General features: G+C 40.2%; 2 protein-coding genes across 8 annotated transcripts; both read left to right on the top strand.

Annotated features, from left to right (window-relative positions):
• The first annotated feature begins 13811 nt into the window (after positions 1 to 13811).
• Positions 13812 to 50575, top strand: TBC1D2B (TBC1 domain family member 2B). The gene is made up of 13 exons (XM_075160358.1): positions 13812 to 14188; positions 21139 to 21292; positions 26348 to 26513; positions 31534 to 31691; positions 32657 to 32883; positions 34951 to 35343; positions 36794 to 36904; positions 38036 to 38229; positions 38765 to 39259; positions 41142 to 41259; positions 41949 to 42134; positions 43503 to 43624; positions 46604 to 50575. The coding sequence occupies exons 1-13, from the start codon at positions 13841 to 13843 to the stop codon at positions 46797 to 46799; spliced, it is 2868 nt and encodes a 955-aa protein (XP_075016459.1). The 5' UTR covers positions 13812 to 13840; the 3' UTR covers positions 46800 to 50575.
• Positions 46780 to 112235, top strand: DAPK2 (death associated protein kinase 2). 7 transcript variants are annotated; one of them, XM_075160365.1, is made up of 12 exons: positions 55878 to 55960; positions 63557 to 63654; positions 83239 to 83460; positions 90951 to 91089; positions 94239 to 94368; positions 95536 to 95584; positions 96263 to 96289; positions 100024 to 100176; positions 101572 to 101617; positions 108092 to 108181; positions 108357 to 108437; positions 108978 to 112235. In XM_075160365.1, the coding sequence occupies exons 2-12, from the start codon at positions 63578 to 63580 to the stop codon at positions 109050 to 109052; spliced, it is 1089 nt and encodes a 362-aa protein (XP_075016466.1). In that variant the 5' UTR covers positions 55878 to 55960; positions 63557 to 63577; the 3' UTR covers positions 109053 to 112235. The 7 variants fall into 7 exon arrangements, with proteins under 7 accessions (XP_075016460.1, XP_075016461.1, XP_075016466.1 ...); XM_075160359.1 differs by lacking the exons at positions 55878 to 55960; positions 108092 to 108181; positions 108357 to 108437; positions 108978 to 112235 and adding exons at positions 46780 to 46839; positions 102504 to 104655; XM_075160360.1 differs by lacking the exons at positions 55878 to 55960; positions 108092 to 108181; positions 108357 to 108437; positions 108978 to 112235 and adding exons at positions 55117 to 55197; positions 102504 to 104655.
• The last annotated feature ends 553 nt before the right edge of the window (positions 112236 to 112788 follow it).

The raw sequence follows: 112788 nt of genomic DNA, 5'->3' as shown, positions 1-112788 counted from the left end.
CATCATTATTATTATTATTATTATTATTATTATTATTATTATTATTATTATTTCCCTTCCTTTTCTGTTCTATTAAACTGTCTTTATCTCAATCCATGAATTTTACTTTTTTCTTCGGTTCTCTACCCCATCCCACGGAGAGTGGGGGGGAATGAGCGAGCGGCTGTGTGGTGTTTGGCTGCCTGCCGGGTTAAACCACAACATGATCCAAAATGATCTCATCATATACACTTTTGTCAGCTGCTGACGGAAAAGTTCTCTGTGAAACACCTTTCCTGATTAACTGCTATGAGAACAGATGTTTAATGCATTTCTACTGAAAATATTGAGTCCATTTGTCTTTTAAACATGATATAAATAAAATTGGAAATCTGTAGTGTTCATTCTGTGAAAGCTAGCGCTTTCATAGAGTATTTCTTAATAATACTTCAGAAGTAGTGTAGGAGGATGTAATACTTCAGAAGGGATGTAAAAAGTTACTGTTTAGGTTCAAATTCATGGTGTCTTGTCTTTTTTTAGGGATGCTTATTTCAGAATTCTGTTACACAGATATATTGTTGAAATGACTGTAGGTTTCTCATGCGGTTTACATGCATATTTTAAACTTGTTTTGCCTTAGTCTGCAATCTTCTTTACAATAATTGCAATATTGCAAATATGATATTTTGTCACAAAATTCTGCTTATTTGTCTGCTTTGGCACCAGGATCCCATGCTGGGCTATAAGTACTTTTTCCTCCTAAAATTTATCACAAACATGCTAATGAAGCATTCTACAGTGCAAAAATTTTTAGCCGAAGCGAAAGCCACAGAACAAATATTTCAGTACGTTCAATCCCACTCAGCAACTAACTGAATTCCAAAGTCCTTAACCTACCTTAGCACGGGCAGTTGTAAGACTTTCTCCAAAAGGCTGAGTTTCAGAAGTTTGGTAATGGCCTATCAAATCTGCAAGACTTTCATGAGTGCAGGTATCCCCAGACATAACATAGAGGCCATTACTCAAGTGGTTGGTGACAAAATGCCAACATCGATCTTTGCCTCTGCAATAAAAGTCATTGTTTAGCTTGGGCTGGGAACACACTGACTTGGTTTGACATTCTCACTTCAAACTTGGCAACCCAGAACTTAATATAACTTGGATTCAAACTGCATTTTATATGAATAATCAAAGAACAACTTTTGAACACTTTCTCTCTTAGTTCTTTTAGTCTTAGGAAGTCGGAAACCCTTAAGCACACTATTTCCTATATGATTCAGAACATGTACAATGAATTTTAGGTAATATTTAAGAAAGAGGAACAAATTCAGCCAATCTCATTTGGACAAAACTCCAAGCTAATAACTTCAGCATGATTCTACAGGCAATCTGCCTGTACCACAAGATTTCAACTGAGATAGCACTTGCTGGTAAGAAATTATGTTGTGTCTTCTCATTCTGCCTTTTCTAACTTTCCATTATTGGCCACTGACCACTATTTTCTGCTCTGTAGTCTCTGTGAACCACTGTCTACCACAGACTTCTTACCACTTCTGCTATTGCCAGACATGAAAACCAAAAGTCTGCATCTTCTTCTCTATGCTGGGATTACAACTTTTATGTAAAGAGATTACAGCTTCTATTTTATTCATCCTACAGTACTTTTTGCATTCTCCCTACAGGAAAGTTACACATAAATGTTTTTTAACAGGCCTGCAATCAGTCTGTGTTTCAACCATTGCAAAAGTTAGATTGTGCCCCAGGAACACAGCCTTAATGAATCCATGTATCTAAGAGACAAAAAGAAAGCCTTGTCTGTCTAGACTTTTTCACCCTTCCATATTTGCATTTAAAAACACCATAGCATTTAAATACTCTTACAAAAAAGAGATCCTGAAATGAAACATGTTTGTTAGTTGTGTACACCTTACTCTCTTTCTCTCAGCCTATACTGTAATCCAGTTGATTCACTTCCATTACATTATCACCACCTTGAATGCTTCCTCTGAATTTGACCTCATGAACCTGAGTGAAAATGCATTGTGTGTACAAAAGCCCCACCCCTCAAGAACCTGCCACTGAGCCAACTGTTATCAACGTATTCTGGCAGGTGAGTGACAGTGTAAGGTTTATCATTGACCCGTAGGCTGAAACGCTGTGTGAATTCATGGTGAGCCTAAGAAGTAGGTGGCATATCCGTCATCTGAATTCACAGGTATGACACTGCAGCATGAAAAAAGGAGTGGAATTTTTCCTCCATAACATGCTGGAGGAAGCATAAAGAACCTTTTGCACTTAACCACTTAAAGCCATTTTGATCCTGCTCTTCATAAAATATTGAATACCTTCAAAAGGTCAGTAGAGAAGGAGATTTAGGTATGTGTGTGTCTCTGCTGTAGTCAGAGTTCTTGTGGTCTTACAAAAACTGAGCATTCTAGTCCTGCAGCCTTCCATTCTCATGTGAAAGTAATGGGAGGGTTGTTTGGTGCATGCTGCTTTAAAACAAATCTCTTAGTTATAGATGAATAGAAATATTTCCATTTAGCTAGAGTAATTTTGTACTTCTCATAAGAGCACAAATGCTTTTGTTCTTTCATTTGCAAATGGTTTAAAATACATAGGAATGACAAATATGTGGTGGCATCCATTTCACAAAAAATGTAAATGATTCAGGTTCCTCTTTTGGAGCTAATTTTATGAGATCTTTTATCACTGATTTATTGAAGTTCAAAAAAAGAATTAAAAAAGCCTGCCCAAAATATTCAGAAGTGGCCACTGAATTCTTAAATGCCCATTCTACCTCTTGGTTATTCAAAGACTTTAAGCATCCACAACTAGCCTAGTAATTTGAGGTTTATGGTATTCTATAAAAACAAGACCCATGCTGACAGCTTAGGTGAGAGATTTCCCCTGCCTGTTTGGTCCAAAATCTGTCCCTTTCGCAAAGCCATGCAGTGTTTATACTATCTTTTTGCCAACATCCGACTCTGAAATAACATTTTCCTTAAGGGTGCCAGGGACAGACAGTTTGTTTCTGCCCACTTGAATCCTGGGCTGCTTGCTGGAACAGGGAGGAGGTTGCAGAGTGCCCGCAGCAGCGGCTTACGCTCTGTGCAGTCCCCTGGACCTGGATCTGGCCTATGCTTGATCCAGTGCTGCTGGAAATGAAAGGGTTTTATCAAAGGTGCACACGTGAGCCCTCCGACAAGTCTGGAGGAACTTGCTGTGCAAATGCTCTCCTCATGTTTAACTTTCTGTTGTTACACATCTTGTTTTCTCATTATAAACCACCAAACCAGGTGTGACAAACACTGTTCTGAGAGAGGAGCATTTGACACCTATTTTGTACAGGTACTGAGCACTGCAACAGTAGGTCATGAACCAGGACTATAATTGCTAGTGAGCCTTGCAAAAGATTAATGCAGTTCATTCTTGCTGCTAATGAAACAGAGGAGGATATGAATCAAGCAAAACTACCTATCACTAGAAGAAAGTTAACTCTAAGTCGGCTTGAGCTGTGGCTGACAGTTTCGCATAACAGAAGATAGAAAAGTGATTAATTTAATCCATTAATACTGTGCACTACATCATCTGCTAGATCTCTGCATTGTATCACAAATCAAATTTCTAGCTCATGTCCTGCAAGAGAATATCTAGAGGAAAAACCTAATCCTAGGCAGTTATATGCTTAGAAGGGCCCAGCCTTGGCAGTTTGTGTATATATTTAAAGCTTCTGTAATGTCTCAGGTTCTCAGATGTCAAACTCTGGAATTATGTATCAACTCCAGACCAAGGCTAACATTGAGATGGTGACATACAGCTTTTCACGTTCTTTATGCAGTCAAAATCAAACTTTTTTTTTTACTCATGTGTTCTGCATTCTGAAACCACAAACCCAGGAGTCTAAACTGAATCATATGAATCTTGTTTGTTTTGTTTCTTATGAAGCATTTTAATATATATATTTCCTTTTAATATATATAAAATATACATATTTTTAAAAATATATATAAAATATACAAAATATATATTTTTTGTTTCACCTTCCACTAAGATACTGTGGTAATGTCTGTAAGTTACAAGAAGACATAGTCCAGGCTCAGATGATAACTTGCTGATCTGTGCTCTGCTTTTTGCTGTCACTGAAATTAATAATGAAAAAACCCCACAACTCTTTTCATAGCCCCAGGTTTGTAAAGGTAAAGCCTAGTAGATGTATGTTCTTATACTTATATCTTCTGTGGTTGAAATCCAGTATGAACTAAATCATGTTGGCTTCACATATAAACCCATATCTACAATCTAGCACTTCTAGAAAACAAAAAAACCCAACTGGGTTGTTTTTTTAAATTCTTGGCATATATAGAACTATATATCTGAAGTAGTTAGGATGAAGTTAGTGCCACTACAGAATTTTTAATAGTCATTAAAGTTTGCTGTTGAGTACCCCTTTCCCTTACTATTTTGTATGTCTGAAGGGTATTGGACCTTGAATTTTTATTTTGCTAGAAAACTGTTTAGGATTTTAGAGAACTACTGGCAGTTGAATTGTGACACCCCTCAAGACTGAAACGGGAATGACTGCAAGGGCAAGGAATTTTCATTCAGATCACTGGGATGCCCTGTCTGTCGTTATGTATTAACTTTATGTAGACACTGATCTACACGTGCAAAGCACCTAGCTGCTCCTTATCCTTCATTGTCTTTTTGTAATTCAAGCTTCCTAACAAATACATCAGAGAAGAATTCTCTTCTGAAACATTTAACATCCTTGCAATCTCAACTAAAGTTATTTTATTCAAGGAATCTTCTAGCAATATTGCAGAAAAAACCCACAAAGTGTATTTTATCTAATGTAAAACTGAAGAGAATGAAGAAGTAAACAAAGCAGAGATCACTGTAGATCTATGTCATAAAGAAATACAGAAGATAAATTTTTTTTTTCTTTGCAGATCACTTATACTATTTTCACAGTTTAAACCTTTTCCTCTAAGAGAACCTTGACCAGAGTAAAGATCACAGGATATCATCTATTGTTTTTACCTCTTAAGTGTTGTTAAACAGACAAAAAATGGAATTGAATAGGACAAGCATCAGCTTGGGCTTGCCAAGTTGCTTTTTTTCTGTACTGGGTATCAAAATTAATGGAAATGCCTGCACGCTGTAATTAAATGAAGCTTTATTTTCCTTTGCTTATATAAAAATTGTTGCTCAGGTGGATTCTAGAGTGAGGATAATGAGTTCAGGCTGAGAAGTAGTAATTGTTTTCTGTAATTCACAGCTCTAAGGTGACTGCCAGCTCATTGTCGTACATTACTATCTATGACGTTATTAAACGTCTGTCTGAGTACACTTTTCTTTTTCAATAAGTGCTTTTTCCTGTGCTAATTTCACCCATGTAACTTAAACACTTTTCCTACAAAGGAGATACCAATATGTTTGGCAAACAAGACATGAGTTTCCTATAAGTATTGGAACTTGAGATTCTTGTTCACATTAATTGGATCCAATTCCCATTGTCACAGAATCGTCTGCATGTGGGGCAATGCAACCCTGCGTGAGCTTGAACACTCAGACAGCAGAGTGTAGTTTTGGGTGCTGAGGGTATCTTCAGTCCCAGAAGTAGTATAGTCATATCAGCAGAAGACTGTATTTAGGTACACAATTACCCTGCCAAAACACTGTATCAACATGGCCAGTGCTGGCTCTGGTTCTATCTCATGTTGTATTACGCAGTGTATCCCTTAATTTTATTCTTAACTGATGTTTCTTGTCTCATGATCTGAATACACTTGGTGCTAGAGCTCCCCACAATTACTGCCCCATATCCTGCCCCTTTACTCTTTCCTCAGGTGAATTTATCACTTATTTCTTCAGGAATTCTCTCTCCTTTGGGACTGAAGAGTCTGAATCAGCACTTAATGTACTGGCAGTAAATAAGCCATCCTAGTTGTCCTCATTACTCCTTACTCATTCTCAGTTCTTTCATCAACCTTCTCCCAACCCCCTTCTGTTAAGCCCTTTCATCTTTGTGCTATGTTTGCAGAATACATTACATTAGATATTCCTTTTCAATTAGAGATTCTGAAGACAGAAATTTCAAGAAAGAGAGTCTAAGTTCTTCGTTTTAATAAATCTGATGTTGTCATATACTACCCCAAATTCTGTCACTTCTCAGGAGAAATTAATTCTAAATGAAAACTCAGGAAAGAACATTTGGGAGAGCTGCTTCTATGTGTAGATCTCACATTCAGGAAATAACTGTTATGTCAGTACACAGCAGTCTTGTGACTGGGCAGCTATCTGGTAAATGCTTCGGATTAACTCAGTGAATTCTTCAGAAGATTCCAAATAAAAATGGTTGCTATAGCTATTAATTGCTTTGAGTAAGGTATATATTCCTTAACCTTTGTGAAGAGTTCTTCAGTACCTCAAAGGGCAGTAAGAATGCGTTATTATTAGTGTAAGCTGGCAGTCCTCAGACTAACCACATATGCAATTTACAGTATTTTCTGTGAAGCACAAGCACTTACTGTTTTACATCTGCTAGTGTTGGTATTAATAAAAGGTGATGCTGCAAGAGTTAGGATTTGAGGTGGGGAGAATGGAAAATATTTGCCTTCAATAAACTGAAGTGTTTTTGAAGCAATTCTGAACACATGCCATGAAAACATAGCTTAGTCTTTGAGGAGTAACATTTCCCCCTTTTCAATCATCTTTACTCTGTATCTTTTTCTAGGACACAGATCTCTTTTTCTAGATTTATGCAAAATTTCCGTTGATACTAATGTAACAGGGTCAGAACAAATGTTTATTACTGCCAGGTAAGCCCGTAGTTTAATGTAATTGCAAATTTGGCATATATTGCTAGCAAAATCGGGTACAGGAGAGCAGCAGCTGTCTGGATATGATGGGATAATTTTCCCCTCAGATTTTCTTAGATAATAGTATTATTTGATGTTTGTCTTAGTTAGAAAGGACTTGGGGTTAGTTTGGCTCCAGATTTGAACATTGTGACTTACTCTTGAATCTCTATTTCCTCAGTTTTCCATGTGCTTCCTGTCTTCATCCAAAGCCAAAGCCAGAAGTTCCAAAACAGAAAACCACAGGAAAAGCTGCTCTGGTAATGTTTTTCTTGAGCAGAAACAAATAGCAAGAGAGATTTCCTGCAAAATCATTTTCTTGTGACGAGTGTAGCCTGGATTCTAGACCAAATAGTCTGGCTAAATCTGCCTATTTTTAGATAAGATTATATCCATTATAGATTCTTATTACAAACATATGTAAGTGTCTTTTAGTTTACCGTCTTTAGGGTTTTTTTATCTCATTCAGCTTTGACAAATACATTTACCCTTTACTAGAATATTTGATATATTTCTTGAAAAGGAGTGAATGGGCCTGTGATAAAGTTAGGAATTAAAAGGGTTTGAAGAAAGCTTATTTGTAAAGAGCTGGTGTGACTGTTTGTTGTAACTTTTAGCTAATGCTTATAAGTATGTTAAGCACTTCATAGTCTACATCAAAAGAAAAGTTCCTGTCCAAAGCATTTAGACTGGAATTCATCCCACTGAAGTTTAAACACTGAAATTATTTGCTCTCCATCAGTATCTGCTGTTTTGCCATTGATGCTAGATGGAAGCTGGAGCAAATACAGTTTTCACTTGCAACATACATTCCATGTGTGGATTATACTGAACTTGCAACTGCAGCTTTAAGCCTCAGTTAAATATCTAAAGACTGGGGAGATGAATCTGAGTTTTCTGTGAGATGGACATTCAAAGTGAAGACAAAATGTTAAGAAATAAGAAAAGCATGTCTGGATAAGAATTACAACAGTGGGTATTGTTGGCACTCGGGTTTGTGTGTAAGTTGTAGCTCTACGCTAATACTGAATTATCCACTGAGGCACACAGGTGAAGGGCTTGAAACTAGCTGTGATTCCTGGGGAAGCCCACTGGAACGAGACAGTGAAGGTTTCTCAATATACCCGTGGCTGCCATTCTCTCACATCAGATTAAGCCTTGGCTGTGAACTGTTCTGTCTTTAGAGAGGTTTCTATTAGGATTTAAATGGAGGGAGGGAAGTGATCCACAGCTTCTATACATGGGATGAAGGAAGTTCAGGAGCTGCTGAAGAAATGCAGTTTTGTGGTTGCAGTTAATACAATGAAAAGGTGTCAGCCAGGTTATGATGTACTAAGAAATGAGTTAGAAAGTCAGGAAAACGGCCACAGTGTGATTGACAGGTGAGAAAACTGGCTGGGCCTCTGAAATGTTGTGCAGAAAGCAAGAACAACTTTTGGGCACAGCTTGGATTAGAGAATAGTTAAAAGCTTTGAGGTCACAGATCCTGACAGTGTTACCATGAGTTAGAATAGTTCTGTGCCATCTCTGCTAGTGCAGGCAGGTCATGCAAATGTTCATATCAGCCACTGCACCTGGGAAAATGGGCTTGTAAACTCTTAACAGGAAAAAATGAAAAACTCTAATGTTAATGAGATGTGATGTCATAAAACGCTGATGGACTGTAGAACTGTTATGTAAATAATACCATGTATTTGTACATTTTCAGAAGAGCCTTATTCAGCAAGGTGAGATTGACAGACAAATATATAACCCAGTAAACCCATAGTATGTTTCTACACCTCAAAGTTGGCCTTCTGAACTAAATAAGAGCAAGTAATGGTAAAAGCACTACATTAAAACTATCGCCACTAAATGCTGTAGATAAATGCCAGCACAAGCATCCATGTATTTGTACAGCAGTGATATACTTTTTCCTGTCACCTCTTTTCCTCTTTTTAGTTTTGTGTAAGGTAGCTCGTCTTGTGTACCACAAACTTTGCTAATCTGATGACCCAAGTATGTAGTCTGAGGACTTCCCTTATGCACTTTGCAATTCTGTTATGAAGTAGTACCCTGAGCAGAATATTACAATTTACATAATGCAAGGCAAGGGATCCCTGCAGCTCAAGAATAGTTTGTCTTCCTGTTTACTAGTCCAGCTCTCTGATTTGGCCATCTAATTCCAAAGAAATCCCCTTCCTCCATTCTGATAGTGCCCTGGTAGACTTCTGACCATAGGAACAGTTATGAATTAACTCCAAAATTAATTGTACTAACCTCTTTTGCTTTCTCTCTTGGCTCTTACTTTGCAGGATGACTCTTCAACATCTCCTTCTTTCCTGTTCTAGGAAAACCGGACTGATTATCAAAAGTGATTTTGAGCATCCCCCGAGTGAATGTTCTGGGTTCATCTTTAAACTCTTTAGCCCAGCATCACTTAAGCTGCTATACAGGGAATAAAGGTAACCTTAAGCAGCCGTTCACAAAGTTATTTCTCACTCTGTGAGATGGTGGATATAAAACTTTTGTGATCCGTTCTATCCCACTGGATCTTTCCCAATTCTTGTTATATGTAATGCTTCCATGTAATATAAAACAATTACACAAAAAAAGGATTACCTGAAGATTTTTGTTAAAGTCTATTCTATTATCTCCTCTGATCTTTCTTTTTACTGGACACTTCTGTAAGTCCCCATTATATGTACATATTCTTAGGTTCTCCACTGGGAATCAAGCATACACATGGAAATAAGTTCCACTGTAAGCAGCTGAAATAATTGTGTTTTATTAATTGTGTCATTATCTGTGTTTATATCTCTTACCCATTAATCTTTTAGTCTCTATAACAGTACTCTACATTCTTCTGCTTATCCTCTTCAGCATTCCTATCAAGCTCTATAGCAGTTCTCTAGGCAGTCTGGATCTACATAAATGCTGACAAGCCAACGATTATGTGCATACAGATTGCCCAGTTCGTTGCTACAGTTAAGTAGTTCCTTCTTTTCTATTCATAAGGGGTCTAATTTCACTCTCTCTCCTCTACATGGCTACCAACTTGCCTGGATATCTTTACAAGTCAGATCACAGATGTGTAACTAGAAATCAATGCTGCCATTCACTGAATTGTATAATTGTTGCTTTTTCATAGTGGAGAGTTCTTGATAAGATGCAGTGCAACAAAAAGTAAAACCCATGCATTTAATGTTGTCATATATTCAACTGGTTTTATATGCGACAGTTAACTGAGGTTAAATTAGGTCTTTCCTACTGAATCAGAAACTACAAATAAGCTTCCCTGCTTATTCACGGTTTGTATCTTTTTTTCCATTTTGAGAGGGGAACACAAATGTCGAATGTGAAACAGGGAAGGAGCACCATCTAGTGTTTAAAGAATAATACTGGAACAAGTATGTGAAACATTGCCCATCCCTTAAAACATATAGACCATGTAATTCTCTGGCTGACTTGTTTGCATATAAGGAAAGAATTTATTCTGGAAATGTAATACTATAATGTTCTTCATGGACATAGTGGTGACTGAGAGGCAGGGGAATGTAGAATGGCATGTCAGACCACATCAGAAACAGTAAATTGGAGAATTTTTTTGCCTGTTTGTCTCTTGGTAAAAAAAAGCTTAGGAAAGTTTTTGGTTCCTGACCTCCAAAGAATTTAAATAATAGTAGGCCAAAACCATTCACTCTTCGAAATAAGGTAGTGCAATACTGTATGCAAGTACTATATAATAATCAGGCTATAGCAGAATGACAATATTTATCTTGGCAGTGACAGTCACGGATAACATTCTGCAAGAACCTGCAAAATATTTGTTGAAAATGGAATAAAAGTAACTGTTTAGCCTGTATCTCAGCATGCAGGTTTGGACTGACACTGTCTGGGAGAGGGTTTGAGAGGGACAGTTGTCTGTAGTTCCATTGTTCTGGAAAACAAAAACCAGTAGATGTTTAGTGTCAGCTCTGAAAAATCTGGGTTTCCTCCCTAACTGAATCCCTATATCTCAGAAGATACCAGACAAGAGACAAAGTCATTTTTGCTTTCTGTTTTGTGAAAGGAAGCAGTGTACACTGTCGGCCATTCTAATTTTGGACCTATGATCTCACTTTAACCAAAAGCACAGTACAGATGTGCTGCTTGTAATTTATTGGTGTTTCCTGCACTTCTGTAAACATGACAGCATGAGCCTGGCATATACACCAACTGTACTCTCTCTGCCTCCATATCTAATGATAGAGGGTCTTTTTCTTGCATGTTTACTTTTTTTTTAGAATAAAATGTGGATTTATTCAAGAACTGTGAATGCTTATATTCATTATAAGATAAAACCATTACAATTGTAATGAGTTAGATCAGTTTTTCATTTTTCAGAGAAAATAGCTTCATTTTTTATGTGTAGTAGATGGCCTTGTTCAGCCAAAAGTGCTATTACTAAAATATTCGTTAATTTTTTAGAGAAAAAACACACCAGAAAAAAAGGGAATTTCAAATATTTTCATGTTTGACAAGCTCTGTGGTTCTTTTGGGACTATAACCACTGTTTCGCTATGTGTAAAATTTCCTTGACTGTTGCACTATAGTTAGGAGTTACATGCACAGCAAAAGCTTCATTGGCCCTCGCCTCTGGGGAGGAGGGAAATCTCATCTTGTGTGATGCTATTTATATTTGTTTTCTAGACATTTGTTAGCAACAGAATGTCACCTATATCATCTGTGCATTCTGGACATGAAAACATGAAAGGAAGAAGCAGGTAAAGGGAAGAGCATTTTTAAAATTTATATTTACCAGTCCACATCTGGATCTGTTTGTGAAAAAAAAGGGCATACATGAAATAAGGAACTTGTTTCCCAAGAAGGGGAACTTTTTGTTTACATGAATCAGCTGTGAAATTAGGGGATTCTCCTGCTTTGAGTGTTGTAAGGAAGCTGCAGAAAATTAAAAAAGAGAAGTACTGACAGCAGAAGTTTTGAGGCTTTAGGAATTGATTCCGATTTGCTGCAAGATGCGATTATTGATAGCCAGTAGGAGTCATGGGTGCTCAGCACGCAAAGAACAAGTCCATGCTTCACTAAATTGATGAGACAATGTAAGAGATCAGGGATAAGTGCTGGGGCACTTAAACTTGTCTAAATGACTGAGATAAGGAAGTGGCAGCTTCTAAAGAGAATCAGTGTTTTCCATGTGTAACTTATGTTCTGGCAAATGACACTTGCCAAAGACGACCGAAAATACTTTGTATTTGGGGAAGAAGATAATGCGCAGTATATATGGAAGAAATGTTACTGACTTGCTGCTTAAGCAGGATCAACCCTTCTTACTTTCCACATTTACTAACAAAGCCTCAACTTTTGACAGAGCAGAATCAGTCATTCTAGTCTAAAAAAAAAAAAAAAGGGAAAAAAAAAGTCTAGCCTTAGTTTGCTACATTTAATCTTTCAGTGGATCACACTTCGTGTCATGTGAGTTGACTGAGGAGATAACTTCCACCCCTCAGCTTCTACAACAAATTACTCAAGTTTCTCTGCCAACAGGACACTGGCTGTTTCCTCACTCGACACATTTCTTATCAGTAGGTGACATCTTACGAGTAGGGGAGGACTCAATTCTTCAATCCCTTATGTCAACACCAAAGTGGAACCCATGGACAACCACATTGAATATTCAGATGCTTTATATCCTTTACATCCTTTAGCACAGAATGAAAATATTGTCTGGCAGATGAGACAGTTCCTTTTTATTGAGAAATCAATAAAGGCATTTAAAAATGAGGACAGAGTAAGAAGCTCTGGGGAATTTAGGATTTCTGGATAACTTGAACTTCCAAACTGTCAGAATTCAGTCAGATGAACCTAGTTCATAAATAGCATAATCCTAATAAAAATGCCATTGCAAACATCAGCTCCAACTGTTGCAACAACTATTTTGACAGCAAACCTTTTGTGCTGTATTTAAGGTTGAGAATGAAAAGCTGAATGTCATTAAACGTGGAATTGTCTTCTCCCATTTTTGGATGATTATGCCACATCAGACTGTTTTCTCTATTTGTACCCAGAGCATTAGGCATGTTTGATGGAAATAAGCATATACGGTGTTCCAAACACAAGGAGAAATTATGTGAATTTACGTGTACCTCCCTGTGGCAGCTTGATCTCTTCACAGTGAAGTTTTCTGTTACAGAAGTTCTCTATAAACACTAGAAGTTCCTTAGAGTCCAAAATGTGCTAGACGTTTCAGTGAAGCATAAAAATATAAATAGTTTGGCCTGTAGCCATTCACAAGTCTAAACCCTGTAAGCTACAGCTTTTTACCCATTGCTGCTTGCATGTTCCATAATTTTTCCCATAAATAATACGATTTGGGAGTGATTTTTAAATGCCCATCAACAGGCAGAGCAGCAAGGGTTTGGTTAGTAAGATCAAACACCGCAGAGAGGTTGTGAAGGCGTCGCGCGGCCCATGCGCTCCTTCGGTTTCTGCTGCGACGTCAGGCGAGGCGCTGGGGCAGAGATAAGGTCCGGAATGGGAGACGACAAATGAGTAATACAGTTCCCCTCGGGAGAAGGGTTTTAATCTGATCACGGGCTAGACCACGATTTGGAAAATACTTTTTAATGTGGTCTCAAACGTACTGGAGCCCGGCAGCCATGAAGCCAGGGGCGGTACATTAGGAGAGCAGACCGGGGCCCCAAGTGTCTGGGGGTGGGTGGCTTTCCACGTCAGCAGCGGCCCATGCCGGCCCCCTTCCGCGGGCAAGGGCCGCCCGCGGCCCCCGCTCCGGCTCTGTGCCCGCTGTCCCGGCGGGCAGCGGGGCCGCGCTCGGCAGCCGAGGCGGGGCGGCCCCGGGCCTTCGGCTGTGCCCGCAGCCAGGGGCGGGGCCGCGGGGAGCGGCGGCGGGCCGGGCCGCGCCGCAGCGGCCGCACTACAAGTCCCGTGAGGCGGCGCGGCGCGGGCCGAGCCGGCTCCCTGCGTGGCGGGCGAGGCTGCGTCCGCGGCGGGGCGAGGCGATGCCGGCGGCGGGCTCGGAGGGGGAGGAGGGCCCGGCGGGGGCCGGCGGCGGCGGGCCGGCGGGGGAGCAGGCCGGCCCCGGCACCCCCAAGCTCTGCGGGTACCTGCAGAAGCTGTCGGGCAAGGGCCCCCTGCGCGGCTTCCGCAGCCGCTGGTTCGTCTTCGACCCCCGCCGCTGCTACCTCTACTACTTCAAGGGGCCGCAGGAGGCGCTGCCCCTCGGGCACCTCGACATCGCCTCTGCCTGCTTCAGCTACCACCAGCCCGAAGCCGGCGCCGCCGCCGCGGGGGACGAGGCCGCCGCCTTCGAGGTGCACAGCCCCAGCGGTGCCGTCGCCGTGCTCAAGGTAGGCCGGGGGCGGGCGGGACCCGTCCCCCGTCCCCTCAGCGCCGGCGCGGCCCCGCCGGGTGGGCTGGGGCGGGCGGCGGGGGCAGCTGGCTGCCCGGCGCTGCGGTGCCCGGCCGTTCTCCCTCGGGCGCGGGCGCCCTCCCGGTGCCCGCTCAGCGCGGCGGGGACCTGCGCTGGCTGCGCCGCCAAGTGCCCTCCGCTGCACTCTGCATTTTTTGAAAGAAGAAAAGTAATATTTCACAAAAAAAATATTTCGCAGAGTAGATCGGCGATACCAGGCTATCCCTAGCGTTCGTTTCATTTTTTTCCCCCTCTATGATTCTGTTTTTAAAGTGCTTTTCGGAAGGGGAAGAAAACGCTTCTGGTGAGCACGATCCTGTTGGGGCAGGGCGGGCTAGCTGGCTTGGTTGAGTGGGGTCTGTGGGAACGTCTGGGTAGAAAAAAGATTTCCAAGGAAATCTGGTGGGTTGTGGGTTTGGAAGTTGAGAGGGAGTGGTTGTTTTTCACTTTTGGGGTGTTTATTTTGAAAAGATGATGTATGGCAGAAGTCTTCAACTAGGCTGCTCTGGGAGGAAGGAAGAGTAGGAGGAGGAATTGTTTCCTGACAGTGGCAGGGGCTGCCGCTTATCACATTGTCTTCGCAAGGACTTTGTCATGCCTAGGAAAAAAACCCAAGGAAACCACTTCCACTCAATAAAGAAGAAACAAATTCTCCTGAGTATCCATTATTTTTGATTGCTATTAAGGCATATATTTCCTGCAAGGAATGTTCTTGTGCATTGAGTGTGAGTTTTCACGTGAATTGCATTCATTTTTAGCAAGATTCTTAACGTTAGAATATAATCCATATGTTAAAGTAAAACAGCAGAACTTCCTATTGAATATTGGAAAAGATCTTTCTTATACACTTATTTAACAGATTTGAGCAATAATGATAAATGCTGAGATTGTAGAACGTGATAGTATAAAGCTCTTCAATGTTCTGTTTTGATAAATATAAATGTCAAAAGAAGGAATCATTAATGTACTTTACTAAAGAATAAGCAAGTTATTTAACTGGAAAACTAATATGATAATAATTTTAACTATATTTGGTTAAGGAAAAGTAGTGTAATCAGCAGTTTTGCAATCACATGTAAAAACTACCTTTTTCTCTGTATAGCCGTAATCAAAGTTTTTATTGCTTTCCATGAATCTGCCTTTATAGCCTGAGTGTTTATGTTACAGAAGTTAAAACTACAGACTTGGGGTAAGCTTTGGTTTTTGATAGTTTGAGGGTTTTTTGTTTGTTTGTTTTTAATTAGTATCTAGTGATTTTTATATGTAAATCTCCAGGAAAATACATAATGCACATTTTGTTTTGAGGATTGTTTTTGAATAGGAGGGTCTTTGTTGAGAAAATGTAATTGATGATTAGGATTATAGTGGGAAACATTATATACTACCTGTGTAATAAGTAACTAGTCTGTCAAACAGTACTCTAGCAGCAGCCTCGGGTCAGTCATGAAGATACAAATCATACTCAACATGGATGCACAAGCGTAAGGAACAGGGAGTTTCCTTTTTCATGTTTTTCTTGGTATCTTTTAGTCTGTGATGTTACTGCTCTGCCCATACTTTTTGTATTCACTTTTTTCCAGTACTCTCTAGGAAAGAACCTGCATGGATTGGAGCTCTCCTCATGTTTCCCGTATGGGGATTGAGAAAAGGTGTCAGTTAAGGAAGTCAAGGTCATTTCTGTAATTAGCAGAAAAAAATAATTTTGTATCTTCGACCTCTCGTATTGTTATGATGCTTGCCCTAAAGCGGCCAAGTGATTGTCCATAAAAATGCTATTACATTATAGGTGTTTATATAACAAATAAGGAATTAATGAAAATCTTGAGGGATATCACAGAACCAACTGGCCTTTTGTGGCTGTGTGATTCACCAAGGGATAAGGCTTTTGCAGCTGGAATTAATTTTCTTCTACCCAACACGATGGTTCTTTAAGGCCTTTAAAAATATCTTTCAGCTAAATTAGGTAGAAATAGAATTAAGAATTAATTCAAGATGTTAAATTAAAAAAAAAAACAACCCCCAATAAACCCCACACTGACTGATCCAGCCCCTGTTGAAAACAAATGTGATTGAATCTATCAAGAAAACATTACACACAGAGCACGAGGAATAAAGTCAAGTCAAATGTAGTCTTGACCCTGTAACTCACATGTCGTGTTTTCCTCAATTTGCTGCTTGTTCAAAATTTCCAGATCTCGTGATCTGGTATTTCCCATTCCGTATTATAAGCTGAGAAGAGCAATAAGAAATAAGCAACTGGAATTCCAGATTGAAATGATGGCGCTGTTGAGGAATGCATTATTTCTTCATAGTGCCTCAGTTTTTTGTTAATGTAATGATTTCATCATCTGGATTACTCAGTCTTTGTCATTTAATGGGAGCTGAGGATTGTATGATATATTTGGTGTTTGTTTCTCAGTTTGATAACAATTTCAGGAAAAATATACTGTAGCCTTTACAGCAAATAAGGCAAATTGTTCATAATTTAGGAATGTAGATAGCCAACCTGACACTTGCATGACTCTAGCTTTTCTATATATTTCCAACAGTTAAAACACATTAGAAGCAGCTAAGTGTGTGTAAAAAGCTTTTCCATTTAAAATATATAACAGGTACTGTCACTTTAGGTAAAGAAGCAGAGAAAATTGTGTATTGTATGAATTATGGATAGATTATGTTTGAGAATATTTTCATGGAAAGGACCTGATCCTGCAAATACTTACTGTAACACAGAATGCTGGTAATACAATCAAGTGAATATTTGCCTGTGTGTGCAGAGTGAGTTCTGTCATTAAGGGAGAAAAGAATTAGCATTATGAAGATATATAAATGAACAAAGGGGTCATTTCTCATTTATTTTTAAAGCAGTGTCTTGTAGTGACATGGTTCACTTGCTTTTGAAACAGGGAAACGCTGGCCAGTGATGGTAGACTGTGTGCCTAGTCACTTACGTGTGGGTAACTTCTTGGTGAACTGGGAGGGGAGGGGAACAGGAATTGCACGGACTCCTTAAAGCAAAAAACTTTTCTGGGTTATTGGCCAAGTAGTAAGCATTCCAGACACTGCAGATTTTGGAGCCCAGATCCTTGAAAGTATTGGACACCAAACTGGCTGAAATCAGAATTATTTAGGAGCTTTTACTCTGATGTATCAATAATCTTTAAGGATGTGGCAGTGATTAATAATGGGGTGCTCGAGCTTACATAGTGTTGCCTTAGGATCTAGCACCATTAGGGCCTAACTCAGCTTAGAAGGTAGCTCAGCAGTGAAGCTGATTTGTTTTCTGAGCGGGTTTTTTTTTTTTTTAAACTTTGCTGGTTAGTGGTTGCAATGCTTTAATTAAAAATTGGGCTGCCCTCCAGAAAAAGCCATCTGGCTCCAAATTTGCTGTTTGAGCATAGCAGGATTAGTAAATCTTAAGAAATGCAAACTCTCTGGTGATGCTCCCTTTTACAAAAAAGCTTGAGGCAGAGTTTGTCTGTGTTCAGAAGAGGACTGTGGCAAGAATTTTCATGAGTTTCCTCAAAATGGCAGGTCTGCTTGTTGCATTTCTTTGGACTTTCCCTGAAGGTGTTTAATATCGGCATACATATTCCACCAGTGGGTCCAGGCAGAGGATGCCACTGGGTAGTTGTTTTCCCCAAATAATTCTTCTGTTTGTGTCATGTGTGCATCAGAAGAAGGCAGTTCTTGCAGCATCCTTAGTGGGAGAATATAGAGGAATGGTTTTAAGTAAATGATAATAATTTTCCATCATTTATATTGAAAAATATGTGGGACTGTATGTCTCTTCACTTACAGTGTCTTTTGTTGCTTCTGTTGCTTGTAAGTTTGCAATAGGAATTCCTTATCTCGCATCAGTTCAGATGACACTTATGGTGGTTTTTCTTCTCACAGAAATGCCTCCATTAAAATGTGACTAGCTGAGGTTCGTTCTTACTGCAGAGCCATGCAATAGTTTAGTACAATAAGGTTTTTTTGCAAGATCTGATCGATGCTGCACCTGGTTAAATATTCTGTCTCTCATGGTGGGAGTAGCCAAATGCTCAGAGAAGTCATGAGAAATGGGGCAAGCATGGAAGTGTTCCTTTGTTTGACAGGTAAAGCGAATTAAAAAAATGTTTGCAAATTTGTCTTTTGTTTAGGAGTAGGGGAAGAGGAAGACTTAAAATATTCTATGTGTGGTTTAAAAAAAAGTCCATTTCAAACAACAAGCTTCGAAGATTATTTGTGTTTAAACAAAATTCGTCTTAACAGAGATTATTAGGATACTCTTTTACTTGTAACGTAAATAATTAAGATGTCTATATAAACTCAGCAAAAACTGTTCAAAGGCAGTGGAAAACTCCATAAGAGAAGGAAGACCGTGTATGTGAAGGAAGGAAGGCAGGGTGCAGCAGCAGGGTACCGAGTAATTCTTGGGAAAATCACTTAAAATAGGGGAGTGAGAAACTTGTACTGCTTTGCTATCCTGTTGTACATGGAAGGACCATAACTGCTACTGACCCGATGTGTAACATTGAGATCCCTTGTAAACTGAGGATGCGTGTGTGCTGCTCAGCAGAGAACAAGTGCAATTGGGAATTTAAAAGCAACAACAAGGAGCAACTCCAATAAAATCAATTCATGGTTTTCTAAAGACTATTGGGGAGAGGATAACGGGACTAATTGTGAAAAAGGCTCATTAAGTTGAACTAGTCATGGGCAGAAGGTAATTGTAGGTATAACTTAGATTGACTCCAGGTGAATTGCCTCATTAGCTATGTTGTGGTAGCGAAGAGAACCACTTAAACACTACATCCTGTGTTAGTGGAAGCTCTTTGAATTCTTGGTGGTTTTCTGCTGGAGCACAGTAAAACATTGCTTTACAAGGCCTCTATGCAAGTCTATCTAAGGGGAATGTAGGCTCTCAAATTTACCAGAAATGAAGCCTTGCCACTGGATAAAACTCCAAAGGAAATACTTTTGTGCTAGAAGTAGAAGGGGAGACGTTCACTCTTTGCAAAAAATGACTGGAGTCTGTAGACTTAAAGCCTGCTGCTGTGGTCATTCCAAAACTGCCAGTGATGGCTGTGGGGATTGACGTTTCCCAGTGTCCAGTTCTTTGACGTGTTCTGAGAAACCTCATAGACACTTCCAAACAATTCTTTTCCCATATCTTTTTTATGAGGGAAATGTTTTCCTCCAGCTTCCTGTGAGCAAGCAAGAATAAATATATGAAACTAATTTCTATTTCAGATTAGAAATATCTTGCTTACATATCTTTCTTACCAACTGAGAGAAGTGAACCTGCAGTGTCCTCTTGTATCACTATTTGGTTTATTTCACTACTTGATTTGATTTATGAATGTTTATTTGATTTATGTATCTTACGTCTTCTCATGTGTATGATGTACAGAGAGGAACTGGAGCAGCAGCTCCAGGAATAACTGTGTTTATTTTCTGATTAACTTCCTTGCACAGTGCTTCGGAGCCATTTGCTGTAGGATGTTGTGGATGTTAAAGCTCATACGGGTACAAAAAGCCAAATCGTGAAATAAAAAGCTATCTCTATGATTGCTAAACACTAAGATGGCAGATCGCTGAGCCAGAGAGAGCACCCTGGGGAAGCATCAGTTCTTGTTTGCCGATTGCTTATGCTGTGTCTTGGAATTAGCTGCTCTTGGGGTCAAAATATGATGGTAAATGGATCTTCGGTTTGACTAGACCAAAAATGTTCTCATATCAAAAATGAAGACAAATCTGTGCCATTTATGTGCTTTATGCAGCACTTACTGTACTTCCTTTGTAAGGAAATCTGTGTTGTTTGTTGCTCTTCGTTCTTTTGCAGCTATGCACAGGTACCCTCTTCAGTTGTGATAAACAGAACAGGAAGCTATTTGAAATTAAGTTGTCTTTAAAGAGTAAACACAGTCATTTGCCCAAGTAATGAGGGTTTTCCATTGATAATGCCACCAAGCACTTTGGGAGAAGGTAGGAGAAAGGCTGGCTAAAAGGTAAGCACTCTGTGCTTACAAGCCAAAGGACTCACCTGAGTGTCTCTTCACAAGTGTTAACTTTTTGTTCCTGAACATACCACGTTACTAGTGTCGGTGCTTGTTCTAGACTGGTGGCTGAGGGTGTGTGTTGGAGTAAAAGTGACTTTTCCAAGTGAGCACCTGCAATCTCGGTTACCAGCACTTAACCTCTTGTTGATATTTGTAGATTGTCATTTGATGCACTTTGAAATGACTCTTATAGCTGTGGTTCTTACTGACGCTTAAAGACATGTTTGAATTCTGGCTCGCTTATTACCTATTCATGTTAATGACTGTAGGCTTATAGATTAAATATTCATGTTGGAATTGTTGGTTTTAAATATGACCTTTTGTTAGAAGTTAGTTAGCTCCTGGGATCATCAAGTAATACAGTATGTAAATTTAGTCATTAAAGTAGGAGGCCTTACAATGCATTATTAATTTGTTGGTTTCTGCTGGTAGTAAAACAAGTTAAAAAAAAAATGGGAATCTTCCTGAGTGTGTATGGGACCTTTTTTTTCATAATGCAGATTTGTAATTATATATTTAAACAATACTTTGTGTGTAAAATATAAGATGGTGCTGCTGCATTTTCTAATGTTTGAGTCTAAAACTGGAGGGAAAAAAAAGAATGTGACTACTTCTAATGGAAAATGGATTTGGCATTATAGTCAGAGATGTGTATTGAGTGCACAAGGTGCACCTTGTACATTAGTGGTTATTTCTTTCAAATCATATTGGTTTGGGGTGATGATATCTTGCTGGTCTGCTAATTATCTGGGTTGGTTTTTTTATTGCACTTGGAATTACTGTATTCATATACCAAAAACATGCAGTGATCTCACCAGCGCTATGGTTCTTCGTGTTGTAGGCTGCAACTCGTCAGGATATGACGTACTGGCTTCAGGAACTTCAACAGAAGAGGTGGGAATATTGTAACAACCTTGATGCAGCAAAAAGGGACAGCCGAACTTCCCCTACACCAAGTGACTTTTCCAAAGGTCTTGTTGCCAAAGACAACCCTGGTAAGTTGAAAACTTGAGTAAAAACAGAAGGCATGTTTCTATTCAGTGTCCCTTAATCAGTACAAGGCATAGCACTGGGGTAGAGAGCAGTCTTAGGAAGTTTTTTGTCACATCTTGTTATCAAGTAACTCTATGTAAACTTTGCATATGTTGATGATGCTAAAATTATTTAACCTAAATGTAATTTTATGTGTGATTTCATATCTCTTACGAAAGCTGTTGATTTCTTTAAAACCGAGTTTTTAAAAAGGAAGTAAAATGGAGTAGTCCTATGACTAGGTTTCATTAAGTGGCAAAGTACAGTTTAGGTTAGAATAGTTGTCTTTTAGTGGTTGCGATATCTTAAAAGCTTAGCGTGTTAAGTATCCTGAGATGTAAACGCCAGTTTTTAATGGGAACAGGTATATTTTGAACTCTGAATGACCATACTTCGTTTCCGAAAAAGTATGGTGTGGTGGATCTATCCGACTGTGATAAAAACTTCCTGCCTTTTAAAACTGGAAGAGAGTTTGCACTGATACTACATTCAGTCTCCATAATACTTTTAGCCAAGCAAAATGTAATTTTAGACGAGTGTCAGAGTTATAAAAATGTATCAGTGTATTATACAAAGTTATTCTGCTTTTTTGACTACATTGCTCAGGCACTTCTGAATTGTTTTATTCCTGAACCATTACAGAAAAGGATTGCTTGCCGATTTCTGTTATCCGTAAATAAGAGTGAGTAAAATCCTGTTCTGTGCCAAGTTAGACATTAGTAAAGCTCATTTGGGTTTAAAAAGAGTCTTGAGGTCAGACATATTTCATGAACAGATCTTATATTTTGTTGATTTAAATTTGCTCATACTGTGAACCCAGAAATGTTAAGCTGTCTTCTTCCCCGCCCTTCCATCCCCTCCCCCAGTTCAGATCCCATGCTGCGGTATTGTCCTCTAACCCAGTTTACTGCTTTCATTTGAGAGCAGTCTGCTTGTGGCTGCTTGCTCAACCACAGCTGGCTTGAGAGCATGTGTTTTCGTAGGGGCTCAGCTTGATGTTTCAGCTACACCAGTCTAACAGCTAGTCACTACTTAAAGAGATGCCCAGCTCTCCCCCTTGAGCTAGCACTGGTGCTAGTCTCACCTTTCCTTATTCTAGTGCAGGGAGTGTGTCTAGCAGGAAACGTCATCTTCTCCAGGTTAGTTTTTGGCCAATGTAGCTTCCTGAAGTGGTTTACTCTAGAGACAGATGAGTGCCAGGGTTAGCTCAAGAGAATTGTTGGGAATGCAAAGTGGGATGGTTTGAGACCACCTTTCTGGCAGCAGACAGTCTGGTTAGCAGCTTGTCAAACCATATGCTGCAAGAATATATGTGTTGGTGTGCGAAGATCTAACAGCTTGCAAGTGTTGGAAAGGTAACAGGTTTTTGCTCTTTCTACCTTCAGCCTCTCATTCTCTGCTATGTAGTCTCCCTTCTAGCATTTTGTGGTGTTTGTCTTGCCCTGTGCTGAGTTGGCTGAGTTCAAAAGTTAGCCAAAAAGGAAGTTTGCTTTTTTTTTCCTGCTAGATTAATGAGTGGAATATATTTACTGTGCCATCAGGTGACTTCCAGAGCTGATGGAAGGGGGGAAACAGGCATAGTGGCCAAGTGTGGGAAGGCAGAGTGAAGGAGTAGGCAGGACTGCCCTCTTTTGGCAGCAAATTATTGGATCAGATCAACTATAATATGTACCTTGGCCCCAAATCTCTGTTCTTTCTTGTTTGTGCTACTTCCCTCAGAGCTTAAGTACAGTGTGATATTAACCCGCTGTCCCTGTAATCTGTGTAGATACTGTACCCTCACTCCTGTTTTGCATCAGATCTAGCAATCGTAATCCAGTCACTTTAGATCACTGATCTGATATTTTCCTTTCTTGTAAATTGTTTGGGGTTTTCTGGATCAGCAAGCTGAGCCAATTTGTGTTTTGTTTTTTTTTTTTAATTATTATTAAATCCAGTGCAAGGAATGTCAAGATGAAATGCATGGGCTGAGTAACCCATCCCTTTCAGGGACAGCCTGCAGTTAAACTGCGTTATGTATAATATAAAACTGCATCTAGAGTATCTCATTTTTGAGGACAAATCACAATGATGACTTTATCATCAACTGAAGTGTTTAAGTAGGGATTTCTTCTGGGGAAAATGCGAAGAGCCTGAATGATTGATGATTGTTTCTTCTTTTTAAACAAGTACTCCAAAAATTTCCTATAGAGTTGGGGGATTCTTTAAGGCTTTGATTCCATGCTGATGACAAAGATATGTCTCTTGTGGTTTTTTGGTTTTTTGTTTTTTGTTGTTTTTTTTTTTTTTTAATTGAATATGCATTTGATGATGTTCTTTATACTGGAGCATAGAAATTAGTTTGTTTTGCTAGTTCTTGAGTACAGATATGTATCAATATCAATAATGTTTTAAATGGGGCAGTAGTTTGTCTTCAGTCCAGAAACAAAATTGCTCACTGTAGTCTTGTCTGTTTTGTCCTGTCGTACTTCCCCTCAGTTTAGAAATCTGGACTAACTGGAACATAGGTAAAGCTAAGGTACTGCTTTATGGATCAGGCTTGACAAGTTTTTAAGAATTTTCAAGGTAGTGAAAAATACTTTAAAATATTTTTCAAAGCGGGCTGTGGGAAAGATAATGTTACAAAAACGATTCTGTAGGATTTGTCATGGAGCTGCCCTACTACCATGGAAGTCAAATAAATTATTTATTCTTTATAGGATATGTGTGGTTTTTTATCTTGGAATTGATTCTATGTTGATGTAGTTTTTATAATTTCAGTTCTTAGTTATGCTATTCCTCAACTCTTGATTTGCACTAATAAAAAATGGTATGTCATGTATTTTTAAGATTACTATGTTTTGAAATAAATTGGGAAAAAAGATTATTTTTTTCATGGTGATTGTGTTAGCAACCACGTTACGTTGTTGTGCTGTATCTGCTGTGTAGTCCATACCTCTAACTGATCAGCTGGCTGGGGTGAGCAGGGGATCATGTACAATGAGCAATCTCAGACAGTCAGAGAAGATTCAGCCAAACTGATTAGCACGCCTGTTACAGGAAAGGCATTTATTAGAAATTCAGCTCTTGAGCAATTTGTTTACCTGGGCCATGCTATAAAAAGATTTTGTAGTCTTGTCAAATCATACAGGTAGAGGATGAAACCAGCTGTAAGTATGAAAGCAGAACGTTAGTATTCCAGCCTGGCTTTGGGTGCCTGTAGGTTTTTGGTGTGGGGTTTGGGGTTTTTTTTTTTTGGGGGGAGGAGTGGTGGTGGGTGGTTGTTTTGGTGGTTTTTTTTTTTAGTTGAAACCTATTGTATTATCTTTCCCTTTTATTAGACAGTGAATATGATCAAAAGTTAGTTTTATCTAACTTAACTTAGCTGAATTTTGTTCAGCTCAAACAGCCAAGGTCCAAAAGAATTTGGAATTTAGTTTGGCTGGTAAGGCACTGAAGAAGTTTCTATCAGCACTGTTCATAAAATAAGTCAAGGCAGTGTAATTTGTACCTGTCTTTGAAAGATGACACAATATACTTCTGTTTCAGACACCATTTTTCAAGGGTTTGAGAGATTTGTAGTGTCAATGATCTTTTATACTTGGTATTCTTTATCACAAAACATTGTCTTTCTACTTCTAATCTTCGATATGGGCTAAATAAAAGTAACCGTCTGCTGAGTAATTGGAGGGTACAGCTTGCTTATAGATGGTCTTTCTGCTAGTGCCAAGTAATCATCAGAACAAAGACTGAAAGGCTCACCAGTGATAAAACAGGATATTGTGATTTCCCAGGGTTTTTCCCTTCCTGCAGAGTATAATTTAAATCAGAAGCCTGTTCAGTGGGTTACTTTCTAATACAACTGTTGAATCAAGTCTGAGAGTGTTCTCAAAATTTTTTAATCCACTTCAGTACATTGTGAATGATATGGAGAAGAGTCTGAAAATTACATTTGAGCTTGTTTTTAACTAGCTTGTTCAGAGGGTTTGTAGGCCATAAACTATGCTTCTTATAATGCTTTTGCTATCCATACTCTGCATTTTCTATTCCCTCTGCCTGCTGGAGGAGGGGTGAGGCAGAAAGCAAGCTATCCAGGAAACGCTGAGGTAACTTATATACTACAGATTCTACAGTACGTGTTGGACAGCGTGGTAGGTTGGAGACCTGGCTAGCTCTGTTGGATCAGCTTGGATCCTCTGGACTTTATTAGCTCTGGCTTAGGGCTAGCGCCAGTTCTTGGCTGATTCCTGTGGAGCCATTCAGAGCCTGCATGAGTCTGCTGGCATGTGTGCAGTGCTGGGCCTGAGCTGCGTTTCTGCCTGGCCCTGTGCCCGATCTGTAGATTTGCTGAAGTGCACAAGAGAGTTTGGCTGGATGAATTTAGGTATAGCTGCGTTCAGCTTAGCCAGAGCTAATAAATCCTCGCTGATCCAATAGGTCTCTGACATGTCTGCAGTGCCCATGCCGATGTTCTCGGCTCTGGGAATGCCCAGGCGGGATTTGCACAGAGCTGGCTCAAGTCCGTAAAGCTCATTGACTTGCAGCAGCAGTGTCACTTTTAGGATGAAGCACACCCTGAAAGCTGTGTCACAGTATTTTTGTGACACTGTTCCTGACTTACGAGTTCTGATAGACCTGAGCTTGTTTTACAAGGGGGTTTTGTGGAGTAATGTAATTAATCCACCTTAATTTTTATGGCTTTATAGCTACTTAAGCTAGATGAATCAATATTGACTAATTGAGATTGTAAATCACTCATGGAATAATGCTTCATGAGCATCACACAAGTCCTGTTATCAGAAGTATGTGGCTGCAGTGAGAGCTCACTGAGGAAAACACTTTGCTATTTTTAAAGTTCATTCGAACAGAGCACTTTATAAAGTTATGTTGCAATTTAAAATAAAACCCTAACTACATTACTAGCAGGCTTAGTAGTATATGACTTTATATAGCCAGTATTCTTTTACTTACTGAAAGTTTTGCCTGTTTTTCTTTTTCTCTCTTTCTCTTTCTCTTTTTTTTTTTTTTTTTTAAAATAGATCTGAGTAACCTAAGTCAAAATGCTTCAGCAGAGAGAGCTAGAAATATTCTAGCTGTGGAGACTTCTCCTACAGACCTGGTGGGGGAACAAGCTGCTTCCCAACCTGCACCAGTCCAGCCAAGTGCCATCAATTTCTCACTTAAACAATGGAGTACTGAAATCAAGTAAGTTGGGGATGTGGGAGAAAGTTACCATGAGATTGATAGTTGCTGGCAGAGACTATTTCCTACTGAAAGATGTGTGTATGTGGTAGGCAGACCTTTTTAAAAGAACTGGGGGTGATGGGGTGGACTGTATCTCTTCAAGTAAACTGTTTCTTTATTATACTTACTTGTTTGAAGGGCATAGCTGAACATCATTGTGTAGCATTACTGATACCTGAAAGGGAGAATCAAGTCCTGTAAAGCATTTCTAGTGATGGCTTTTCTTTCTGAACCCAAGCAGGGAGCCGGGAGTTGTATTCTCAGCTAATACTGCTTTTTATCCTTTATTGTGTAATGGAGCTGCTAATTGCTAGCATTGTAGTAGTCATAGTATTTAGTGCTTATGAAGTGATGAAAATCAAAAAGTATAAATCATTTTTCTTCATTTTCTTCTTAAAAAAAAATAAAAGCACATGGCACAGATTTGAAATTGATGTAGTTAGAGTTCCTGAGCAAAAATGTGGCAGACCCCTTCTGAACAACAGCAAAACCACATCTTAGCCCCTCACTCTTCATGAGTTTACTCTTTAGCATTAATTTCTTCAAGGAAAGCAGTCCTACTGGTTTTCAGCTCTCCTGTTACAGTTTCTTTCTAAATGTTTTTACTCTTTGCTCTGCCCACATAGATGGATCTTCCGCTTCTACTCAAAGGATATTACAGTGCTATTACAGAGCAGCTCACAAAGCAGAGCTGTAGCTTTGGTTAACTAGACCACATCCCTCTTGAGCTGCAAGTAAAATGTCGTTCAGTTTCATCAGCAGTGCTGAGTTAAACAGATTCCTTTTAAAGCTTTCCGGTTAAGCACAGAGATCTGAGAGGTTACGAAGTGGTGTTGGTTTTGGTTTTTTTTTTTTTGGTTGTGTGGAGGTATGTTTTTTTTTGTTTTGTTTTGTGGTTTTTTTTTTTTTAAGCTTACTGTGTAGACCATCATTTAAGTTCTAGAAAAGATGGCTCATGGCTGGATTAAGAAATATGTAAATCCTGTTACTATATGTCCTGTTTAAACTGGTAGTCTTGTATGGTTTCTTGGGTTTGCGTAGCCACTTTGCTTTGGTAGAAGCTAAATTTGGTCATAATAGAAGGAAAATAACATGAATCAATTTCTATTAGGTGAATTCCTGTATACTTGAAACAAGTGTTTCTGGCTTTTAAAAACTTTTTTCTTGATTTTTCGGGGTTTTTTTTGTCTGAATTGCAGATGATACGCTTTGGGGAAGTCTAGCTAGAAGGGCAGTGTCAGGGTAAGCGCTCAGTGTGTTAATGTTTCTTTGTAACTGAACAGAAAGGCAACAGTGGAGTTGTGGGTTGGGAAGCCCTTTCGGTTGGAGGGAAATGTTCCTGGTGGCAGTGGCCCAGCAGAAATCGTAGCACAGTATTCAGGAGTTGGCCTTTCTCTGTTTAGCTGTGATCTGAGTGGCTTGGAGTCCTTGCAGATCTCTGGGAATAAACATATAAGAAAATTTCACACCGTGAAGCTCTTACAGGCTGAACGCCACCCTCCCCCATTCCACTCTTTCTGGAGATATTCAGCTGCGGTGGTTCATCTGTCTGAAAATGTTCCTGGGAAAAGAACATTTATTGTATCTACTAACAGATTATTTTTTTGAATTCTGTGAGGTTTTTTTCTATGGAGTGCTCTAGTGCCCCCATGTGCTCTAAATTTTAAAGCAGGCATTCATCCCTGCAAGCTGATACCAGTGGGAAATGGTGTCTTTGTCAGGATAGCTTCTTATGCTCAAACATCCTCTTCTGAGCTTTTGAAAAGTCATTTTGCAGAGGATTTACTGAGCCAGCAGCTAAAATCTGGACAGTTCTGTGCTACCTCTGGCCACGTATTCTATCATTGGGATGAGAGTCTGACAACCTTGTCAGAAGCTATTTAGCTGCATGGTAATATGCTAGAACCTCTGACAAATTTATTTACGTTAGCATAGGCCTTGCAGTGACATGTCTTAAAAGCTATGGACTAGCATTACCTCTGCCTGTTTTGAGTTAGCAGGTCACGAGCACTTAAATTCCTGTATCCAGTAAGATAAATTTGCTCCGAGACTTGCGTCTGTAGCAGTTTTCACAAGAAGGCTGAATTTTCTTCAGCATAGGTTTGGTAAGGAACAAGTGGATTTTACTTCTAATGGCTATACTCAGCTGCTCCAGAGAGGGGAAGGGCATGGATAATCTTAATTTGGATTTATTTTGCGTATCAAAGATGATCATTATTACATGCTTCCACTCCCCATGTCTTTTGTTCATTCAATCCTGCAATGAATGATGCCCAATTAATAAGCAAAACTATTCAGTAATGGTGCAAGAATCCTTCAGATGACAGCCTTTCTCATTACACAGCTTTGGTTTATGCTCAGACCATTTTGAATGGAACTCCTGTGAAAAAGCATTAATTGGTCATGTAAGTCTTGTATGTGCAATCTCATTTGTCACTTCTTGATTGACAAGTGATCTTCTTTTACTGGGCTGAACAGCGTTCTTTGAGTGTGTATCACAAGAAGGTCTAGTTAGTTGTATTGGATCTCTGTGTGGAATCAGGACAAGATTGTTAATATTTTCATAACAGTGAAAGCTAATTATTAATCTTGGAAAATTAAAATGACATAGAAGTGTGACTATAAAAGCTGGTGGCAAAAAAAGCCCCACTAAAATGTTAGACACGCTATTATAGTAAATGTATGCAAACAGCAATACTGTTGTGGTTGATCGTTTTCCTTCCTTCTCTGCAATTCTATGCAATTTGGGGCAGGGGTGGGATCTGATCACCTTTAGAATGTGTGTGCACTATCCAATATCTTATTGGATTGTGACTAGTTTTAACCCCAATATTAGAGGATGGATCAAGGTGTTTCTAAAACTTCAGAGAGTTTTCTCTATGTTGCTGGGAGCATGTATTTGTTAAGAACCTGATAGATACCTTAATCAAAGACTTACTCTTCCTCAGAACAGATCTATGATGTGTTTGATAGGGAAGCTATTGCTATAACAACTGCATTTGCATCCTAGGTAGCAGTGATGAAATAATAATTGGAAAAAAGTGAAGAATATGTCTTGGAGTTAAGCTACGTGTATAAGTTGAAACATGCTTTTCCACTTTTTAAAATCTATTTTGAAGTACTAATTGGCATATATAGACATTTAGGCCTGAATTTTTTTCATCTTTATGCTGTCAGCTACTTGTGTCTCTTATTTGTGTGGAATACAGAGTTGGAAACATACTGAATTATAGTAACCTCAAGTTATATAATTATAAAATAAGACTTAAACCCAAAACATTTAAAAATACAGAATCATTAGATCGTATGATCAGGTCTTGCGTTGTGTGTCCAATTGTACTTGTCATACTCTGCTTAGGAAAATAAATACTGTTTTTTAAATTCAACTGCCTACTTTTAATCTAATAGAAAGCAATGAAGCAGTGCTACTTCAGTGCACTTAACAATCCTATGCAAAATCTTTACAAAATTCAATGTCATCTATGATTGTTCATGGGCCTAACAGCAGTTTTTGAAGACGCTTTTCTAGAAGTCATTTGACGTCTTGTTGCTTGTGATTTTTCAAGCTTTAAAAGGTGGCGTTCAGACAGGCTTTAAATACTGAAGTGACCAAGAGCAGAACAGGCAGTTGTGGAGTTGTGTGGTAAGAGATCAGCCACTATTCAGAGAATAGCTGTAGAGATGCCAGCTGGCACTTATTAATTTTGGGTGCCCTAGGAAATCTGTGAATCATCACCCAATTTGATCTATTTAATTTGAGTGGAAGGTTTGAACAATGAAATGAGGCTTCTTGCCCCCAACAGAAATTGTGATTCTTTCTGCAAGAATGTGTAGTATAATTCAATCTTTGTCAAGTTTGAAAATTAATTGTTGTAATAGTTTTATTAATAACTCTTAGGATTATTTTAAAATTGTAATTGATTATTAATTGGTTCACCAGACTACAGGGATTTTGCACTGCATAATGGTTAGCCTAGAGTTCACTTGATCAGATGTTAAATCTCTTGTGAAGCTGAAAGACTGGGTAGAATCATCAAATGATCTTGAAGGTGTAACATGGGTTACTTTTCTACTTAAGGTTTGAAGAGTAATAAGAGAGAATGTGGCTTGACTGACCGAAAGCATATTTGTGGGCCTTCATCTTACACAGACTGTGTAGAAAATGCTGAGATACTAAATATATTTATATCTAAAATATTAAACTAATTCATATGGATTGATGTAGTATCTCCTTCTCTAGTTGAACAAAGACTTTACAATACTGAGCTACATTAACACTCATGGACATAAGTGTGGACTTAAACGTTTCTGATTGCATGATGGTTGTGGGGGAAGCTGGGTAGGGTAATCTCATCCTGCTCGTGAAACATATTGTTCTTCTGTAGAATTATCTGGCTGGAATTTAGAGGTTGCCTCTGAAATGTTCTTGCAGATAATTGGCAACGTTCCACCTTAGGAAAGGAGAACTGCTAAGGAGTCTGTCATCAGCAATTCAGCTACAGCAGGTCTCTTGGATGATCCCAAGTTTGACATTAATCCAGAATATGAAACTATAACGTACATGTGTTTTGACTGCATGCTGTTCTGTTTAATGCTTGGCAGTTATCCTAAAATTCTAAGCTACAATAACTGATCAATAAAGAGATGCTGCTTCTAAATCTTAATTTTGTTTTGTTTTATTTTTTCCCCCTGCCAAAACAAGGATAAAACAGAGGACACAAAAGACCCTAGTGGTCTCCTAGATACTAATATCCTGTTAAATAATTCTTCTGTTCTTGAAACAGCACTGTTCATAGCAGGTGCTATTTAGTAGGATATGCTTTATTGTCTTTGAGCTTTTATTTGGTATGGGTTTTGTCTGTGTTTTAGCTTATTTTTAGTTTGCACTGTTTCAACTGCAGTGGTTGTCTTGAAAACCCCTTTATAAAAAGAATGCAAAATGGAGAAATCTTTGTCACTTTTCCTGCTGTTTTTTTCACAGAAATTCAATGTCCTCTTTAAGAAAAGGAAATAACGAAAACCGCAAGAGCATATTTTATACCACTGAAGAGTGGGAATTGCTGGATCCAACCCCAAAAGACTTGGAGGACTCGATGGCGCTGGAAGAAAAGAGGAAACACCTGGCAGAAGGAAGTAAAGGTAGAAGTGGGAGGAAGGAAGGGGAACGTATGCCTTACCTTCTTTAATACAGTGTACTGTGTAATGTGTATCTCCAGGAAATAAGTGGAAGCTTATCTTTTCTTCACAAACCACATCCAGAGCTCTCTAAATTCTTTTAAAAAAAAATTACTTCCTTATGATGTGTTTGGAGCCCCTGCCATTCAGGTACAATAGAATAAGTATGAACTTTGTTATCCACTGTTTCAGGTCCCCTGAGCATGTTACCATCTCTAGTTTTGTCACTTGAGTTGCAAGGTTACAGGATGAAGGGAAATGTTGAGGCTTTTGGTTACTCAGTTGAGTGTCACCCATTGAAGCAGAATTGCCTTTAGGCTCTGAAGTATGTATATATATGTTACATTGGCTTGCTTCTGAAATGGGGGAAAAAAGTAGGGATGCATATGCAGTGATAGCTCATCTATGCATTTTAACTGGTCCTCACATTTGACCAGTGTCTGGAATAACCTTGAGAAGAAATTTTTGCAGCTCCTTAAGAGCATTTTAGCTGACATCCAAGTGATTTAATCTGTTAGAAAACATCCTTCTCTCTAAGAATACTCCCTGTTTATATAAATGGAGGTGAAACCTTTTTGCTCTGATGACTTCTGAGCTGTTAATTATTTGAAGCAAAGTTTACTTTGCCATAGTTAGGGGTACCTTTTATTTTCTGTAATGAATTGTAAAGTTCTCTTCATGTCTTATTTCACAAGTATTAATTTATGAGCTAAATCTTTTATCTGGGAGGGGAGAAGACTTTGAGCTATATATTTTTCCCACCAAAGGAAGCGACTTGGAAAATGAGGCCTGTTTAACACTATTGTATTGGGCTGTTTCAATGCTGTTTAGAGTCTAATTTTAATGACCATATTTTTAAAAGGAAATCTGAATGCTTTGAAACACCTTTTTACTAAATGAACTGAACTAGAAGAAATTGTTTTATGCAGGACTGACTAGTTCAGCTTTTCCATTCGATTTTGGCCGCATTCCACACAAAACAAGACGTCCGTTAAAAGACATGATTGGATCAAGTAAAAACCGGAACAGCAGTGACTCTTCTCCAACTGAGTGGTATTCTGGTAACGGCAACAAACTAGTCTCTGAACTGCAACTGAAGTATCAAAGCCAGCAAGAAGAGTTGGAAAAGCTAAAGAAAGATCTTTTGAGCCAAAAGGTAATTAAGCCTTCAGGCAAAGTGCACAAAAGCAAACGGACCTGGCAGGTGATTGTGAGTTTACCCTTTATGGCCATCTAACTCCATTAAGAGCTGGTTGTTTGTTATAAAATAATGGTGCTAAATGAACGTTTGTTTACAAAAAGTCTTGAAACAAGAAGGACCAAATTTTACATCTGTTGAAGATTAGATCCCTGAACAAAGCTTTCATTTTCACAGTTTTCATTAACTTGGTATGTATATCTTTCTTATTATCTGAAGCTAGCTTTCTCAGTGTCTGCCAAGATCCTGGCAGATAATTACAGCTTTTTTCACCATTAGTACATGTAATTCCTGAGAAACTTCTCCTTTCAAGTCTTTTTTAATTTAGTTTGGTTTTTGTTTCTTTTAATTCTGGAGGAGAAGGTGGGGCAATGGCGACTGACTTCTCTCCCTCCCTCCCTCTCTCAACTGCATCATCACAAATGGTTTTGTAAATGATAGGCCTAGCCATAAATCTATGTATGTAGTACTGCCCTCATACAGTGTCCTTGCTTGTATGACCTTATAACTCAGATTTATTAAATACCTTGGTTCTATCTAAAAGAATTACTCAAAATCAGTGGCTCATTCTAGGTATATATTTATGATTTTCCAAGTCTTTGTAAACTTCCAGATACATTATTGAACATTCAAGTTCTCAGGAATTCCATAAAACCAATTCCTGTTTCTGTCGTTGTATTCTTAATTAATGTAAGAGAACTATTTAAAAAAAAAAAACAAACCACCAACCCAGTTTCATTGGTAAGTATTGCAAATGCTTTGAGGGTTGAACTTACCTTCCCACAGTTCAGTGTTAAACCATTAACCAAACATGGGAAACAGCAAATCTAAAAATCCAGATGAGCGAGACTTGCAAGTGAGCAGTCTGCTGTTCTTGCTTTCTTAGTGTTTATTGTTGATCTGGAATATCTTCTTGTCTTCTTTTGTGTGGTTTTTGGTTTTGGATTTGTTGGTTGGTTGGTTGTTTTTTGGGGTTTTTTTGTTTGTTTGTTTTGGTTGGTTGGTTTTTTACAGCTTAGCTGTCGGAGGGCTTCTGGTAGTAGCTAAGGCAAACTCTTCCTTTTACAGTATTTTTCTTTTAAATTTCACTTTGACTCATTTGCACGTAACAGCCTTCACTTCTTGAATGTCATAGTAAGATCTCATTCCAGCAAGGAATCAAGTAGGGTTTTACTTTCAGTGTAACTGCCTTAAAAATCAGCTTCTTATGCATGTGTACCCATGATTCCCCAAGCAAAACACATATATATCTTTCATGCAAGTGAATAAATACTGTAATTGTCCAGGATCTATGCAATCCCATCAGCAAAGATACTTGTCCTTTTTTAGTATGAGGGAATAGAAGATGAAAATGGTAGAATTGTTAGATGGATGTGTTTTCAAAAGAGTTTTAGTTCAGAGCATTCGATGCTGTCTTTTTTGCAAAGACCACAGAAACTCCTTTTCTCCCTGTGGCAAGTCAGTTAATTACCTGGCTGATTCTGTGGCAAGATTTTCTAAACAGCCCGCCGAAGCCTTCCTTTTCAGCAAAGCAGCATGTTTTTTTTTTTCTCTTTTTATTTTCTCTGCATCTGTTAGGGAAGAGAGCAATTAGTTATCTTTCCCTTTTCCATTTTGTAATGTTCACCTCTTAATTTTTTTTGATTAAGGCCTCTTCCTATTTATCTTCTTACAACAGGGCTTCTTACAAGTAAGCTTTTTTAGCTTCCAAGTAACTGCTGGGCCGCAGCTGTCAGCTACTCTTCCCAAACCTTTGTAGCCTTTCTAGGCAGGATCCTTAGCTCAGTGAAAGATATTTAAGCCATCCGTATAGGCCAGTCATTGTAAGGTGTTAGCCTGCTAGAAACCGTGCCATGTAAGTGTTTCCTTTTTTCCTTAAAACACCACCATGAAGTCTGTTATAACCTGATGATTCAGATGCAAAACCCATTCCAAAGCTTTCTTTTGCTTGACGTTAGATTTCTAAGTTATAAAACTTAGAAACTTAAAACTTCATTACAATTTTTCTTTTTTTAAAATTCTCAGGAACTTGTGCGACTTCTGCAGCAAACAGTCCGATCTTCCCAATATGATAAATATTTTGCAAGCCGTCTTTGTGAGGGGGTTCCCAAAGACAAATTAGAGCTGTTGCACCAAAAAGATGACCAGATTTTGGGTCTCAACAACCAGCTTGAAAAGTTAAATCTGGAAAAAGATAGTCTTCAGCAGGAAGTGAAGAATCTGAAATGTAAAGTTGGAGAACTCAATGAGCGACTGGGTATGTTGATGGAAACTATTCAAGCTAAAGATGAAGTGATCATGAAACTCTCTCGTCAACTCAGCGAATGTGAGGACAATACATCCTCTCAAAGTGGAGCAGTAAATTCTTCCATGGCCTCCTGTACTAATAAGGAACTACAGGAACTGGACAGACTAAAAGTAAGAGCAATGTCTCTGTCTTGGTGGATAGGGGAATCTCTGCTCCCTGTAAAAACTACTTTCTAGTCTGCTATACTGTTTGAGGAGATCACTACAGCAGTTCTCCAAGATACTCATCAACTGAGGCTTTCTCTGCTTGGAGTCTACACTTTGAACTGTTATGTGGCAATCTAAACAGGACTTTTATACTTTGAGCTGGTCTGTACATCTATAGTACAGTGTCCCATACTTTCAGTAAATTAATCATTGGTGTGGAGGAGGAATGATGTGAGAAGTAATCAAAGGAACAGGAAAAAGTAAGGGTAAGAGGAGAGTATAAGCATGGAGGAAAACAACCAGAAAGCTTGCCTTTTTTTTTTTTAAATTTTTTAAAATATCAAAAGTGAGGAAACAAAGAGCATGTGGAATGGCAAAGGGGAGCTCTGAGGAGAAAAAAGGAGGAGGAGTATAAAAACCTGTTTTACTAATGTTGCTTCAGATGTTATCAATGCATTTTTTTTTTCTCTAACCTACCTCAGTGAATGTGTCAGAAGTTCTTAATGGAGTTACTGAAGTTACCCACTTTGCTCTAAACATGCTTTCTTGCCTTTGGATAAATGTTGTATTCCAAATTGATTAACATTCCAAGGGATTTGGAATACAAGTCAGTCATTAAAATATACATAAATGTTCATAATTTTCTTTCCTATATGTGAGCCTGGGAAGTTGTAGAAAATAAAATTGAAACTAGAAATTAATGGTCTTGGCAGAAAGCAGACCAAAGTTTGTAGATGCTGTGGAGTGTGGGAGTATTGTAATTGTTGGGAAGGTGCCAACATTCCCTCATCCCACAACCTCAGGTTTCGGGGGTAATATTTGTAGTGTGGAGCTGACCGGGTTAGGCAAGTAAGCTTATTGCTAAGGATTTGTATTTTTGTATGAAGGTAGACATCAAACTTGTACTTCAAATGAGAACTGGTGAGGTTAACCAAAACCCAAGGGGCGTTTGCCTCCGCTTCTTGTATTGCAAGGGGCGTGCTTCGGGCTGGTGCGCAGCAGCGTGACCTCTCTGGTGTGTTCAGCGTGCGCGTTCCTGTTCTCCTCCCTGGCGGTGCAGCCTCGCGGGGCCGGGGCTGCCCGGTGACGGCGAGCAGCGGCCAGCTGCCTTCTGCCGGGAGTGTAGCGCTGGGAGGGACGCAGGGCAGGCACGGCACCACGCTGTACAACTCTGTGCTCACATTTGGCGTGTGTGTTTGACTTACGTGAAACTAAAGAGAATATTTAATTTGATCCTGGTATTTTTAATGATAAGCTATTAGTAGCTGCTTGTTCTGTATTTTGTATTCTTACCAGAGAAAGTATACTTTCTTTGTAAGTATATGCTTACTTTGTAAGTATACTTTCTCTGGTAGGCATTTGCTCTTTGTAAGATACTTTTATTAAAAATCCAGTTTGTTTTTTTTATCAACAGGACAATCTTCAGGGTTATAAGACCCAGAATAAATTTTTAAATAAGGAGATTTTGGAACTTTCTGTTCTACGAAGAAATGCAGAAGCAAGAGAGAGAGAATGGCAGGCCAAGGTCAGACTAACACAGCATGTTCTTATTTTGGCAATATCTAAAGCAGTTTTCAAAAATTCAGTTGTAAATCTACTCGGGGAACGTAACTGTGGAGCGGAGATGGAACGACTTAAACGTATTAAATGCGATAGCTTTAAAAAAAAAAAAAATCCCCCCCCCAAACCTAGTCCTTACAGACTAATCTTTCTGAATGGATTCTTAAAAGAAGTACTTGACTTTAAAATCATGTTAAACAGTGGAACTTTTTCATAACTTATGAACACAGGCATGTATATTTCTGAAAACATTGTTTCCTCAGAATTAAGGCTGTAATGATTTTCTTGAAATATGCAAAAGACAGGGTGCGTAAGGATTTGCTATGTCACTGAGTAGAGCGTTCTCCTGAGCATGAAGGATGACTACGCTATGGTGAATGTAACTTTGGAAGTGTGTTTCTATATAGATGAATTTGAGTGTCAGGAAGTTGTGGTAAATACTGAAGATTTCCATTGCCGGGGGCTAGGAAAACATGCACACATCCGTATCTAAGGCAAGATACCTGTAGCTATGGTTTGCTTTTGGTTTTTTGGAAACGATGCACACAGCAGCCAGGTCTAAAGGCTGTATTTTTGGCACAGAGGTGTGTGTTTACAATTCCTACATGCTATTACCTCACTCATATCTTTAAAATTCCATTTAAGTTCTTTTTGTTCAAACATGCATAGACTAAAGCTGTTACTTCAAAAGCACAAAATGGTTGAGTTGTCCTTTGTACAATGTAATGATAATTAAAGCTTGCTCAGATTTTCTGCATGTAAAAATACATGTGGTAGAAAGTCTCTGGTCTACTATTCTGCCTTAAAAGACTTTCTGTAAAAAGCCACACGTAGCTGAGCTTTCTTTCCCACGTACTTTATATGCAGAATTTTACAGTAGTGTAATAAAATGCATATATAATTTTTATTTTCCACACATAGGTGTTGCTTTATGTTTTCTGGTGCTACAAAAATGGGAAAGTAAAGCTGACTGTTCTTGACTTGCAGGTTTCTAAGCAACATAAACTAATAGAATAATATTGAACCAGATTTTAAAGTAAGTGTAGTACAAAGTAAGTTTCTGAAGACTTATAATATTATATATTGTTTTCTGCAGTATACTAGCTTGGAAGCCAAACTCTGTCAGATAGAAAGTAAATACTTGATCTTGCTTCAAGAAATGAAAACTCCTGTTTGTTCTGAGGAGCAGAGTCCTGCTCGTGAGGTCATCACACAGTTACTGGAAGATGCCTTGAAAGCAGAAACTAGTGAACAACCAGAACAAGCCTTTTTCAAACCACACCTGGTCAGGTAATTTGGTCCTATTAAAATAAAAGTTTGTGTATCTTGGTCAGTGGACCCGGTTCTAACACTGGAAAACAGACAGTGGGGATATATTTGCAGGATTTAGGGTTTTTAATGTATTTCCATTCATGAATAACAGTATCATCATGAAATCCTTTTGGCTGTATAAATATATTTATTATTTTATTTGAGATACAGTATAAAACTTAGACTCAAATGTTGCCATATAGCTGCTGAAGGTGAGCTAGTGAAGAGATGGGTTCATCTGAACTTGACCATGTTCTTAATTAATTTGCTTAATCTGTGTAGTAATATATATTGCAATATGGGCACAAAGTCTTTTTTATATGGGATTATAAAAGTAATTATTAAATAAAGGATATACTTTAGAAAAAGGTTTAAATAATAATTGTTAAAACTTGAAAACTATGGGGAGTGGCTTGAGGGATATCTGAAATAACTTTAGGATGGGAACTTGAGAGTTTCAGGGCTGTGGAACACATTTTAAAAAGCCTTTTTTCTTTTTTCCCCTCCATTTCAGTGAATATGATATATATGGTTTTCAGACGGTCCCAGAGGATGATGATGAGGAGAAACTAGTAGCAAAATCACGAGCTTTGGACCTGAGATCGCTTTCTCTCAGTGAAAATCGAGAGATCTCCACAGGGGTAAAATGGGAAAACTATCTTGCAAGCACAATGAATAGAGAGATGATGCGCTGTGTAGAACTAAAGAATCTTATTCGATCTGGAATTCCACATGAACATCGTTCCAAGATGTGGAAATGGTGTGTCAATCTCCATGTTAAAAAATTCAAGGACAGCACTGTTCCTGGGTACTTCCAAACCTTGCTTCAAAATGCTCTGGAAAAACAAAATCCTGCATCCAAACAAATTGAATTGGATCTCTTGAGAACTTTGCCAAACAACAAACATTATTCCTCCCCAACATCCGAAGGGATCCAGAAGCTGCGAAATGTGCTGCTGGCATTTTCATGGAGAAATCCTGATATAGGGTATTGCCAAGGACTCAACAGGTAAGATTTTGCAAATCTTGAGTTATAACTATACAGTGAAACACTTAATGAGCCTTTCAAATCACGTGTATAGCAACATGCTTTTGGACAGCCATTTCCTTATGGGTTGTATGTTCATAATTTATAATGTTTAAATAAACAAGTAACTATCAAATTTTTTTGAAACAATAAAAAACCAAATTACTTGGATCATGAAACATGTAAAATCAACTTGGCAAAAGAACTGGAATTTGAAATAACTCACATAAGAAATGTTTTACATTGTCTTCATGTCAGTTGTAGGGGATCTTTTTGCTTTTGTGTGCAAGAATTTGTTAGGTTTTTGCTTTTTTTTAAACAAGCAGAAATAAATGCTTGAAAGCTTTTTTGCTGATAAGGCCACAAATTCCAGCATTTCTCTCAGGATGTCTTCGACCAGAATTGTAGTAATCAATTTAAGGATGATTCTCATGTTACAAGGCTAAGAAAAACTTGAAGTCATTGCAGTTGGCGTTTGCCGAATAGTTTTGGTACTTTGAGATCTGTAGCAAAGGAAGGTGTTATCTGAAGCAGGTATGTTAGTCTAACACCCCCCTCGTCCCCATGATATAATACTAAAGATGTTAGTTTGTGCACTAATTTGTGGACTATAATAGGGTAAAACACTTTTGAATTAGAGCAGCTTTATAATTTGAAACAATTTGAAGAAGTAGTAGAATAGAGGCAGCGAGTAATGCAATAGAGGTAGTGAGGTGATGGTGGTAGCAGTGGTAGAGGTAGTGGATAATGTAGTAATAAGTAGTATTCTTTTTCTGAGTATTCATCACTAGTGGTTATGTTCTGTAGGTAAATCATACGTTTTTAGTATTAATATTGTCGCTGGCATGTCACAAGACATGTCTAAAGAACATGGCTGTTGCAATCTTGGAGCAACGTGTCTCTGGTGACTCGAATGTGTTAGAAATGCTTTTGCTAAATTTGAACTTTCTGTGCAGCGTTATTTTCTCCTGGGACATTTTTGGGTTTATTTTTGGTTTTACTGTAAGTAGTTCGGCATTTGGGTATACTTGCAGAAGTTAAAAGAAAATTAAATATTTATTCCTTGCTTTGGTTCTCTTAAGCTTTTTAAAGTGTGATCACCTTATTAAGCTGTGTAACATCAGAACCAGATCATGCTGTTACAGCTCCTCTTGCATACAGAAATAAACCAAGTTTACTTGGAGAAATATATTGGAGGTTACCTTTCATATTCAAACAACTATCAGCAACATTAAGTTATTCTCTGATTTTTTTTTCTTTCATAATACTCATTGGAAACAGGAAAACCAGGAATGCTGCTGCTGTTTAATTTTTTTTTTTTTTCCCTACTTTAAGAAATTCTTAGAACAAGTTTAGTCTTGGAAAAATTTTAGGGCTTTTTCTTTTCCCTAAAAGACAATGGCAGTTAAAGACAAAAGTGTTACTTATTTATCTTAATGGATATAAAGTAAACATGCTAGAAAAGCTTTTTTTAAACTTACAACAACTTTGTGTGAAATGCAAGAACAATGTGTTCTTTCTCCTCTTCAATAAAGAAAGACAAAAGTCTGGGAATTGGAGTACTATATTTAGGACTTGGAAGCTTCTTATTATTTTGCCTTAGTTCCTGGAAAAATGGCTTCTAGCAAATCACTTTGCTTTTGCCTTTATCTGTTTTCTTATTTAACTGAATAAAAATCCTTGACTTGGCCGAGAAGGCATCTCATTGCCCCGTCTTGAACTTCATTAACAGTTTTACTGTTTAGTGCGCTTCTGTTAATACATTTATCTCTGCTGAACAGAAACAAAGGCTTTATTGTAATTGTTCTTAATACATTTTGTGATACTATACTAATCTTTTTCTCCAAATAAACGCTATTTTCAGATTGGTAGCAATTGCACTTCTGTACTTGGAACAGGAAGATGCTTTTTGGTGTTTAGTAACAATAGTGGAAGTTTTCATGCCTCGTGATTATTATACTAAGACACTGCTAGGATCTCAGGTATGTGCTCTGCCAAAATAAAGCCTGGTCCTGTAAACTACAGCCAGTCAAAAACTTTCCTCTAAAACTGTCTGATAGGCCTTTTTGGGGGATGTGTTGAGTTGACAAAGGTGAGTTCCAGGTACCAGGGCCCTTGTTTGGACAAGGACTCTGAGTATAACACTGAAATAACTGTTCAGATTATTAGCTTCACAACACTGACTGAGCTGATTTATCATTTCTTTTCTCAAAATTGGTGGGGGGTGGTTACGGGCTCTCCGGGAGAGTGGGGGTGAGAATGCATCTGCAGTACTGCGAGCAGTATGTGCTGTGGCACTCCTGCTTCCAGGTGATGCTCTGGTACATGCTGCCTCCTCCCTCCAAGTCCTTCCCCAGCTCGTTCTCCGCTCCGGTGCCCCTGCACCAGTGCGGCACGGTGACCTGTAGCAGGAGCACAACATCTGCGTGTGAGCAGCCCTGTGAGGCTGGGGGTGGATTGAGAAGCAAAAGGTTGTGTCAGCAAGGGTGGTGTGCGTTGGGGTGGCCACATACGTTTTGGTGGATCTAGCTTAGAAGCGTTAACTAGACAGTCCTAGGTTTCCTGGTAGCTCGTGAAAAACTTGCACGTACGGATTGGTAACAGCCCTACTTTGAATGACATATGTGTTGGAAAATTAGGAGCAATAACGTCATATTTGTCATCTCTTTAGGTTGATCAGCGAGTATTCAAGGATTTAATGAGTGAGAAGCTTCCACGACTGCATGCTCATTTTGAACAATACAAAGTTGACTATACTCTCATAACTTTCAACTGGTTTCTTGTGGTATTTGTGGACAGTGTGGTTAGCGACATCCTTTTTAAAATCTGGGACTCCTTCCTATATGAGGGACCAAAGGTGAACTGAATGAGCTAAGTTTTTTCAATTGTTACTTGGTAACAAAATACTATGGTGTTACTGAGTGCAGGGTGGAAGAAGGTTGTTTCACAAGAATCCTGTCAGTTAAATCACTGGTAGGAAAAAAGGGAGGAAATGTGCATAAATCACCAGTCAAAACTTTTTTTTTTTCCATTTTATCTGTGTTCTGCAAGTTAAAAGCTTGAGTTACGTGGAAGAATTCTAAATGCTAAGTATTTTCTTTTCACCACCCACCTTTTTTTTTTAACCTTTGAAAATAAAGCTGTAGGCAGTGCTGTTTACTCCTATGTGCGGCTGTCAATCAGTTTTAAGTAATTATATCAAAATGAGAGCTACTTTTATAAAGAAGAAAGCTTAAGTGAAGGAGGCAGAAGTTAGAAGTATTGAAAAGATGTAAAAATTAGTCGTAATCAAGTTTAGTTGGTCTCTGCCGCAACTATTTGTTTTATTCCTGCAGACATTTAAAGTACAACTGACAAACAATTACTGTCTGGGTTCCTATCTCATAAATCAAGGGGTGGAGGTGAAAGAATTTTCATGTTTCATACGTGTTGAATTGCAGTGAAATAAAATTGATGCAGGAAAAAAGTCATTGGATTCAAACACAATAATAACACTAAAGCAGATGATGTAGGCAGTTGCAGAGAACAGGAGAGTTATAAAATAAGTAGGCAAAAACTGTGTGTTTGCTAGATTTCCTGTTGGCCTCATCTGAGCAGTCTGATACGCAGTGATATTTTGGTTGTGTGTTCATCCAAATCAGTTTTAAGCATCATAGTATTTTGTGAAGGCAGCCGGGTACAGACTGATGCAGTTTAGAACTTACAGAAGCCTTTTCAGAATTAAGGGAAATAATGCTTCTTCCAGCTCACGCTAAAGTTGATTGACAAACTGGTATCAGAAATTCTTTCAGCATCAATCCCTCAACTTGCTGGAAAAATTCAAGGCATTGAAAAACAACCTGTTTAAAAAACAAAACTTAAGTTACTTCAGAGCTAAAATTAGTAAGTGCATTCAACAGGCCCAGCAGCCTTTGTTCCACAGCTGAATTAGGAACTCAAAACTTCAAAGAATTTGTATGCTATAAACCCAATATTGTATTCTAGACAGAACTGCAGAACACCTTGTCTTGGTTACAGGCCACAACAGAAGTTTTTGGCAGCTTTTGGAAATGGGGGACAGGGGAGGGAGTGGCAGGGAAGGGAGATAGAGGGAGGTGTGATTAGATAGCTCAAATGCAGCCTGTAGGAAGAAAAACACTTTTTCTTTGAGTTTGTAATAGATAATAATGAGAATCAGTGCATTCTGTTCTTATAAAGAACCAAACATTGTGTGTATTTTTATCAGGTAATATTCCGATTTGCCCTGGCACTTTTTAAATACAAAGAAGAGGAAATCTTAAAACTGCAAGATTCAATGTCCATTTTCAAGTACCTTCGATATTTCACACGCACTATACTTGATGCTAGGTGGGTAACTCAAACTTGTGTGTAATTGAAATACTTGTAGTGGGGCATGGAAAAGTCTGATGTGTGTTTTTGTTTTGTTTTTATCTAGATCTTAATTTAGATACAAAGCAACTAGAGATGAAACTAAGTACTAAGATTTCTCATGAGTAGTTTTATCTAGCGGAGACAAAAGCACAAGTGATGAATGCATAATTGGAAAATTTTAGGTATGATAGAGATTACTTTGCCAGGTTGGTCTTGTTTAGCAGTTGTATCACGGTAGCAAGACTTAAGAATTTCAACCATAGGTGAAGTCTCCCTCTGCGTTGCGGACACAACTTATGTTGTAAAATGTTTTATGATAAATGAAAAAACATCCTGCTCAAGTATTAAAAACGTGAGCTATGACTCACTAGGTTTAGATCTCTTATGCATCACTAATGCATAGGCTAATGCCACATAACTCCAGCTGATTTTAAGATACACTTTGAAGCAGAGAATAAATACAAGTTAGATACTCTTCTGTTCTTCAGTCCTTGCATAGGAATTACAGTTTGTAAATTAGGGCCTAATGTTTTTAGGATCTTAGTTTCAAGACTGTAGAGCAGCAGAATAATCTTAAAAAGAAAAGATTGGTTTAATATCTGAAAATATGTTTTTGCACAGATATTGAAACTCACTGATTTTGAATTTAGTACAAAATTCAGTATACTGGAATCTGGGGCGTTTGTTTCTACCATAATAAATTCCGTATGAATTTAGGCTTATACTTTGGCTCCTACTGCAAGAGCTATTTATTATTTTTTACTTCCTGTGTTTCAGTTTTGACTGGAGAGAAGTTAAAACTGAATAATCTTACTCTGCTTAAAAAAGGATTGCTGGGACATGCAGGGAGAATGTTCTGCAACTGATTTAAAGGGTAAAAGTCTTGATAACAGATGTTGCTTCCTCTGCTGAAACCTCTCCAAAAACTCTTGAAGAGGAATTGTGTGGTGTTTTGTATTTTAGCATTCCCCGCTTTGATTTGAAAAATGCTGGACAGTTGTTGTACTCAGCTGTCTGTGACCAAAATAAATGCTGACTCTGATTCCAAATCTGGAAGTGACAGAGAAGTGCGTACTTGATTTTAGAAAGAGGGTGCACGTATTTTTAACAGAAAACAATAACTAAAACAAACTTGTGGATATTTTATAATCAATAAATAGGCTATTTTATAACTTATAATCAAATGTGTAATATGTAGTACCAGTAGTACCACAGCAGTATCGCCAGAAACTAAAGATTGCAAAAGAAAAGGGGGGGGCGGGGGGGAAGGAAAAAATTTAAATATTTTTGCTCTTACCTAATTTGAACAAAATTTTGATGTTTAATCAGAGCTGCAGATTTGGCTTTCCCTTCCTTTTTCAATTCCATACCGGAAATGGTGTCTTGGCTCTCCTGTCTAAACCTTCTGGTGCTATAATAACCTATCTTAAAGATTTTTAATATTGCTGGAAGAGATCTCATTTTGGTGTTAACAAAATGAGCTAATTGGGTATCTTTGGCAGATGGTGAGTTCAGGTGAGGACAGAATTCAGTGTATCAAGGATATTTACAATACAAATATACTCTGTGCTGGTCTGTAAATCTCTCTTTTCTTAGGATTTTAAAGGTCGGAGTTGAAAGCAGTGGTGTAGTGCCGCCTAGGGGATGTGAATTTGCCTGCTAGAACTGATGAGGCATGATTCAAACCTGGTTTATTTTTCTACCATTTTTGAACAAGTTTTACAGCATCAAAATTTGAGCAATACAAAAGCATGTGAATGATGTCTTTCCTAATATGGACAAAAAGTCATCTTGTTGTAGAGAAAAAATTCAGAAAGATTATTTTTATAGAATTCATGGACGTCCTGAATGGGTTAGAAAGTTATTTTGCGTAGAATTTCTAAGTTTAAGCTCTCTAGTGGCGAAAAATCTCTACAGACGTGCATAATTATACTTTAGGTTATAGGATGTCATAGTTAGGTTTTTCTACGGATGAAAGTTGTGTTCCATAGCATGTTGTGCACAGGTAGAGAAGCTGTTGGAATACGTTTTGTTTATAAATAGGAGGAAATCGTTCTTGTTCACTCAAAAATACAAACCCAGGAGAGTTTAGCCTTAAATAAATGGTACAAATAAATTTTCTTAATATTTGGGTTCATCTGATAATTAAACTAGAATGAGCTAAATTCCAGTTCCCCTTTTTCCCTTAGTAAATAATGAGATTTTTTTTAGATAGAGATCAACAGTAACGATGAGTTAACTCTGTCTTTGGACTGGTTAGGCAGATCAGTCACCAGTTTTGCTGTGACTGAATGATAGTATTGTGCAGCATGACTCTGGAAGGGTGATCTTGTGGTGCTTTGCTACGTGATCTGACGAGCTTGAGTAGACACTAGCTCAGAGATCTCTCTGCTCCAGCCAGCAGATTCCCAGAGCTTTCTCACTGTAACGTAAAGTTTGGCTTATACGTGTTTTGTATTATCCTTGTCTGTATTTGTATTATCCCAGGCTTTATCTGGTCTCTTACACCACTTCGTTATCTCGGGTAACTTGAGAGCTGACTGTCCTGGGGCTGAACGAGCTTCAGTGAGTTATATGGAGGAAGTCATCCAGTCTATAATCGGGTAACTGGGCGTACCAAGTCATCAGTCTAGCCAGTGAAGCTCTGATTAGCCAAGCTTACATCTTCTGTTCAGTGTTGTCAAGGCTGTAATCGCTATAGCATTACATAGAGTTTGCAGGTGGCTTTGCGAACTGTTGAGCATTTGATAGCACTTTATCACTTGCAATAACTTTAAAACTGAGTGCTTTATAGAACTTTCTTGTAATACCGAGAACATCTGAGACCTGTCAGGTATGTGAAGGAGACCAGAGATATCAGCCATATACTAAATATTGATATGGATGAAGTCCAAAACTGGTTTTAAAAAATACCAAATATGAATGATTGTCTTCTAACGTTGTGTAATCTTACAGGAAGCTGACTGGTATTGCTTTTGGAGACCTGAATCCTTTCCCATTACGTCAGATCAGGAACCGGAGGACCTACCACCTGGAGAAAGTGCGTCTTGAACTGACTGAACTAGAAGCCATTCGTGAGGATTTCCTGCGTGAACGAGAGACATGTGTAGAAAAAAGAGACCTTATTAGTGATGATGAGGAGGATAGTTGAAACTACTCAACATAAACTTTTCTTTGGGATCGTGACCAAAGTGAGTTAACCTCCAAAACACTTTATTAATCCTGTCAAACAGAATGTAAACTAGTTGCTTTTGGAAATATGCAGGACAGATTTCCAAACCCCAGCACTTTCAGAAATATTGCTTTGTGTGGAGGCCAAACATTTCTGTTTACATTTATGTTCATGGAATTGTACGTAGAGCACTTGATATCTGTCTCAGTTTAGTCAATCAGCTGAATTGCCAGTTGTTTTCCTGCAGTGCACTGTTAGTGCCTGTATGTGAAACAGTAGTAAGAAAAGTCATGCTCTGTTTACTACATTCATTGCCATTCTGCGTTTTTTTTGATGTAATGATGTTTTTTTTTGTAGCGCAGGTTCAGTGTGGGAGAACATCATATTTTTTGGTTTCAGGTTGGTTCAATAAATGGCTTTCATCATGTTTTCCTTGAATAAACTAGCCATTCTTGAGGTCACAGACTAGAAAAGTATGGAATGAAGCACAGGAAGAACTTTTACATTCCTTTGTCTTTTCCTGAAGTGACATGAAATGGATCATCAAACAGAACACTTGAATATATGCCTTAAAGTAAAGGTAAAATAAGTACCTATTTGTCACTGGATGTTCAGTGTATACTGAAACAGTGATATCAAACATCATTTATGCTTTTCTGGGTAGCTGTGTTGATAAAGATTCTCGTTAATGCAAAGGGGTTTGTAGATCAAATTCTGTTTAGTCAATTTTATTTCTATTCAATTTTTTGATTGCAATGTCTCAAAAAAGCCACAACCAAAACCCAGCTATTACGGAATAAGAATGGAGCTTGTCACAGGAGTACCATGTTTTAATAGCTAATTAGTTGTGTATCTGTTGAAAGCTTTTTTTTTTAATTATTATTTTAATGCTTCTTCCTATTTAGGGCTTAAAATAAGATGAAATCTTGGTCTTTAAGAAGAAACATAGCATTCTTTTTGCATGAATGTATAACTATTGTACAATAGCGGTAGCGGTAGGATTCCTAAAACAACTATTTATCAATCAATCAAAGGAGCCTAAAGGTCACAGCACGCACACAGAAATTCAAGATCCTTTTCCAGCAGAAAAATGCAATACTCTCTTAACGTGCTCAGCTTTGCTGTGAGTGTTGCATGCACATCCTACAAAACAGGACGGAAGGAAACATTTGGGGTGTTCAGCTGTAGTGTTTCTGACTATGGAAGTGTGACTGGAGGCCATTCTCTCTCATCTGATGACTAGCAGTACTCTTAAATGGTTCTGAGGATGAGGAAGATTTCTTTCTTGCTGGCTATTCTCTGGACTTTTGCAATGTTCTTTCTTGAGCTGTTGGATCTTCAGAATGTTGGATTGAATTAAATGTTGTGTCCTGATGTGTCACGATAAAACTAGCATTCAAATACTAGGCAGCAAATTGCTCAGTTCTGGGGAAGTGGTTAATTGGCAAAAAACAAAACTGGTGGCTGGGAGCGGTCAAGTGCATCAAGCTTCTACTTTGTGTGTTTTCTTTTGGTTTTCTGAGAACAAGTAGGACTTCTTTATCAGGTACACTCACGTAATGGTTTTAGAAAACTGAAGTGTGTGCAGAGAGAAATCCTGCTTCTGTTTCACAGCACTTTTTTTTGAGAATGTATTTGTAGCCTTCTCTAAATAAGCATATTATCGGTCAATTTATCTGGAAGGGAAATATTTAATCATTGGTGAACATTGTAACTTACAGGACTACTTTTGATAGAAAATGTATGCTTCTTATATCACATATAATTTTTAATTAGCCAACAAATCCTTGCCAATGAGGGACACATGGTATGATCATCTTGATTTGTATGTTATTTGTCTCCTGAAATGTCCCCTACCTTGTCTATTGTAAGCAGTAGTTTGGGGGTTTTTTTATTCCCTAGTTACTCTCGGTTGTGTACTTGAGTTTATTAGGCAGGTTTTTCATATTATTGCATGTACTGTATTCTTTTTTTACTTACAATCAGTGTTTGAATATAAAAATGGGACCAGGTTTTCTAATTTTCTAGTTATGCTGTCTTGGTTTTGGAAGAGCTGGTCTCTAAATCAATTTGTAATGTCTGCTTTTTTTTGTTTGTTTTAATCTTGTTTTCAAGTGTTAAATGAAATCTTTCTAAGCTGAAGGTCTTCCTTCCAGTGGCAAGAGTTGAAATGTTAAGGTGAAGAATTTAGAAGCATGTACCTACCCTATTCCTACGAGTCTATTATTCCTGGGTTTTGAGTCTTCACTATGAACTAGTCGTATGACTTTAGGAGATGTTTTCAGTCTGATTTCATTCAAGTCTTTAGGTGGTGAAGATAAAACTAACTTCAGGGCAACTGTTCAGGAAGTTCTCTAGCTGACAAAACATGACCTGCAATGTTACAGGACCATTTCTTTTTTACAGTTGTGCTGATGGTTAAATTTGTGTGTGTGTTGCTGTGTTTCATTATATAAGTTGTTACCCAATTGTACAGTAAAACTACGTAGCTCTGTTTCTTATGCCACTATGTGAATCTAATACATGAACATTAGGAAGCTTATGGAAATCTTGTTGTCTCTGGGTATTTTGTTAGCTTGCAAATATGAAATGAGTTGATGCTGTTATACTCAAGTTCCCAGTGAGCTGTTGGCTTCATTTTGTTAAGCATTGTTACTGATGCCTTAGCTAAAAGGTCAAAAAATTGCAGAGGCATCTAATCTCTGACCACTAGAAGTCTACATAGAACAAAAATGAGATGCATATAGCAGGAAGCAACACCAGGGGAAGCTTGCCTTGCTGTTGCAAATGTCTTTGGGTGACTATTAGTTTTCTAGCGGTGCTTAATCTGGTAACTTTGAAGAGTAGTAACTAGTTAAGGACATAGCAGATACACAGGCAGTATTTAAACCCGATGAAACCAAGCAAAAATACAGTGTGACTCAGTGGCCTGCAAAAACTGAACTGCATAGATACCAAGTGTTTGTATTTAGGGGTGAACTTCCGAAACAGTGCGTGAGGATTTAACATTCCTGCCAGCCACTTAGTAGGAAATTGACCTGTTAATGCAAATAAAGATTGCTAAGAATATTTTTTTAACTTCAAGGTTATGCACATATGTGCAAAGAGTTCCTTATGCATGGTTCCCAGTATGCATGATGTAAACGAAACCACTAAGTTGCATCTTGCAGAATATTCCTTCATCTTCATACGCGTATGCATGGCTTTCCAGTGAAACTTCTGGTTACTTGTTTAAAATGTTCTATTATTTTCTGTTAAATAGGCAAAAAATTGGTGCACTACACCTCTAGCTATTAAAACTGCACAGTATTTCAGCTTTACCTGTACGTGTGTACAGGTAGTGTTATAATTCAGTGTTATCAGATTGTTGGGTGGGTTTTTTTTACCAGCTATGTAATCAATAAAAAAGATGCATTGTTGCCCTTTAGGTGTGTTCTGTGAAAGATTCTCCCTTTCCCTTCAGTTTTTGTAAACATGGTAAGATACTTCAGCATAAAGGGAAAGATTTTTTTTCTTCCTTAAGGCATCAGGAATGAATGAATGGTCTTTAAATTTGACCGGGTTGTATGTTCTGTCACGCTTAACTGAGAAATGGAAAATTAATCAATTTCATGAAATAGTATAGCTGTTTAAGTGAATGTTCCCTTAAGTGCCCTGTTAGAAATCAGCAATATGCGGTACAAGAAATTTGAACATAAGTGATGTTATTTTCATAAAGATTGATGTAAAGAAAAAATAAATTGTTTATTACTTTACAGCTTGCTCTGGTTCTTTTTTTTTTTTATAACAGATGGAAATAACTGCAGGTACCGTCAGAACAAACCAGTAGTAAAGCTGGTGGTTTTGTCTGATAATGTGATTTGAGAGAGTCTCTATAGAGGAACATATATGCAAATTTGGCTTTGAAGCATGAAGATGTGAACTATAGACATGTTGCATGCAGGTGATGCTGACTGGGTAAACTTGTGATTGGTGTCCCTAGTTTCTTGGGAGAGGAGGGAAGGGGAGGGGAGATTAAATTTGCATGAGTGTTCACAGGGAACAGACTTCCTAAGAAACATAGGTATTTGTATGACATGTCCTGACATCAGAAGCCTCTTTAGTAGGCTTGGGCACTGATGTTCTGCTGAAGCCTTTGGTAGCCAAGCGCATAATTTCAGCAGCTTTGAAAATTTAACAAAGTACTGAATTAATTTGGAAATCTAACCTCAATGTCTGTCTTTCAGATATGATTTTTGCATTTTGGAGTTACCTTGATTCCCTTAAAGAGGCTATCAAGTACCTCAGCTACTTCAGATATAAAACTTAACAGCTAAATGTTTGTGAGGAAGCAAAAATAAGAGTTGGGAGATCACTTTAATTGCATCCAAGCAGCTCTTTCATAGTAGAGGTGAATAGTGCACAGTTCTTATCCTCTGGCTCTGCTACAAGATGGCAAGCTGTTAAGAGTAGATATTGGCACGGTTGGAAATTGGTTCAAAGGGCTTGCAAAACAGGATAGAGAGCAGCAATTGCGGCAGAACATGACTATGGCCCAAGGACCTCCTGTCCTGTATACTGAAAATTTAAGTCAAAGGAATAAACAGAAAATTCTGGGAAGAGAGTGCATAGGGAGCAATGTCCTCACTTGGACACTTGGCATATTTAGCTTGAGTAGGTTGTGTTGCCCTAGCAGCTGCTGGGGCCTGTTAAAGAAGAGCTGAGGCTCCCGTTTCTTCCTTGGGACTGAGCTTGAGACATCTGTTCTCAGTGGAATCGCAACAAGGATGCGAGTGTGGCAGATGCGTATAGCTGATGTACGTTGTTAAATACCTTATTCCTAAGAAACGCGTTAACTTAGTAAGGATAAATGCAGCTCGTCTACTCTGAACTGAGACCAAATACCTGCAGAGTCTCACTCTCTGTTTTGGGTGCCTCAGAAATGCAGAGAACACACTGAACTCTGTCGGTATTACAATATATCAGGTGTTCATTCTGTGGGATTTTCAGAAATGCTAAACATAGCTTCCTTATCTGCAGCTCCTTGACCTCACTGGAAGCAGAATCCATGTAGTGCTGAAGCTTTAAGAATTCCCACACATGAAGTACATTCACTCAGATAATGCAAAGGAAGGGTGTGCTCTGCCTTGGAAGTTTCCCCCCTGGAAAAGAAGGTAAAAGGTTCAATCACAAGGAAGTTAGTAGAGTGGTATTTTCATCATGATACTATGCTGTAGAAGCTATACTTCTGTACAGTTATACCCATCTACAATGCTAGCTTTTCAGAGGATTAGACTAGAAAGTGATATTAAAAAAACCAAATAGTTATTAAATAAGAAAACTGTCTAGTCTCTACCCTAAATTAGTCTGGGGTGTTATGAAGAGAAGTAAAGTAATTAAAACATTCAACACTAGAATATACCTGGGAAATTAAGATGACTTTGGCCTTAATTAAGATGCTCCTAGCCTTGAGTGACTGCATCCTGCCTATGTGTTTCAAATGAAGTGTACTTTTTGTGTGTACAGAACAGTTACGTTTTTGCAATGAGCTGCCTCTAAGACTTCAGGTTTGAGCTGATGAACTGACTCAGTGATGTCTTCAGGCGCTGTGATTCATTATTAAGCTGTGAAATAAGCTATTTACCTGTTTTTATAAATGCAGGTGGTATTTTTCTGGTATTTAAGCCTGGGACTCCCCCTTTGGAACAGAAGTATGGGTTTCCTTCTTTTTCACTTCCTAAAGGAGACTGGTAAATGCATGGCTAGCAGATGCTGCAGTGTTTGCTTGTGTTGCCTACTTCAAACGTTGCTCAGCTTTGAGTTTTCCTTCCCATTCTTGTCCTGTATGCACATAAAGGCTTTTGCCCTCATTGCCAAAGATGTTACAAAGTCGTCTGAGTTAGTGTTTTAAGAGTGAACAACTGTCCTGGTTTCGGCTGGGATAGAGTTAATTTTCTTCCCAGTAGCTGGTATAGTGCTGTGTTTTGGATTTAGTATGAGAAGGATGTTAATAACACAGTGATGTTGTAGTTGTTGCTCAGTAGCGCTTACCCTAGTCAAGGACTTTTCATTTTCCCATGCTCTGCCAGGTGCACAAGAAGCTGGGAGGGAGCACGGCCAGGAGAGCTGACCCCAACTGGCCAACGGGGTATTCCATACCATATGACGTCATGCTCAGTATATAAACTGGGGGGAGTTGCCCAGGGAGCAGCAATCGCTGCTTGTGGACTGGCTGGGCATTGGTCGGCAGGTGGTGAGCAATTGCATTGTGCATCACTCATTTTGTATATTCTATCATCATTAATATTATTAATATTTTCCCTTCCTTTTCTGTTCTATTAAACTGTCTTTATCTCAATCCACGAATTTTACTTTTTTTTTTTTTCGTTTTACTCCCCTGTCCCACTGCAGGGGGTGGGGAGAGAGCGAGCGGCTGTGTGGTGTTTGGCTGCCTGCTGGGGTAAACCACAACTAAAGAACCATGTAAGAGCAATTTCTGACTTATGCAGAACCTGCATTTTGGCTTGCAAACCCTATGGACATGGCATCAGGGATGAGATTCAATCTACCCTTGCTGCTCTTGGAGACATTTCAGGGCTGGCCAGCAGATACTAAATTCAAATTGAGGTTATTCAGGTCTAGGGAGAGTTTGTCCTGATTTGAAAAGCAGTTGTGGCCTCTCAGGGCAAATCATGCTGTTTTGTTCTCTTCCTTGCAGCTAGGAGCAAACAAAAGAGGTGGCCTTCCTTGTGTGCCCTTTCTTCTGAGAATTTTGTAGGAGGATTGCTGTGACTTTCACGTGATCATACCACATTGTAGAACTAAAGGTGAGAAATGAAATATCTATTTCCCTTTCAAAGGGTTCTGAATACTTCCACTGCCCTTTGAAACCTTTACTATTGCTCCCATTTCCTGTCCTCCACCCTGTGTAACATCAGATGCAGCCACTTTCCTTTTGGAATTGGGAGAGCTGGGTGGAACTCCTGGGCTGTGTACACCGCTCCCAGGGCAGGCAAGCAGGGGCACGGTTCAGTCCTCTTGACTTGGAACAAGTCTGAAGCCAAGTTTCTTTTTAACTGTGATAATAAAAAGCACTGCCTTTAGGTACTTGCCTAGCATAAAATTATTTTAAAATTCATCTATCTTTGCAATTTATTGCAATGGAAACAGCCTGCCTGTTTCTGTATGATAATTTGCCAAAGTTTTGCATTATCTTAACTGCATAGAGAACTGAAAGTGAAGGCAGCCCAGCATTTATATTTGATTTTGAAGGTGTGAACAATGCCACATCACTCCTCATAAACAAATGTTGGATATTAACTTGCCCAGAAGAAATTTAAGGAGACCAAACAGTATTTATTGCAATTACAGTCTGCCAAATAAAGAGGGAGAAAATCTAGTTTTACAGGTTTTGGGATTGTCTTTAAGACAGGAGAGTAAACAGATGAAGGATGTCATTGTTGGTAGCCAACATTTGGTCTAGGGCAACTTAGAAAACAGTATTGCAGATGTTTGTTATAGTAGTGCATATTAATGCATTTTGAGATCCCCAGTGAGGACTGGAAACCTGTGCCATTCTGTCTGTCACAGTGGTTTCTTGAAACAACAGGGAATTTCACTGGGTAATGTTGAGTTTTGGACCACAGAATAAACCATTTAGGCTTGTATAGAACATAGAACAAGGCTTATGCAAATGAAGTGCCTCTCTAATGAATTCACCTCCTTAGCCTTATTTCCTTGGTATTGATTTCATATATCCTGAATCTACTAAAGCAGAAGAAATCATGTCCTACTTCTGAGATATTCCCTAATCAGCCTGGGAGAGCTATGATGGTCTGGAAGGCTTTGTAACGACCAAGCAAGTATCCACATCTCAAATGTAGTGTACTTCTGTGGTGATGCCAAGTGCTAGGGTTATTTGCCCTGTGGGCTGCCCACAGGCAACACATTAATATCAAAATAGTACTGTTGAAGCCACATCAGGCAGCCATTACGCTATTCCGTGTGTCCTTGATTAAACTTTCTGTTCTCATTGCAGAGTAACTGAGCTTGACCACTGATGAAATGGAGCACAACTGAATAAACAAGTGAGGACAGTGTTTGCTTCTGAGATGCGCGGCCTTTTGATTTCTGGAATAAATAAGGAGTTTGTATTGTTGTATAGGATTGGTGTGAAAACTGGGACAATATGAGCTCTTTACTAAACTTTGGAGGAGTTGCTACCCAGAAGGAGAAGGAGGAGCCGATGCCGGGCAAGTGACCTGTGCCAGTTCAGTGGTGATGCCCAGGCGAATTACTGGTCCAGTCTGGCTGGAGAAGAAACCCCGCTGAGCCACGCTTGCTTCCTGGGTGCTCGTCAGAGGCAGCCGGTGTTCATCCCTTCATCCCCGTGAGTCAGGTGCGAGGCCAGAGCCCGCTGGGGCCCGCAGCGCGGGGTGTGATGAGCAGGGTCCTGACCTTGGGCACAAGGGCAAGGGGGAGCGCGGTTTTCTGTGCAGTCCCTCCGTTTCCTTTCGGTGAAGCGGGTGACGACCTGCCTCCCCGCGGGGAGGACGTCCGCAGCCCCGTGTTACCCCGCACCGCGCTGCTGGGAGCGGGGGGCGCGGTCAGGCCGCGGGCGGGCTCTGCCCCGCGGGGTCCCAGCCACCTTTGCAGGGTCTAAAACCCGCGTTTGCGCCCTGGGGAAATGGGTTTATTTCACGTTTCCTTTCCGGAGCAGGGGGCGCTGGCCCGACCCTGCGGCCGCCTCCCCCGCCGCACCTGCCCCCGCTGCTCCGCGCCTGGCCCGCCCCCCTCCGCGAGCACCGAAAGCGGCCGTCCCGCCGCCCGGGCCCGCGGCAGCCGGGCGGGACCCCCCCTCACGGGACCTCCCCTCACGGGACCCCCCCTCACGGGGCCGCCCTGGGCGCCGCGGTCCGCGAGGGGGCGCGGCGGCTCCCTGCGGCGGGGCGCGGAGCCCGGCGGCCCCTCCCTCTCTCTCGCACGCCCAGGGGCGGCCGGCGGGCCCGGCACAGCCCCGGCGGCTCCTCCGGTGAGCAGCGCCGGCGGCCGGCGCCTCCCCCTCAGCCGCCTCGCGGCACACGCGGTGGGGGCGGCCCGGCAGGGACCCTGCGCGCCGAGGCAGCGCCGGAGGGAGCCCCGCGGACGGGCCGCGCCCGGCGGTAAGTGGGCGCTGCCCCCCGTCAGCCGGCGGCGCCCGAAGCCCACGGCGGGGCCGGGGGCTCCCCTTCCCTGCTCGGTGTCGGCTCCCTCTCTCTGTTTCTCCCTCCGTCCGTCTTTCCTGCTGTGCCGCCCGCCGGCTTCGGAGCCGCTTTCATGGTGTTCCCGCCCTGCGTCCCGCCTGTGCCGGAGTTCGGAGGCTGAAGCAGAGCAGCTGTGAAGCCCATCTGGCTGGGGCAGGCTCTGGGGAGCCCGCCGGGCTGCCCCTCGCCGCCGGTTCTTCCTCAGCGTCGTGGACGAGTCCTGGGGTCAGCAGCTGGGCGGTGGGGTCCTCCCCGCAGGTCATTCTGGCGGCTGCGGTGCAGGTCTGTCAGAGGTGCTCGGGTGGTGGCTTACCTTCGGTCGTCCCTTCCGCACAGCGTGTTTAATGGTGTTTCCACCTCAGACTGTGCGTGCCAGCTGTCCCGCAGCTCTCAGCCGGGGGAAAAGGCAGCTCCCCGGATCATCTCCTCCGTGAGCAGCTGTCAGTTATCCCTGAGCAGGTCCCACAAGGGCTGGGGAATGCAGTAGTTTCAGAAGTATGCTGTTCAGTGTTACACGCTGCTCGGTCTGGCATTGTTTCTGTCCGAAGCCATCAGGGACGGTTGGTCCTGGGTTCACACCTTGGCTTACTGATGTCATTCAGCAAATGCTGTGCGACTTCATCATGTTTATCCATAAGTTCCTTCCTGTCTTTTCCCTCAAACAGCTTCACTGGTAAGTTTTTTAACACCTGCTCCTCTGGGCAGTGAGCCGGGTGACCCTGGATGCTGCAACACGGCAGGGACTGATTTGTCCTGGCCTGCATCCTTTTAGAGGACAGTTAAGAACGAAGGTGTGAATGAGAGGGTGGAAATGTGTAGCAATTGCTCCTGCTTTGGCTGATCAGTCACCAGTTGCAAAAGGATCAAAATCGGCATGCTCACCTGCTTAACACGTGGGGAAAAAGCTCAACTCTGACCCTCTCTAGAGGTGTCTGTTCTGAAACATTCGTCGGTTTTAGACTTTCCAATGTCCTTTGTCTGCTTGTGCAAGAAATGTAGATCTCACTTGACTTTGGGGCAGTGATGTGTCTTATCTGCAGTAATAATCCTTGAAGGCGCCTCGGGGACGGGGAGTGGGGCCCTGCGATGCCACACCAGCGTGCCTGGCATTGCGGGCTTCCCCCTGCGCCCTGTCTGTCGAGGTGTTGGCTCCAAGCTCATCGCTCAAGCACGCGAAGGCTTCGGGATCAGTTACAGCGGCAGCTCTCGCAGTTAGCTGTCTGCTGGGGAGCCGTAATTAGCTGCAGAGCTAACGCATTTGGTACGTATGCTTGAAGTGGAGGCTTGGAAATGCGGTCTTTGGTCATTCACCACACGTAATTACTGCAGAGTAAACTTGGGAGGTCAGAAAGGGATCCCTTGAGAGTTAGTAGCAGGAGCAGTGACTCTATAATGGGACTGAAGTGCTCTGATGCTGGGTGTGTTTTGTGTCCTTTATAGGCAGACAGGTAATAATAGCTGCCTCAATTTTCTGACAAGAATTTTTAGGCTACTGTTGTTTTCTGACAAGAAAATATTTAGGTGAAAAATAAGGGTTTGCTGAAATTAATATAACTTTTAACTGTGCTTTGATTACGTTTATTTGAAAGCAGAGGGTAAAGGGTAAAAATTACTAGATTTTTCCTGTTGGAATTGCATAGTCTTTTCTAGGACAAAATAGAAGAGAAAGGGAATGAGAAGGGTGAAAGAGGAAAACACTTCAATGCTTATAAAAATCTGTTTGATTTTAGCATAAGGCACCAAAACTAGAAGACGATATCACTTAAATTTGTTTGGTGGATTTGGTTTTTTTGGGGGATTTCTTTTTTTCAAATTACTAATTTAAAACAGTCCCGTCTTGATTCTAAATTACTTTGGTCGTTTTTCAGTATTAAAAAACAACTTATAAGGGAAGTTGTTACTTTGATCTGTTCTAATGTGTGTTTTGGGTTTTGCTTTAGTATAACTATTGTTTTGTAATATAAAAACATGCCACAGGGGATGCTTCTGAGTTGGCAATGACTTAGTCATTCAGCTCATGTCAGGTGTACTTGAGAAAGTAAGATTATTCAGCTATTACCTCAGTCACTTGAAACTGGTTTCCTTAGGGTAGAAGATACCCTAAGGAAAAAAAATGCAAGGCTGGTGACAAGCCAAATGATCCAACAGTTTTGTTCTCACCTTTATTTTCTATAACCCTGCTCTTGTTCAGTGGTGGGTGGACATTTATCATGGATTTGACAGTGTAGACCAGTGATTGATTGCCAAATAATTTGGTGATGACAGGCCAATAACTTACCTATGCAGGGAAACCTTTTTTAAAAAAGAGAAATATAACTTACTTTTTTCTGCTCCTCTTAAGGTGGATTCTGTCACCCTCTTCAGAAGGGTGAATTTCTTCAGATTAATCTCCTTTACACACAGCACAAGCTGCACCAAAAAGGCACTTCTGTACTAGAATAAGAATATCTACGTCCAGAGTTTGTACTGATTTAAAATATATGTGTTTAAATGTATACCTTAGATCACAATGGGAAACAGTGTGATTTCTTAGGGTGAATAAGATCCGATTTTATGGTATGACAATTTAGGAATGTGAAGAGATTAGGCAGGACATGTTTCTAGTGCTTGAAACTGGAATCTCAGAGTCTGTATTCTATTTCTGGTTTTGCTACAGCTTTGTTACATGTCTGTAGGAAAATCGTTTGCATAGGATTAACAATACTTTACCACCTTGTGATATTTGGGGTTTGTAAAGGGGAGTTGGATACAGGAGTAAAAGGTACTATACGTATACTATACTATACTATATATGTACACACTATATATACAATACTATATCACGTACTATACATATAGTATACTATGGAGTATCATTATGAAAACACGTAAGTGATGTGAATGCTGAGTAGAAGCTGGCCTTCGTATTAAAATGCTCACTGCTAGGAATCCCAGAGCAAAGAGACTGGTACAGAAGAGCTGGCCCCAACATGGGATGGGGCCCATGGTTGAGGAATAGACATGGCATGTTCTGAGAAAGAACACAGAAGGCTATCTCCTCTGCGGAGCTTGCCTTGGAGCTCTTAAAGCTCTGGTCTGATCCCAAAATCACTGCAGCAGATTCCCCCATCCTCCTGGTCTTAATGAATTCTAGTGCAGACCCTAAGTGATTGGCACCATCCTGACTCATTGTACTGCGATATTGTTTGGGCACGTGTCCCAGAAGTGTTAGCAATAAAGAGTGTATCAGAAAACTGAAGCTGATTGTTGCTATTTCCTCAGATCATGAGTGTACAACTTCTTAGTCTGAATGAGTCAAAGATAAATGACCATCTCTAATTCGGTCTGCTTTCACTGACCAGCATAAGGAAATCACCATCTGACTAGAGAAAAAAATTAAGGCTCTCATTCCTCCTTTGATATACTTGTGCTCTGTACTTGCAAATGGAGTCCAACAAAAACATCTGGGGAGGTTTGTGTTTATGCTTGCGAATGGCATTTTTGTGTCAGATGAATTTTAAGTGCGTGAAGGTTATCTTCTATTATCTTATCCCCCTTATGCTGTGTATTTGCTAATGACAATTGTCTTGGATCATCAAATGTATGACCTATTTTGGACATCTGCTAACTGTGACTGCTGGGCGAAAGCCAGTGAGAGGTATCTGCAGAAGTCATGAGAGTGGAAAGGCAGTATAAGATAATGTGAAGTGATAGACATAGGAAGCACCAGCACATCAGAGGTATGACTGAAGGGTCTGAACACTTTGGAACAGTTTTGTTCCAACAGTTCAGTCTTCAAAAACAAGGCTGTAGTCTGACTTGAATGCTTGAATGGTTCCTTGGTGTTGAGAGTAAGCTTGCTGGTTTGATCTTTGCAGAACAGGGGTGTAAGTTAAAAGATCAGCAAAAGGGATGAGAATTTCCTGGTTATTTTTGAGATAATATTGCATGGATTCTATGCATCTGCATAAGTAGGTATGTTCTTTGGAAGATGCTGGGAAATGAGTAAACTTGTCAATCAAACATAAAGTGGCTATGTTCCCAGAGGCATCTTGGGTGGGTTCCCCATTCTCAAAGCAATGTTTTTAACTTGCTCTTCTGAATGACAAACTCTCTCTCTCTTAGAACAATGGTTTTCTTTTAGGTGTGTTTGCATTACTGTTATTTATAGCCACGTACCTTGGATTCTGATGAAGGGAGTAGTCAGCTTGAGGGATTTACCGTCTTCGGGCAAGTCTCAGCAGTATCTCTTAATACATGGGCATTTTCCTGTACTTGACTTTTGCATGTGTTCAGAACTCAATCTTGCAATTCAGGATGAGCAAAAGGTTTGGCGTTTTCAGCAAGGCTTGGCTTTGTCCTGTGCTTTTTCTGAAGTCTGGGTGTTGAACTAAATTTTGCACTAACACTTCAGAAAATCCTGCTCTGAACAATTGCAAGGAACATTATATCAACTTAGTATGGAGGCAGTAGCTCAGAGATGTCCTCATGCTTGTAAATGCTACTAAAGCATTTATTGACTGTAGTTTCAAGCCCTGAGCAATATTGGTCAATGAGCTTTCTCTGAGATTATGAAAGGTTGCTTGAGAAATACAATAATTTGCTTACAAACCAGAATTTGAGTTGTTTATTTTCATTGAGAGGAAAAAGATACATTTTTGTCCCAGGCATGAATGTGGCTTTGGGAAGGGAATTAATGAGCAAAGTAGCAGAACAGTTCACCTGGCTTCATCTTGAAAAACTTTGAAAATATAGACAAAGTAAGGATGAGCCAGAAAACGTCTGAGAAAGTATGGGGATGGAAAGTGGAAGTGAAAAACCCCCACATTGTAATGCATCTTGTTGAGGCTCACCAATGCAAGTGTTGATTTCTACAGTGTACTGTAATAGTGCTATGGTTATTCTGGTCTTCAGCGTCACAACCCATGTGGTCTCTATCATTTGCCTTAGGTAGCTGGATAAGAGAGATCATCGCTAGAGCACAGGAAGGCGTGGGAGGCAAATTTGTCTCCATTGCAGAGTTTTGAAACTGGGGTTTGAACAAATTAGGTAATGAAAATGCAGTAGGCCCCACAGAGCCTTGAAGAGAGCCATCACATCTGCCGAGGAGACCTCCAGCAAGGTGGCTGTTGAAGGCATGAAAGCTATTGCTAGGGTTACCTTGCACCTCCCTCTCCTCCGTGAGGTGCCTGCAAGCCTCTGTCATGCAGTGGAAATGGTAACTTCTTCTGAAATGTGACAGAAATGGGTGCGTTTTGATCATGTGACAGATGCATGTCAGTCATGTCTCATCACAATATGCATACTGTCCCATGAGGTGAGCAGATATACACTCTTCAAAAAGGAGAGGACGCAGTTTTGACGTATAACTGAAATATTTCCCATCATTTGAGTGAAGCTGTGGGTCCCTTGGGGAGAGGGAGTGGGGCTTGCCAGAATAATGCATGTGCCTTGTATCTTCTCCCCCAGCTTGGAGCAAAGAGCGTCGAGCAGAGCAGGCTGTAGGCCGTTAGAAGCTCCCCACCTAATGAGTACATTGTGAAAGGGAAAGGAGTGAAGGGAAATGAATGGTTGCAAAGTCCCCCTGGATCTCCTTGTGCTTTGGAAATGGCAATCCAAAAGGATGCACTGCACAGAGATGTTAAGTATATGATGAGAGCTGTCAGGGAATTACACAAAATGCTGTCACTAGAGGATGGAAGCAGGTACCCCTTCTCAGCTTGTGTGTTGTGTCATCGGTGCTAAGCGCCTAATAGAGGGACATCTGATTTTGTTGATACCCCTTTACTTATTGCTACTGTTTTTTGGAAGTGTGAATGTTATTCCCAACTAAGAACAGTGTAAGCGTTGATGCAGCAGCCTTTCGGCTTGGGATAAAGCAGTCAAATAATTTTTGTCCTAATGTGTAGGTTTTGCTAACATCAGCCAAAAAATATATATGGAAGAGCTAAGAGACTGTTTCTGTTCCTGTGAAGCAATAGAAGGAGCATATTTGGAAAGGAATTGAATTGATACTCAACATGTCTCCCATGTGTTAGAAGTCAGTGGTTTATAACAAGGGAGGGGGAAAACTAAGCAGCCAGTCTTTTTTTTGAGGTGAGTGCATGACAGAAGCTGGGTGCATTTTGACAAGTTGTTATATTTTTACAATATATCTGCTGCTTATGGTATATGCTTTTGTTAGAGAAAAATCTTAAAAAATATGTGCATTTCAACTTGGCAGGAGCCCTGCAATTGCTCTTTGGTACTTTGTCCTATAGTCTGCTGATTTATCAAAATAGCTGGATCTTCTTGCAACGTTGAATTGAGCTTATTTCTAAACATCAAAATAGAACTTTGTTTGCTTGTGAAATATGTTTTGCAGTGTGCCACAGTCAGATGCCAAAGACTGCTATTTAAAAACATGCAGGAGCTGTATAGAAATATAGAACCTGGAAGTCCCCAGTGCATCTGAAGCAAGCAGCATCTGGGATTCATAAGGAAGTATACATTACATTGAGAAGTACAAATATGCTGCTGAAGCCTACAGATGTGTGAGAATAACTGTATGGCTCAATGTAGATTTTATTGTGATGCTAGAGGCCTTACAGCTACTTCACACGTTCTGAACTAAATAGTGTATGTTATTTGGGCCATTGGGGATAATGCAAGTGTTTGTCTACACAGGAAACACCAAACTTGTAAACTGGTCAGCTGGTTATTGTGTTAAAATCCATTCTGCTAACATAATGTATGTCGCTCTGTAGGTGTATCCCGAGGAAGAATGTGATCTCTGATCTTCTCTTCCAAAAGCTGCACAGCTTAATGCACTCCCAGATCCTGAAATGCACCAATGTGAGGCTTGTCTTTCCAGACCTCACAGAGCTTATCAACTTAAAAGATTGTGTTCAGGAAACAAATTTCACAGTTACACAGAGTAATGCATGCAACAAATGCTCGTGTCTTTGTCATTTGAAATGCCTAGTGTGTGATGAAAGATGTTGTGCCGAAAACTCTGTAGATGGAATCGCAATGCCTTTTTGCAGCAGTAGTTCAGATTTCCATTTGCTGTCCTGCCTATGTGCTTCAGAAACACCGCCTGACATGAGAAAAAGGAAGCTCTGCCTTGTGGTCTCCTTGGTTCGTGGTCTGCCTTCTGACACTTTATGAAGAAGCCTGTAATGCTGATTCTCACGCTATCTCTTTTTAGTGTAGTGTGGATGCTTTATTGTCTGTAAGTTTGTCAAATTATTAATTAGTTGCTTTACTTCCATCACATTTGTTTCAAGGTGTGTTCTGTGCTTCTGGTTAAGTATGTGCTCAGGTACTTCAGTGAGGGGCAAGAACCCTCTTCACTTCCAGGCGCTCACCTCTTTCCAGATTTGGATCCTTGCTATTTGGCTGAGACTGCTAAATTAATTCTTTAGATTGATCAATGGTAACTTTGGCCATGAATGATCTGCAGTGGATCCAAAGTGACTATAACAGAAATGTGGCTTACTGAGTCTTTGCCTGTTGGAAGATCGTAATGAATGTCATTCTTTCTTAATATTCTAGTTGCATCATCTTTGTGCATCGATGAAAAGTCCAAATATGGCTTTGTTCAAGCAACAGAAAGTGGAGGACGTTTACGAAATTGGGGAAGAGCTAGGAAGGTAAGTTTGTACTGATGACACCACACTAGTCTAAAACCTGACACATGGGGATATTTGCGACATCTTAAAACAATGACTGTGCTTGATAGCCCAAATCAGTTGCAATATACAATAGAAACACATCCCTTTACAAAAACTGCACTTTGGATATTTTTTTTTTTTTAATTTAAGTGTGCTAACTATTCTTCCTGTTTCTTTTCTTGCAACTAGGACAACAAAAGGTATGTTTACATTGCTTTTGTAGATAGGTGTCATCTGTGTCTGTGCTTTAGACTGACTTCACCTGTCTGTTCTGTGAACCAGCTAGGAAACAGGAACCCATGGTGCCGTGATCATAGACCCAGTGCTTTAATTTGGCTTGTTGTTTTGAACAGTGCTGCACTGTTGTTTTCAACTGGCTCTGAGCACTGACAGAACACGTTCCTATCTGCCTGCAAAACACTGTGTATGTATTCCTGAAAAGATTTACCTGTCAAAATTTCAGCTGGACTGGTTAATACCTGTATATAGCTTTTAATCTATAAAGGCTTATCTGCAAGTATTAATTATAGGTGGAGTTAATGGGCTATTACCATGCTTAACCATAAGCACCTGCTTAAACATTCTGCTGGGTTTGTGAGCTGGATGACACAGGGCTCCCCCAGTCACTTAGCAACATACAGCGCTCTGGGTGAGGATAGCTGGTTTCCATTCAGTGTCCAACCCTCCAGTGATTTTCTTTTTAATATGCAAATAGCTAAATTAGGGCTATACACATGTCGGCTTTTTTCCCCACTGTGACAGTTGGTTTTGATAAATGACTGTGTATGTGCAATTACCCTTTTTCAAGGGCCAATAATTTAGTTACATTAAAATACTTCATTTGAAGCTCTTTCCCTGTCAAATCTTATTTTTTTCACTCCCAGCTATTTCATCTTTAGAGTTGTTGAGATTTCCTTTAAGGGGAGATGGTTTTTTGGGTTTGGGTTTTTTGTGATTGGTTGGTTGTTGTTTTTTTTTTTCCCCCCCTTCATTCCCTTCCCTCTCAGGAAGGCCTCAACTATTAAATTTTCTGTAAGCTTACTTTTGAGTACTGACTGGTCCTGAGAACATCAGCCTGAAAGTGAAAATCTGACAACAGTGAGCAGTAAAGAAATTCAGCGTGTGTATGCAGGGTGTAAAAGGTGTGCTTTTTTTAACCTAGGAGGCCCTAGTATGTGTGGTAGCAGACAAACTGCTAAAATGAGAAACTGGAAAGTGAATAGCATGTTTTTACTTTGATTCCTGAGTTGGATCTTTTGAGGTGATGAATCTCGCTCTCCTCTTCAAGCTGACAGTTATTAAGCTTTTTGAACGGAGAAATGTAGTTGAAACAACCTGGTAAAGGCTGGCCCTTGCTGTTTGAATCTGCCTGAGGGGCCTCCGGCTGGTAAAGGCTTGCATGTTCTCAGCAGCCCTCCTCCTTTCCTGGCTGCATGTCATAGAAACATGGCTGGTCCCAGGGTTATGCCGTGGAGCTGGTACTCACTACATGTTGGGTGATGGGCTGGGTGTAGAGGAGACTACACTCAGACATGGAATCTGAAATTGTGGCCTTTTTTAATGGGTGTGTTCTCTGCAAGGAAGACCTTTCCCAGATAAGCCAGAAGAAGGAGAAGGTGTGTACATGAGCAGGTACCGTCCTCATGTGACAAAGGGGTATTAAACTCTGCTACATAACCATGTTCTAGTTCCCAGCATTTTATGTGTAATACTGCTTGTAGATGAGAAATCCAAGCTGCTGCTTGTTACGATCTTTCAAGGAAAGCCCTGTAACTGTGAATTGTGAGAAGAGAGCAGCAAGATTGGAATTAGCTCCCTTACTCTGAATGCGTTCAAGTTGTATACTTCACACATGCCATGAATATAATGTCACACTGTCTTTGTCAGTGTATTTTCACTTTCAGATTTTATGAGGAGCTCTGCAGACCTCTTGTTTCAGCTGTGTGTGTTATATGTGGAGTGTCACTGGGTTATGATGTGTCTTATGTCTCTGAGCAGTAACTACTGATTAGGGCTAGTGACAAATGATATCTTATCATAGAATCATAGAATGGTTTGGGTTGGAAGGGACCTTTAAAGGCCATCTAGTCCAACCCCCCTGCTGTGGGCAGGGACATCTTCAACCAGATCAGGTTGCTCAGAGCCCCGTCCAACCTGACCTTGAATGTTTCCAGGGATGAGGCATCTACCACCTCTCTGGGCAACCTGTTCCAATGTTTCACCACCCTCATTGTAAACAATTTCTTCCTTATATCTAGTCTAAATCTACCCTCTTTTAGTTTAAAACCATTCCCCTTTCTCCTGTCGCAACAGGCCCTGCTAAAAAGTTTGTCGCCAACTTTCTTAAGTACTTTAAGTACTGACAGGCTGCAATAAGGTCTCCCCGAAGCCTTCCCTTCTCGAGGCTGAATAACCCCAGCTCTCTCAGCCTTTCTTCATAGGAAGAAGAATATATTTTGCTTTGTTAGAAGAAAAATAACACACTAGACAGGTTGTGGTGACTGAAATGTGAGAATCTTTTCCAATGCTGACTGATGCCCTTAGAACCTGTAGATGCCTTTTATTAGTTCAGTATGTTTGCAACAAGCTGTTAGTTGCTGACAGGTCTGGGCAGGTAAAAGGATTCATTTATTATCATTTTGGCAACAGAAGTCACTTACAAAACAGAGGTTTTCAAACAACGTCTGTGAAGAGTCTGTCCTGTTTGTGTTCTCCTGAGTCTGTGATTTCTTGAGAACAAAAGTAGTCGTTAATACAGGCTTAGTGCTTGTTCTAGCTTGGATTCAGTCAGAAGACAAAATACAGGATCTCACCGACAGAGCCAGCACCTGTTTATCTCAGTAAAGGAGGCTGCAGAGCACTTTGTAAAGGAGGCTGCTATTATATACTGCACGTGCTCCTTCGCAAGGCTTAGATGTATCTGGTCTGGTGATGAAATTAGACCCTTCCTGTCACTGTGCAGCATTGAAGGTACCTGCAGCAAAGGTTCTTCAGATCCAGCTGTATAAAACCCTGCAAACGGTGCATTTGTGGACTTCTCAACCAGATCATTCTCAGAATCACTGCTGAGCTAGAAGCAACTCAAAGGATGCTGGAAATGCAGTTGTCTCCTGTGCCAAGGCAAATGGTGTGAGAGAAAACTCTTTGCAGAAAGGGGGAGCAGGTTTTCCATAGCTGCAGCTGTGTGCTGTAGCTAGCTACCTAGCTCCAACATTCCCTCAATCTTTCAAATATTAATCTTAGGTTTACACCTCTGTTGCTCAACTTCTCCAAAGGGTACATACAGGGAACAACAAACCAGGTATGTGGCATTAAGGAAAAAAAGTTGCTGATGGGCTTGTTCGTTCTAGCAGCTACACTTGGGAAGCTTAGCATGGTCTGTGCTGAATGAGTGCAATACTTCATTATCACACATGTGCATTTGAAGTTACTTCCTGCAAGATAGTATCAGTCGGTTTGTAAGTGTGAAAGCTGTGGGGACTGAGCTTCTCTAGCAATAGCTGAAAGGGAGCCTAAAAGGAGGAGGAGCCTCCAGAGTGAATTTAGCAGTTTTCAGTATTTTGAAGTAAAAAAACCCCTTTTGAGATCTATAATACAGCTTATTGCTAGAATATTGAAATATTAATTTTTTTCTTTTTCAAAATTTATGACAAGAGAAGGGGAGAATTTAGAAAACTTAACTGAAGATGAACGCGTATTAGGGATATTTATTTTAAAAGTCCTCAGTTATATTAGTTAATCTGGAAGTCTACAAGAGCTAGAAAGTAATGCAGTATAAAGGTATTAGAAGGTATTAGAGGTATTAGAAGATTCTCTTCTCTTTCCCCTTCCCCCAAAGGCAGTAGATTGTGTCATTTGGGAGTACTTTATACAGTCCTCCCAGGCACTTAATGCTATCACTTTTTGAAGGCATCAGACTTTCTGGCAGATTCAGTTTCTTTCTGTGTCTGAGATGTTGATCAAAAACGGATACTTCAAAAAATTATTTTCCATAGAACGTTTTCAAAATTTATCCCTCCTCAAATATGAGTTTATCTTGCTAAATGTCACTTTTATTCAAGTAATGGCAAACTGCATCCTTTATCATTGTTTTAATAAACTTTGTAAGAAACCTATTAAGAGTTTTGCCTGTTTCGAGGCAGATCCTGGCATAAACCATTTGCAGGAGTGTTTGTAGCAGATCACTCTAACGGCCTGCCAAAGCAATGGAAATGCTTCTTGAAAAAGGTGAGGAAATGAGGACTAGCTTGACTTCTTGGGAATATGCAACAGGTCAAAAAACCGCTGGTTCTTGTGGCAAGGGAGGTGACAGCAAGAGACAACCAAGAATGGAAACTCTTAAATCAAGGCCAAAGCAGGCCAAGAGAAGGAAGAACTGGCCTACTGAGCTAGTGGTATAGTTCCCAGGAAAGTTGCAGCAATAAAGCTCACTGGAGAGCCTTTTAACAAAATGTCTTAGGACTTGTGATTTGGATGGGTAGTTCTGTCTAGCTGGACAAGAGGAGATCTTGTACAAACCTGCAGGAGCCTTCTCCATTTGTACTAGCGAACACTGATGTTGGTGGTAGGTGCATAGAGAGTGTTAGAATTTGAGATGTGCAGGGTAATTCATAAAAGATTGTATCGTAGAGTCATTAATCTATTACCCAAATGTGTTGCCAGCCGGGCTGTAGAGAGCTGTTGACATTTGTGCCTTCTGGGCAGTGTCACTGTTACATGTCAGCCTGGGCTGAGGGTAGGAAGTGTCACGGAGCTCGTTCGGAAGTGTTTCGTGACAGTGCCCATTGAGAAAGTGTGTTCCTGCAGGGTGGTGTGGGAATGGCACTGCAGTGTCTGGGACAGTGTCCTGCTCACCACAGCGCGGCTCTCTACAGTCTACAAGGACTTAGATCATGCTTAACAGAGACAAACCTGGGAGCGACGTTTCTGGGTAAGGAAGTCTCCCCCTTTCCTTCATTATTGTCCTTTCATTGTAGGGAAGGGGCTCTGCCTTCCTCCACAAGGTGTGCCAGCCTTGCCACCTGCCATTCCAGTTCCTTGCCTGTCTCAGTGACTGGGAGCTATACTCATCTCTGACCTCAACTTTCTTCAGCTTTTGTCTGGCTTTTCTATGTTTCCTGCAGAGGTAGGAGATCGTGTATGGATACAAGATGCATAGTCTAATGAACTGATCTTCATAGGAAGTCCAAACTAAGTCTTTCAGTATGCATGAGAAACAGGAAAAGCATTTTATTCACTTGCTAGTTTGAAATCCTCTCTGTTGGGAAAGACTGTTGCTGCTACAGTATGGTGGCCTCTGGGGAAGGCAGTGCATGTCTTTGAAACTGTAAGAGCTTTTCTTCTGACAAGAAAAACAAGCAGGGGTTGCTGAAGTTGTGGAAACTAGAGTACTGAGATGGCTGTTTTCTGTGGGGTCCTATGCCTAAAGAGTTCCTAGAAGCCCAAGTTAATGCCTGGTTAATGCAAAAGGTGAGCTAAATATGAGTGGATTGGGCTTAGGCTGTGGAAATTAATTTTACAGCAAGGCTGTGACATTTTTCTGCATGTTAGGATGGTCTGTATTTCACTTTGAGGAATTTTCTGCTGTATGTGCATAAATATCACTACCTAGTTGTTTCCTCATGTTTCTTGGTTTTTTTTGTTTTAATAGCGGTTTTGTGATTAAAGCCAAGCTAGATCTTTCATCAATGGCCTATCATGCCTCCTGTAGTCCTCCCTCTCCAGCTACAAGTTCCTGCCTCCTCCCTGCCTTGTGTGTGGAGGATCAGCTCTGCTCACCGAGACAGGTGAAACCTTTTTTTCTGCGTGAAGCTTAAAAGGACAGCAAATGCAACATTTTACCAGTGGTAATGGGACCTTGGGGCCTGGTACGTAATGGCTGTTCTGACAGTGTAACTATTAAATATTTATTTACTTAATGAAAACAAAAAGCAGAGATAACTGAGGTATTCGTTGTAGGGGAGGAACGTGGAAATCTGTGATAAAAAGTCATGTCATCCAGCTAGGTGAACTCCCTGGTAAACAGAGGGGTGTGATTGCAGCTAGGAAATTTACCCTTAACACACATCGCACGGTATCTTCATACCAGGAATGTTTTTTCTATCTATAGGAATTGTTCAGTACTGGGCTTTCTCAGACATGAACCTTAACTCTGTTCTTATATCAATTTATAATTTGAATTAGTTCTTTAAATTTGGAAGAATAATCTTGGATTATTTTTTCCCACTACACACACAAAGCAAATCTTTGCTTTTGATGCAAAACGTAAGTTTAATTATTGAGCACTAATCAGCACCTCTATTACTATTTCTTGTTACAAAAATCTTGTATGTCACGTGTTTGATGTATATTGAATTGCTTGTTGAAACAGTTTTGGCATCCAGTACTTGGTCACCATCGCTATGATTGTAATCGGCTGTCTGATACAGTCACTATTTGTGGATTTTTTTTATTCCATCTAGCAGAGTGAGTGATCTTAGCTTTTTCCTTTTTAAACGGATTTCCCTGGTAGTTTTCAGTGTTCTTTCAACTGTTTCCAAAATATTTGATTTGTTACAGAAAGTGCAGAGAAAATAGTGGGAGGCTTTGTTGTTTGTTGTTTTTTCTAATAACAAAGCTGCTCTACCTACAGTAACTGAGAAGAACTGGCCTTGGTTACTTAGAACTGGCCTTAGCCTTACTTGGTAACAAAGTCACGCATTTTTTTTCAAGTGAATTCCTTATTACCAGTATCCATCTCGATGATGGGAGGGATCTCAGTGTATCTCCTCAGTCCGAAACTGGCTTTGAAAGTCTAATTAGAGCTGAGTGACCCCAGTGGGTAGTGCTCAGAAAGCTCAAATTCAGTAATGTCTTTAACCACTTTAACCACAGCCTAATCCCAGTCTTTGCTTTGCCATTTCTGTAAAAATAAAACTGTTTCCACTTTGCATTGCAGTAGAAAGCAGATGGAAAATTTGAACAGCTGAGAAAATAGACTCTGTATGGTATTCATTCCATGCTTTTGAAATGAAAAATGTTACTTATGTGTAAAAATACACAGAAAATAAACATAGTGCAGCTCACCACTGGACTAACAATGATAAAGTATTGGACAAATTATTAGCATCTTATGCAGAATAGGGCTTGCAGATACTTGTCTGGTGGTCAAGCTTAATTTAGCTCAGGTGACATCTATTAATCACTGTTAAAACTCTACATCAGCGGTTTTGAACCAGAGTGAAAACCTGTTGCAATAGCTGAGCATGACGCACAGTGATGCTTTGGTGAGGAGAGACATAAAATTGCTCCAATAGCTGGACTTGTTCTATCTAGTGCCAGCATGTTTGGGTTGGAGTCACTGGCCTGTTTTGGGCAGCCCATAGTGCAGGTTCAGTTAAAGCATAAGTAGGTGACTCTATCCTAAAGCCAGGACTTGTAATCTTTACTTACTACAGAATCTACAGCTTCTGAGAGAGAATAGTTAACCTCAGTATCCGAGTTTTGTGGATCTACAGTCCTCACAAAGAGAGCACTTCCATTGTTCGGTCTGTTTCCTATGTAGGAAGAGTGGAGGGAACACATAATGTAGCTTCTGTGCTGTCCTGCTGCTGGAGGAGATTGTTTACTTGAATATAGTAAAGATTAAGTAAGATGAGGAGATAACTTCCACCTCTTATTTTGGCAGACCAGAAGAATCCACAAAGAGCAGTGAAGGGGGAGTTTCAGCAACCCTTTGTGGTTTTGGCCTTACAGATAATTTCCTAAAATCCTGATTAAAATGCCAGCATGATTTCCATCCGTTTTGTACATGGGGAAGGAGAAAAATCATTTAACCATAATACTGCTACCCTCTTACAATTTATCTGCTCCCAGGTATATTACATTCAGTCCATATCTAGCTGCATTTGGATCTTTAAACACAAAGGTACAGTGTGCCAACCTTCTGCATGCATATTACGTATGCACTGGTGTTGCTCCACGTAGCAGAAGGAACAGCTTATCAAATCAGCTATTCCTGCTGAGCATGAGTCAGCTTTGACCTTCCCTAGGTCTCTGGACTCTGTTCATTACCACTCCAAGAGCTGATATTCAATCTAAAAGCTAAGTGTGATAAGTAGGGAGAAATTTTTATCATGTGCATTTTATTCTTGAGCTTCAGATTACATAAAATGCCTGCCAGACTATCAGGAACTTGCCAGAATTGCTGGGCTCGTGCTGTATCACTGCAGACTCTGCTCCTCCAACCTCAGGAGCTGATAAGGGCCACATTGCTTGTCGCTGTGTGATTGGGAGGTTTCCAGTAACATTTAACAGCTTCAGGAGATGCTGGTGATGAATCAGTACATGTCATGGTTTCTTGTGACTCAGGACTGATGACCCAAAATGGTGTTTGAGGTATTAATTGGCTGTAATGCAGATAACATGTTACTTTATTGATAGCCTGTAGTAATTCATAGCATTGTTCAGAAACTTAGATTTATTAAATCTTGCTTTGAATTTCAAATGGTTTAATTGCTCTCTACTTATTCCAGTAAACTGGATCCTTCTGTTTGAGTCCATATTCCTCTACTGTTCCGACTCTCCTCTGGCAGGGGACACAGAGATCGTCTTTGGCCAGGATGTGTTGGTTACTTTGCCTGAGCTGTAAAGGGATGTGGATGAAAGGTGCCAGACAGTGACGTTGTCAGACACAGCGTATGTCCAAAGGTGCTCAGCACTCCCCTGTTGTGAATATTGAAACTTACCCTGTAAAGTCACTGTGTTCTAGAGTACTATATAATCAGTTAGTAAAAACATGATCTGTGAGTGAAAATGCCAGTGTGTTTAAAAGTGGCAGCTGATTTTTTTTCTCTCTTTCTGTATAAAGTAGTGCATCTTGTTAGGTTTAAAAATTAGCATATTGTTAGAGTTAGTGATATTGTGATAGTTCTCTCTATAACATTAACTGGTTTGGTTAGAAGTCACCCTGACACTGCCCAGGCACTTAGTGAGCCTGAAATGAAGTCATGTTAGTTGTTTCTCATATCATAAAAATTTTCTTCCAGTTTATATCACAGGGCTGTGGTAAGTTAGTGATATTTCTATGATAATGTTTTGTGAAAGATTCAAAAGAAAGCCATAGTATATCGTGAATTGGATTTACTTCTGCATCTTTCACACACATGAAGAATTTATCTACTTTTTAGTAGCCAAGCAAAATTCCTGTTAAATGCTCTATTAAGAAAAGTTTTAGATCATTGTCGTAATCTGGCATCTGCCACAGTTTAGGTTCTGTGTAGTTGCTTTAGAAGAGGTAGCCACTTTGTTTGGAAAAAAAACCAAAACCCCAAACAACCTGAAACTCACTTTTTATTTGCAGCTTAAACAGAAGTACAGTGACATTTGTGACAATTTTATTTTTAAAGCTCTTTATGACGTTATAAGAGGTGTCAGCAGAGTATTTAAAAGATTAAGGTTTGGGGGTTTTTTAGTTTCATCCCATAAAGTCTTACGGAAACGCCAAGATACTTTCCCTTCAGTGACCTTGGCATGCTAGGATTTCTGTTTTGTTGTTTCAGCTATTGCACTCTAGTTTCTTTGTAAATACTGTGCTGTTGGACATACTAATTATTCACTGCTTAGATTAAATTTCTGCTGTACCAAATCCTGGTTAAGTCTACCAAAAAAAAATCCATAAAAATAAAACATACTACAAATTATTGCTATAGTCCATTTACAGAAGGCTTCCAGTTCTTCATAGCTGTGACCATAAGTACAGACTTCCTACAAAAAACTTCCAGGGAAGTGCTTTTATGCATATGTTTTGTGAACCTTGCATGGCCTTTGGTTGAGCTGTGTTTCATAAATGAGCTGAGAGCGTACAAGTGGATTGTAGAAGTTACCAACAGACTCCTGTCCTCTCTGCTGGGAAGAGCATGCCAGTGCAATTACAGCTAGCAGAAGTCACCTCTGAAGTGTAAGGAAAGAAGGAAGAGAGTATTTAGCTTGATAAAATTACGTGCAATAGAGCAATTGCTCTAATCACTTAAATTTGAGAGGAAAACAGCTTTTTCAGGCTTGAGTTTTTTTAAGAAAGGCATTCAGCAAGAATTCCCAAGGGCTTTGCTTTGAAAGTTAACAAAAATGCAACCATAAAGGATAAAATTATTAGTGTAGTTTTTTCCAAGAAAAAGAAATAGGAGTGAAAAAGATGGAAAAGTAGTAAGATGCAGACTTTGTAAGCTTGAGATTGACAGTTAAAACTAATCTGAATTTAATAGTGGCAAAAAGGCATGATGAACAAAACTGTTGCCATAAAAACAATTGTAACTGAGAATAAATGACCCTTCTTTACTGAAACTAAATAAACCATCGTGTCTGAGCTCTAAAGGCAACCTCTTGAATATAGAGAAGTCTTGCATTCAGGTTAGCTAGACACTATTATCTGTGATTATGTTTATGTGTATTAACTTAAGAATGTACACATGACGGTTTCATAATATATTTTTAGCATTTTTACTCGCCTCTGTGGATTATGCAAAATCAAAGCAAAGGATGCTGTAGGCTCATTCACTGGAGAAACGACAATGTGATGCTAACAGGTGAAGCTGACTTGGCTTATGACATAGACTGTAAAGTAACCGATTGCTGTCAGTAAACATAAATAAAATTATTTTCAGGGTTAAAGGTATTGTATTGACTCAGAGCTCAGAGAATGTATGACACTGGATAGGGTGTCTTTTTTTTTTTTTATTGTCAAGGGACCAAATATAATTTATCATCCAATTACAGAAAGAGAGCCAAGGACTGGCAAACTTTGCAAAGTCTAGTAAACCTAAAATTAGATCTCTAAGCTGTGTTTTGGCTTCCTAAGCACAGGCAACCACATACGTGAATTAACGTCATTTGCCTTTGTTTGGGGTAGGGTTTGTAATAGCAAATAAACCCTTTTAGACTTGCATTCCCACAACTGCATGTCTTAAATGTGAAGAGAAAAGGACAAATATAAATTTCATGGGTTTATTCAAACTGTGAACACCTTCTTATATTGTGAAAGCTCATTTTTTCAGTTTTCCTGTAAGCTCCTTCCTATAGTAGGCTGTTGTTTTTTATGATATGGTGCCTTGTATATGTTGTTGTGCTCCAAGTCTTGCTTTTACATACATAGAGCATGTTTTGGGTAACGGGGAAGAATGCTGTGAGATTGAAAGATTTACCCTACTCTTCTATAGCAAATAATCTTAAATCAGAATGGTGTGTTTGTAATTTGATGTAAACACGAGTCAGTTCTATCCCATGGGTATGACTATTGTTTTCAAGGTATTGCTGTAAGGTGGATGGATGAAGTGACGTGCCTGAGGCAGCCTCACTTTCTGACCAAGCTGAGCTTAGCACCGAGCTGTTTCTGTTTTCCTCAGTATGTGGAGAGGAAGCAGTTTAAACAGGATCACTCAAAAATGTGAAAGTTTTCTGGTGTGTCTTTTACATTCCCAGTAACTAATCTAATTCTGAATTGCAGTCAGGCTTGAGTTTTGTGGTCTTCCTACATTGTATGGCTTTGAGATGTCTGGTGTGAGAAGTTTCCTTCAGGGCCCTTACCTTGTCTGGAATGTAATTATACTGTTAAAACCAGCTGGCTGACATACCAACCATAGTTTCTTTAACTCAGCTTCAATTTTGAGAGAAGTGCACGTCAGAGCAAGAACTGAAGTAGGCTAGGAAGAGCTCAATGTAACCTTGTTAAAACATAATAAGCAACAACAAAACATGTGAGGGGGGAGAAGATCAAGGGGAATGGAAGGTCATCTCCACTTCCCTTAAAAGCATTTGCTTGTGTCCACTCTAGTTTAATGAAATTTTCCGTCTGGTGCAGCAATACCAAATGTGTTGTCAGTATTACCACATCCGTACTGCTGTAGCTTGGTGTACTTTAGATTGCCGTTTTCTGTTCTTCTCAAATGAAAAGAGGAAACTTTCACCTTTTTTGGAATTTTCACCTCCCTACACCTGCTGTAGGTCAAAACCAACATTAAAAAAGAATAATAGATATTTATGACACCACTCAAGTAAAAAAACTGCATGGAAAAAGTATTGCTGTGTTTTGCTCTGTGCAACAGGCTGTGATTGCACCCTTCCAACCACCTGGCCATATGCTGCTGGCATTGCTGAGCCAAGCAGCTTCTCGTTGCAAACTCCAGCCTCAAGCAAACACTTCCTAAATTGGAAACAAAAGGAATCCCAATTAAAGGCTCAGATCCCCAACTGAGTTTGCAGGTGCTCATGAAAAGAAGGGTTAAACTATCTTGCATTTGCGGTAGCCTGCATGTGAATCTAGGCAGCTAGAAGACTGGTTGAGATGCTGTTAGGTTTTATTTTCGTTTCCTTTCTGGTCATGTATTCTTAGGCAGGAACACCTAGTGAATAAAAATATAAATGATTATAATTGCAATTCTAATGATGTCTAGAGACATGAAATTAATTTGTTGGTCCAGCTGTATGCTTACCCCTTATAATTTTATTTCATTTTTCCAGTAGCTTTTTACAGACTTTGGGAAATGAAGTACAGAAAGACTAAGGTGTTATTTTCCATCAATTGTGTAGGAACCTAATTACCGTTAAAGTCAGTGGGAGGTTGCTGCCTAAAATCCCTTGCAAATCTGTTCCAAAGTAACTTGTCCTGGCTCATCTAGGGAATTGAGCATCACCTCTTGACTGGCAGAATGCCAGAGCACTGTCCTTTGCCAGGTTCACTTACTCTTCAAAAAAATCCTTGAAAACATTATTTCAGTGTAAAGTGTATCTGTTAACAAGTTCTAACGTATCATCTATTTTATGGGAATTTCAAGTTTTAACAACTACCAGGAAAAAAAAAATCCTCTTTTTTAGAATTCTTTAGTGAATGATATTAAGGACATAAAGAAATAGGTGAACATGCAGAAAGGGAACATATGTTTGGTATTTGGGGAAGAAATAGTTTGCTCTTCTCCAATGACAGACAGAATCAACTTCCTGACTTCTCCCCAGTCTGGCCTCAGAGTGTCTTACTGGAGTCAGGTAACCTGTACTGTCATCTCAGTATTTTGTTTACATATTTTCAGTGTTTCATGACAGCTACTCAGCGATGCGGTGTTTCTGGAATATCGGAGGAAGATTTGTATAAACCTATACCTATACAAACAGTTGCTTAAAGGCTGTCTTTATTCTAAGGCTCTGTAGCAATACCACTGTTATGCATTGAGGCATTCAAAACTGGTAGGCTGCACTTCTGTCATTCTCTCAAGTCAAATTCAGAGCATTACCCTCCAGAACCAGTATTAAAAATAAACTTTGAAATAAGGGCAAGGAGTTATCCTGTTATTCTGGATTGTCCAGCTTCTCTCTTCCCCACATCCTTTCCACATCCTCTCCTGAACTGCACAACAATTAAATAAGCTGAGCTTGTGCTTCTCTAAAGCATGCTTCTGAAAATAGAGTCCAAAACCACCCAGTAATATTGTCTCTGTGTTCTTACTCAGTGACAAATCTCCTAGATGATAGTAGCAATGTGAATAATAGGTTGTCTTCATTGCCAGGATAAATTCCCCTATTAATGATGGACAGGTTTGATGTTGTATGTAATTATATTATAACTGACAGGTTGCAGCTGGTATTGTTTATACTCTTCAGCTGTTACCACAATTGAGGACAGCCTATGCTGAATCTGTGACAAGGCTGTTGTACAGCTGTCCAAAATATTTCTGAAAGGGAACAAACTTCATTTCTTAAAAAAAAAAAAAAATTGGAAGTGTCAGCCTCTGAACTTATCTTGTGTGTGTTGTAAATACCGCTGTTTATGATCCAAGTCATCTTCATTTTAGCGATATACTAAAAAACATGAATTTTGGCGAAGTCATTTGGCTGAAATTTGGACATCTGGGTTGTGAAATTTAGTTTCAAGTCTAAGATCAGTCACAGACTCCCCATGTGAAATCAAGAAAATGGCTTAATTTCTGAGTGCTGTAACTCAGCCTAGATTGAAAATTTTGGAAAGCTGGTGCTGTTTGATTCTTACGTGCTGAACACAGATGCATTAGGAGGCGCAGAAATGCTGTTGTCTTGGTCCTTGACTTTACAAGCTCTGTAGTACAAGAAATCCAAAGTGTGTCTGACTGTGATTGTAAAATACCAGCGAGACATCCTCTTTTCTTCATAGCTGTATGGGCCTCCACGTGAACTATTCATTAGTACATTCATAACTGTCTGGTAGAAAAGCAGAGCAATATGCTACCCCTTTAACACTTGTTCAAAGACTGTTCTCCCTGCCTGTCCCTTCTCCAGCTGTTAGCTCTTCTCTTAGTGTGCTTCGGCGTATCGGTGCCTGGCAAAGCATTGGGCTACTTGTGTGGAGAGATACACCAGCTGCTGCTTTGTGACAGCAGTCTTCAAGGTGGTCGGAAAATATTTTGGCATTACCCTCTGATGCTTTAATAAAGACCCTGCGAATTCAGCAACAAGCACGGGCAAAGCAAATGTGCTCTGCAGCGAGTAGGGAAATGGGTAAGTGTGGGTTACAGACGGTATCGTGGGTAATTACATTGTAACTGTCGTAAATGTCCTAGGCTAAGAAATTGTGCATTTGAGTTTTTCCCTGTGGCTTGCAACCTCTTCTACTCAGTCGCAAACTGTCTCGGTAAAGACTGTCTGCAAAAGCCTATTTTTAAGGGATAAAGGAAACGGCATGAAGACTGGGACAGGAGCAGGCAGAGTGTTGTGTTTGTGGGTACGCATGCAGGGGGAAATAGTAGATTACAAGGGAATGGGTATTGTGAGGAACAATTGTCCCAGACAATATGTAAAAGAAGACGACAGGAATTCCTATGCTGTGTCATTATTATTTTTGTAAGCTTTTAAGTAAACAAAATGTACAAAATCCACAGTATCACTGGACTTTTTAAACGCAAAAGCACTCATAAAATGATATTTTCTTCCTGAACTTTGCTGGCAAAATTTATGTCCCCAGAGAGAATTCAAGGAAGCAAAACCAGCAACATTAGTACCATGTCTCTTTAGAAAGTCTGGACCAAGCAAGATACATGTCTTGCAAAAAATGAACAAACAAACAAAAAGCCCATGAAACCCACGATGTTTTACACAAACAGCTCTCAGCGCTACCGAATTAATTCTTTTAGCAGAATGTTTAAGGCAAGCTTAGGGATTTTGTAGCAGGAATTTCATTCTCTTAAGTTCTCCAGGGTTTGCACGTAATGGTAAAATCAGGAGGCAGAGATATGAATGAATTAATGGATTTGACAAATGGCTGCAGTCTCGCTTCCATTTGTGATCGATTATTCCTAAAGGGATAAGTACACTTGTCCCATCCGTTCCTACCTCTCTCCTGAGAAGTGTTTAGGATACATATGAAAATGAAGAACAAAAAGAAGTACTTCAGGCTGTCTGGCATTGTTTGAACCCTTTGACATGAGAGGCTGCCTCTGCCATGGGGTGTTAGCTTTTGAGAGCAATCGAGCACCAAGTGACAGCCTTAATTTTTAATTTCTTTGCCTTTGTAGGTTTAAGACAGACTCCAACCAGACATCTGTGTTAATGAAGCACTAAGTACATTATATAATTATAAGGTTCTGAATATAATTGCTGTGTATGCTGCATAATTTAAGTTCCAACTGTACTTGCATCTCTCATTTACCAAGCCAGTGAAGGATATAATAATACTGAAAACAATAACAGCTCAGTGCTTCTACAGTGTAGTCATGGGGGGTTGCACTTAATGAGTTTGTTTGCGATTCTTATAAAGAGATCCTGGCTGATAAATTCACGGTAGCTAAAGGTTAAGGTTATCTGTAAGATGAGTCTTTTCCTTGCAAGTCTGGATATAATGCCCTGAGTAAGGAAATATCTGATACTAAACATGTGTTCTGGGACTGGAGACCTGCCAGTTCTTGCAGAGTGAGATCTTGGACATACAGTGCATTGTGGCAGGGGAGAAGAGGGCTGCTCTTGGGTATAAAAAGGAGCTCACTGTCTTGTTTTGTCTGTTTGTAAAGTGGTTGGACATCAGCAGAGACTTGTGAATCTGAGGAGACAAGGGCTTGGATAAGATAGTTCTTTTGGTGGTAGGATCTGCGTACCTGTTAGGCTTTACACGTGCCAGGCAAGGGTAACTATTTGCACTGTTCTCAGAGGTTTCTTATTTATTAGTTGACTGTGGCTTCCTGGCCATATAGCTTACTAGAACTTTAAAATTTATTTCTGCTCCATGGTGGAAATGCAGTGAAATATTTTTGCAAAAGTATGATTTTATCAACTATTCATTGATAAAGCCTGAGCCGTTTCTGACTAAGGAATGCTTGGTAGGATATGGGGTAGGCATATGGTAGACTTAGTTTCCATGTTTTTCATTCCAATTATTATGAAAAGGGTGGAGCACGGATTTGAGCAGGGACTTCTTGCCTCCAAATCACTGAGATTCTGCAGATATTGCTTACACCCCCATTTTGATATCAAGTTGCCAAAACAAAATGTAGCTTTCATGAAGCAATAGTTTTAGCCAAAATTTGTTTAACTAAAGTCCTATTCTGTATTTACAGCTTGCTGGTTTTTCATCTCACTGTTATCACGAGGTGCATTGTACACTTAAAAAAAGCGGACTGAAGTGCATGACCTTATCCGTAGGCTCAATTCTCCAGCTAACTGGTCCTCTAAACCACCCTGGTAGTGTTTGTAACAGTACGTACATGGCCTGTTTGCAAGGCGGATTCCGTGGTCTTTTCTTTTTCTTTCCCTCTGCCAAAAAGGAGTTTGATAAATCCCTCCTGTAATCTAGCAACGGAAAAATGAATAACAAGAAGTAACCCTCATCTTAGAGTTTCTGGCAGAGGAGGTTTAGAGTGGTAATAAACTGGTCTTGCTGCTTGAAATCACAGATGTACTCAGGTGGGCTATGAAGTTCTTTAACTAGCGTCCAAACAAAAGTAGTCAACTTTTCTTTCCATTCATACTCTTGTAGCTTTTATTGCAAAGATATCGCTCCAAGACTTGTCAGCAGCAGCCTGGCATGAGACTTATCAAACACAATCTCTGAATGCTGCTGAGTAATTTTCCTTGACAGCTGTTCTTGCCACTACAACACTTCCCCACTAGCTCCTTGTTTTCCACCAGCTCAAATTCAGCGTCCCATTTTATTATGTACTTTACACATCATTATGTCCAGGTCTGCACTAGTAGTTAGTTATGGAAATGTAAAGTAATAAAAACTTCTGAGGTACCATTAGGTACGAGAAGGTTCATCAGAACGTACATATTTGTTTAAAAATGAGTGTAGTTTATTTTAATACTTTGTATGAAAGTTACTGAATTCACTGAATCAGTGAAAATACTGGGCTTCCTATTGAGCAATGAGAGAGAGCAGTAAGTGAATGAAACTCATCCTGAATGGAATGGACTGACCTCATTTATGTTTGGACTGATTAAAGTTTGTCAAGACCAAATGTTCTTACTCCTCATTGTTACTTGAGCTGGAGGTGCTTGAGCTAGGCGAGCAGTGAGTCTGCATCAGTTTTGTTTGAAAGAATTAACATCAGTGCTTTTTGTGCTTTAACCTAGGTTTTCTTCTTTTTAACCCTTTCAATTTTTGAGTTTGTTTTTTAGGATCTAAGGAAAACTTGAGAATTGGACAGTGTTTGTGTCTGAACAAGGCAATTTTGCATTAATTCTGTGAGAAATCTTTATCCTAACTTGATTTTAGTAAAGACTAGTTGAAATTTAGAGTTTCTGATGAAACCTCAAGCCGTACAAGTTTCACATACCTAAATACTTGTTAGTCTGAAGTTATCTTCATTAATCAACCCGAAGAAATTAATATATATCCTTAAATCTATGTGCCCACTACTCTTTGCTTAATATTGAGTATTAGAAGTTTAAATCAAACCTAAAAAGCTACAGGTGTTTAATTAAATCTGCTGAGTGATCCTTCATGAAAAGAAATGTGTTTCTGTGTAAGTGTGATTTTTGTCTGCTTTTCGGAGTCACTTTGGACAAGAGCCTGTTACATTGCATGGCGCAGCACTGGTTGTCCTTAGTATTTCTCTTGCAGTAGCAGCAAACTGAGATAGACACCTTTGTGCTAAGTAGTGTACAAATATCCATAGGCATATTGTGTGGAAGAAAGACTCTTTCCTGTTTTGCTGATGGGGCAAAAGTGAATTGCTAAAGGGTGTACAATACATTTATGGCAGAATTCAGATTGCTCAAATCCCTCTAGTACTTTAGCTACAGACCATCCTTTTCCCTTAATTTTTGTAAGGTAGAAGTAGCTCTCCTAACATGTCCTGTGTAGACTAAATGCAAACACATGGTAATAGCTTATGATTTAGTTTCCTTGTTTGTATGTCTGTGATGATATTAGTGTGATAAAACATTTTTAAGATACAACACAGTTGTCCTTGTCCCTTCCAAATGGGATGAGCAAAAGGATCCTCTGAATAATCACTGTTTCATTCGACATTCTTGCCTTATGTAGAATTCGTATTACTCAAATTCTGCTATGGCTGCAGACCACCTTTCTTGCTTAATTTTGATAAGACATCTCGCAGCTTGATTACTTTTTTCAGAAGACAATTGAGAAGGCGGGAACATCAACTCTGTGGAGATGGTGCCTTCTCTAAGTTCAAACAGTGCCTCTCAAGGGCATGATGAAGAAAGAAAAGCTCACACAAAGAAGAACAAAGCAGGATCCCCTACTTTCCTACTGAAGAGTCAGTAACAACTGTCTCATCTTGAAAGGTTCCCACTACTGACATAAGGCTGCAACCTGCAGGGTTACTATTATTTGAGTTAATTGCCTGACCTCGAAGTGTTTCCCTCTTAGAAGATAAGGGGGAGATTTTACAGTTGGACTGGAATGTCTTTCTTTAGGAGTCACAGTGAGGAAAATTTTATTGGCAAATGGCAGCTACATGCCTTTTAAACTGTAATGCAGCCACTTTACTATTTGGTACAGTGGGAAATTCTTTTTCCTTGAAGTGCAGTGAGAAAGCTGCACTTACTCCAGTTACATTTACAGCTAAATTATCAAGTGAGGTGCAGAAATATGAATAAACAATTCTCTTATTGGAAAATTGGTTACTGGAGGCCAGGTCTACATTTCCAAAGGGTTATTAATCCTTTGAGTTCTTTTCTGAGAGATTATTCTTAAGGGAAATACTTTAATGCATGCATGTGCTTTCAGAACATCCAGTGGTGTGTTGCAGACTTGAATGCCTTAAGCATTACCCAGTGAAGGAGTGGTAATGTGAACCTTTTGAGGCAGATCTTATTCATTTAAACATGAACGTTTTTTTAGAGATTGTCACATCTGTCCTCCCTTCTTGTCAGACATTGCTTGGTTTTGCTAAATTTCAGACACAGCAGGAGGCTACCTTGTTATGCTCTAGTGACTTTAACTGCAGAATTCTGACAGACCTCACTATTGTACCAAGAACAAGCTCCTATGGTGAGCAGTGTTGCTCAGGGGTTGCAGGATCAAGCTCTGCGTATGAACGGCTAATTGGGAAGCTGTGATTATATGAAAACTTTAAGAGAATTTTTGTTATCTTCTTGTCCTTGCAGTGGCCAGTTTGCTATAGTGAAGAAATGTCGAGAAAAAAGCACCGGTACGGAGTATGCTGCTAAGTTCATTAAAAAACGTCAGAGTCGGGCCAGCCGTCGTGGAGTGAGACGTGAGGAAATTGAACGGGAGGTTACTATTCTGCAGCAGATTCTGCATGCCAACATCATCAAGTTGCATGACATCTATGAGAACAAGACGGATGTGGTCCTCATCCTGGAGCTGTGAGTAAGGGGACTTCCTGTCCTCTGGGGTAGGATGAGGTAAATAGGAACCGGAAAGGGCTGCAGAGGCTGCCAGGACATAAAGGCACTGTTAAAATGGAGCTGTTGTGTTCTCAGGCCTTGCAGATCTTGGCAGGAGAGTTGAACGAGGTTGTTGATAAACAGGCCCCCCAGTTCATCCATGTGCCCTGGGGATACAGGTGCACCTTAACATCAGCTGAGGCCATTGTTACTGAGCCAGGGAGTGCTGTCAACTTGAAAACAGTTTATTAGCAGAGGGGTTACCTCACGTCTGCCTAGTGCTGCCCTGACATGAACCTTGGAGGAAGCACAAATGGCCACTGAATGCTCATTTCATTTTTCTTTCTGCTTTCATCTCTTCCAATGCATGTGAAGCCATCAAGTCCTTTGCAAAATTTGCAGCCATTCTCACTGCTCCCATATTTTCCTCATTTGGAGGAGACTAGGGGAAAAGAGGGGCAAAAGGCAAGGGAGGAGGTTTTTGACTATTGAGGATGAATAGCAGCAGTGTGGGAGTAAGGAGAGCTCCTCACTCTTCTCTTGTTCCCCCATGTGATGGGGGAAAACCCCTGCCATTTAGGTCCTGCTGACAAGTGAACACCCCCAACCAGGGGATCTGTGGACTGCTGTAGCCTCACCCTTGCATTGTGACCCCTTGGATAGCCAGGCTACTGGTTTAGGATGACTATCAGACGTACTTGGCTATGTAATGCAAACTGGTTTGTGCTGTTTAAGAAGAGATTTAAAACCAGCTAGCAGCAGCTTCTCTGTATAGGCTGAGGGGGCAACGGCTTATTCTGCAGAACCTGTGTGTGGCCCTGCCTGGAAGAATAAATGCCTAGGGAAGCTGGAGGTGTGGTCAGGAATCATCCTAAAAAAGCCTTGGATAAGGAGCCTTTGCTTGGTTGGAAACATGAGTTTGCATTTTGGGGAGTCACCTTTGATGCTTTTGTCTGTATTTAATCTTACTGATTGAAAGGAAATGAGAGAACCTGGCTAACGGGTGTTACTATGTAGAGAAATGCCAGTTTATTAGAATTTGAAGCAGTATCAAAATTGCCAGTCTCTGCAATAGCTATTAAATTGCTTGTGTGAATTCTGTTTAGCTGTTTGTTTCATCAGCCTAGAAATACAAATCCCAAAGACATCAGCTATTTCTTATACCCTGTTGCCCTTCCTGTATGTTTGATGGAACTGAGGTGAAACTTTTGAGACAGATGCAGACCACGGGCTAATAACGTAATCTCTTATAACACAACTGGTTTTGAATGTGTTGTCTGTTTCTGCTGCCTGGCTTGAGATTCTTAAAGTCCGCCATTTGGACAGACGTGCCTGACCATGTTTTGGAAAGCCACCATATCATTTTAACAGTGTTTCAAAGTTGTCATGTTTTGGGGGGATTGGTTATGTGACGTTAATCCGAAATGTGTGTGGAGGGTAAAGTTTACGCAGTCACTTCAATGCTGAAACTAATGTATGTGTGATGGAATTTCTTCACTTTTGTAAAATGTAATGTGATGTAAAGGACCCTAACAATAAAGAGGAATAGGAGGATGATTTTATAAAGAAGAAATACCTCTTTCCAGCCTGGCCAGGAGAGCTTTGCTCTGTGTAAATAGCATTTTTGCCTCCTGGCCTTGCAACCCAATATGAGTCAAAATGACATTGGAAATGTTATTCCTGTTTATGTGACTTCAGCTTATATCAGAGAGGCTAAAATAGAGGTTTTGTGGGAAGGGACTAGTGATATCCCAAAAGAATGAAGAGTTGCTTTGGCAGAGCTCGAGCAGGACAGATAAACCAATTTGCAGCAGTTTTCAGGATGACTAGTGTGCAATACCAAGGGAAGATTATTAGAGTAAGTAACTGATCTATCAGATAGACTGAATATACTGAAGTGTTAGATGCTACAGGAAATTGTCATCACTCTAGGTAGGTCATTTAATTAATTTCACGTTCCCCTGCATGTGCCAGGGATGTAAATTCTTTACTGTGAAGTCAGGAGGGGAACTAAGTTGCCTGCTGCTGTTCGGCTTTCTGTTCTCAGTACTATTTGCCAGCCATTCTGATGCATATTAGATTTGCCCTGTAGCAGCTGGGAGGTCACAGAAAGATCACTTGGTCCTCTGCATTGCACCTGCAGCTGAGAGCTGTAGAACATTTGGATGTCCCCAGATTTAATAGTGATACTATTGATGTGTTAGTTTGAGAATCATTTCAAGAAAACTTTGCAGTTGCCTAATGTCAGTTACTGAGTAAAAAAAAAATCTGCCATGATAAAATTATATAAACTTTTTAAAGAAATTAAAAAGGGGAGGCATCAAGTGATTGGGTCTGTTTATACCCAAACTTATACTGGGATAATGAATTTGGATGAAACTTGGCTCTTGACTTGTTGCCATTCCAGGTATTTCATGGTTGAGGATCATGACTGTAATAGAAGTGAGTGACTCGGTATGCATGGATGATCATATAGACCTATATGCAAAGCATCTCCTTCTGTACTGTTCATTGTGTGTGCTGCTGGTCTACCTTAAGGAGTTGAAACGGATGTAAATTATCTCAGTGCATCTGCAAATTTATATTTATTGTATTTGTGTGGTTCAGCCTTCCTGATCTCCACTGAGAACCAGGGGAAACCTGAACACTGTCACACAAAGCAGAGAGTAGAATTGCGTGCTTGTACTCATCAAAGCCAGGAATGGAAATAGCTCTTCTAATAAATGGAGCTTTGCTGGTCAGAATGTATGGCCTTGGCCTAAGGGGATGAAATTTGTCATGTAGTGAAGGAAGACAGACTTCAATTTAAGCTTTTTCGGGCTGTGTCCTGCTCTTTTGTGAAATCAGTATCATCTGTTTTACAAAGCCCTGAGTCTTAGAGGAGCTGTGCAGAAGATGACATATCCTTTATCTGTCAATTCATGGTACTAAGGTAAAGCTGTAAGCAAGGAGACAGCCTGAGGTCTTCTACTTCCTACATTTTATAGGTTATTAGTAAATGATGCAATTTTTCTGTATGTACGAATCAGGAATACGGAGACACTGTGGCTAAAGTTATGTAGACCATATGTTCCCTAGGGCACCTGCCTCGACCTTGTGTATGGAATCCAGGCAATGAAGCTTTGATCCCTGAGAGAGATGAAATAACCACTAGCTTTCCAGGGGAGCCAGCATTTAGGCCAGGGAGCGTTCCTGGAGATTAATGTGACTACTGGCAGATGGCGTATGAATAATGATAAGCATCTGTTAATTTTTAAGTACATGTCTATGGCCAAATGTTGGTCTCTATAGCCATGCACTGGAAGACAGGAAAGGAGCATGCTTTTTCTGACTGGCAGCTACTTTGTGCTAAAACAGCCTTCCATTTCATTACCGTCTGCTTTTTCCTGTCTTCACATGGCCTGACACATTTTGTGTGTCCTATTGTCAGGCTGTAGCTTATTGCGCTTTTAAAAGGCTGGGTGCAACAGAGTTTTGACCTGATTAAGGCCACTGCATTCAGCTGCTGTATACAAATTGAGGATTATGGTAATTGCTAATAAAGATAATTAAATTCTCTCTGTAAACAGATGATCTCTCCTCCTCGCACTGATCTCAGAGTCTCATACTCCCTGCAGTTTATCAAAATAAGCATTACAGCACCTGGCCAACTGATCTTACGTTAAGCTACAACGGACTTCAGCTTCAAAAGAATGTCCCCAGTATTCTTGATTAATTGAAGAAGCTACCCTGGTGTTTAAAAGAGGCTTTGGCTAAAATATTGACCATCTCCCAAACTCACTGTGCTGGCACAGGCAAGACCATGTCCTCTTTGCACAGGGGTTGATTCTATGGGTGCTGTTTCTTCTGTTCAAGAGGAGGAAGAGCATTGCCAAGTCTACTGCTGTTACGTGCAGTTTGGCAGGTTCACAGTTTGCCCTTCTTTGTGTACGTTGTTCAGGGATATGCTCTCCACAGCTTTTTGTGACCTTTCTGTTCTCTGTCTCTTGGGCCCTGCCTTGAGGCTGCTTTGCCCAAACAAAAGCAGCCTAAAGGCAGGTTTGATCGGTACGCCAGTCTCCTCTACTGGTAAGTGGCAAGGTTGTGTACACAAAATAAACAGCTGTTTCCAAGAATTAAGGCAGCATTGTCGTTTGTCTTTTATTGGACTTTGAAGGAACAGCAAAGGTATCATTTGTTTGCTTCTTTCTTTGCCATGGGAATAAGGTGACACGGTAAAAGGGAAAGAGATGGAACCAGAGGAAGGAATTTTTCTGTAACCTAAGGTCCTCTGAGAAAGGAGCATTTGCTCTTTTACAGGTGGTGCTGATTTAGAAAACACACCTCCCCGGATGTTCAAATATAACTTGTAGTGCAGTTATGAGTGTTTTACTGCAAAGGAATTAGTGCTGAACTGCTTTTTTCCTGGGATTCCATAATGGCTGGCTTTTGGGATTGCTAAGTCTCTTCTGCCTGAGGGTTTCTTTGAGTTCAGGTGCGTAACTTGGATAACAATGATCCTGCACTAAACTGCTTACCACTCTTTTTGTACAATTTACTCAAACCTGTTTTTAAAGCCTGAGTCTCTGTTAGTGAGAAATCATCCCATCTCTTCTACTGAATTTTCCTTTAGATTACCCTTTTAAAATCTCTGCAGCTTAGGCTAATGTCTTAGGCTATACCACAAGAGACTGGAGATTAATGTACTGTTTGTAATGTGTGCTGATCTCTGACCTTCAGAAAATGAAACGCTCGTGTACTTGTTGTAAGAGGGAGTCTTTTGCTGATAGACTTCAGACTCCCTGAATCTTTTTTTTTGTTTCCTTTTTTATTTTTATGTTGTATTCTGTACCTTGGAAGTTCCCCCTGCCTAGCCTGATTCAAGGTTAGTGTGAACTAGAGAGAAGAGAGAAAATACAGCAAGGAGCCAGCAAGTAAATCTCCTGTGATCCTTGTTCTTGCAGGCTATGGTTTCTTCAATGATGCTTTAGGTGTAGCTGGTTCCCCAGGATGTTGCTGAGGTTGCCATTGGGGCAAAATCCCTGGTGTGCCCTGAGCAGCTAACCCAACTGTTCTAAGTGACCACCCTTGGAGGCAGCAAGAGAGAAAGGGAGTTAAGTACCTCCAGTCTGGGCAGCTAAACAATTTTCTGACATTCCTTTGTGTAGCAAAGGAGATTCCTCAGCAGAAAGTTGCCAGCCTCCTCCAGGCAGGAGGGTATCCTCTAACACCCTTAGCACAGTCCTCTGTGCCAGGGAAGGTGAGGGGAACGGCTTTCACAAAGTGGCTCAGCTTGTGTGCTCTCCTTAAGTGGTGGTCTCTTTTGCTGCTGTTGGAGAACCAGAGGCTGGGCTACGTGGGCTGTCGGTCTGGCTCGAGAGAGAACTTTTTTATTCTTAGTCCTGATGAAAGAGTCCGCCTTAAGGAACAATCACCAAGGAGATTTTACAGGGTAAAAGAGGAAGAGAGAGCAGTGTGCCTACATGGTTAAATGCCAGAAAAGTACAAGAAAAGTATCCCGGTACAGCTGGCTTCCTGATGACCAGGCCAGAGGTGATTGCTTAAGTGCAGTTTGAATAGAAATCATTAAGGAAATGGGACTTGCCTGCTCTCTGTACACAGGTTTCACTAAGACACTACCAGGTTTTACTTACAGATTTTTTTTTACTGGCTTGTCACAGTCAGCTGTAATAATTTTTAAACTAATGAACCAAGGCCCCTAAACCTGCTACAATAAGGAAAGGAGACAGTGTTCCCTGGCTCCTGAAATGCACAGGGTAAAACAAAACCTGTCCAGCAAGACTGATGCTAGTGCCAAGACCCTTGGTATGTGTCACCTAAAAAGAAAATCAGAGACCAAACAAGAGTCTCACAGGCTGAGTAACTGAGATTAATAGGAAGGAGAAGGCGGCAGCCGGAGACAGCAGTTGCAACATATTCCTGGGTCATATAAGTTTATTTTTGTTTGCCAGCCATTTAGTTGTAACAATTAAAGCATCAAGTGACTTCTGCCCAGCTGAAGTGAGGTGACTTCTGCCCAGGTGAAGTGTCCTGACTCATGTTGCTTAGAAAGTTTCTGACTATGTGGGAGCTGCAAAAAAATATTCAGTAATTAATGCTCAAGTCAATAGGTCCTGTGTAAATCTCTGCTTCTGGAACAGCAAGGTATGCTGTCACCCACAGCAACAGTAGAAGCTAAGAAATAAGCCCAATGTCTTTGTGGCTTTTGACATGTTGTTCTCGTTTGCAGTTGACTTCTCTTTGCAGTTTTTGTAGCTGTTCACAATAGTTTACTCTGAAAGAGGCAGAGTAGGGAATCACCATCTTGTCACCACCAGTGTTGTGTAGGAGCCTGGGGTCAGAGGAATGATTGCACGAAAGACCTCTGCAGCGCACAGTGTGATCTAACTTGTCTGTGAGTCACAGCACTTAGTTAACTCAAAGCATTTGAACCTGCCAGTTCTTTTAAGGTATTTCATCAGACAACAGGGCCAAAAGCTTGTTTTCCAAAATGACTGTTGGATCTCTCAAGTCTTGTGCTTGCACTCTGAATGGTGAGCAGATGAGTGGTACACCTGAGCCCAAGAACAACCACTGCTTTGTGGGTTCCCCCAACAGTAAATTTGAATGAGAATGTATCAATAATATCAATGACAGTGTGAACTAGAAACAATAAATGTAAGCGTAATTATGAATAACAACTGCAAAAAATGCCCAGTTCAGTATCTAGATCATCTTGATTCATAATATATAGAAAAATAGCACTGGAGCTCTCAATACAAGGCACAAAAATGAAAAATAATGTACTAAATATGCATGGAAGGTATTTCAACGTTGATGTGAAAACTCATAGCACTTCCTTGATTTGCGAAAACAATTTTAGGTACCTTCCAAGCTGCTACAATCTTCTTTCTTCTTAAAAATTCAGCACAAAATAAATGCTTTCCTGTCAGTTAGTCAGGCAAGAATCTGTATTAGGACAACGTAATGGCTGTTCTGGAAAGAAAAGAGGTTCTGTTGGCAGATCTTATTGCCTCATGTTTCTGATGGCAACTGATAAGAGAAGTAATTATTTAACAGTTGTTGACTATTACAACTTGTTATATGTCCTGTGTCTCATCCAAAATGAAAATGTTGAAAAATAGCAGTTGAAATGGGTAACATAAAAGTCTACTTATTGCAATATGTACATGTCTGTACATTCATCAAACAATGTATCTTTTTTTGGTCCTTTATAATACTTGATGAATCAAACCTTGCAGAATAAATGTATTAGGGAAAGCTAGTCCTTAATTTACAGAGGAGAGAGCTGAAGCCAAAAGGAGGTTTTGGCACACCTGGGACCAGAACACAAAACTCTAGATTGTCTGCAAGAGTGGCCTTTTTCTAAGTGCATGGAGGTTTTTTGCTACTTTAGTTTTCTGGGCTTACATTTATTTTATGTGTTACAGTGCGGTAGATAACAGGATGTTTTCTGGTGTGTTTTGCAGAGTTTCTGGAGGAGAACTTTTTGACTTCTTGGCACAGAAGGAGTCTTTGAGTGAAGAAGAAGCAACCAGATTCATCAAGCAGATTTTGGATGGTGTGAATTACCTTCACTCAAAGAAAATTGCTCACTTTGATTTAAAGGTAAAGATGCTGATTTAGACTTACTGTTATTGTTTTTTAATTACGGACTGTACCTTCTACAATTTGTTAGATATCTGTATTTGACAACATGCCTAAAATAATAGGTAAGACCATTTTAAATGCACTTCACAGCTGAGTGCTCTAAGGAGGACAATCTCCTTTATCAGGCCTGTGGTAACTCTTGGATGGCCTTATATATTTATTGACTGAGAAAAAGAAATTGTAAGTCTTCATCCTTCAGCTGTTTGCATTTGAGGTATCATCCAAAGCATGCTGTGTTTTAAAAAAAAAAAAAAAAAAAATTAAAAATCAATGATGTACAGAAGAAATGCATTTTTGGGAAGAGGAGGGCCAGGTCCAGCTACAAACAAGTGTCGCTGCTTCCATTCCCCACTGCGTTTAGAATTACATGAGGAGTACGTGTCATCCAGTGCAGTTTGGTTAACAAAAAGACTTCTTGCTTTCTTAGCTGCTTAGGACCTTGAAAGCACACCACAGAGAGCTCCTTTCCTACCACATCAGGTGAATCTATAGCTTTGGTCCTTGACTTTGATATCAGTACAACTGGCCTAGACAATACAGAAGAGACTCTCTCTCTCCTTTTGATTGTGGCCTACCTAGGTGAACATGCTTCTCTGAAGCTAGGAGTCTGTTGTCCTTGGGAATGAAACTCTTGAGACTAGAAGAAACTGCTTTCTCAGTAGCAGACTTACAGCTACAGAAGTGGCTGCCTCAAACACTGCTGCTTCCAGAAATACATTCAAAATGCACTTATCCCCTCGGAGAAAGTAGAATAAGACAGAGGAGGGAACTGTTTTAAAATGAAGGAAAAAGGGAGAAACTCTACTGCTAGATTACATGTTCCTTGTCCTAACTTTAAATCCAGGTTAGTTTATTATTAATTACTAATTATGTGTGTGCTATAGATAGACTCCTCCCAGATTCTCAGGATATATATGCTGATTCCTTGTGCTAAATGTGTGCCTAATGCTGTCTCTGTCTTAAATTGCTTGGTCTTGAGTCAGTGTTAATGGCATATATGTAGTCGTTGCAAATGTTGCAAATCATATCTACCCTAAGAAATTGGTTAGCAAACTACCGTCCAAATCTTCACGGGGTGCATGTGAAAAAGCGTAGGAGATGTGTGAACATGTAAAGGATGTGCACTTGATTTTGAAATTACTACATGAATCCAGAAGCCAAAGACTGAAAGTTTTCACTGTGTGTTAGAAAACAGTGTAATATCCAGTGGCATGAAATTATTGTGAGAATATAGGTGCAACTTTTTCTATAATGATCTCTAGCTACTAATTTTGATATTTAATACCAGTAATGTCAGGTGGTCGATGAAGATGTTACAAAAAATGCAAGATAGAAATCAGAAAGGGTAAGTAAAGAATCATTTCACTGACAGCGAATATCAAATGACCTAAAACATACTCACAGAATAACTCTCCTGGGTTTTTTAGGACTGGGTTTGGAGTTTTGCTAGTGTTAGATTAGACATGTATTTTTAAGCGGTGATCTGATTAGATAGAGGATGATTCATAATTATCTTGTCACTTGACAGGGCTCCATCGACTGCAGTGGAGCTACAGTGACTTACACCACCTAAGGAATAAAACAGTCCAAGAGGTAGTGACTGTGACTTTTTGCCATTTCAGTCTGTTCTGTCTGCTCTAAACAAGCTTACATCATGTATCTGGGGTGAACACATACACCCTAGATCCATGGTAGAAAACCAGACTTGTTAGCCTGAGGCTAAAATATTCTTGGTCCAATGACTATGACAATAAATTATTCATATGCTCTCTTTCCCAGTGCAGCTCTGACTGAGAAGCAGGAGCTGCTTCCACGTTAGGATCTTCTGTGAAAAGGCCAGGCAGCTGCCAGCAGGGAATCAAACTGTCTCACTGTTGCTCTTCAGCTTATGATTAAGTTATGACAAATTAATGCATTAAAGCTCTTCATGGGAGATAAATTGAACCCATAGTTTACTCTGAAACCTGTGAAATAGGGCCATGGTAGGGAGTAACTAAGGCTGAGAAATTTAGTTGAAGAAATAAGTTTATGAAATGTCTGTTATATCTGGTAAAGAAAGTCACAGCCTGTGGTTGAAGAAATTAGCTTTAATTTCACAATTCTAGCTTCAGCTTTTCCCTACAATGCTGTGAGTAATGCTACATGTTCTTTTAATAGCTTGCTATCATATATGAGTTTAGGACCTCTGATCCCAACTCTTTCTGTTTTCTGGACTGTTCAGATACTAATCCTAGCTCTTTCCTGGCCTTGTTGCAGCTGTGAATTTAGTCTCATAGAGAAGAGCATTTTCCTTCCCTAAGTAGGTTCAGATGTGGCTAGAATCCCTCAAGAAGCATTTAATAAGACATCTTCCAGTGGCTTACAATACAGTATAGGGACAACTAGGCAGAAATAGTGAGGTTTCCCAGTGTAAATTCCAAGAACAGATCAGTAAAATTGCTGTCAGTCAAAATATTCAGTGGTGCAGCTGTCCCTCAGAATCAAACAATGGCACTCTTTCTGCACCGGGTATCTGCACTGCTTCAGCTGCCCGCTAGCTGCTGTTTTCTGTGCACAGCTGTTGTAACTGAGGCAAATCCATGCGGTCAGGGTGTGACATCTTCCCAGGGGTATATTTTCTGTTTTAAGAGGGGACAAGATAAACTGAGCTTCCACTTCGTGTTATATCACAACACTGCTGGGCATATCTAGAGGCATATCTTGTCAGATTAGGAAACTACATACAGTTGTGTGAAAAATTTCTGTCTCATTGTGAAGACAAGGGTATCTTTTCATCCTGGCAATAGCCATCATTAAGAAAATAAGCTTAGGAGTGGTAACAGGAAGATAGAGAAAGGCAGGTTTTGCATGAGAGAAAATTAAAGGAATGAAAGTATTACTCTTACTCGATTTGCTTTGCTTTTATAAAGTTCTGGTCCACTCGATGTCAAATTTCATAGTTGTCATCCCTTTCTCAGAAGAATGAATTGTAAATAGTTAGGCACAGATATTTGTTTCTTCTTCTACAGTGTTGTATGTGTGAAGAAAAAAAAAGCACTTGAGAACTCTGTCAATTTCCCAAGATATTAATATTATAAAAACAAAGATCTATCTGTTGTTATTTTTAGCCTGAAAACATTATGCTTCTAGACAAGAATATCCCTATTCCACACATCAAACTCATTGACTTCGGCCTGGCTCACAAAATAGAAGATGGAGTTGAATTTAAAAACATTTTTGGAACCCCGGAATTTGTAGGTGAGTGACCCGTTCCTTTGTCTCGTATTGCAAGTTCCATGAGGAAGTCGAGACATCTTTTCAAAGTTAAGAAGTGAGGGATAGAGGTAGTTTCGATCTCATTTGTATCAAGGTGACCTAAATCTAGATGTTTACTTTATTTTTCTGGAATAGCCAAGAGGTGCTTTCTATAAACTAGATGTGCTACTCCTGTGAGAGTAGGTTGCTGCCAAGTAAATATTTGGAGATGTAAATTCAGGATTGAGATTGTGAAACCCTGCAAATACAAATTAAATTTTTTACTTGTTGCCTGGGGCAAGTAAGCTCTCTGTGCTGTAGGACATGGGTACACAGTTACATGGGTATCTCTATCATTGCTTTGTAGATAAAACTGCCTCACACTGTACACCTGTTGAGTACAAAACCCTCACCTCCCCTTACATTTTTCCACCTGATTCTCTTTTTGTTACTCACTGATCATAATTCTAATGTCTCACTTGGATTTTAGGTTAATCCTACTCCTTTCTATTAGTTTCAATTAGAGGTTTTGGGGTTGGTTTTGGGGGGTTGGGGGGCGGGGAGAGAATTGTAATTCATATTGCAGTTAAACACAACCGTTACAGGCACCTTTTTTCATCTCGTTACCTCACCTTGGTCTTTTCTCTTGCATGCAGTCTCATATGGGGATGTTTTCCAATGAGGAAATGTTTCTTATAAAGATAATAGGGTTTGGCATGGATAGCGATGTAGTCTGGCTACAGACTACATTGAAATGTAATTTTAATCTCTTGCCCAAGGGCTGTTTCTGACTGGCCATTAGAAGCTACCTTTAATGGCACCAGTTAAAAACAAAACAAAAGCTCAGGTTCTTAGGGGTAACAGTATCCATGGGAGGTGAAATAATTTGTTATTTGTTACGATTTGCACTGTAATTGGTATATAATATTTGCTTCACCCTTATTCCTGAGTTGCAGTATGCTCCAAGTTACTCAACGTAATCTCTTCTGGACTCCCGTGAACTTGAATTCCTATCAGGGCTATAAAACTATAAACAGTGCATACTATAACTACCTTTCCTTTTCCCACCCCCCATTTCTCCCTCTTGGTAATTCTTGACCTGCTATTCAGTTCAGCCTGGTAAAAATTTGTTACCTCAGTTGCTGATGTTTGATTAAATTTTTCTTTCAGCTCCAGAAATAGTAAACTATGAACCGCTTGGACTAGCTGCAGATATGTGGTAAGTTTTTAATGGTTTTTTTTCCAGGTTGCTCTACTGTTACTTTTTCCCAATTTGCTCTGAATAGAATCCATTCTACTGCAGCAAATTAAATCCAAATCAAAACAAAAAACTTAAGTGCAGTTAATAACTCTTTGTTCTGTCTTTCCATTTTTATGTATTCTTTTTAATTAAAAGATAAGCATTTCATTTCTGCAAAATTACAATGAAAAACTTAAATGATGGCATTTATAGAGTTAACAGTTTGCCACTGTCTACTGCAGAGGAGCACTCTTAAAAGAAAACATGTTCCTGCAGCGCTTGTGACAGCTTTATTTATAAGAGCACTGCATGCAGAGGCGACCTGCGTACTAATCTAATCTGCTGAGAAGGCAGGCAAAAGAGGTCACCCCAAATAAAACATCCTTGCTTCTATTTCTTTGTATTTCTGATGTGTACTGTAGTAAATACCTGCTAGAGTAGAAATACATAAAGAGACTTCAAATACCCACATTACTTATATGTAAAATTAACGTTTTCCCTGAAACAGCATTCTTTAAGAGAGATATTAGCAGTTATCTAAAGCCATGATGGCTCTTCTGCCTGTATAGCAGCTACTATTGACTTTTTCATATTGTGTACATTAAGAACAATACAGGTCATGTAGAACCCCTGCAATTAATCTCCTTTGTTTTTTAGGAGCATAGGAGTCATCACCTACATACTGTGAGTACAATGGATTCACTCCTATAGAAGTGTTCCCTAAAGCTCTATTGCACTAGTACGAAACAGCTCTTCCCTTTAGTCATTTAAGAAAGGAGCTGCAACACGGGGTGGGCAGTGGTTTGTCTAATGGGCAAATGTTATCCTGCAGCCTTTTCAAGTTTAAAATAAGGAGTAAAAGAAGGGCATTCTGAGCAGATGAAGAACAAATGTCTAGCATCACTGGGCATTTCTGCTTCTTACGGGACCTCATCAGCTCCAAATGGTAGAGGATGGAAAAGCCCAAGCGTATTGGTTGCTCATAGAATGACTATGAGCTACCGGTGTGTGGAGAGAATAGAAACAGAAAGTGTAGTAGTACCATTTACAAGGTGAGTTATTTCAGGTGAAAACAGGGAAGTTTTAATTTGCTTGTAAAGGTAGCAGTCTAGATTACTATGCATAAATATGGTCACCCATATTCAAAAAGGTGAATTTAAGCTGTGGTAGGAGCAGAGAAGTTGACCCTGGGAACTGAGAATTCATCTTACAGGATTAAAAAGGGCTTGTTAAAGCTAGTAAAGCAAAGCCTGGTTGGGAATATCATTGCAGTCAGTAAGCACAAGGGAAAAAACATACTTTTTAGAAGAAAAGTGTGCCAACAGGTGATGAATAAATAAAAGTAGGAAATTATGACAAGTTCAAACTCTCAAAGAAATTAGGTTCTGTGGGCATCCTGGGGACAGGAGTTGAGAGAGTTTTAAGATGGAGCTTGACAATTTGTGAAACTGCTTGTGTGACAATGGATGCAGGCAATGGAGGGACAGCACTCGTTGCTTCAAAAATTCTTTCTTCTGGTTTGATTTGAGAATTACAGAATTGGTCAGGGATCCTTGGACCTAGCTGCTTCCATTGAAATCAAGCTCCTGTGACTGCTGGGGAGCAGTGCGTGGTGGATACCCTACGCTTGGACATGTCTCGCCCTAACATTCCTACCCTGGACCTCTGCTGTTCCTTATGATGCTCAGAGGACTAACTTGCTGCCAGGCTTAAAGAAGGTGCACTCTAGTATTAGAGGGATTTGCACTGCACAGCTCAGGGCTTAGTACAAGTATGGAGACTTGAACGGCTTTTCAGTGTGGAGAACAAATGTAGTGGAACTAAATCCACTCTTGGGCTATACCCAAGGTTTAGACCCCAAAAGCTGTAAAAGAGCTATGATCTGAGAAATCAGATTCAGTGCAACAAATTCCCTTCTGTCCTGAGGTGCAGAAAAAGATAGGGATACTGGTTGAGCCCAAGCTCAGGTAAAGGGGTTTAAAATATTGTCCAGACCCTTGCTTTTTATCAGCACTCTGGTCTTCAGTGACACGTGTACTTGACAGGACATTAAACTTCGTGAATTGCTGTTTATGTGTGTTCATAAATGATGAGAGGATAACTTAGGAGTTGAAGATAAGCAGGTGGGAATCACTTAGTGGTGCACGGATGGCCAGGTGCTCTCGAAGTTTTTCTGTTGCATTGAGAGTTCTGTCCTGGGGACAGAATAATGTATCTATACTGGTACAGATACAGATACTGTACAGGTTTCTGTACTGTATCCAGTGTACAAGATCTGTTTTACCTGGTTGGCTAGTAATGATTGCCATAGTAATTAAGGTTGAAAATTGTCTACCTACAAATGATCAGAAAAAAAGACCATGCTTTTTATGATGGGAGGGTCAGCTTGCATGATATGCTATGTACTAGAAATCTGTATGCCTTTAACTAGTATTGCCTGTTAATTTTAAAGCCTTTTGTTCTGAAGAATTCTGAATAAATGGGGTGTGTTTAATGATACTGCCTACTTTAGCAAACATGGCAGCAATCAAATGGATGCTGTCGTCAGATGTAGACATCAAAATGCCTGCAAGTCCTTAATTCAGTAACCAGTGGAGTGATTCACTGGGTTGTAAGGGCAAAGCCTCTATTATTGAGGTCAGCTGCTGGATGTTTACAGGCACTGAGTCAGGATATGACAAAAGTCATTTGCATTAGGTGTCAGGATTTGAGAATCCTCCCATTTCAGAGACCTCAAAACTGAGTCCCAAAGAGAAAAAAAAAATGCAGAGGAGAATAGAGCACTGTTGGCTTTGGTTTCCAGCAAAGGGCTGGAAGGTGGAATTACAGCTGCTTCATGGCACAGTTTTGGGAAAGGGAAAAGAAACCAAGGCTGTAGGGCGGGTTTCCAAGATTTAGTTTTGGAACAACACCCATGGTCTGTGGCGAGGTGCCTGCTTGTAGCCTTCTTTGCGGCTAACAGAAATGGAACAAAAGCTTAAGAGGGAGTATGTAAAACCTGTTAAGAAGTGAGATTGACTGTGGCTTATGGGGTGGAATTTACTGCATCAAAGACAGCTGGAGGACCTCACTCATGCTGCCTTGCTGTGTCAGCTGCTTTGGGGTCATTTTATGATTGTAGAGGGAGAGAAAACACTTCATGCACTCCAATGTTTATTCTGTGGATAAAACCACATGTGGTACCTGGGGACTGGGCTGAATGGCCCAGGTGGTCCCATCTAACTTTCTGCTTACCCTCAAATTCCCCATCAACATGGTAGTGGCAATACAGACAGGGTAAAAGGTCTGTTGAGCAGGATCATGTAAGCAGGCTGTTGAGTATTCAAAACCTCAGTTTAGATCCCAGGAATTTGCTGCAGTCCTGTTTTGAGCCTGCTGCATTCTGAAACTATGCTATCAAAGCTATAATAGATAAGCATAATAATAGCCCAGAAGATTTTTGAAAAGGGATGAGATCAAATTCCTTCGTATAAATAACATTTCCCGTAAACCAGACTTTTGCAAGTCAGCATCCCTGTGGATTGGGGAGGGAGGAAGGGGAGGGGAGGGAGGGCAGGGCAGGAGGAGTCTGCAGTGAATCTGTTCTGACACTTGAGTTTTATGGAGCAGAGGTAAATAGTCATCAAAGATGAAGGTCGTCAGTCACAGTTGAGAGATGCAAAGCAGGATGAAAGCTTTTTCTGACTAAGTAAAGATTACTGAATAGCATTTGATTATGATGATGTCTCCATTACATCCCTGCAGTTGCAGCAGAGTGCCAACAGAATGAAATTTTGCATTGTTCAGAAACAGTTGGATTTTACTGCAGCCAAAATCCTTTTGTTTGTGGATTCCTTTTAACGAGCAGTGTGGCCCTACCTCTCTGGTGGAGTTGGCCCCTGGGCAAGGCCACGCACCTGACTTCTGATCACACATTGTATTTTGGTTCCAGCTGAGAAAGGTCTCTTGGCTGAACCCACTGTGCAGGGAACTTGTCAGTAGCTTTGCAGACAGAAAAGCAGGGCAGGGCTTTTCATACCCAGAGAAAAATCTATAGAAACACTACTTTATCTGCTTGAAGCTGATAGAAGCTTCTGCCTGGTAGCGTTTGTGGGTTCACAGGGATAGAGACTCTCCTCAGCTGAAGCTTTTTCTAGTTTGATTAGCAATGACTTCAATGAGACACTTAAGAGAGGAGAGTCTGTGCATTTCTATCTGTGTGCACACATTAGTGCTGCACTAGAGACTTTCAAGATGAGTCTGGCTCATAACCACAGATATAGTGAGCCAAAGCCGGACCTGTTATTTCCCACGTGGTATGGCTGCTACGACACGAGATCCACAAATGTCCTGAGAGTATATTACACAGTCAGTGTAATTTCATTAGGGGACCTCTGCTGTTTATTTTTCCAATTGATTCTTCTTTCTGGCTTATCTAGGCTTAGCGGTGCATCGCCTTTCCTTGGAGAAACTAAACAAGAAACGCTTGCCAACATTACAGCTGTGAATTATGAATTTGATGAAGAATTTTTCAGCAATACCAGTGACCTGGCAAAAGATTTTATTCAGAAACTCCTGGTGAAAGATACACGGTAAGTAAAAAATTCAGAAAGATCCATTTGCCTCTAAGATAAACCTGGTGAAACGTAGCCTGATGAGTAATCTGCAAAGCTTTCCCTGCAGTGTTCAAGTGCCAGACAGGAGGCAAAGTTCTGCTGCTGTGCCCCTAGTTAATCACTGCACCTAGAAGCCCTAACAAAAGGAACCAAAATCTTCTCAGTTAAATTTCACTTTCAGGACTGAATTCTCATCTGAGTCAAGGTGGTACAACAGGGTGTAGGTTGAAAGGCTGAAAATGGTGTGCAAAATCTCTAGTTTTGGGTAACCACCACTCCGATATTTCAGTCTATGATGAACTACTTGCAAGGAGGTGACATGATCCCAGAATATGCGCCCAGTGGTGCAAGGGCAGAAAAATCTTCACGTGCTCATAGTGGAATTGTTCCTTAAGTCTCTCTGCATCTGTTGCAACCACCTAGAATTTGCATGACAGCTATGCAGATCTTTATTCCCAGTTCATAGGAACCACAGACCTTTTTTTAGTTTTTCTTGCTTCTAATAAAGTGCACACAGAAGTAGCGTCTACTTCCCCATAACCCTATTTGTCCTGGAGGGAAGTCAGGCCATTGCAGGCCATTCTTTCTAACGGCTTCATTAGGGGAGAAAATAGGTATTAGAGAGAAAGAGGCAAGCTGTTCAGTCAAGATTCCTGCAAATCCTCAGGCCTTAGAATAGATTAGAGTAGGTTTGACAAGAGGTTTGCACGGGTCTAGCAACCTCCTTTTAAGAAAGGACAAGTCAGTGATATTGATATTTGTCCCACGTACAGAGGCTGTCCCTGCGCAATGCTGTGTTTCTACCTTTGATTCTCAGGGCTCTTAATGTGCTGTTCACCAAACTGCCACGATGCAGAAGGAAGTTAGGATTCATCAGATTTGATTAGGTTTGAAGTATTCCTCTCAGAAATCTTGCTTTCAGGAAATGGCAGCTCCTGCAGTGATGGAATATTGTGTTCCAAAGCACAGTTTTGATATAATTAATGTTGTATACCTTGATTCAGACACAGTCTTATTAAAGGTGTATAGAAAGGATTTATTTTCTAAGCATGTAGGATGATCAAAACCAGGTAATGTTATATTACTTTTTATGGAAGGATACACAAAAATACAGGTAGATTTTTGATGAAGTAAGAATTAAAATTGTGTAGAGTGAGGACAGCTGCTTACTGAAACTTAGAACAGTTACTAAACTACTATACACAAGCAGTATGCCTCATGGAGGAATATAACCCTGAAATTTGAGTTAGTCCTGGCATTATTTTGATATAATCTTCATATGAAGCCTGGGAGAAATGTGGGTCAATGGGCTTGTGTACAAGGTATTTCTCATTCAAGTCTGTGGGGTTTTTTTGGGTTGTTGTTTTTTAGGAAACGGCTTACAATTCAGGAAGCTCTGTCTCATCCATGGATAACGGTAAGACTGAATAAGGAGATAGATCTTGCCTTTTACTATGAGCAAAGCAGAGACAATATTCTCACTCTTATTGGTGTGTTTAAATGGAAAACTGTCCTCTCAGTACTTAGAGACCCTCGGTGTCTCAAAGAGAAGCACTGGGAAGAAATTGGTTGGGTCTGACTAAATCCTCAGATTTCTGCAAATGACTTCTGTTATTATCATCACTTTCAAAAAGAGGGGGAGACAAAGCATTGATGTTTGTTGCACTTACAGTATCCTACATTAGACTGTGCTTTGCTTTTTTCTCTGCATGCACATATACTACATCTTGGGTTTAGTGCTTTCTTGAGTTGATAGTTGACTACAGCCAATGTGGAAAATATAATTTCTCTCAACATATAACTGCTGTACCAAGTGTGTTGATTTGTGTGTCTGTATATACTTTTTCATCATAAACATTGCTTGCTTTTGTGGATAATTTTGTGAAAATACATTTAGCTAATCTCAGCATGACTAATGAGGATGTTTGAAATTCAGTTTTTGCTCTGCATTGCACAAAACATTAACTGGAGTCTTTTCAGGATTGTTGTTTTTCCTCTTACAAATATTGATAGCTTTGAGACTGTTAACTGCTAAAAATTAACATGAAAATAAATTGTGGCCCTATTATTTACACTTACCACATTGGAATGAATGTACATCACTTGTCACATTTATTTTTGGATTTGTGTGTGTTTGTATTTTTTTTTCTTTTAATCAAATGCATGAAGGAAAATCTGTGGGAGCAAAGAGTGTCCCAGCGTTGTGGAAGTTCAGGCTGCATCCTTTGTGTAGAGTTTTTGAATTACTGCACTGTCTTGTAAACATTCAGTAATATGAGTTCCTCTGTCTGACGACTCACCAGCTGAAAGAAGAAACAAAAGTCCAAGAAAACAAGAAGGTTGAGAACACACAGCTGAAGACGAAACGCCTGAGAGAGTACACCATAAAGTGCCATTCGAGTATGCCTCCCAATAATACCTACATCAACTTTGAGCGCTTTGCCCGAGTAGTAGAAGACATTTCGCTTACAGAACGGGGTTTCAGCGCTTTGGCTGCATCCCACGATTCCTTGCAGGACGACATTGATGCTCTGGTTTCCATTTATAATGAGAAAGAAGCTTGGTATAAAGAAGAGAATGAAAGCGTGAGGCACAAGCTGTCTCAGCTGAAGTATGAATACCGTAAAATTGAATCCCTGAAAAGACATCTACAAGATGATATCAAGACTGTAGGCGTTAGTCTTACAGGCATAACCGGGAAATATGCTGATCTGCAGAGTCAGTATGAATCTCTCAGTCAAGAACTTTCTGAAGAACTCAGGTGGATACAGGATTTAATGAGTAGTTTTCAACTGGAAAATGAAGCCTGTGTGAATGGAAACTTTGACTCTGTTTTCAACAAAGATATTAATGAATCACTAATGGAGCTGTTAAATAGATCTCGCTGTGAAGAATTCCTTGCAGGATTGAATCTTGACGTAGCAGAATCAAATCAGTAATGTTGTAGATCAGGTTAGGTGCAGGGTTTGCTGCCTGTTTCAATGTACAGTGGTTTAAAAAGTTTTCAGTGCATAGATTCTACACAAAAACATCACATAGAACTAAAATAGAAATTCTGATGTATTGCACGAGATGCTGACCAAAACCATAAACTCCCAGTGGTTTGTAGTGTTCAAGTTTTTTTTCCCATGTTCAGTGTCTGAACTTACAGGAACCTAGATTATCACAGTGGCATGGACACATCTAACCCTACAGCCTTCTGCATTGCCTATATCATACTTCATCATGTATTACAGTTCCTGAAGATTACTAAATAATTAACTTGGAATAAAGAGTAGGTCAGCCTGTACTTACTAGAAGCTGGGTAACTGGAAACTAATAAAAATCTCATGGTAGGATCTTTGGTTGATGAAGGAAACAGTCGTGTAGACCTGCTGCATGCAGGCAGTTCTATAAATCGTGTGAAAGAAATATTTGCAAAGGTTAAATCTGTCCAGTAAAAGAAAGAACAAAGTAAATGGTGTAATAATTTAACGTTTAGCTAGTACTGTGGAAATTCTCTGTGAAATGGCTGCTGATGAAGAAAAGTTAAGATTATTTTTTAGGCCAGCTATGCAGGGTGAAATCTTTTACCGTCAAAGGTGTTAGCTGTTGCTTAATCCTTCAATTTAAAATTCACTTAAGTTTCCTGTCCTGTACTAAAGAAATCCTATTCAAAAGACACAATTGGGAACTTGTAATGAACTGATCAAATAACTGTGTATGTAATTTTACAGTGCAAATATTAATTTGTGAGTGATAAGTGATAATATAGACCTCTGGTTTGCTTTCTACAGTAAAGAAGATGACAAAGCTACAATTAATTTAATCTGTGGTGTGGGATTTGAGACTAGTGTTCTTGCTGTGAAGATTTTTTTTCTTAAGTTTTAGACAGTAAAAGAAAAGTTGGCCCAAACTTGAATCGTGCCCTGCTGTCTTGTATTTCAAAGAAATCATTTGATTATACTGTATTAATATGCACAGATGTACCCATCTCGTTTTTGAACACAATAAATAGTTATTTATGCAGGATGCAATTGTTCCCTGATGGTGTAATTAGTGACTGAAAAAGAGATGTCAAGCTTCGGTGTACTGAAAAGAGTTGCCAGTCTAGGTTCTGCAGCTAGTTTACAGCCCCTTTGCTTAGCTGTATGAATTTGCTGCGAGGTGTAGCTGCTGTTACTCAGCTACAAGAACCAGTGAGATAGTAGCCAGGCATCCCTGCATCACTGCTCGAGTCCATCTAGAGTGGATCTTTATGTAGATATCAGAGTATGTCTCTCACTGGCCAGCCTCCCTCCTCCTTTTCCAGAGAGGTTAATGACCTAGCTAAATTGAACTGTTGTTGTTCAAAACAATAATAAGAATAATGTTTCCTACTTTGAGATAAAAAGATAAAAGCATACTCTCATCCAATTTGTGTAGAGTACAGCGGACCCATCACTGCCATGTCCTCATAAAGACGTGCAGAGGCTGGTGAAGATTCAGAGTTGTGAAAACAGTTACTCAGTAGGGGTATTGTTACTCCTGCCATCGTACTCGGCGGAGGAGGGAAACCAGATGTGCTCTCTGTGGCATCTTTCTTTGCACAAGATGTAAAATTTTCAAAAGCTTCAAAGTAGCATAGATAGCCAGGAAATGTCCCTAGCAAGCTGATGTTGATGGTTGGGGAGAATTGGGCTCCACTGTGACAAATAGTATTGAGAATTTTACTTATGTCCCTTTTTTAATCTCTCAGAACGCTTCAGTTGTCACTTCTGCAGGTCCCTTTGAGCTGGAAGACCCGAGAGATACTGTCCAGGGGAACCGGAACATAGGATTTTTTTTATGAGGGAGAGAGTTTTAATTCTTAAAAAGTAACTTAAAGCTTAGTGAGAGTTAATATCTGCAGAAAAGACACTCAAGAAGGAGAGTGCGCCTTCCCTCAGCCATGATCTCATATTCTCTGTTCATGTAGATTTTCTTTATGAACAAATGCACTGGCACAATGAGAAGGAACATTAAATGAGGCCACTCTGTTCCTGAGCGTGTTTGGGTGAGGTAAATACTGTTGTGACTCAGTCATTGAGGCTAGTGCTCTCTGAGCTGAAGGAGGTCACTGACATACTGCTTTGGAGAAGATGCTCTGATGATTGAGAAAATGACAAGGTCGCTGGTTTGCAGGCTACTTAGAAATTGAGAGGCCGATATTAACAGTCTGGACTACTGTGAAGTTGAGCTATTTTGATTCAGCGATGGTTCTACTGCTGAAAGGGCACTCGGAAATTTTTCATGGTGATCGTACAGCTGACATTTAGCCCAGTGACATTTTTTCCCACTTCAAATTGATTTCTACTTAGTGTTTTGTTGCACCATGCTAGCCATTTGCAGCATGAGGAAATTATATTTAATGCTTAAATGTCCCAGTTTGGTTGTACGCAAATGGTGTATACATCTAAATGAGAGACCTAGCTGATTGCTTGGCTCCTTGAATTACTGCTGAAATATCTGCACAAATGCTATACCTACAGCATTTGATGAGAAAAGTGAATTTGTTGTCTCATAAACATTATCAATTATTTTGCTGAAAAAAATGTTTAAATCCCTACTGATGTGTTTTCCATGCTCCTTTGATACTTTTGCTTCTTCAGGTATCTGGCTTGGTTGCATTCCAGTCCAGTTCAGTATAAGTATTTCTGGGTTATCCACCTCCTACATATGCAGATCAGAACTGCTGGAATGGTTGTCACTCCATAAACTCCATAATCTTTGAAGGTTTTGATTCCTGGCCTTTTTCTTTTCACTTTTACCAGATCTGGTTTTGAACTTTTTCCCCCTTAATCTGTCAAATACAGTTTTCTGGTCTATGCAAATTTTGATGTGGTTTTGGAGTTGAAAGGTGCTTCATTTTCAGAAGGACTGTGTCAGGGTTTGCAGAACATCTGTTCCTTAACACCAGATTGGCACCAAAAATTTTAGGCACATGTCTGAATTCTGATATATATATTTTTTCTTCCTATTTTTCCATACTAAGTATTGCAATTCTTTCCTCATGTATTTATTGCCAGGGTATCGATGTCTTGTGCTCTCATACTCTGGGTATGGTTAAAGGACAAAGCCTGAGTTCTTTCAGATATGCTGTAGCATGTATCCTTGTCACTAATACTAAATGACAGCTAACTTTTTCCCATTTTATTACGGTGATGTCAGCAAAACATACTGGAGTGAGTTTGATGGAATGCTGTGAAAATGATTAAGGGATTGGAGTGTCTGTCAAGGGGGAGAGGCCGAGAGAGCTGGGATTTAGTGTCAAAAACAGAAGGCGTGGCTTCTGTATAAATATGTGGTGGAGTGGAGTAAAGAAAACCGAGCCGGGCTCTCTCAGTGGTATCCAGTGACAGGACAAGAGGCAATGGGCACAAATTGAAATAAAGAAATTCCATTTAAACATTAAAAAAAGCAAACAAACTTGTTTACTAAAGGAGCAGTCAAATGCTGGAACGTGTTGCCCAGGGGGGTTGTGGAGTCTCCATCCTTTGAAACCCAAATAGGATGTGGTCCTGGGCAAGCTGCAGTAGATGACACTGCCCTGAGCAGGGGGTTGGACTAGATGATCTCCAGAGGCCCCTTCCAAACGCAACTGTTCTGTCATTCCCGGTGAGTCCAGCGTTGACCAAAGCTGGTCATGGATTTACTTTTCTTGGGCCACCTTCTTATTTTGCTTGGGATCTGTCAATCTCAGACTAATTGCATAAGATTACTCGCAGTGGCAGGTTACCTGAGCCTTCCTGAGATTCTGATAAGGTTTTTATTGACCAGCTTTGTGAGACACAGGAGAAGGGCTACTCTCTGGTACCAATGTAATACTTCGTTTGTAGAGTACAGCTAGTGCTCTCTGAAGTTATTCCATATTTCACATTCACGTGAATTCACGTGTTCTCCATCTTCAGATCTGAAATGACTGCCTCAAACTTACCTATGATGTTTAAATCAGCCTGGTAAAAGAAAAATCTGCAAAAGCACAATTCAGAAAAGATGTGCTAGAATAAAGTGAAGAGCCACATGCTAGAAATTAGGAAAGGGCCGTAATGTATCTTTGGTTTTAAAATATCCTTGTAAAGGGCAAAATGTGCAAACTTCTATCTGAAAAATTAGAAGGTAGCACAGGGCCTAACAGTGTGACGATGCTGTGTTTAGTCCTATTCTGTCATGATTTCTAGCAAGCACGTGCAAAACCCCTGAGCAGCAGTGTGCTGCAGTGCTGTTGATGCGCTGACAACAGCTCCATCTCCTTTCTGTCAGGCGTCTGTGGAACCTTTTTGTTGCTCTCCCAATGCCTTTCAGAAAGAGGGACATGAATAAAGGCCTGCTGATATGAGCTAAATCCAGAGAAAATGGAGATAGTGCAGGTGTGCACTGAGAAGCACCTTAGCAACTTCAGGAAGTGAAAGCATTGCCTTAGCACCCTCTCGCATCCCCTTAGTTCTCGCTCTTCTGTTTGGCTGTTCTTCATCCTGTCCTTTGGCTAGAAAAGCTTTTCCCAGACCTTTTGTTTGTTTTTTATGTGGATCATTATGAAACAGAAGGCAGAAGTGGGGGCTGGAACGGGGTCCATGCCATGTGATGTGCCTTTTGCGCCAGGTCGAACGGCTAGAAGGGGGCAGGAGTGGAACTTCTCAGAACAACGTTGTGCACAGAGCCAAGAGTGACCACTGACTGTACACTAGTTTTAAGATTTTGTTTGAAATCAAAGGGGTCCTGTCCAGGCACAGGGTGGACTAGATTTAATTTTTTTTCTTCTGCTTTTACCTGTATGAATCCACAGCTTCCCCAGCCAGCATTCTTTTCAGCCAGCTCCAGAGCACATGAAGAATCTTTTGTATTTCCTGCACCAAAGGGAGCCAAGCAATAAAATTGCTCTCTTATCTTCCAGCCAGTGGACAAGCGACAGGCTTTGGTTCGGCAAGCATCTGTTGTTAACATGGAAAACTTCAAAAGGCAATATGCTAGAAGGCGATGGAAGGTATGACAGCGAGCCTTTAATCCTCCTCATGTAAGGCTTCCCAAGCCTGGTGGGATCAGAGGGCAAGATGGTGCTTGAATGTAAAATCGTAATATACGGTAGATAATGAAATGTGTTTGGATATGTCTGCACTGCATACGTGTGGTCAAATTCTCATTCTTCCCTCTCTCCATAGCTTTCTTACCGTATTGTATCATTGTGCAACCACTTATCTCGTTCGCTGGTGAAAAAGGTCCTAATACAGGATGAAAGTTTGGTAGGTACATTTCTCAAAGGGGAAGAAGAGAAGGACCAATTTTACTGTGCAGTGATTTTCGCTGTCCTTATACGGGTGCACAGCCCAACAGGATGGCAATGGGTTTGCGCGTGAAACCAGACGGGCCGGTGGCATCCCTTGTGTGTCTTTAATGCTGCTCTAAGTTGTGTTACTGTGACAGAAATGTTGGGCAGGGAGGGCGGGTGACTCTACAAAGCCTTCAGGTGGTAGCCACGTTTATTCTGTAAAGGGGCAGCACGGAGGCTGCAGATGATGTTTGGATTCCGTAGCAGTGACCGTGCTGTCTGACTGAGACACGAGCGGTCGCGGAGGGAGTCTGCAGTGCTGCTCCTGTCACCAGCTGTGTGATGGAGGGTGGGGGACCCTGGAGTGCACGTGACCTTCTGGAATTAAACTCTCTGAGATTTCTATTAGCTCTACTTCTCTCAATAGAGGATACACTAATAACATTAGAACATCATGTTTCGGAGTGTGGTATCTCATTTACGTGACTGAAACATTGTGGCCTTGCTATTTCAGAGAAACTGTGAAAGTGACAGTGAGGATCTTTCACAAAGAAAAGCCACTCATCAGAGGAGAAGCAGCATATCATAACGTAATGAGAATTCCATGGGCAGGAGACAGAAGAAACTTTCATCGTTGATGAAAAAAGCAGCCGTGACAGCAGACCTTGACTTCTTGTGCGAACCCTTGGTATGATGCTTCTCGCTTCTCAAACCACACCAACAGCTGGATGATGTTATTAAATGCCTTCTGAGCATTTTAGAAAATTGGGGATCCAGATTCCCAGGGAAATGCTGCAGCACAAGCAGTGATTGGAGTGCTTTTATATGTTGAGCGTTTCAGTGATACTTCAATCTATTTGTGATACCAACTGCACTCGGGACGTAGGGTTTCTACTGATATTCTTTTACTGCACAATAATTCACATTCCGCACAATGATTAAGACTGTGTGCGTTATTATTTCAGTCAGGGAAATTGTTATTGAGTCTTAAGGAAATTTTTAAATACAATTTTTATATTTGTTAATAGCATAAATATTTGATGGCAGGTATCTGACAGGTTTTGTTAGCTGCGTGCATACTCTTATTGCTGTTACTGAAGAGAAAATCATACCGCCATTATATATCATAACCTTGATTTCATGAACCTAGCAGTAAACAGTTCTGTACTGCAATAAGAATTGTTCTCTGGCCATCGTCTTTGGCTGCAGACTAACACAACTGCCGTTGTCAATTTGAGTACAAATGATTCTGGCCACTGAGAGGATGATAGGCCAGGACAATCTTTGGATGAAAAAGGGAAAAAATTCTGTAGTGACTTACATGCACCCAAATACAACGTTTTTACAGAATGATGGCAGGATGCTTCACCAAAACAAGGCACTTAAAAACCCAAGGTATTTGAAGAAATAGTCTGTATTAGACTTTGTTATTGTTTTAATTTATTGTCGGCAAATTGGAGATTCATTAACACCTATTTGTATAGGTGCTGTTTACGTGTAACCCAAACTGCAAACATCTGTGTCTTATTCAGGGGGTTGTATCCAAAACTGAGGAAGTAAGCACTTTGATATTGATGTAACGTCTTTGTTCTAGGAAGTTGCAGCACTTTAACTATATTAATTTCTAAGCCAGTATTGTTCAATTGGTACCAAAAAATGTGCATAGACTAGGTTATTTTTTTCATTTGAATATATTAGTTGTTAGAAGTTCATATCTATTTTGCCATTTAATAAATTAAAAATCAGAAAGCAAGCCTACTAGAAATAACTATAGATTGACAAGGAAACTGGTTTTGTTTGGCTTTATGGTTGTCACTTCTAGGTTGAGGTTTTAGAGCTAAGGTGTGAACTGGTGCTGAAAACTAGTATCAGGTTAATTTTGCCTGGCTTCCCATTTCTAAGAAAGAAATAAAAATATGCTACTTTTATTTGTAGCTTTGTATCCTTGCTTAGGCAGAGACTAAAATGCAGTTGATGAGAAACTGTTTCAATGAAAGGAAGGAAATGGACGAGAAGCGTTGGAGGAGAGAGGCAGAAAGTAGGATTTGAGGGAAGAAACATAAAATGAAGGAGATGGTGGGGGAAAAAAGCAGTGGAGAGGAATAAGTGCGAGAGGGACACGTAGGGAGCGGAGGTGAACCTGGACTGGGAAGGTTGAAGGAAGTGAAAGAGAATGTAGGTATAGGAATTGTGGAAGCAGGAGAATGAATGTTTTGGCAAATATGGCACTGCATTTTGATACTATTTATTTAATTTCCTTTCATTTCATGTCTTATGCTGCCATAGCCTGTGACATGTGCCTGGTCAAGGCATGAGGAGCAGGGTATGGGCTCCTCTTCACATTCAATTAAAAGGTGTATTTCTGAGCTTTCTGTGTAATTTTTGAGGCAGAATCCTCAAAAAGTGCTGTAGTAATATATATATATTAAGAGGGAGCAGTAATGGGAAAAACTATTGTTCCGGTGTCTGGAGGGAATCTTTCATAAATGGAACACTAAAAATATATATGTGGATAAAAAGCTGCCCAGCTTACCTACCAAATTTTGCTTCCTGTTTTCTGTGTCCCATGCGTTACCATGAGTTCATTCCCTGGGCTATGTAAAACCAAATAAATAGGAGCCAGTGGTATTTTTCTGAATTCCCGGAGCTTCAAAACACCTTCAGTTTCCAAATTAGAGATTGCGGGACGTGTACATAAATCGCACTTCTGAAAATTAAGCCCTGGTTAAAATAGCTGTTAGGTTGTTGCATCAGAATTGTGCTCTCACGGAGATGAGGTCGTTCTGCTTATGTAAAATCCTAGCAACTACTGAGCAAGACGGGATGCAGTAGAAAGGCGGACAGAGGAGTGCCAGGCAGCGTGAAGCCATAAGCTCCAGCTTATTAATTCTAGATTAATAAAAGATGTAAGGTGGTGTTTTAACAACGACATCACAGACAGCTCATGGTGTTTGGTCTTCAGGCACCTTTTTGCCCAGGTCAGCTAAGGACAGGAGCGTTGGCGTAGTCACGGGAGAGCAGCAGGGCTGGCCTTTCCCCGCGGCTCTCAGTCGTTGCACAGCTTCACGGGGCTCCCGAGAAATGTGGCGTTCATGGCACGGAAACCACAACAAGCAGCGCTTGTGTCAAGCCAAACTGTTCCCTGACTGTTCCAGATAGGAGTACGCTGTGAGTGTATAATCTCTTGTTCTCGGGAGTAATGCCTGTGATTTATTAGGAAGTTTTACTGTGTTTTTCCAAATGTGGTGTTCTCTCTATTTATTACCCTGTCTATTCCATTGAGGTGGAAATTCAGCCCTGCTTAGGGAGGCATAGTCTAATTAAACGCTGTTTACAGCACTGGAGGACACCTTCCTCAGTGCGGGGGTTAGTTTCATACCATTGGTGGTTTTTGAGGAACTACCTAGAGGTTCCTCTTATTAAGGGGGGAAATTTAAAAAAGCATGAAAGGGGGGGTGGGGTGGGGTGGGAGGGGAGATGTAGTACACTTCAATAAAAAAATTTGTTACAGAATTTACTTTGGTGGGGGAGGAAAATCTATTTTCTGTGTATTATTTTTGAGCAGTAAGGAGATAAGTGAAGTGATAGTCTGAAAAAAGCAAGTATTTTTATTAGAGTATTTTTATTAATTTAGTGGTGATGTTTTCAACTCTGTGTGCCTGTATTTTTATTGAGAGAAACACTGATTTTTATGTACTTGGAAATAGTACAGACTGTCAAAACCAACAAATATATTAGTTGTTCTGATTTGCTAATAAAATTTTGCAAAGCAGGACGAGCGTCTTTTCTTTCTTTCTTTCTTGTTGGTCTGAACAAGGCGAGCAGGGTCCGTGCCGTGCTAGTTTGTCCCTCCGGAAAGGTCAGTCCCTCCGCGGCCGCTATGACATCTGCAGTGTCCGTGACGTGGAAATTGCGCAGCACCCAAGCAACGCACCCGAGAGAGGCAGAAGCCCAGCGCCCCGCGGGGGGCGCGGGCCCCGCCGTGCCCCGCGCAGGCCGCAGCCTGTCGGCAGCGGGAGGGGCTGAGCTGCCCTTCGGCACCTGGGCAGGGGGCGCTGCGGCGCGCGGGGGTGGCGGCCCGGGCCGCCCGCCCTCCCGGTGGCTCTCGCTCCCCTCACGGCTGCCCCGGCCCCGGGCAGAGGCGGGGGCTGCCCCGGGGCAGCAGGTGCGCGGGTTGCCCCACCGGCTGCGGTGGGCCGCGGCCCTCCTTCCTCCCTCGGGGCTGGGCGGCTGAGGAGGGAGCCGTGAGGGAGGGCTCCCTGCCGGGGACGCAGCCCGGGGGTTGGAAGGGGGCTTGGAGCCGCTGCCGCAGGTTTCAGCCGTTG

This window comes from Calonectris borealis, chromosome 11 (assembly GCF_964195595.1).
Source record: "Calonectris borealis chromosome 11, bCalBor7.hap1.2, whole genome shotgun sequence".
In the NCBI taxonomy this organism is placed as follows: domain Eukaryota; kingdom Metazoa; phylum Chordata; class Aves; order Procellariiformes; family Procellariidae; genus Calonectris; species Calonectris borealis.
This window is presented reverse-complemented; position numbering and strand designations above follow the sequence as displayed.

Excerpts from the sequence above, each read along its gene's own strand:
- TBC1D2B (XM_075160358.1), top strand. The coding sequence starts at position 13,841 with ATGCCGGCGGCGGGCTCGGAGGGGGAGGAGGGCCCGGCGGGGGCCGGC. Across the intron at positions 32,884-34,950 it reads AAGATCTTTTGAGCCAAAAG|GAACTTGTGCGACTTCTGCA; the intron begins GTAATTAAGCCT and ends TAAAATTCTCAG. Across the intron at positions 43,625-46,603 it reads CGCACTATACTTGATGCTAG|GAAGCTGACTGGTATTGCTT; the intron begins GTGGGTAACTCA and ends GTAATCTTACAG.
- DAPK2 (XM_075160359.1), top strand. The coding sequence starts at position 46,780 with ATGATGAGGAGGATAGTTGAAACTACTCAACATAAACTTTTCTTTGGG. Across the intron at positions 46,840-63,556 it reads TCTTTGGGATCGTGACCAAA|TTGCATCATCTTTGTGCATC; the intron begins GTGAGTTAACCT and ends TTAATATTCTAG. Across the intron at positions 100,177-101,571 it reads CTCCTGGTGAAAGATACACG|GAAACGGCTTACAATTCAGG; the intron begins GTAAGTAAAAAA and ends GTTGTTTTTTAG.